The sequence below is a fragment of the Lissotriton vulgaris genome, chromosome 2_2, assembly GCF_964263255.1.
Source record: "Lissotriton vulgaris chromosome 2_2, aLisVul1.2, whole genome shotgun sequence".
NCBI classification, from domain to species: domain Eukaryota; kingdom Metazoa; phylum Chordata; class Amphibia; order Caudata; family Salamandridae; genus Lissotriton; species Lissotriton vulgaris.
In genome coordinates, this window is record NC_141688.1 from 295406416 (window position 1) to 295550594 (window position 144179).

Genomic DNA, 144179 nt, shown 5'->3' on the forward strand with positions numbered 1-144179 from the left:
TCACCCCAAAAAAAAGGTTTAATTCGAAGAGAATGAGAAAAAATTGTTAAAATCTATTGTGTATAGTAAGGGATCGTTTTACTAAATCCACTATACTGTCACTTCCGGGGGCAGAGTCAGCACAGGACAGCCACATGCGAATAGCGGCTCCGGAACAATATTCCGTCCCCCGTTGAAGCACGCAATTTGGGCTCACGAGGCACAGTATACCTCGCCCAGATCAAAAGTAGAACACAAGACCCACTGTAAGTTGCTTCACAAATAGTGTAAGTACTAAATTCTTGTCCTGATGAATGCCCCATAGACCTGGCTGGGCACAATGGGGCAGAAACATGTCGACTGATAAATCAATTGGATGTATAGTGGATTTAGTAACACGATCCCTCACTATACACTATAGATTTTAACAATTATTTCTCATTCTCTTCGAATTAAACCTTTTTTTTGGGATGAGCAAAGATTTGTAACTCACTGAGCACTGTGTAACAACTATCTCTGGACACTACTGCGTATCCAGTGGTTGCCTCAGGCTTGAGGCATGCTTACGACAAATAAAGACCCAATGATGATGCATTACCACATAATTAAAGGCGGAGAACCAACATATACCGCCATCGATTTCAATGCGTGCATGAGGGTTTTTTACTGAGAGAGATATATAACCTTGGTAACGCAGTTACAAGTTGTCCATTCCCATTTTTTATTATTGAGTATCAAACGAGGAAGCTGAATGGACAATAAGATTTCCTCCTCCCTATCTGTTGATTCTGACTACTATTTCAGGTGCGTCACATTCATGCAAGAAAGTAATGAAAACTACAGGGGGCTCAGAAGGAAGGATGCAAATGTTCATGACCTGCTGGGCAGAAACTTCCAGCATTTCATTAACATTTGTGATGTGGGTTTTGAAAATCATCCAACGAATAATCAATCAGGGTTTTTAAAGCACGGCTACTCACCCGTGAGGGTCTCAAGGCACTGTGGGGACGGGGCAAGCTGATTTGTCTGCGCTATGGTGTGCAGTCGAAGAGCCAGCTCTTGAGGTCCTTCCTGAATTGGTTCAGCGACCGGGATTGCCTGAGGTTGTCACTTTGTGTGTAGATGTCCATTGCTCAGCTTGATAGAATACTAAGTGGAATTGCCAAGACAAAGATGTTGCCTTGAGGCAGCCCTCACCATACCAGCAATGATCTTTCAACACAGTGGATTGTGAAATACCAGGTCAACACAGTCTCCTCTGCCTGCCTCCACTGGACCTTTTGCATGCTCCAAAAGATCTTTAGATGGCTCCCCATCAACAACAGGAAAACGGTCATGCAAGCCCTTATAGTGAGCTAGCTGGACTACAGAAATGCAGTCTATGCCAGTGCCACCACCCACATCTGCATTCTGTATGACTCCATGTCATACAGAATGCAGATGCTGTACTTATCCACATCCTCCCCAAATGGACTTGCTCATCCCCCACCTAAGGAACCTCAACTGACTTCTTGTCCAAAAGAGATGGCAGTTCATGATGCACCTACAAAGCTTACCACAGCCTACATAAACCATCGCCTGAACTTCCACTAGTTGCCCAGACAACTAACTGCACTTTGCCTCCCTCAACCTCGCGCACATTCCCTGCATTTGCCGAAGCCACAGCGCTTGTTGTTCCTTTTCCTACCTCGCTGCCAAGTTCTGGAACAACCTCCTCCTCCAGCTATGAACATCACCCTCACTCGCAGACTTCAGAAAGGGACTCAAGACCTGACTCTTTGACTAGAGACTGCTGAGACCTGAGTGCCTGGAGACACCCAGGGTGAAAAGCTGGGCTCTATAAGTCATATTTGATTGATTGATTGATTAATTGTGCAATGCGTGATGGATGTAAATTCTACATACAACCTGTGGATGCCAGATCTGGCACCCAAATTAAAATGGACCCAATATCCTTGAACTGCCAGGTGTTTATCATGTGTGTAAATTACAGCACAAACATAATATGACGCGAGCAGTGTGGATTTCCATTTGACCCAAGTGAGAGGGCACAGGTTTCTGTGGTCTGGGAAATAAGATATCTGAGTTGAAAGCTATCTTTGTTTACTTGTTTTTTATTGCTTAATTTATTGAATTTTGTTGCAGAAAACAAAACAAAAACAAAAGACAAGAACAGACACAGTGTACATCAAGGGTGACCTGAGCATGTTACATAATACACGTTTACAGAGTTTAAGATAACACAAATTGCACATCAGTACAAGATTCATTACTGACAATGTGTGTCCAAACAACGACCTCTATAGGAACCTAGACAACAATAGGCAAGGTCAAGCTTACATGTAGTACTAGCACATATCACAATTACCAGATGGCTTTTCCACAGGAGGGCCCAATTAAATTATTAATAACATAGTCTAGCATATCAGGCTAGTGCCCTTCACCAGGCGTATTCGACTCTCTTCCGGCTAGGTAACTTTGATGCAGACTTCAGAAGCTGTTGGGGCAATTCTGAGGAAGGAGTAGATCACTGTATAGTTCAGACTGTGTGTTGCAGTATAACGTGTCCTCGGACCACAACAGTGGGGACTGGGCCCCGGGCCCATTGCATTGCTATTTTGTGCTTCGCTATCAGTAAACCCATGTCCACTAACCGGCGTAATTCCTTTTGTAACTGTCTAGAATGTCCCAGAGGGACCAACAATGGGTCTAGAGATCGCGTCATGCCTATAATGTCACTCAGCTTTAGAAATATTAACCTTCAATAGTTAGCTATATCTAGCATTGCCCCGGCAAGGTGCATAAACCCCGCAGGCCTGCCTCTACATCCCTCACACTCAGCGGTGTCACGAAGGTGATATCTAAGTAGTCGGGCTGGAGTGTAATAGACTCTATTAAATAATTTAAATTGTATAAGTCAATGTCTTCCATTGAGAGAGATGCGTTTTGTGGACTCACAACAATAACGCCTAGTGGTGTCAACAAGGACTGTGCCATGGTCGTTTTGCCACTTCAGTCTAGTTTTAGTGTAGATGTTCTTGTGTTCATCTTGAACAAAACTATAAATGCTAGAAACTACCTTATTGGGTGAGTCAGCACGCACTATGAAAGAGAGAGGTGCAAACTCAGGTGGTTCCATAGTGTCTTCACCAAGCAGCCCATGGAGAGCATGCCTCATCCTTAAGAAAGGAAACCTCAGCAGTGGAGAAGCATTATAACCCTCTGCTTTAATTTCAGCACAGTTACGAGCTGCACCTTCCAAAAATAAGTCACCAATTTTGGTGATATTAAGTGCCTCCAATGCACTAACCACTCCCCTCTCCCTGCAGGTAGGCAACCATTGACACCACTCCAGCGGAGTCAAGGGCGAATACAAGATAGAGCATGCCTGTCTTTTTCAACAGGGTGTGCCACGCATGCACCGTAGCATTAATTGAGTCTAACATTCCAGCTCGTCTAGATAAGGTGTGAAACAATGACACCGTGAGGGGAGAATGCGCTGCTGCCACTTTTCTCGATTTGCAAGCGTGGCAGGGCTGCACTCTGGTGACCCAATAGTAAGCATGCGAGCACTGCGCCACTCTATGGTAGATCTCTAAACCTGGAGCACCTAGTCCCCCCCAAAGAGCAATGGAGAGTGAGAACATTCCACTGAGCCTGGGATTGCTTATCAGCCCAAGCCAACCTCACCAGTAACGATCTGAGTACTTTGAAAACATGCGAGGGGAGAACAATAGGCATGTTAAGGAACGAGAATAAAAATCTAGGTAAAACCACCATCTTCATCAGGGAGATACGGCCTAGTAGTGACAGTGGCAAGTGGATCCAGCGCTCTACCTCCTCCTCCAGTTTGGTGATTAGCACCCCACAATTCCCCATGTGCTTGAAATGTTATTTTCGAAGAAAGATTCTATGGCTTCCGAAATTTCAGATTTAAAAACGTTGTCTAGTAACGAATATGGTGGGAATCGCCACATGAATGGAGCTGGTCTCTTCTGCTGGCCCTCCATGTCCAGCAGTATTGGCGAGTGGTCCGAGTAGGAGCGAGGATGAATGACGCAGTCACGAATATGTGCGAGCAAGGCTCTGGAGGCGAACCAATAGTCTATTCTTGTGTGTAGGTCATAAGAAGCAGAGTGGTGGGTAAAGCCTCCCAACCCGGCGAGCGTGTGCGCCATACATCAACCATGTCTAATTGGGTAAAAGCATCAATTATAGTTTTGGCAGCAGCCGACGGGCTTTTAGACGGGCCCTCAGTGCGATCTAATCCCGGATAAAGCACATAATTGGAGTCCCCGCCCCAAAGCTGCAGCAGCGAGGTGTCCCCCCCCCCCGAAGATGTTCCAATTGATCTCAATAGAATTGTGGGCAATCAAAATTGGGCCCATAAATATTTATAACTAGAAGATTCATTCACAGTCCCTTACGCCAGGAGATGGTATACCTACTCCAGTGTCAGACTCAATACTCTCTAAAACGATCCCTGATTTTGAGTTGGCCCAGGTTAGAACCCCTTTTGCGTGTGTGGAAAAGCCGGCGGCATGGAAAGAGCCATGTAATCATCTGGGCGTAAGTAATTTGCTGTATAGGGGCAAGTGGGTCTCCTGTAAAAGAGCAACATCTATGCCATGTCTCGTGAGGTATGCTAACACTTTTCGTACCTTCCTAAAGTCATTGAGGCCCCTAACGATCCATGTTAGGAACTACACCTTGCTACCCTGGTCCTGCACTATAGCTGGTAATCATTACTGTACATACACCATCTATATCTGCCTTGCTACCCTGTATCCATAACTGCAGGCAAACACCACTAATAAGGTAAATAAATACATTGCATACACTGCGACCAGAACAACAAATCATTAAATCTCCCTCCCTCCATTCACGCCATGCGATCCCCAACTTATCATGGTCGAGGTCCCCCCCCACTCCCCTAAATCAAAAGATATCTGGCATACTTCTATATAGTGGGTAACACTATATGGAAGACACAGGGGCAGATGTTGCCTCTACGCCACCTAGTACCTCTCCATAGTAGGGATCTAGTATTACCATCTTAACAAATAATAATATACAACCAGAAAATATCGGAATGCAGTGTCTTGTAATGACTAGGACTGAGTCAATCCTCCCCCACCCATGCTCTGCCCAACAGGCTATAATATGTCAATAATGACCTTCACTTGTTCCAATGTCACAATGATTGTGTCAGTCTCAAACGGGTGCATTCATTAATATTTGATTAACTATGTCCCCTCGGTATTCCAGAGTTCAGTGCCCAGGCCCCCCCGTGGGACAAATCCGCAAGCAAACACAACTGCCACCTACCCTTCGGAGGCCTCACCTGGAATTTATCGGCCCACCATGCTAGACCTGTTCCTCCAGATGGCCACCTATAGCCTCGCCATTTTCTCTGATTCCCTGATCCCCTCATCTGGTTTAGCATATTCCTCGAGGGCTTCCTGCAAGGACTTGGGGTCTAGGAAAATCTTTGACTTGCCGTTCATGTTCACCCTCAGCCTGGTCGGGTAAAGCATTGCGTAGTCCAGGTTATAGTCTCTGAGTTTACGTTTCAAAGGGGTGAACTGCAGCCTGGCCTCCTATACCTTTATGGTGAAGTCTGGGAACAGCGATTTCATTGAGTCCTCATATTGAAGATCTCTCTTCTTTCTTGCCTGCCTCAGTGCAGCATCCCTGTCCCTATAGTTCAAGAGCTTGGCAATGGCTGGGTGAGGTGTTGCTCCCAGCGGAGGCCTAGGGCTAAGGGAGCGATGAGAGCGCGCAATAACAAACATGGGAGAAAAGAGATCACAGCCCAACAGTGTGACCAGTAGTTTCTTCACAAATAACTCCGTGCTGCCTGTGGACGGGGGACTCAGGAAGACCGATAATGCTAATGTTGCTTCTCCTTGATCTGGCATCCAAGTCTTCTGCATTGTCTTGCAATGAGTCTGTCTCCGTTTGAGACTCTTCTATTTCCATCACGCATCGCTCAGCCATGTCCAAACGTTCTGCATGCTTATCGAGACTCTCCAACATAAGATCCATACGGTAGGCTAAGGAGTGAATTTTACCGTCTATAGTGGCTAGACCTCTCTGCATAGAAGACAAAATTTGGCATATGTCATCTGTCGACTCCTAAACAGTGTTCCCTGTCCATCTGGCGAATGACGTTGCCCACCTCCTTATTCCTCGACATACGCTGCTCAAACCGCAGCTTCGGATAAAATGTATCTACCTTACCCATTCTTGTGTGGAGGGCGAGGCAGTACTGCAATAGTTCTCTATATCCGCTTTTTTCCCAAAAATCACAGCTCACCAGAGGCAAGAGACGCCGCACCATTATTGCAACCAAGATTTATAGCCAATTAGTTGTGTAGTTGGCAGACCATAAGCAGGCGATCACTGAACCGCAGAATAGAGGAATGCAGGGTGCAGGGGAAGATGGGTGACAGACATCCGGCCTCGGGCAGAAGCGGCAGCAGTGCCCCACCAGCAGGGAGATATGCACACATTTAGTGAGTGTCTCAGGTGCCTCAGGACCCTGTCAGTGAATGTTCAGGCATGGACAAAACACAGAGATTCCCCACTGTCCCTGATGCAGGCCCCAACGCCGATGCACAGCAGGCAACGATCAGCCGCAATGACTCCGCAAGTCACGGGGTCGCCCCGCGAGGCAGCGGGACATCAATAGACAGCACTTCGCCAGAGCTCCCCAGCGCGTGGTACGAGCTATAGTTGATTATGCTCTGGTGTCAGGATTCTTGTAGGATAGTTGTGATGGCTTGCAGAGCTCGATCAAGACGCGGCCATCTTCAGCTCTGGCAAGCTCCGCCCAGTGATAGCTATCCTTGTGTGTCAGGTGTTCAAGAATAGTTGTACCCAAACCACTTGTTTACAACATCTATGCATTTTCTGCTACCCTTGATTCCCTCTTGAGAGGTTGTTGCTGTGTTAGGATTGGTTTTGTGCTATCCTTGGCATTCTCTAACGTACAGCATGTCTACATCATTGCTAATGCCGGTCTTTATTGTGTTACACAGTACTAGGAATGTGTTTTTTTCTTAGGTATGGATCAGTGCTTAATTTGAGCCGGTGGTTGCCGGTTTGTGGCACCAGCACTTATTTTTGGGCATCAGTTGTTTACCGAGTGCATGAGAGGGAAAAACATACAGATTGGAAATGTCCTCACGGTCTTATTTTGGTCTAGTGTATGAATACAACATTGCTATTTTCCACCAAGGATATACTTACTGAATGAGTATGTTAGTACAAAACCGCTGTTAGCCGTGAAGTGATCGCTGTTGAAAACCAGTCTCAACTTGTTTCCATAAGAAGTGATGTTTGTACGCGATTGTTTGCAGTACACGCCCAATAGAGCGGACAATGGGGTCGAGTCATCATAGATTTTGAGAGAGTCGTACGTGCAGTTGGTTTGTGATGCAAATTTGATGGACACCAGTTTCAGTGTTATCTGTTGGCAATGGGAACAAAAGATTAGAAACATCAGTTCAGGTGGTTTTCCCAGAAGGAGAACAACAAATGCTGTTCAGGCTAAAGTACTGCAAACTCTTAGGCTATTACTCAATCTGCATATTGAACACTTACAAAAGCTTTAACTACAGAAACCAAGGTGGTTACAAGGAGCAAATGACATGTAGTGTGAGGTAAGGAACTGGAAGACAGAAAGCCTGTGCAATGTTTGTCTTGGTTTAGGTCATAACCTTCATTCCAAAATGTCAACTTGCACAAATCTCAGCACCAAAAGTATTGTTGAGTATGTCAATGTCCAAACATGTCAACATGGTTAATTTGCTGTTCCAACTCCACTCATAAAATATTTGCTGAAAGGTGTCAGGTCAACATTTTAATATGTTCATATTAGGTGTATATGTGTGTGTGTCATGATTATTTCATTCAAAATGTTGATGTTCTAGGTGTAATCACTCCTGTCTTTGGTACGGAAGAGGTGGGGGTTTAGCCTTTTTCAGCACTTTCTGAAGTTCACTCAAAGGGAGAAAGATGAACTGGAAATAAGTTAAAACAGCAGGGTTCCAGGCTTCTTTTTTGCATAATTTATGCAGCACTCTAACCGTAAAGGGGCATTGTTTAGTCTAATAATGGGCACACTTGTGTTTCTACACAAAGCTATGCTTCTTGGACAAGCTTTATTAGTAAGAGTAAAACGTGTCAGTAGCTGCATTTATTCATTCCACGATGGCTTGGATGGTACTTTAACAATCCACAACTGTGATACTGTCTCTGAATGGTAAAAGCTTTTTTTCATTTGTTGCTCACTTTGCCACTGGATTTAAGCTAGCCTGGCTGATGAGGGGTGTTACCCTGAAACCAGTCCCAGGATGCTTGTTTCAAGTCCAGGGAAGACCTGGCTTGGCAGTTCGGGCTTGACTGTTCCCATGAGGAACAGGGTCAAGACTGATTTTCATATGGCTGGGTCTGAACTGGGGTGGCAAAGTGAGCTAAAGAATGATGATGGCTTTAACCCAGATCTGTGGCTGGGTGTGAGTGTCTGAAAAGTTTCAGCAGTTTGTCCATCATCTCCTTCAATCAATCAATCAATCAATCAAGCTAGCCAGGCTCATGAGGGGTGTTACCCCAAAACCAGTCCTAGGATTCTTGTTTCTAGTCCAGGAAAGATCTGGCTTGGCAGTATGGCCTGGACTGCCCCAATGAGGAACATGGTATAGACTGATTTGTATATGGCTGGGTATGAACTGGGGTGGTGAAGTGAGCTAAAGTATGATGATATATTCAACCCAGATCTGTCACTGGGAGTGAGTGTCTGAAAAGTTTCAGCGCTCCGTCCATCATCTCCTTGTGTTTGCCTTTTTTCATTTTTTCAGCTCAATGTGGCTAACAGTAGCTCATCCTATGCTTAAAGACTTGGCTGGAAAAATGTCAAATAGCTTTGTCACTTTTTCAGCTCAGTGTGGATAGCACTTTGCCAATCCTGTCCTTAAAAACTATCCTATAAAAACAGCCATATGAAATGGACACCGCAGCCAGACTCGTCCTCAGCATACCTCGACATGAACACATCACCCAACACCTGCGGAACCTCCACTGGCTCCCCGATGTGTAGAGAAAAACCTTCAAAATACTGACTGTGGCTACAAATGCCTCCACAACACCGGACCCCAATACCTCAAAGAGAGAATCTCCTTCCACATACCCAAAAGAAAACTCTGATCCGCAGACCTCGCTTGCATTGAAGTGGATAAGAGACTACTTCACAACTATAGACATCTCTGACTGCTGTCTCATTCTTTTGTGTTCTTCCAGGCGTAATATACATGCAATTAGCGTGTCATCTAAAATATGCTCAGGTTTGCCCTCTACATCCCTATACTTTAAGCATAGAAAAGGTACATTTGCGGACCTAATACCAGTGGCGGCTCCTCCTCTAAGGTGGAGGAGCGTTGCCCCACAGCAGTGCAAAAAAGAAAAAGAAAATGATAACAGGACGTCTGAGTCAAGGCGGGGTTGGGCTCTGTGATGCCAGAGCTGGGGAAGAGTGGTTTGTACTCAACTAAGTGTGCATGACGGTTTGGCCGGCCCTCTTGGCATGCTCTTCATTGGGCTGTTCCATAGCCCCGTGGAGAACATTCCCAGGCACAGCCTGAGCATCCAAACAGGACCCTCAGACCAATCACGATGCGGCTCCTGCAGCTTCGTAATTGGCCAGGAGAGTCTTGAAGCCTGGGTGCTTCCGGTACTTCCAGTAGACCCAGGATACAGAGAAGAGGCACACGGCGGCGGGAGACCGTGCGGTGGCTCAGCGGTGAAGGTAGGTTTATTTATTTTTTAATCCATTCCTGCCCACCACCCCTGTTCCCAGGCAGCCGCCACTGCCTAATACTGCAGGGGAAAGTAGCAAACAGAGTACAGCATTAGCCCTTGTCTCAAAGAAACCATCAAGCAAACCACTGATACAGTCCAAGGAAGCACCAAGGAAATAAGTAAATGATCACCCAGGTTAGACCAGGCACAAGGGACAACGACTTTAAATGGCACCTCTCACTGTTTTTGTTCTCACCCAACCATATGTTCTAAAAAGTGAAACATCCACAAAAGAAATGGACTAGAAAAAGCTATTTGGACCCAACATTCTTAATTGAACGATCTTTTGAGTACTGGCAATGTAGATCCTGGAAATCTAGATCCATAATCGATTTTCAAGATTACTCTGTGTGTTATGAGACTCACTGCCTGTTAGTTCATCTTTCATGGATATCCTGACACCCTGGCATGGATCTGGCGTGCCTAGTCCTACACCCCTGACTTAGACATTACCCTAGATAATATTGGCAATTTCAGGAGACTATCAGAAACAATGATACACCCCAGGACATCTGCCACCATAGGAACAATTAGCCAGGAACGAGGATGTACAAAAAGGAAACCGAAAAGAAGCGGATACGTAATGAAAGAGTGTGGATACATTTGGGGTTACAACAATTCCTACAGGCCCTAGGCAGATTCTGGAGTATTTAGGGGTTGAGGAAGACTTACTGCTTCTGAACAGAAAAAGTATTCATTTTATAGACCTCAAAATGTGAAAGGTGCAGGAAACCTCTAAGCTATTTGACCACGCAGGCAGGGTAACAGCCTTATAGATCTGTTGGCTTGCTACATGCTTGGGACCAACTCGCTGGATATTTCATACTAGTGTGATGATTTGTGCATGACAGATTCAACAGATCTGTTGACTTGTTATCCTATGAGTGTTTTATGTATGTCTATGATGACAGGTCCAGGAAGGATGTAATGCAATGAGCATACAATACATCGAATTGGAACTCACTTATACAGCCTTTGGTTATGCTACATAGGTAGCACTGATCTGGCCCTCCTGGACCTACACTGGACATCCAGCCCTACATTACTTGGATGAGAGAATTGTCATATTACTACTAGCCATGTCCACAGAACTCATTTACTTGGTTTAGCAAAAGGCTGCTGAGAATACAATCTGTCTCTACAGGTTACACAAAAATCCCAGCAGTGAATGTTTTGCCCTTTGTGTTACTCTACCGGCTTGTAGTAAACATAGTATAAAAGTGTGTATGGGCCTCATTTACAACTTGGTGTACAGGTAACTCTGTCACAACGGTGATGGATATCCCATCAGCAGAGATATAACTCATATTAAGGGTTTACTATTTCGGCGGGCGGAATATCCGTCACCGTTGTAGTGGAGTAACACGTCTGCAAAGATCTAACTCAGGCCCTATGGGTTAATGCCCTCGCTGATGCTGGGCATCTTTGTAAATGTAGTAGACTCTGTGCAGCCTGATTCTCAGTACAGAACCCAGAGAGACGAATGTATTTAATGAGAACACTGGGCATCATTTCCTTGAGTCGTGCACATCACAGGTGGGTTAGCGGGTATGATTTATAGGGAAGTACCATGGCAAAGAATGTTACATGTGTGAGGGAATGTAGACTGACAGGGGTTTGAGATGTCCTGTTAGTCACCTGCACAGCCAGGCCCTGTTACTGGCACTGCTGCCATCTTCTGCAAGTCTACCTCCTTGCCTATCTCTCTTCCTTCCAAGAGTAGTGTTGACTCTCTAGTCTTCAGCAATCCAAAGCCTGTACTCCTCAAACTCCTTTGAAGAAGCTCTCAATCAATCAATCAAGGGTTTGTTAAGCACAGCTACTCATCCGGAAGGGTCTCAATGCGCGGGGGAGGGTTGCGCAGCTCCTTGGCACTCAGGGAGTATCGCCAAAGGCCAAGTGGGTCCAGAGGTCTTTCATGGCCCACCAGGGTCCGTGCAGTTGCCGGACGCTCATGGTGATTCGGCGAGGAGTCATGTCTTGAGGTCCTTTAAGAACTAGAAGGAGTAGGTGTCTGGCGGAGATGTAGAGGGAGGGTGTTCCATGCCTTGGCCGCAAGGAAGGAGAAGGAAAGGCCTCCTGTTCTGTTCTACTTGATGCGCAGCACGGTGGCGAGGGAGAGCTAGGCTGAGCGGAGGGATCTTTGGGGTACTTGGACAAGAGGCGGTGGTTCATGTAGGCGGGGCCGGTGTTATGGAGGGCTTTGTGGGCGTGGGTGAGAAGCTTGAAAGTAATTCTCTTCTCGACGGGGAGCCAGTGTAGTGCCCGCAGGTGTTGGGTGATGCAGCAGTGTCATGGTAGGTTAAGGACTAGTCTGGCGGAGGTGTTCTGGATGTTCTAGAGTTTGCGGGTGAGGTTCTTGTTGATCCCGGCGTGGAGTGCGTTGCCATAGTCCAGTCTGCTGCTATTGAGGGCATGAGTGATGGTTTTTCTTTGTTTGAGGGGGACCCAGTTGAAAGTTTTTCGTAGGAGACAGAGGGTGTGGAAACACGAAGAGAGAGCGGCATTGATCTGGCAGTCCATTTTGAGTTCGGAGTCCTGGATGATTCCGAGTTGCATGCGTGGTCCATGGGTGTTCTGCCTGTATCCTGATGTCGACCTGCTATTTTGGCATCAGACATTAGCAGGCTGACCTATGGTCAGGGTATAACAGAGCTCTCTATGTACTTCCTGTTCCGTTTTCCAGAGGTGTCCGTGGACCAGCTCCCAAATTCACCCACCACTCTGCCTGGCTGCAACCAAGTCCCTTTCATGCTAGTCCCATGGACTAAATCACACACCACTTGAACGCAGCCCAAATGGAATATGACTCAATGAAGTAAGCCCTCAGTGGAAGTGCATGTATACCCCTCCCCTATGTGACAAAAGGAGCTTCTGGCACAGTGTGAGAACCAAATATGAACAAGAACAACCCCTAACTCTACAATCAGCAATATCATTAGCCAGTAGTAGGATAAGAGTAGCAGAGCACAAAGTACGTGCTAGAATTAGTCATTCATTTTGGGGAAGCAATACAATGAGCTTAATAATGACCAGCCTCTTGTACTGTTAATACAAAAATGAGACATCCAGGGCTCTCACAATGGGCTTCTATTCTGATCTGCACCACACACTGATGTCACAGATGCAGAACCCATGATGCACATCTATTCTGATAGTTATTGCACATCTATTCTTATATTCATATTCATATTCTAATACCTTTGTCGTATTCCCTACCTTCTCTTCGCTACCTGGTCCACCGCGGGTGCTCCCGTTTGTGCGGAGGGAGACTTGGGATTAAACGCAGGATTTGGAGCAGGAGCCATCTTGGGAGGAAAAGGGTTGGCGGTCCAGTCCCTCCCTACTCCAGGGAAAAGAGGATAAAAAGCAATGATGGCCCGGACGCACAGCAGTTAATACTGAGGTGCATGCAGGGGAACACTGCTCGCCACTAAAAATTGCCAATTTGCACAGCTGCTAGTACGTATTTTGCACAAGCCGATTTTATGCATTTTTTTACATTTGCTTTATTCTTGCTGCTATAATACCTTCGTCTTATTCCCTACCTGCCCTTCGCTCCCTGGTCCGCCGGGGGATCTACCGTTTGTGCCGAGGGAGACCTTGGCTAAAACTCACAATTTGGCGCGGACGCCATCTTGGGAGGAAAGGGTTGGCGGTCCAGTCGCTCGCTACTCCAGGGAAAAGATGATAAAAAGCAATGATGGCCTACACACTCGCAGCGGGTGCGCCTAAGGCAAGCCCGTCTGGGCCCATCCGGGGCCAGGGGCCAGGTCCCTGTAAAAATTAAGAGGATTAGATATTCTTTGGAAGATCTGTACAGACACAATATATTTAAAGAAAAGATCTGTGAAACTGGATGGGACTTTTCAACAGGCATGCCCATAGCTAGAGATTGCAATTCCTGCAAACAGAAATGGATTACTCCTCACTGTACAGAAAAGACAAATAAGGCACCAAGGAGGTCAGAAATAAGGCAGAACTGGGACTGTGGATTAATCAATAGCAGATCTCTGCCTAAACACACAATTGAACTATGCATATTACTAGAAGACACAAAATTAAAAGTACTATTTGTAACGAAAAGTTGGCTCAAGGAGCATTCCTCCACTGATATAGTAATGACAGCGTCGCAACATGTAGTAGCCCCCTCACAACAGGCTATTACTAATTTCCCAAAGATGGAACAGAAGGATCTAGAAATCTTACTAGACACAGTGAAGTCTGGTTCACCTCTGGATCCAGCACCTCCACATATTCTCAAAACAGTAGCACCCATTACTGCACCCATTTTAATGAAGATCATCAATCAATCACTAGAAACAGGCACAGTCCCATCGCCCTGGAAACATGCTTTGATAAAACTGGTTTTTAAAAAAGCAAACGCAGATCAATCACAACCAGGAAACTACCGCCCTATCTCCCTTCTATCATATGTTGGCAAGCTATTGGAAAAACACGTCATTCAGATTTTGTCAGAATTCCTAGAGGCCAATCACTGCCTCCACCACACACAGATGGGCTTCAGGGCACAACACAGTACAGAAACTGCCTTGCTGGTAGTAGTGGAGGAGTTAAAACAGTCACTGGACATAGGAAAACCAGCTGCATTGCTCTTATTAGATTTGAGCACTGCCTTTGATACGATGGATCATCGTATATTGTGCAGAAGGCTCTCAGAAAATAGAATAAAGGGTTCGGCGCTCAAAAGGTTGACTTCATTCCTGAGTGATCGTTCATTTCAAGTACAGGAAAACAACATCCTATCTGAAGTATGGAGTCCCACAGGGCTCCTGACTAAGTCCAACACTTTTTAATATTTATGTGGAACCACTTGCCAAAATTGGACTGGAATTTGATATTACTATGACTACGTTTGCCAATGATACGCAGCCGATCATCTCCCTTGACCCAAAAAACTGCAGGGATGGTGAGAGATTATCCTCCTGCCTAGTCAAAGTAAAAGAATGGATGATGGCAAGCTGCCTAAAGTTAAATGAAGATAAAACTGAGCTATTGCTCATTGGAAATAAGGCAATACCGAGGCCGATAATAAACTGTCCGGCATGCTTAGGTAAACCACCTACCAGGGCAGAAATAGTAAAGAATATGGGTTTCTGGCTAGAAACAGATCTTTCTATGATCTCACAGGCCAATAAGGTCACAGCAACCTGCTTCAGACTTCTCAGAAGTCTACGAACAATTTTAGACAGAATACCCACCCAACTAAGGAAAACAGTGATCCACTCGATGGTAACCTCGCGACTGGATTATGGAAATTCACTGTTCATGGGGGCACCTAAATATGTTACCCAGAAATTGCAGATAGCCCAAAATGCTGCCGCGAGAATACTGTGTAACATCCCGGCACAAGAATCAGTAAAAAAGCACATATGAAAACTACACTGGCTCCCAGTGAAGGCCAGAATAAAATTTAAAGTATTAGTTATAACTCACAGAGCATGGCAAAATAAAGGGCCAAAAAAGTAAGAAATGTAATCTCTCCCAATATTTCAAAGAGGCAGCTGCGATCCAGCGCAGAAGAACAGCTAATACAGACTTAGGTCAGTAGGGAAAAATAGGGAGGAAGATCTTTCTCCCACTTAGGCTCCCAAATTATGGAATTCCCTACCACTGGAACTCAGGCAGATAGCGGGGGAGTTACAATTCTGCAAAAAGATCAAAACATGGCTGTTTACGCAGTATCTTTAAGATATAACCTGCCCAAACTCAGTACCTGACTGCTCAGCGCTGGGAAGCCCAAGGGTACCCATGTGCTTTATAAATTCATAATAATAATAATAATATCATACTCAGCATTTTCACTACTAAGAGTTCACATACTATGCATCTCAATTCTACAGCAATATCCTACTACTAGAATGTTGACAGAGAGTGACCCAATTTTAGCAGCTGGATTCCTCGAGTAAAAGGAACATTTACAAAGTGCCTTCATACTGTGCTGAACCATGCAATAATATCCCAGTGCTAAGACCATATGACAATATGTTAGAAAAAGCAAGCTGCAGAGATCTGTGAAATGTGCTATGTACATGCAAAATCCTGGTAAGATAGTATAGGAAGTTGAGAGTCTGCCACAGATGTCCAAGTAGTGGCTCTTATACTAAGAGGACAAATGTGAGGGTTTATAAAACTGCTGAAGAAATATGCACATTGCAGATTAATTTCTGAAATGTGCACTGACCAATAGACCACTGACTAATAGAGGGAGGACGCATATGTATGAATGTGTGTGTTTTTCTGTGTCGGCGCCCACGTGTGTTCTTAGATTTACGTGTGTCTAGCTTACTTTGTTGAGATCTCTGCAGGCTTCAAGCACTTTCAAGACTGACAAGTTGTGTAAATGCACATAATAGCTGTTTCTCAAATTAGACGTCCTTGGGCATTTAATGTATGTAGAAAGAGGATTGAATGTGGCTCGGAGCATGGGATTTACCCACACTGAAGCAGCAAAGGTGCATAGGAAGACTTTGGTAAGAGGCAGAAATCCAGGTGAAGCTGCATAATTACATTTGGGGTTAAGATGTATTTTTAGTGTGCTCCTATTCCCATGGTTGTCACTCATTGTCACCTTGTATCCTAGTGGCGCTACGATTGTCCAGTTGCAGGCTGTCGATGGAGGGTACCTGTTGGGATAGTTTGGTGATGTCACGGTCCCATTTGTGGAGGTATATTTGCCTTCGCATTTGCCTGCAAAGAAAAGAAAGTTAAACAAAGATAAAGGTGCTTCATCGCTAACACAAGCCGCATTGTATTGCTCAGCTTTCTAAACCTCAACCGACACCCTTAGCGCTTCACACTGACAATGAGCAACATTTCACCCACAGCAACCTACTCAGAAACATCTGTGCCTACCACTGGTACAATCAGCATCATATACAGTTCAATCCCCCTCTGAGTGCCGCCGTGCTAAACTAAGACCAGTGCCACCTCTGCTCCTCACATATTCAAGGAGCATCATCTCCAACACAAGACCTGTCACAGGTACAGTCAATTTACCATGCAACCAGCACCAGCTCTGCTAACGACTGACACAATAAACATAATCTACAGCACCAGCCCTGCCTCAGATGTCACTACTCTAATCTGCAATCATCACCGGCCACGCTTATCAAAGACAAGCATCATCTCCATCACAAGATCTGTCTCATCTGTCCTCAATCCACAGCCTAAGAAGGGCCATCTGAGCTCACCATTGACACAATGAGCATCATGTACAAAACAAACTTCACCCCAGGTGTCACTGTGGGAAGCTGTGAGCAGCACCGCTCATGCTTAACTGTTGAGGCTGAAGGGTCCTCTGCATGGTAAGAGACGTGTACCCCTGCCTGAGTGCCCAACTGTATTTTTGTCTGGATCCCCTAAGGATGATTTTTGTCATAGGTGAACACGGATCATGTATGTGTGCCATGACACAGGCCTATCTCATGCATTGCAGATCTTGCTTTTCTGGGAGGGGTGCCAAAATTGCTACCCTCATAGGGGTGGAATCTACCTCCTTCACCATGAGGTAAGCAGCACAAGTGCGGTGGTGGCAGCATACAGTTCGGTGATCAGTGGCAGTAAACAGGACTTCTTACCCTGTGTCACTGGAGTGATGCCTACAGGCTGGGAAACATCACTTACAACACAACTTTTACAACGACATACCATTACAACGCAACTTTTACATTGCAAAAACTTTTACAACGCATGTATTTACAACAAATGTTTTTACAACGCAGGTACCTTTACAACGCATACCATTACAACGTAAGTATTGGTAAGTATATAATTATTTTTTATATGTTATATGTTTGGGGTAAAGGGGTATTTTTAGGGTTCAGGGTCAGTTTTGGGTTTTTGGGTAAAGGGGTATTTTTGGGGTTCAGGGTCAGTTTTTAGTTTTTGGGTAAAGGGGTATTTTTGGGGTTCAGGGTCAGTTTTGGGTTTTGGGTAAAGGGGTATTTTTGGGGTTCAGGGTCAGTTTTTAGTTTTTGGGTAAAGGGGTATTTTTGGAGTTCAGGGTCAGTTTTTAGTTTTTGGGTAAAGGGGTATTTTTGGGGTTCAGGGTCAGTTTTTAGTTTTTGGGTAAAGGGGTATTTTTGGGGTTCAGGGTCAGTTTTGGGTTTTTGGGTAAAGGGGTATTTTTGGGGTTCAGGGTCAGTTTTTAGTTTTTGGGTAAAGGGGTATTTTTGGGGTTCAGGGTCAGTTTTGGGTTTTGGGTAAAGGGGTATTTTTGGGGTTCAGGGTCAGTTTTTAGTTTTTGGGTAAAGGGGTATTTTTGGAGTTCAGGGTCAGTTTTTAGTTTTTGGGTAAAGGGGTATTTTTGGGGTTCAGGGTCAGTTTTTAGTTTTTGGGTAAAGGGGTATTTTTGGGGTTCAGGGTCAGTTTTTAGTTTTTGGGTAAAGGGGTATTTTTGGGGTTCAGGGTCAGTTTTTAGTTTTTGGGTAAAGGGGTATTTTTGGGGTTCAGGGTCAGTTTTTAGTTTTTGGGTAAAGGGGTATTTTTAGAGTTCAGGGTCAGTTTTTAGTTTTTGGGTAAAGGGGTATTTTTAGGGTTCAGGGTCAGTTTTTAGTTTTTGGGTAAAGGGGTATTTTTGGGGTTCAGGGTCAGTTTTTAGTTTTTGGGTAAAGGGGTATTTTTGGGGTTCAGGGTCAGTTTTTAGTGTTTGGGTAAAGGGGTATTTTTGGGGTTCAGGGTCAGTTTTGGGTTTTGGGGGTACAGGGTAAAAATAAATTAAAATTAAATTTAAATTAAATTACATTAAATTATATTTTTTTAAATTAATTTACGATTATAAAATTAACATATACTTACCAATACTTACGTTGTAATGGTATGCGTTGTAAAGGTACCTGCGTTGTAAAAACATTCGTTGTAAATACATGCGTTGTAAAAGTTTTTGCGTTGTAAAAATTGCGTTGTAAAAGCATGCGTTGTAATAACATGCGTTGTATCAACATAGATCCCTACAGGCTTACTCACCTTTTTTAGAAGTTCTGCTGTTGTGTGCTTAACTGAACCCTGGCCTAAATCAGGTAGATGTGGAGTGCTGCACAGCGCAGGAGTAGTGACTGAGTCGGTTGTATGTGTGCCTAGGAAGGGCACAGTACAGGATGGAGCAGTTCCGTGGAGTGCATGTGTGGATAGTATATTTACTGGGGGTATGTATGCCTTAGAGTAATACATTACATGAGAGATGTTGTGCTGGCCAGGGCATGGCTGGATAAAGCATATGTGTGCTTGCGTTCTGTACCATAGATGAAGGGTGAAGTGTTGCGCAGTGCGCACATAGTGAGTGTGTGTGCTGCCAGTGTACATGTTTTGAAATAACACACCCTGGTTCAAAATTGCAAAGCTTCAGTGCTAAACCGTGCCGGCAGACTGAGTGTGTTTGCTGAATGTATATGTGCATGCAACGGCACAATGCATGGAAGAAGAGTGCTGGACGAAAAAGTGTGGAGTGAAAGTGCACTGGGTTAGTGTGTCTGCAATGGTGCATTGTATGGAGGAGCCTGGGTTCCATTTTGGGAAGCTCAAGCCTGTCTGTTAAAGACAGGAGGAGGAGAAAATCCCCCAGACAGATTTGTGAATTGCTGCATTCCTGTGAGCTTGGTGGGTCACACTGGAGGGAAAAAAAAGGAACTCATTACATTTCAAAAGACAGCTCCTTGATTCAGATCCCAAGGAAGGGGCTTGGAAACATGTCAGGAAGGGAGATGGAGCTGATATGGGAATCATAAACAGTATGGCTGTGGGTTTGGGATTAACCTTTTGATGTGCACATCAATTGTCGTCAACATCCAAGTGTGAACTCTTATCACTCCCATGAATTATGTTGTGGACAATCAGCTTTGGAGTCATGGCTGTTGTGACAGACATCTTTCATGAAATAAAATGAAAAGGAGAAGTGCCCTCATCAACAAAAGTAGAACTCCAACATAAACTTCAGTGATCTAGCCCCTAAATCACATTTAGTGTCTGAAAAAGTACTATGTGAGAAGGGAAAGCCCTGCTAGAGTTCTGCCTGTGACCAGGACCTGTAGCCCCCCAGCTCGGCAAGGGAACACCACCCAGGGAAACCAAGACCACCTTCCCAAGGCCAGTGTGCCCTGTGAGGAAGCCGAGAACATTGGAGGGAATGAGGTCAAGTGGGTAACCCTACTGTGAGAACTCCCTGTGCGAAGTGTGAGGATTTAAATGTGCACCAATCAGGCAGTAGCCCATATGATAAGACGGTGATCCCTTTATGCCAAAGGGAGGGTCACCATATAATGTGACAAGTATCAAGCGCTGTGTAGAGAGCGTTGAGCCCCACAGCCTTGTTGAACCGACCCCATATGCCTGAGGGGGCCACGGGTGAAGAAGTTGAGGGACTAGCCTGCCAGGATTCAGGAATGCCTGAGCAGTGACCCCATAAGCATTCGGAAGGTATCATAGAAATCCCATATGCTGAGGGGATGCCAGGACCAAATCAACGAAGACTACGGTCCATCGTTTGTGATAGATATGAATGCTGTGTCCAATGTTCTAGCTGCATCGAAGTGTCTGACCTGCCTGATGAATGTGGGGTAGAAGGACACCGAGGATGACGTTGCACACTCAAAAGAGATCAGTCAGGAGCTAAAGGACTGAATTCCTCCACCAGGAAGGATTTTACGTACTGCACAGAAGTGAGCTGGAAGCAGCTCCCATCACTAGGGAGAGTGGCCACGCCACTTTGGAGAGCAAGCCTGCACCTGCCTGATGCTGCCGCATGCACCGCGAGCAGCCCAACGTCTCTGCGCAGGGTCCTATCTTGCGAGTGTCAGCACTGAGGGCACCTGCAGTAGCGCCAAATGCTTCTAAGCTGCAGGAACAAGCAAGACTAGAGCTCGGGCCTTTGGGGCCTCAGAGGATTCACTGCTGAAGGTGCTGCAACACCATAGAGACTTTTGACTGAAATCTGGAAGTGTCAAACGGGAACTCTCGAGTACGGCCAAATAGTTTGTATTCCCTGACACTGCCACCAAAGAATGGGTAATAGCCCTGGACATGTTCCACAAAGAAGGGTCGGGCGGGGATTTGCTTGATAGCTACAAGAGCCACAACCTCGAGGGGATTGTGTTATTACAGAATGTCGCATCTCTTTGCATGTATACAGTTAGTTTTTAGCCTGACATTGATTTAGTTTGTACTTTCTGCACTTTGAGTTATGAGTCATGTTCACTAACCAGTATCTACAACCCCTGCTGGGAGAGCCTTGAATGCTCAACCACAGCTACCACTGAGAGTCAAGTGCAGAAGAGGTACTTCTTCGTCCAGTTGCACAGGACCGATGTTAGGCCGGGCCGTGGGATATCAGGAGTAATAGGGCACAACCACCATGGTTGTGCCCTGAAGGGGTTTCTTAATCATTGACACGACAAGCATCATCTCCACCACAAGACCTATCACAGATGTAATCAATCTACACCATAACTACCACAATCTTTGCTAACCACTGGCACAAACAGCATCATCTGCAATGCCACCCCTGTGATAGATGCCATCAATCCGGTCTGTTATCATCAACACCCATACTTATCACTGACGCAGCGAGCATCATCCGCACTGCAAGATCTGTCACAACTGTCATCAATCTACAGTGTAAGAAGGACCATCTGTGCTTATCACCGACACAATGAGCATCATTTCCTTCACAGTCCACATCAGTAGCCAGTTACACCAGTGGTAACAAATAAAACAACAGGTATCATGTTCACTACAATCCTTATCGCAGCTGACGCTAATCTACACCGTAACCACTGTAATCAATCTACACCTTAAAAAGCATCTGGGATGCTTGAGCGGACATAATGATGCCTCTCCACTTACAACAGACACAGCCAGCACCATCTAGGCCGCTATACCCATCACTGCTCTCTTCAACTTAATCTGGTTGTGTCTTCACTTTCCACAGACACAACCAGGGCCATATCCACCACAATCTTTTCACAGCAGTCACCAATTGACTCGGTAAGCTTTACCAGGTATGCTTACCAGAGACCTTGGTTGCTTTAAGAAGCTCCTTAAGACACATCTTTTTAAAATAGCCTATTAAAATTGCTTGTTCGGCTGTTCAGCTCTCGATTTCTCTGTGGTTATGTTTCGCGCCAGGATACTCTTGAGTAATTGTGCGCGCAATAAATATCCTTATAACTTACCACTAACACAATCTTAGTGATCTACAACGCAATCTCCGTCACACCATGGATCACAATACTAAACTGTGCCTGTAGTCCCATCACTTTCAGCTAACACAACCACCAGCTCCATCACAAGACCAATTACATCTTTCACCAATCTTCAATGAAGCTTTGCTTACCACTGACACAAAAAGTATCATCTCCAACACGAGACCCTTCGCAGCTGTCACTAATCTACAAAATATTCAGTACCATCTGAACTTACGAGGGACACAATCAACAGCATATTCAATACAATCCCTGCCACAAGTGTCACCTATCTAAACAATTACCAGCAGCACTTCTGCCTACCACTGACACAACCAGTGGCATGTCCACCACAGTCGCTGTCACTATAGTAACTAATCTAAACAGTAACCAGTACCTACAATATTTTCCACTGCACAACAAGCATAAAATCCACCAAAAGACAAGTCAAAGCTGTCACCAGCCTATACTGTAACAAACATCTGCTGCACTTCCAACCAATGTAACCAGTGTGACCTCCATCACAATCCTCATTGCAAAAGTTACAAACCTACACTAAAAGTAACAGGACCTCTGCTTGTCACTGATGCTACAGTCACAACTTCACCGAAATACCTCTCACCAGCAGCTACTAATCACACCTAACCCCCACGCACTGCACTGACCACCAACACGACTAGCACCATCATCACGAAAAACCCTGTGACAGCTGCTGTCATCAATGTTGGAATTAAAAAGAGGAGGATTCCTTTGCAAAATGAGTTTATACCACACTTGTGTTTGTTATTTGCTTGGGGTAGAGAAGGAAAATATTTCTTTTATCCCTTATTCGTATTCTATGGGGCAGAAATGCCTGTATCCTCCCTTACTCCATGCCTACTGAGTTATATGTAATTTTACATTGATCAGCATTTCATCATAGTCCTCCTCTTCTTCAAGGCCCTTCACTTGTTATACTTTAAACCATAGGCCTCAACCTCTTCCACTGATCATTATCAACCTCCCTCAATAGGGCTCCTCATCACCACAGGTTTCCTGCAGCACATACACTAGACAATGGGTGCCCCAGCACTCTACAAGAGATACCACAGAAGATGGACTGCCCCAACATACTAGGCCAAACTTCCTGGAGGAAGGGCAGATCAAGCATCTCAGGAAGGGCTCTCCCAGCATATTAGGGCAGATGCCCTAGGCAAAGGGCAGTTTCAGGGACTGTCCCATGAATAACTCTATCTTGGAACAGCTGTCATGGCATCTCAGGACAGACACTCCAGGAACAGTGGTTAAAGCATCTCAAGAGAGTTCACACTAGACGAAGGGCTGCTGCAGCATCTCATGACAGATATTCTATAGAAATACATCTCCACACTATGTGAGAGACACTGTATAGGGAGATTTTCCCTCACACCACAAAAGATACTGTAGAGATATGGCAGTTCAAATTCCCTAAAAGAGACAGGCAGTGCATAACAAGCATCTCAGGACTATGATACTGTAGATAAAGGGTAACCATAGTAAACCAAAATAGACACATTAGTAGACACGTGCTCCCAGTAACCTTAGAGGGGCCCCCTGATGAAGATGTTTCAGCACAAGAGGGGAGACACACTAGGGGGAGGAAGGGAAGTCACACCACCTCAAAAGACACTCAAGGGAATGGACAGTTACAGTGGGCAGTTTCCTAATTTAGGAGAGATAACCAAGAGGAAGACAACAGGTACCAGTAGAGAGACATCCTAGAGGGGGTGTTCCAGAATGGCAAAAGTGACAAGCTATAAAAGATCACCCATCATGATTGGGTGACCTATTCCCACAAAAAAGAGACCCTAGCACTATTTCTAGACGTGTGTAGATCCAATTGGATTCAGTGAGAGCCTAGCGCCACTCATGGGAATGGACAGGTCCATGCAAGAGATCTTTCAGGTTTGATGGCTACAGTTTAACATCGAGTGACTCAGGAGAGCAATATCTACCCCACCACAGAAACACTTACATTAACAAAGCAATTAACATCTCAACCACCAAATGAATATGTTCCTATGGAGGACCTGCTCCATAATGAGACAGTGCAGACTCACCTGTGCTGTAAGTGGCTTTGAAACTGTTTAATGCACTTGGACTACTGTAGACAAACTCCAACAGCATGGTGTTCCCCGAGGCCAAGAGTGAGAGCCCTTTGCCCTGCCCACAGGTGTTGTCCAGTATGACACGTGAGGTCTTGCTGTTTCCATCGTAAACCCGCAGGTAGTTGGACTTACAGCCTACAGAGGATGTGATGTTAAAGTCACTGAGCCACAGGAAAACCTAAAAGGGGAAATCATTTTTATTTATTTCATAAAGCTCATCTGGCCTCAATTTCTCTAAGTTTAAAACAAGTTCACTGAAAATGTGTAATATTCCTTCTCATCATTTTAACTTGCGGGAACTCGACCATGTAGTTGGGCAGTTCAGCAATGTTTCGCAGTGAAAGGCTGGAGACATTACAGTGTCCATGGCTCGAGACATTACAGTGTCTATATCTGATTGCAGTCTCGCTACCCACAGATTTTGCTGTCTGCAATAGACAGCATTGCATACAGACTGCGCTTTTGGTCAGCTCCTTGCCTATGTTTGGACGGCTCTGTTTTCAATCTCCGTATCCCGAATGGATGGATTCCTCCCTCTTCCTGTGCTTGTCTCGCCCATTGACCATTTCTTCGTTTGGCCCACTCTCCACTGGCCACCCATCTATGTTTTCCCACTAACCAATCATGTTGCTCTTCCGTCACCAAGAACAGTCAGGTTCACAGCCTCCCCTCCCCCCACTTCCTCTCTCCCCTCCTTTGCCTTTCCTCTTGTCTTTCTCCCCCTTCCCCTTCCTCTTTCATCGTCTGTCCCAACACTGCTGTCCACAGATCCCCATCCATCACTATTGTTTCCGCTAGGACATTTCCAAAATATAGAAAATGTTATTTTTCCATACATTCAAGATGGCCACAATAACAGTTGTTGGACAGCCCCAGTTCGGGCTGGACTGTTTCCATGAGGCACAGGGTCAAGGCTGATTTGCATATGACCATGTCTGAACTGGGGTGGTGTGGAGTGCTAAAAAACGATGGATTTAGGCCCAGATCTCTGTACTGGGGTGAATGTATGACATTGTTCTGCATTCTGTCCATCAACTGTTGTTTTTGCATTTGTCACCCCGAGTGGGATGGGTGTGCTCAGACGTGAGTCCCGTGCTCTCCACACCACTGGAGTCAAGCTATCCTGGCTGAAGACGGCTGATAGCCAGAAACCGGTCCTAGGATGCTTGATTCCGGTCCAGGAAAGACATCGCTTGGCAGTACGGGCTGGACTGTTCCCATGAGGCACAGTGTCAAGGCCGATTTGCATATGGCCATGTCTGAACTGGGGTGGTGTGGAGTGCTAAAAAACGATGGATTTAGGCCCAGATCTCTGTACTGGGATGAATGTATGACATTGATCTGCATTCTGTACATCAACTGTTGTTTTTGCAATTCATCTCCATTACCGCCACTGTTAGCCATCCTTATTTCACAATATGTGCAGTTGATTATAATGCAAATATAAATGTACTTTAGAGGTAATACGTAATGAATTAACAATTTAGCACCTCATCTTCAACTAACCTTTGCTTTCACTCCAGAAAAATATTACTATGCACTGCTGTTCTTATACATGCTGTACTAGGAGAGCTACTGATGCAACCTAAATAAAAATCGAATACTAGGAAAATATTTCTAAAAAGAAATAGCAAATGTTTCCCAAGCAAGCACAGGTGTCATAGAAGGTGAATCCGTTACCTATAACATAAAATACACCATTTGCCAGCAGCTGTGGCCTATAGTCTTCATGTGAAGATATTCTGGGAAGATGCAAATATGCTATATTGTGGGAAAGGCATAAGATTATATATGCCAGCTTGGTTGTGGGACAAGAGGTACATTCCCACTCATGTGCAGGAGCTGCCGGATCATTGAGAGGTTCTGCAAGAGGGTAATAAGGAAACTGGAGACAGTGCTGTCATTTATGGTAAAAAGTAAGCGCAAGCATCTTCAATCCCAAGTTTAGCTATTATACTTTAAAATATGGGGTGAGGGCTGTACCCACTTTAGGATGGTTGGGCATGAGGCAATAGATAGAACTACTGGATCCACAGGCCATACCTTTTCCGGTTCTAAGTTCCAAGCTCTAGCTGTCTTGGACGAGATTAGAATGTGTTGTTTTCCCTCTCCGTAGACCTAACAGTTCACGGCTAGTATTTGGTTGGTTTGGTGGCCTACAGAAGAAGGGTGGAGGGCTGAAGTACCCGGAGCTAAGTTATCAACATTTCTGCAAAGCTTAGTCTGCAACCCCCTGTTCTATGCCATCCCTAGGAGTGATTGAGTCTTGGCTTTATTCAGGCTCCTTAAGCCATTGGCTGCTATCTATTTTTGTTTCATTTCTAGACAATAAGCGCCTCCCTGGTTCATAGGCTCATTACTAAATGTCAAGAACGCTCTTTTCTGCATTAAGCATACGTTATTAGCTTGAACCGTGAATCTCACCTGATTTTTTGGAATGCGGATCAGCCATAGACAGCTGCTCACCCCCTGGGGCAGGGATGTGCTTGAGGTGAAGCTGATGGTTCCACTTGGGCTCATGAGCACTGTCCTGCAGACACCTGGAGAAAAAAGATTTACTTGGTACAGAGAAACCAACTCACACTGTCTACCTGAATTTGTGTGTGGTTGTGCAAGGCTGTCTTCCAAGTGCCCCAAATAATTTGTGCGGATGGGTGTTTTTTATTTACTTTTTATGCAAATAAGTGTTTAGATATATATAAAATAATTACAAAAAAACTTTAAAAGCAGTTATGAATTACATTTAGAGGTTCATGATACTTAATCATAGTGTCATGTCCTCAAACTCAACTTTTTAAAATGGGGATATAATACATGCAATAATTACTGCCAACCAAGATATTTTAAGTCACCAAGGACTTGAGGGGGCTACCGAGGCATTAGGGCAATGACCGAGTGTCCTTAGGATACGACAGAAATCCGAGGCGATATTCAATAAACTTTACGATATAGTTTTACTTTTGGGGTATTTTATCTCATATAATTAATGGGTCTGCATGACCTGACCTCTGAGAGATATACTATTTTTTATTTTTTTTTAAACTGTTTTTTTAAACTGAGCCCAAAGCGGTAGTGAAAGATCTAGAGTTAAATTGGATCAGGAGCTCGCCCTTAAACAACATTCCAATCAAGTGGTCAGCTCCTGTTTCCATGTCATTGGGCTTCTCCGAAAGGTATTCCCCCTGTTACCTGATACCACCAGAAAAACACTAGTACAGTCGCTCGTGCTGAGTAGGCTGGATTACTGTAATGGTTTGCTGCTAGCCGCCAATGAGCGGATTATTGCTAGATTACAAGTTGTGCAGAACACTGCTGCACGCCTTGTTCTCAATGTCCCGGCCCGTACTCCCTCAAAACCTTATTTATTTTTTTTTTTTTTGTATGTTCTTATATAGCGCTCGAATCACCCGGAGGCATCTCGGCGCTTGCCTTGGGAACCCGTCCTGGCTTTTCCCTGTGAGATAGCCCCTAACGGGCATCCCCAAGGTGAAAGCCAGGCATCCCGCCGCGGGGGGCCGTTGTGGAGATTAAGCAAGCTTAATGCCCAGAGTTGCAGAGTGTGAACCCATGATTAGGTCAGGCACCGAAGCGAGAATTATCGAGTCCGTGGACATTTGAGCTCAAGACCCTGCCGCGTCGGGAATTGAACCCTGGTCCCGGGTCTGACCTCTGCTTCAGGGTCTGCCTGCTCTAACCAGTGAGCCACACTTCTCCTAATTCTCCTCCTTTATTAACCAAACTTCACTGGCTCTCAGTGAAACAGAGGGTGATGTTCAAAACTTGCTGCATCATCCACAAGTGCCTTATTGGTAAAGGTCCTGATTACCTAACCAAAAAATTCATTCCATACGTCCCCTCTAGATCTCTGAGATCTGGTGATCGAGAACTGCTATGTGTCCCCAGGTTCTTGAAGACAAGACAAGGGGGAAGGGCTCTATCAGTAGCAGGCCCGAAACTATGGAATGAACTCCCTAATGAAATTAGACTATGTAAGGAACATTTTGCTTTTAGGAAAAAATTAAAAACTTTCCTTTTTAATTACTAGTTTCTGGTTGGGCGAATAAAATATATGACAGGGCCTTTTCTGTTCTCAGATGCTGCCAAAGGCGCGGGGATACTCCTCAGGGAGTCGATTCCCAGCGCTGTACAAGTTTGCAAATAAATAAAAAATAAATAAATAATTATTTCCATTCAAAACATCGGCACCAATCTGTCAGGAGTCGGAATCCCCTTCATGAACAATTCCTTTTATCACGAACTAAATGTCCCAGAAACCCTGTGATCAAGGGAGGAGTATATAAGGGCGGAACCTACGGAGGAAGGCGTCGGATATTTTCGTACCTGACCCGGTGTTGGAGTAGGAGGTTCGTCTTTGTGGAGTTCCTGTTCTTCGTGTTGCCTTGTTCTGGTTCTCGCTGATCCCTCCTGCCGCTTTTGTGTGATTCCCCGTTGGCTGAGCCTTATTGCACCGGCTCGTGCGGGGAACATTTCTTTCATTTCCTTCCACGCCAAACATTGGCGTGTTTCCCAGTCCTGGTGGTGTTCTCCGTTGGCTGAGCCTTCTTTCTTCGGCTCGTGCGGAGAACGCCCGGTGTTGTTGTCTGTTTGCTATTACATGTCCCCGTTGGCTGAGCCTTCTTTCTTCGGCTCGTGCGGGGGATGCGTAGAGTTTCATGTTTTCGGTGCTCTCCGTTGGCTGAGCCTTCTTTCACCGGCTCTTGCCGAGTAGCACTGTTGACGGTTCTCGCGTCTTGTGGAAACCTTCCTTCGGACCCAGACCTGTTGGCTCTTCGACCAGGTACTGTACTTATATCTTTAAGGGGTGACGTAACCCAACCTTTTATTTTGGTTTGGTTCTAATGCATAACTTGGTCCTTGCTATGATATGGTGAAACGTGATCTCGGCCATTCATCTGTACTGTCATGGTATGTACTATCGAATAGTATTTCATTGGTAAAAAGGGAAAAGGTCTACCCTCGCTAAAGTCAAGGCTGATTGTGTATTTCAGGAGGAGAACCTACACGCTTCATACATATATCCAGGACCAGTTAGTAGGGGAAGAGAATTATCTTCAGGGCCTCTCTTATTTTCGTTACAGGTATAGGGAACAGCTATATTGAGTATTTTCATGTGTCCATCCTTTACCTTAAAGAGAGGTACGATTATTATTGTTCTTTTGTCGTTTCAGATCTCCCTCCCTGCTGTCCCCTTCCTTTCCTTCCTGTTTCCTTCCCCTCTGCCCTCACTTGATCCTTCCTCGACCCAGGCTATCATAGCTTTCTGGGTCCGGTTAGATCAGGAGGTGGCTTTAATTTCATCATCCCGCTGATCCCGAGGACTTGGAGGATAACACAATCACAGTACGTTCATAAGTATACGGTACAATTAGGTTACATGACCTTTGACATTTATACAACTTCGATCCCTCATACAATAGAATATCAACAAACATAGCCCTGGGCATGCTGCTTTTAACAATCACTCTACTCCTCCCTAGGTTCATCTTCCAAACTGTCCCCATCAGAGTCCGGTATTGGATCACAGATATCCCCCCGGTATACATCCCATGCTGCCCATATTTTGGACCATTTCCGAGGGCACTTAAGATTTATGTAGACTGTCCTCTCTGTTAGCATATGAAGGTCCATATCCCTACACCAGGTCTCCAGCAAAGGTAGCTCCACCGCCCCCCATTTCTGCGCTAGCTGTGTTTGCAAGTAGCTCGGTGGCAGTGGGCTGCCTTGCGGACGCTGAGAAAGCTCTTCTGATAATTATCCTGCACTTTTGCCCCGCTGATTGCGAGCGGCGGCGCTTTTATGCTGCGCACTGTTTTTAACTGCAATATTACTGTATTTTTCATTATGCAGGTTACTAACCTGAGTCTTTAGTTTCAGAGGTGAGCTGCTGGCTGGGGGCTGATCGTGGTCGCGGGTTCCCAGCGGTAGCGGGCGCCATCTTTGCTTGGGCTGACCTCCACCATCCTCTATCCCTGACACTCCACCATCGCTCCGCCCCTATTTATTCGGGCAGTATGTGTCAGCGCAGCGGACGAGCGCAGCGGGCACGACGAAGGCGCGCCGGAGTTGCGCCTGAGTTAAGCCCGTCTGCGCCCGTCCGGGGCAAGGGGCACGCCACTCTGCCTCTTTCCTCACCTATTCCCGCTCCTCCCTTATTCTATGTCATGACCTCGCACTCCCCCCTCCTGAGTCATCCCCCAGGCTCGCTTTATTCGGCCTGCTCACGGCTAGAAATTCTTTTCCTGAGATCATTACCTCCCCGCTAACCACCAGGCTACCAGCCCTGGGTCCCAGGTCTCGTACTTCCCCATCGGTAAGAGCCTTAAAATCTTCTCTGTCAGTGATGTATCTCAACACCCGGTCCCTGGTCAGTCACCAGTTAGACATTTTTTACCTCCTGGAATTGGAACAGCCTGACGTCTTGTTCCTGACCGAGACCTGGCTCAAAGATGACTCCTCCCCTGACATCCTGGCAGCCATCCCTTCGGGATATTATATACTGCAAGTCAATCGCTCCTCTGGTAAAGCTGGTGATGGGGTTGCTGCCATTATCAGGCACCCTATTTGTTTCTCCCCAGTGCCCACCACCAGTATCCCCATGACTGATTGTCTCGTACTTAGATTGGAGCAGCCAGGGTCATCTCTCATATGCATCCTGGTTTACCGCCCCCCCCAATCCATGCCCAGCTTTTCGGTCCAGTTTGGCGATCTTATCTCCCAGCTCACCATCAATAACGCTAACGTTTTGGTACTGGGAGACTTTAATTACTGGCCGTCGGATGCTCATGAAACCCCAGGCTCACTGGCCTTCTCAGATCTCATGTTAGTCTTAAATTGCGCTCAACATATACACTCACCCACTCATGTTAAGGGCCATACTTTCGACTAGGTTTGGACCTCCTGCCTGGACATCTCTGCACCCCTTATTCTTCCCTGCCTTTGGTCAGACCATTTTTTAATTACCTTCACTTTAGCTATGCCCTCCCCTGATACCAAGGTCCGAGAAACCAACTTCCTGGCATGCAATTGGAACAGGGCTGATTTAAATAAATTCACCTCCCTCCTTAGTTCTTCTGCCCCTCCCACCACTGGACCCCCTATCTCTATCGACTCTCTTACTCACTGGCTTACCTCTGCTGCTGACTTGATGGCACCCTTAAAACTAGTCAGAGCGAGGCGCAGTCATGACTCCCAGAGGTGGTTCACCGAGGACCTCAGAGCCCAAAAACTTGGTCTTCGTCAGGCAGAACGGCGCTGGCGCCGGGGGTATTCCCCAGAGACTAAAGAGATATTCTCCTCTTTGCTTAGAGAGTATAAGTCAGCCATAACTCTGGCTAAATCTACTACTTTTCCAATAGAATTTTGGACTCCTCAAACAAGTCCAAGAATATATTCTCAATTGTTGAGGAATTGTCTAATCCGGTGAGAGTCACTATTGCGCCCCTCCCTTCCCAGTCCCTATGTGATTCCCTGAACAAATTTTTTGTGGAAAAGATTGTCAAGATTAAAACCAGTATCTCCGCCCAAGCCCCGCTAGTTCCCTTTCCGTCTAGTGCTTCCTGTCATCACCTCAACACTCACACTTTAACCCAGATTCCCCCCATCTCGAAAGTCAACTTTCTTTCACTTTTGCACAAAGTCTCTTCTGGTTCTACCGGCGAATACTGCCCCCCCTCGGCCTTCCGGGAAGCCTTTACTTCCTGCCCTGAACCCCCCCTGGCTCTTTTAAACAACTCTCTGACCACTGGGGAGGTTCCCTGTTCCTTCAAACAAGCCGAGGTGGTTGCCAACCTTCGGCAGACCCCTCCATCATGAGCAACCGTCGCCCTATATCTCTTCTCCCCTTCCTCAGTAAAGTTCTGGAGTCGCATGTAACCCAAACCCTCAGCACTTTTGTTGAGGATTCGTGCATCTTGGACCCCCAGCAGGCCGGGTTTAGACCTGCGCATTCCACAGAAGCAGTCGTCCTCTCCGTGATGGAGGTATTGCGCAGAGGGGCCGGCGCTAACATCTGTCAGGCCCTGGTCCTCTTGGATCTGTCGGCCGCCTTTGACACGGTCGACCATGATATCTTGGTCGACCGTGTCAGAGAGGCTGGCATCCAGGGCACCGCCCTGGACTGGGTTCAGTCTTTCTTGACTAAACGTCAGCAAGCCGTCAGCCTGTCCCAGTTCTCCGCTACTCAGGTCGAACTGGCCTGCGGCGTCCCGCAGGGCTCCTCTTTGTCCCCCCTCCTTTTTAATTTGTACCTGCCTCCTTTAATACGTTCCCTTCGCGGGTTGAGTGTCACTGCGTTTAATTACGCGGATGACATTCAACTGGTTTTTACCATTGATTCCTCTGACGAATCAATTACTACCTTTCAAAATACACTCTGCTTCATCAGCAATTGGATGAGCTCAAACCACCTGAAGCTCAACCACGACAAGACCGAGCTGGTTCTTGTCGGGGGATCCTCCAATCCTTGGCAACCTTCCTTCTGGCCGGCAAGTCTGAGCAGTCCTCCTTGCCCTATCAACTCAACCAAAAGCCTGGGAGTCGTCATCAGCAACGATCTTTCTATGACGCCCCAGATCAGCGCAGTAGTGTCCTCCAGCCATTTCCAACTCAGGAAAATTCGTAAAATCTCCCGCCTACTCACTACCGAGGCCCTTACTTTGGCCTTGCTTGCGTTAGTCATTTCTAGGCTTGACTACGCAAACGCATTGTATGTAGGCATTCCTGACTACCAACTTAAGAGACTTCAGTTGATCCAAAATCAGGCCCTCGCCTGATTTACCACCAACCTAGAGATCAACACGTTCGCCCCCTTTTAAAAAGTCTCCACTGGCTCCCGGTATCTGCTCGCTGTAAATTCAAGCTAGGCTGCATCATCTCTAAATCTCTTGCTGGCCACGGCCCCCTTTTTATTTCTTCCCTTCTCCATCCGTATGTTCCTCCTCGCAATCTACGGTCATCTCAGATGGCCTTGCTATCAGTTCCCAGATTTAAGAGGAAGAAACACGGTGGCCTCAGGTTTTCATTTTTAGCTCCATCTTTTTGGAATTCCCTTCCCCTTCCTCTTAGGTTGCCTTCTCCATACTCCAGGTTCAGATCCCTCCTTAAAACCTTCATCGGTCTTGGGGGTGCTCCCGGCTTGGGCCTGCCGCCTGGGGCTCAGTCCTTTGGGCTGCAGCCGAGTCTTTATCAGATCTTCCACAAAGATGTCCATAGCCTGAGCCCCCTCACTCTCCGGAATTCCAAGGATGCAAACGTTGTTCCTGCAAGAGCGTCCCTCCTGGTCGTCTAACTTCTCCACCATTAACTTATTTTCCCGCTCGAGCCGGGACATCGTTTGTTGCAGCGTGGTAGTGTCTGCCACCAAGGTTTTGGTGACCAGTTCAATGTCCGTTACCCTAGCCGACATTTTCTGGAAGGCTACCCGCAGCAGGGACACGTCCGTGGAAATGGTTCCCACTGTCGCTTGTACATTCGTGAGGGCTGCCATTATGTCGTCTAAAGATATTTTGCGGGACCCTTCGCCCTCTGGGTTTTCCCCGAGGAGTTACGTCCCTCAGGAAGCAGTGGACAGTCCTTCCCGTAGGCATATTTGTCCAGTTTGGACAGCGTGGTCTGGTTGCGTGGACACCGTCCTGTCATAGTGTCCCTGTGAGAATTCCTGGTGCTCTCCCCCCCGGTAGAATAAGGTATTGAAAGTCCCCCAGAAGCGGGTGGTTGCCGGAGGGAGGAGCCGTCAAAGGACCCCCCTTCTTCGAGGGTCGGGGCCTGCGCTAACTTCACGGATCGTGTGCTCCAATTATATAGGGGCAGGTTTTGCAATGCCTCAGGTTCTCATGTTGCGCCTGGGGACACCCGTCCAGTGGGCGGCGAGGGGGAGGAGGGGGGTCTCCCACTTGTATGTGCCTGGATGGTAGGTGACGTCTGGCAATTTGTGGGCCTTTGCTCTCCCGGGTCTGTGGATGCCTGTGTCTGCAGTCTAATTTAGTCCCCGGCTGTACTCCTGTTGATAGGCCCCACCTCGCCTCCGTACCTCTCCGCGCACAGAACACGGTGTTTGAAGTACCCCCAGGCACAGGTGTGTGCCGCTGCGGTCATATGCAGTGTGCTTGTCTCCGGCGTGAGTCGCGGTCGTCCCCGCGTTCACTCCGCTGTGTGGCACAGTTCGCCTCCACCGCCTCTCGCAACGGGAGGCTCTGCTAATCGAGGTCTCGGTCTAAACTCGGCGGAAGGCCGCGACAGTCAGCTCTCGGCCAGCAGTCGCTTCCGTCGTCGGATTTTCACCCGAGTTGTGCCGGTAGTCACCGCTTGGTCCCGGTCGTCAGCGCAGGTGTTTGGGTATATAAAAGCAGCTGATTACTATGCGGATCGGCTCAGAAGGCTACTTTAACCCCGGAGCTCCTCTAGTCAGCAGCCATCATGCCCGGCTGCTAGTCGCGCCCCTTAGAGATACACTATTTCAGCACGTAATGCAATTATACAATTATTCTTATTATCAACATCTAACTTCAGCTGCTAACTAGCTCTGCACGATGGATGCTTTTTAAAACTGTCTTCTTTGTCATAAATTCAACATACGATGAATAATCTGTAGGCTAAACTAACCATCAAAGAAGTTGTATTGCTAAATGGTGACTCTTTCAGCGGGACAACCTGATACGTGCAGTTTTGCCACCCGACATGCAACAATTTGAGATCAATCAATATTTTATGTAACTTTTTTTTTCAGATTGCTTTTCTGTGTGGAATATGTATATCGCCTGTTACAGAAGCATCATTTGGAGATAACTAAGAATGCATGGGATGTTAATAGTATGTTATGTGAAAGGAAATGTACCCAGGGCAGACTGTCAGCCATAAGCATATCCTGGTGCTATAGAGATGTCATAACATGCTTGTGGGATTACAAATAGAGTAGGGCACAGACAGTCCGACAGATGAAGGTAAATGCAAAATAATTTTTATAAAGATGACATTCAGAAAAAAGTATGACTTTAATTGGTAAGAAACAGAGCGATTTTTCAAAAATTGTGATGCAGGGGGGCCCTCCTTCACCACCCAAGTCATCCTCCCCTGTGTCTTTTGACACCGTCCTGAAGCAACGTGCCTTATAACCATGTTTAAGGGAAACAAATAGTCACATTTAAATGCTTGATGACAAGTGGTCAAATGTAGAGGCTAGAATGTCCTTGGTTGAGCAGCAGGTTAGTTACTTCACATAAAATTGCAATTCTTGAGAAAGAAGTTCTTTTGTTGAAGAATCATGCGGAAGATTTATAAAATAGAAATAGGTACAAAAATATTACGCTTATATATACTTTTAGAAGAAATTGAAGGAGATAACCCTATTTTCTACTTCACTTTGTTTCTGCCTAAATTATTAGACTTACCCCTGTCAACAAAATATAATAATCTACGTGCACATGGACTGGGTCCTCACCTGTCTTCATCTGTGGCTCCCACTAAACGACTTGGTTATAGCAGTCCCTAGTGGGTTCACCATACATAGACAGGACAGAGTAGGCCAGCGGTGAGGTGGGGTAGCAATTATTGTCAGGGACTGCCTCCCAATCAGGACCACACCGATACCATCCACATGTTGTGAAGCCCTACTATTTAGTATTAAGCTCACACCCCTCTTCAATTTTAAAGGCGTACTGGTATACCGCCCACCTGGAGCACGTGCCCCATTTTTATTCAGCCTAGGGTCTATATTGGAATCCATAGCCCTTGAAGATCACTTTGCAGTGTTAGGCGATTTTAATTTCCACCTTGAATCAAGCAGTGACACAGACACTGCATGCCTCTTAGCGGACATGGAAACGCTAGGTCTGTATCAACGTATTTCTGCCCCTACCCATGACGCTGGTCACACTCTTGACGGCATTTTTACTAATATTGAGTCGCTACATATTGCAGATGTCCTCCCCCTGACATGGACCGATCACCACGCCATTTTAAGTCATTTAGCTATCCCCGATGCCTCTAAGAGGAGGGCTGTTAACAATAGCCCCAAACAGGTGAGAGCATGGAAGGACATAAAGGCGGGGACATTGAACACATTCCTGGCTAGAACATCGCCATTGCTGTCAGATGACCCCACCGCTGCCATAAATCAGTTCAATACCTGGATCAATCAGGCCACAATTGAGCTAGCGCCCGTAAAACCTATCTCCCAGAATCGAGCCTCCCCCAGTGCTCCCTGGTTCTCGGATGAACTTAAAAAACAGAAACAATTAAATAAACAAAGAGAAAGACTTTGGCGGAAGCGCTATGACCTAGAAAGTAAATCATTATATAAAGACTCACTTGCCCGGTACAAACAGATGATCGCAGAGGCGAAAAGAGCCTATTATGCCGCACAAATTGAGACTGCCAAAAACTTGTGCAAAGAGTTATTCGACATCACTAAACGCTTGTCGGGGGGCACGCACGACCTCACACCACCTCCCTCACAACATCTTTCTGATTTTTTCTTCAAAAAAGTTAACGACATCTATCAGGCTTTTTCTCTAAACACGGACTCTACACCACTATCCTTGTCCTCCACCTCACGGGATAACACACTGACCTGCTTTGTCGAGCTCACTATGGATCAGACAAGGAGTATTATTTCAAGAATCAAATCAGGTTCTGCATTAGACCCGTGTCCGCTCAAAGTTCTTATGCCAGTTATGGACACGTTGATACCGGCTATAACTCATGTTTGCAACACTATGTTTAGCTCCGGAATTTTCCCGGCTTCTCTGAAACATACGTTGGTCAAACCCCTCTTAAAGAAAGCCAATTTGAATAAAGATGACCTGAAAAACTATCGTCCGATAGCCAGTCTTCCTTTCCTGGCTAAGGTAATAGAAAAAGCCATGAATCAGCAACTGTCGGAATTTGTGGAGCAGCACCAGTTGCTCGATAACACCCAGTTCGGAGTCCGCAAATGTCATGGCACGGAAACTGCCCTTCTAAAGGCTGCGGATGACATCAGAGCCATACGAGACCAGGGGGGGACAGCACTCCTGGTACTGCTGGATCTTTCGGCGGCCTTCGACACGATCGACCACAAGATCTTAGTCGACCGTGTCGAACGACTGGGGGTCCACAAAACTGCTCTGGACCTGCTTGTATCGTTTCTGGCCAATAGATCACAAGCAGTATCTCTAGGACCCTACCAATCATCGAAGGTGTCTCTGCCGTGTGGGGTCCCTCAAGGCTCATCCCTGAGTCCGACACTATTTAATATCTACGTGTCGGACCTTGCAAATGTCATCAAAGCATTTGGGATGAGCCTGACCTCCTACGCCGATGACACCCAATTGGTACTGGCTATCAAAGGGGACGGGGAGGAAGTGGCCAATCGATTCACGAGAGGAATGATGGCAATAGGTGACTGGATGGCCACGAATTGTCTGAAACTCAATTCAGAAAAAACTGAAGTGGTCATCTTCGGTCACCTCTCCCCGGGCTGGTCACCTGTCTGGTGGCCACCATCTTTCGGTCCCCCGCCGAGTCCAGCTAGCAAAGTGAGAAATCTAGGCGTCATCTTCGATGCTGGCCTCAATTTTATGGCACATGCGAATAAAACTGCGGCTTCAGCTCATATGAAATTGAGAATGATTAGGAAAATACTACCTTTCCTACCGAACACGGCCGGGAAAACACTGGTAAGCTCACTAGTCCTGTCCTCCTTGGACTATTGTAATGCTCTATTCTTAAATGCCCAAGTCCGAGTGACAAATAAGATGCAGTCAATCCAAAATGCAGCCGCACGAATGCTGGCTGGGATCCCCAAGTTCGCACCAGTTACAAACATCATTAGGGATCTCCATTGGCTCCCGATACGCAGCCGTATCAAATTCAAATCGCTGTGTATTGTTTACAAGTCACTCAATAATCAAGGTCCCCACTTTCTCAAACAGAATCTTCTCCATCATGTCCCAACCCGATCTCTTCGTTCCTCTATTCAGAACTTCTTGGCTGTGCCTTGCACTAGAACAGTCACCTGGGGCGACAGGCGTTTCCTGGTTGCCGCCCTTAGACTCTGGAACACCCTTCCTGCACATATCCGAGCAAGTCCCTCCCTGTTCACATTCCGCAAACAGCTAAAGACGTGGTTATTTGACCATTAGCCTTGTATGTCTTCTTTACCCCAGTTGCTGATCCATCCCTTAACTAGCGCCTTGTATATCTTCTTTACCCCAGTTGCTGATCCATCCCTTAACTAGCGCCGAGACGCCCACGGGTATTCGCCGCGCTCTACAAATGTCAATAAATAAATAAATAAACAAAGTTATGTGATTATTCTATTTTTTAAATTGACAGACCTATTAAAAGTTTTAAATGTCGCTAAATCAAAAACAACAATTTATGTAGTCTGGTGCAAAGCTTTTCCTCTTACAGGATGTCCCTCATCTATCTTCATCCTGCATTGATGAAGTCTTTTCCACACTTCGACATTTAAAGATACATTTCACAATCGTACAACTACTTTTACTGATACATTTGAGTTATAGTTTATTCATTCTCACACGATGACCTCGATGGATACTGGTGGTCCCTCTTCTTCATGTTGACAGACTGCATTGACTTTTAAACTGGCTTAGTGTATTATCAACTGTTTTTCTCTCTTTCTCATACAGTTTTTGTAATTTGATGGTATGCCATGGGTAATGATTAATACTTTTTTCCTCTCCTTTTTCTATTTATTTTACAGGATCCTGGAAATTCCTTTACATACTTGTATTTTTGTGGCCGTTCACTGTTTTTCTATGTTCTATGTTGCCCCTAGTTGGTTGTGCTGTCGAAACGTATGTGTCAACTTTCCCTTGATTTCTTTTGTTTCTTTTTAAGGTATGTATTTTTGTCATCATTCTTTTTTTTTTTACATGTACTGCCTTTCATTGTTTCACTTGCTGGTTCTCCTTTTTACTTTCATTTTCCTGTTCCTTTTCCTCTCTCCTTTTCTGGTTGTTACTTCAATATTCTTTTACTGTTTATCTTTTTACCCTTTCTCTACTTCCTATGGATGATTGCATAGTTTCATATATTTTTATTACTTGTTCCATTCATAATTTTATCCTGGAATGGGAAAGGTTTGGTTAATCCTATTAAAAGGCAAAGAGTTTTATCTCATTCAGCTTTACAATAGGTTCTTGTTCTTCTACAAGAAACTCATCTTACGGAGTTAGAAGCATTAAAACGTCAATGTAGTTGGGCGGGATTGGTTTCTGTGTCTCCCACACCTAATAGGAAGAAAAGAGTTAATATTTTGTACTATAAAAAGTTAAAGTATTCTCTTGTTACTCAAGAAACGGACTCTGAAGGTTGTTGGTTAATAGTTAAATTGTTGATTAATAATATTCAGTAAACTTTTTTTAATTTTTATGGTCCTAGCTTACTGTATGTATGTTAGCTAAAAAGTGTCTTCAATATTAATCTGATTTTTTCCTTTTAGGAGGTGATAGTAATCAAATTATAGAACCCTTCATAGATCACCAATCCCATGTTTGTTTTATTCTCCATAAAACACATAAGCAATTTCACTCTGTTATCTCTAAAACTCATTTATTATATGCCTGGAGGTTGTATAACTCCACTGCAAGAGGGTTTTGTCTTCATTCTCTACCATACAGCTCCCTTACTTGCTTAAATCATATTTTTCATAGTCAATCTCTAGCACAAAATTGTATTGCTTCCACAATTGAACCAATTGTTATCTCCAATCACGCCCCAGTTGTTGTAGATTTGAATTAACTCCCTGCACATCCCAACTCTAATACATTGCGGTTTAATTACTCTCTTTTATTGGATCCTATTTTCTCTACCTCAATTATTAATTTCGCTAATGTTTTTTTCACCTTTAATATCGACCCTGATACATCTCCCCAATTATTGTGAGATACTTTAAAAGCAGCCGCCAATGGATTTGTAACTGACTTTCTTGCCCAAAAAATAAATCCTTTGCTTCTCAACATAAATACTCATTACCTACTATTAAACATTTAGAACATCAGTTTTAAGCTTCAGCCTCTGACTCTAAATTACAGGAACTAGTTTGCATCAAATTACTTTGTAATAGGCTAACTACAGATAATGTTGCCTCCATTTTACTCCGTAGCAGCGCATGTTATTATGGGGTATGCAATTAAGAAGGAAAACGTCTTGCAAATTATTAAAAAAATTACGAAGCAATATTTTTCCATTTAATCTATCCAATCCTCGAATGAGACTCATTTGTTTAAAGATCGTAATATTCTGGAGGACTTTTTAGATTTTTATGAAACTCTATATACTCCTGAATCTTCTCATGATTCTGCTTTGATTGATGTTTATCTTAATGTCATTCCACCCCCTTCTCATGAGAATCTTAATTTTACTTCTCTAGAAATGTAACTCTCGATTTCAGAGATACTTAAGGCTCTTCACTCCCTAATGAAGGGTAAAACCTGTGAACTTGATTGATTTACAGTCGTCTTTTATTTACACTTTTGCAATTTGTTACTTTTTAGGCTTTTTAATCTTTTTCAGTTTTTTCATCATACCAGTACAGCTGGAGGTTGTCTTACCCATAAAGATGGGCGTTGTCCCTCTCATTGTAAAAATGAACATCAGATATCTCTTTTTAACATAGATTACAAGATTTTTGCTGAATTACTTGCTTTTTGTCTTCAGCCATTCCTCCCTACACTAATTGTTAAAGTGCAATCCGGTTTTGTTAAGGGACGAATTACCTCTGATGATTCTAGATTATTTTGTAATGTCCTACACAAGGCCTCTTCTCTCTCGTCTTCACTAGCTGCTGTTGCTATTGCTGCTGAAAAAACATTTGATAGGGCTCACTCGCATTTCTTATTTAAATATCTTACCTGTTACTGCTTTGGTCCAAAAATTAAATCAATGATCTCTTTACATTATACAACACCAATGGCTTCTCTGCTGGTCAATGAACAATTGTCCTCTGTCTCCCCTTTTATTTGTACTAACCCTTGATCACTTTTTATCTTGCATTCGCTGAAACAGTCTTTCAATACGGTGCCCACCATTTGAGAATGTCTGCTTATACTGATGTCATTCTCTTTTTCCTTTCTAATCCAGATGTTACAATTTCAGCTTTGTATCAGGGTGAGTGACCAATAGATCTCTTCCACGAACTTGCACAGGAACAGAGACGCTGATTCCCTACTCCCACTCCAGAGTACTCCAGAGATCCAGACAATAACTTGGACTCCAAAATACCCCGAAGGGGGAAGTGGATAAAATAACAAATTAAGAAGAGAATGGTCCTGGAAATGTTCTCCTGCGCGCACTAGCCTGACCAGCGGACTGCCTTTTCTGTGAGAACCTGAAATTATAGCACAAAATTACTTCTAACTTCCTAATACTATTCTACTGAGTATTTTCTTACTACTTTTCTTAATCCTTTACCTACCCTTCTGTCCCAAGAACTTGCTCCTCTCCTTATATTTGAATAATGTATTCTTTCCTGCTTAACAGTTTTTCTTTTCTGCCACTGATGACTTTCCTATTTTAAAATGACAGGAATATATTCTTTTATTACCTTAACCTAATGTATGTTACAATTACTAAACTCAAATATTTTCTTCCTTGCTCCTAACGTCTCTGTCTTTCAGTGTTTCCCTTTTTTCAGTAACCTTTCCTATGCGGTATTTAGTTGAAGTCTTATTTCTACAAATTCAACTTTTAAACAGAATTTTATGTTTACATATTATTCTCTTGCAGCTTCTTTGGTTATCAGTCTACCCTAGAAGGTAAGTATATTCTATGACTTATTTAACACTATGTTTCTTTTATAAACTTGCTTTAAACAACTTGTCTTTTTTCAGTTTCTACTTAGCTTGCTTCTTCTCTTCCTTCTTGCTTCTCAGACGGTGAGTTCTCTTCAGAAGAACGCTGGGATATCCGCCAAGTTGACTTCGATTTTCTGGCCAAGTAGTTCTGAGGTACCGTTTAGCTCCAGAAACTCCGAGAAAATATTCAAAGGTCACAGAGACTTACTAGCTATTTCCGACGGGAACAACGGAACATGGGGAACCGGCCAAAACCCGACGAACTTCTCTAATTTTCCCTTAAGGACAGAGACACTCTCAGAAGGTACACTCGCTGTGGAAATCTCAGTGAAGTGCGCACTTGTTGCCACGCGCGTGTCTCTTCAGCCTTCAAACACCTGTAAATAAATAGACTAGACCGCGATTACGTATTCAGGATCGGCGGCCATCTTGAAATTCTGGTAGCGATTTAATGCTGCCCAATGACTGAATTTTGGCCATTTTCTTCATGTAAGGTAATGACGACCACTTAGTATTGTACCCAGAACTAGTAACGTTTGACCCAGGGTTCTGACACTTTGGATGACAAACTTTCGGCATCCTCTTCTGTCTCTTATCATAAAATTTACTTTGATAAAACAGAGGTATTACCAATTATAAAATGTTGTCATAACCACTTAAGTGCTAAGGACAAGATGGTCTCATCGTCAACACAGAAAGCCTCAAGGGTGCAGAATAGGAGACCATCTTGTCCTTAGCACACAAGGAATTAAACATTGGTATGACTCCACTCGCTTCAATTGGAGCAGTTCTAATATTAAATATTAGGGCATTTGGTTTACAAACCCCATTAAGTTCTCAGTTACTATTAATATGAAAGAATGTTTAGCTAGAATTGATAAACCCCTGACTTATTGGAAACCGCTGTTCTTATCTTGATGGGGACGTCTTGACTCTATCAAAATGATGGGTACTCCCAATTTGTTATATAGCCTCTCTATGACCTCTGTTCATATACCACTTACTTACTTTAAACAAATCTATTCTCTTTTTTCTAAATTTCTTGGGAATAAGAAAAAACCTAGATTAGCCCTCTGTCGTCTCAAGAAACCCAACCTGATGGAGGGGTTAATTATGCTGACTTTTGTATATATCATAAGGCTTTCTGTTTGTGTCAGTCTTCAAAATGGCTTCTTCCAGACTCTTTCACGCCTCTCTGGGTGGATCTTGAACGGTCTTTAATTGACTCTTTTTCTATTCAAGAAGTACTTCTTTTCTCTTTCAAGAAACTTTCACATCTTCTCCTTTACTTAAACATACTTAGCTTCTTCTGCATTCGTGATGCTCCTCTGTGGTATAATCATCATTTTACTTTCAATTCTAGACCTTTATATTGGAAATCTTGGCAACAGAGGGGTATAGTGCGGGTCAGAATTTTTTTTGAGGGTATCGATCATGGTACTTTTCCTCAATTCAAACAGATTATCAACTGCCCTCGCTCCTTTTTGTATACATTTTCTCTTCTTTTAGATCTTGTATTAGATATGTATTATTCTTTTCCATCTCATTCTAATGCTCCCTCCCCTGATTCCGCTCTTTTGCATTTGCTTAAACTTTCTCCTTAAGCTTCCTATATTTATAAATATATTTTGGCTCCAAACTTTTCTCGTGCTAAAACCAAGAAAGAACTTACTTGGGTGCCGATTTGGGTTGTGCTTGGTCTGTCCTAATCTGGAATAAAATTTGGTCCAGATCATTACAAATTTCCAGAACAGCTTCCACTACTCAGTCTATGATTTTTCTATATCATAGACTATATTATATTCTGGTGTCTATAGTCTTTTTTTTACATAAGCAAAGTCAGGCTTGTTGGTCTTGTACACTCTCTAGAGCTGATCTACAACAAATTCTTTTTTTAACTCCTACGGTTGTTTTTGGGAGGAAAGTTTAGTCACAACTCACACTAAGCTTTAATTTGATTTTCTTCTCTATACTCCTTTGCTTTTTTCATGAGCTTGTCTAATGGTCCTTTGCTAAGTTCACAAAAAAAGGCTTATTTGACCTTATGTTGGCCCTAGTTTTTCAAGAAATTACACTATATTGGAAATGTGCTACTATTCTTTCATTCAGAGCTTGGTGCTATAATGTTTGTCATTAACATCGTTTGAATGTCGCTTACGCTTTATCCTGTAGGCTGCATGTTAATAGAAACTTTATGGGTGTCCATTAACAGATTTTGTAGATCTTCATGCTAAGCAACTTTTAGTTTTAAATCTTCAGAAAATTTTACACTAAACTGCATTTTTTCTCTGCTTTGTTTTGCTTATTCTGCTCAATTATCTGTTATTGCACTTGTATTTTGTTTTTTTTGTTTTCCTATTTTGTTTTATTTTCCAATTTTAATAACTGATATGTCTTACTATGCGTCCTTCAATTGCTATATTATCTTTTTCCTGTTCATCCTCTTCCCTTCCCTCCCTTTTTCCCTCCTCCCTCCCTTTTAAACTATTCAAAACTGCAAACAACTGTATTTCCTTTTTCGACTAGTATTTATGATGCCAGGGTTTAATATGTAATGTTGTTATTCATGCATATGTATTTTTATTCTTAACACAGCTGATTAAACTTAAAAAGAATATGATAAAAAAAATGTGATGCACATCAAACCTATTGAAGCTGATGCTAAAAACCATTGGATTCTCAACAAAGTGTAGGCATAAATGTGTATTTAGTCAGAGAGGGCTCCTGTTAGGAGCCCATAGACATATGACAGAGAGTATGCTAAAATGTTTGCACCACCGCAGCATCAGCTACCAGTCATGGTGGCACCATGAACCAGGAGCACAAAGCCACCCATCTCTTCTCTGTCATCTAATCTTCTGTTGGTTCCCACCCTCTCCTCAGGTACTGGTTAGGTCAGCGCCGGGACGCTCCGTTGCTGGGGCAGCTGTTGCGCTTTAACAAATAAATAACATAACATAACTCACCACAGTTGTAGAGCGTGTTGATCTTTGCCACATCCAGGTTGCTTAGTCCAGCCCTCTGTCCAATGATTACAGTGGGGTCGGGCTTGGGGACCAGGGTGCTCTTGCCAGGTCTGTTAGAATAGGCTGTTCTGTTGGGGAAGTAAGAATATTCATGTGATGGCACAACATACTTGATAGCACAGTGTCCTCCGTAGTATAGTGCAGCAGCGGCTCGGCAACATTGCCAGAGGAGCGTCGCCACCCCCTGCTAGCACCTTCAAAAACATGACAAATAAAACAGGTGTAAATCCTGTTTTATTGTCCTTTTTTTCTGTGTGCCGAGTCTTGGGGCAGGGCTAAGGGGATAACAGTACAGACGAGGGTGTTGTGGGCACTGCCTTCAGTGTGCATGACGGTTTGGCCGGCTATCTCAGGCCGGCCAAACAATCATGCGCACTAGAGCTTTCTCCAATCTGAGCTGTGTTGGCAGGTTGGAGAGTGCAGGCACAGGCTCCCAGTCTGTCAAGTAGTGCAAATGCACTATGCTCACTCCAATCTTGAATCTGCTTACGTGCATCAGAGCAGCTGAAGAGTTGGCAGCAGGGCAGTCGGGGAGCCTGTGCCTGACTGCAGTGGAGCACGACGCTGCAGGGTGGCAGGTAAGCTCCTTTTTCTTTATTTTTATCTGTTGCCCCCATCCACCCCTGACACCCCCCACCGCCCGCCACTTTTGCCTGACACAAGCCGCATCTGGTAAAGCATCCTCACATAGCATAAATTAGTACTGCATAAAACCCAACGTTTTCCTTTTTGTGACATTCCGGTGGCGCATGGGGCTTAGCCATATCTACAAGGCTGCGTAAAGCCATATTGTTTGCCATTTCTTTTCTTTGCAGATATGGAGCGAGGCAACGCAGCTCACGTCACTGTGTTGCTTCTCAGTGCTAGCATGGGCATTGCAGTGAGTGTTCCCATGCAACACCCATAGGTTTTGACACATCCCCACATTTACATGGCCTAAATCTGGGAATGCATTAAAACTGTGCGCCAGGGTTGGTGTAATGAGGAGCAATAACAATCTTTCTCCTCGCTTTTTTCCTGTGTCCATGTGTACTGCATTCCGCCGCAGAAATAGGAAGAGGAAAACACCTCCAATTATTGTTTTTGTGCAGGAAGGTGTCCCTTACTGCACAAAAACAAGTACGCCAACAACACAGACACATTGGCACATGCCTGCTAATTGTGCACCGGCTCAAAAGACAGGAATGCACCATATTTTGTCAAAATTGTTCAATCCTGGCCTTTCCATTTGGTGTAGGACAGTGCCGCAAAAAGACTTGCAGTGCTGCCTAATGCCAATTCTTTGTAAATATTTATAAGTCCCTAAGTACTAAACAAGCGATTAATTGCACTGCTCTTCGGAACTCCACTAAACCTGATCCTCCTATGCGATGCAAATGAGCGATTTGGCGAAGGCTCCCAAACCCCAGTGCTTTCTCCTCTCTTCTTCAAAGCAGACAATCCTGTCCAGGTGCCCCAGGTGAGATGTCTCAGCATCTCTACCTTGCCTCCTGCATCCCATCACAAGCAGCCTGAGACATGCTCTTGGAGCCAATCCTGGTTACTGGTCTCAGATCATCACCCAGATCTACATCAAGGCATGCAAAGCCTCACGGTGCAATGCTACCACCGACATTCCCAGTTTCACCAGGCCAGAGCGTCTTCCTACCTGGAGTAGTGCATCACCGAGCTGTAGTCGTACGGCAAGCCGAGGGTGTTTGCTTTTTCCTGTTTGTCAAGGTTGGGCCATTGATCTGCAAAGGACAGAAGCAATATCTGTTTTTCATACTGTATAGCTGTTCTGAATATATTATTGGGTGACACAGAGGTGGGTACAGGGTTACCATTGGTTGTTTTTTTAATTATTAGCATGACCAAAAAGTCCTAATTCTCACTCTTCTTCATTTTGGCTTCTTTAATATCTTTGTTTTGGTTGTGTTCATGTTCACATTATACCTTGTGAAGCTGGAGTGCCTCACAAGGGGTTAATGAGTTTGAGTGCTCCTTACAGTGTGATACCTGCTCAGTGCAGGAGGATGGTCTGGGCTGAAGATAAAGTCACAAACAGGGGTCAGGGGCAATGATGGCCAAGATGATGCTCACAACCTTAGCTTGTTCTTTGGCCTCTGGGGAAGAATCTTCTAAATTAAACTCCTTCAGGTGAGTATGAACATCCAGGCTTGCCCCATGGTAAGCCTGGCATAGCATGTCATGCCCCAGAGCTTCAGGATCAAGGCAGCCAGGTCATGCATTGAATGTGAACAGGGCACCAACATGGTCTGTAGCTGACACACATTGCCCTTCCCGCGCCCCTTCACCTGAAAACTTGAGACTGTTAATTTGGTAAGATTGTGACAAGGGGGTCAAGACCTTTGTTGTGTGTGTGTGTGCGTGGGTCTTGCAAATGTTCACTCTGTCAACAGGAGAGAGTTGTCACTTCACATGCAACCAATATAAAAGTGCTATGAAAAGTGTAGGTCTATTAAAATGCAGCAGAAATTCTAGTATGCCATGACACCGTTATCTTACACTTTCATTTCTAGCCATAAATACATTAAAACTAACATAAAGGCTTAGATTTTTTCAGCATCTACTGCCTGATCTATCTTCATCTGCTCAATTTCCTAAACTGAGGAAAATGACGATTTCTAATAAATATCAATGTCCTATCATTTCTTACTACCTCCCAAACAGGCATCGACCCACTGTTCTAAGGTGATGCTCCAATGGAATTCGCAAGACCTGAACCCTCTTCGTTGACTGCCAATCGCAGCGCTGGGGGTTTACCTGGGTCAATGTACTGCCACATGACGCTGATGTAGGAGTCTCGGTCCTTCCGGGTGTGCTCGTGGTAGAAGCCCAGGGTGTGCATCAGCTCATGCTGTATGGTCCCCTGTATCAAGCAGCTCTCAGCAGCTAGCGATATGGTTTGCTGTCCCCCCCGCCTTCCATAGTAAGACCAGCACCTGGGGATGGGCGAAGAATACCAAAAAAATAGAGTAACCTACAAAGATGATTGGTGCAGAAATCTTCGAAGAAACTCTAATATCTGATGGATGTAAGTGGTTCACTTAAATGGTGAGTTTAAAGAAATTTATTTAATTGGATTAGCATAAAATAAGACAACGGTTACAGAACAAACATCAAAAACTAAAACTTTTCTTCTGAAAGATAAGCTCCCTGTACTATTCTGTACTATTGTAAATCTATTGTTCTGAGAGGTTTTACAGCATCCTTGGAACCCAATTATTTCTGCAAGAAATCAGCACTATATCAAATGCTTCAAGGACCTCAGACAAGAAATGACACTTTCAAAATACAGACAAAAACAGGTTGACACACTCTGGGGTGTACTTGTGGGGCTGGAGGTAATGCTCTCTTTCTTTCAGTTTCCAGAGCAGGGGCTCCTGTTTGGAGAGTGTGCTGTGGTGACAAATGTTTGAGTTCCAAAGATGGAAATTTACGATTCTTCTCCTAAAAGAATGCCCAGAATGAAAGCCTTGGAGGGATGCCTTTTCAAGTATTTATATTTATGTGGTTAAGAAAAGGCTCTAAAAGAATTATGTACCGCATTCGTCCTCTCTGACTGATGGCAGACATCTTTGAAGCCCATCATTTAGTCCTTTGTTTATTTCTGTGGCTGTGGGTCTGGATATAGCCCTCTTTGAACTCTTTGTGAAGGGGGTCATTTGTACATGCCTTTTAGTCAGTCGCTGAGGGTAGACAAAAAGAGAGCTGGGTTCTTCTGATCCTTCTGTCCGCTGTCCTTCAATGTGCCTCCTCACTGTTGCTTGCCTTGGTCGCCAATCGTTACTTCCAAAGGATCCTGGCAAACTGTAGGGAACTGAGCTTTTGTTGCAGTTAAGTCCCCCACACGCACTGATGGCTAATGGGCCTTCCTGAGCTAGAGTGGTGGGATGAGTTGACACTGACACCTTAATAAGGCTCTGCTTGTCCACTCACAAAGCTGTCTCCTCCTCCCCTGTAGTCTGTCTGAAGCCAGGTCAGGGAAAGACAGGGTGCTGTGCACAACTGAGACTTTCCTTTGCAGTTTGCCTACTTCAAAGACAGAAAGGGGAATAAGTATTTGAGCTCTGAAGCTTCAAATTCGGAACACTACTGGACTGAGGACATTCTGCCAGGAATAAGAGCAGGATGCTACAGGAGAAACACACAATCTGCGTATTGCTGTACTGGCCTGCTGCTTGCTGCTTCTATGCTGGGAGTGAAAGGGATGGACTTTGCTTTCAGAATCCTGCTTCCCAGGTTCTCCAAGGGATTGAATGGCGCTTGCCTCCTGTTAAGAAGTCTTACGGCCACATGCATCATTGTTCCGTTTGCAATTTCTTAATTGCGAAAATTAAGGAATCGCAATTAAGAAATCGCAAAAGGCTATGCATCAAGAAATCGCAATTTTTTTGCGATTTCTAAAAATTCCTTAATTGCGATTCACAATTTGCGAATCGCAATTAAGGAATCCCTTCCCATTGATTCCTATGGGCCTAGAGGACCATAGGAATCAATGGGAAGTCATTCTCAATTTGCGATTAGCAATTTGCGAATCGCAAATTGAGAATGCAATTTCAAGGGTGCAGGGGGGGTCCAGAGGGCCCCCCCCCCTGCACCCCTGAAATAAAATTTTAAGTGCATTTTTCACACAAACATGCCCCAAGGGCATGTGTGTGTGTAAAATGAAACTTTAAAAAATGCACTTTTGTGCATTTTTGAAAGTTTTCGCAAATTACCATGAAGGTCAACTTCATGGTAATTTACCTCTCCCTATTTGCGAATTTGCAAATTTAAAATGTTCATGCATTGCATTTAAGAAATCTCAAATTGCGATTTCTTAAATGCAATCTCAATTTTAGAAATCGCAACATGATTGCGATTTCTAAAATAGCGAAAAACATGATGCATCCCAATTTTGTCAATTGCATTCGCAAATGGCCGAAAATTGGGATTCGCACCGTTTGCGAATGCAATTGACAATGATGCATGTGCCCGTTAGCTCCATCAGAGACTTTACCTACCAGTGCTAGGGCTCTTCTGCTGAGAGTCCTGACTTGCCAAGGGGTCCCACATCACGGTTCTGAGACCTTGGAAGTGTAACCTGGTGATCTGAAGGGGAAAATCCATGCATTGACTTCCAACGCCTGTTTTATTGACGCATTGCTGAAGAAGCTCGACTTATAGCTGCTGCCTGCCCCGGAGCGTGGTTTCACATCAGGGCATCAACCACAGCTTTCACCCCAGGCCCCAGCTCATCATCACAGTGCATTAGAAAAATCACCACAGCATGAGTTTGGAGCACTGAGCCACTGAAGTCTGTGGCACCCACTCCGACTTTGACGCATACCTGCTAGTGGCTGGCAAATTGACGCAGCGCCTGCATCGTCACTGTTGCCTCAATACAGCGTGTCTGGGTTTTCGACACTGTCTCTTCATCAACATTTCTCAACAGTAAGGAACCTAGGCTGCAAGGCTGGAGATCAATGCATAACCTCCCCTTCCAGTAGGCAACCAACGCATTACCTCCCCTGACAGGAAGGAACAACAAATCACTTCCCCTGCTCCGCAGTAAGAAACCATCTCAACTACCCTGACAGTAAGGAACCGATTCATCACCCTCCCTGTGAGTAAGGAACTGACGTGACGCTTTGCCTTTATGAGCACCTCACCTCCCCTGCACATGTTTCGTCTTAGGGATTTTGACGCATCCAAGGTACTTTGTGCAAAAAATAACACACCTGTATATTTCTATAGCCTGAACTTATTTAACCTTTGAAAAGTGATGTCTTTGTTTGTGCATGTTGGATTTTTGTTCTTTTGGTCTTGTTTAATTCAGATAAATATTGCCTATTTTTATAAACTTGTGTAGTGTACTTTGGTACTGTTTTCACTGTGTTACTGTGCTTGTGCGTATAAATGCTTTACACATTGCTTCTGAGATAAGACTGACTGCTCGTACCGAGCTCCCAAAGGGGTGAGCAAGAGTTATCTGCAAGGACAGACTGGGAACTGAAGCCAGCCCTTGCAATCAACTCGACCCCCACCTTCCGGCCTACCGGGGAAACGCCCTGTGCCTGCTACGGCCAGTCCGTCCCTGGTTACCTTAGCTGTGTAATTCCCTTACCCCGACTAGAGTGAGCGTCCCTACTTAGACAGGGTGCTGACCTTTGTCAACTGGAGACCACATATATAACAAGGATTTATTGACTAATTTGAAAAGGAGTATATCAGTCCCTACCTCTTTCTTATCTGTTTTTTATAGAGAGTTCACAGCACAGGTTTATCTTGTCAAGGTTTCGGTTAAACTAGGTAGGCGGTAGGAGGGTAATGTGAAACTATTTATAGATTTGCATCAAAGATGAGATAAATGATTGCTTTTTATTGAAGATCATGTATTTTATTAGTTTTAGTGAATAGGTTATTGATTTTATGAACTTTTATGCATTTTAACTAATGCAACATAAAGTGTGACTTGAGACTAATTTGAATAAAAAGAACAAAAATACACTTGCTAATCTCTTAATGAGACTAAAGCTTTTAAAATCTTTTCAAACTCTCGTCATTGATTGAACTTGGAATTGTATTTCAAAATTCGGTGGCAAAGATCCGTCACCTGAGGCGAAAAGAAATCAGTGCGGGAATCGGGGCTTGACCCTTTAAGTAATGGTAATTGAAAGCTTGTACCATATTAATTAATTTTGCCCCCAATCTGCGCTATCAAGGCGTAATAATCTTACAAAGCAGCTCTATAACACTAACATAAGGTGGCTAAAACAGTGCAGCGCACATTCTTTGCGGAACAAATTGAGTGACCTAACAACTTTTTCAGAGACATTCTCTACATTCTTTATTGAACCCTATAGTCTACAACCCTAACGTTTCTTACTCCACTGATTTAAGTGAAAAGCTTGCAGTTTTCTTTGAGGAAAAATGAAAAAATTCATGAGGCTCTTTCTTTGCCCCTAGAAGACATATCCACTGTCCCCAGCGGCAGAATGACTCGCCATCCAATGCTATTGTTTGCACGCTGAATAAAGTAGGTCTTTTCCCTCTAAACAAATATATAATTTGTCGCATTGTAATTCAAGGCCACCTGGAGATCTTTGTCCACCATCAATTCATAGAATGGCCAGTGAGGTCATTACTCTGGTGTTCCAGCAACATTTTAACTGCTCCCTTGACTCAGCAATAGTTCCTTACTGCTGGAAGTAGCCCCTCTTTTAAAAAAGCTAACCACCAAACCGGAGGTCCTCTCCAGCTTTCGTCCCATATCTCTTTTCCCTGCAGCATCTCAAATTTAGCAATGATTTGTTATTGGTCAGATGACTTCTAATCTGGAAGATAATTCCCTTTTGCCTCACACTTAGTTAGAATTCCATCAACGTCATAATCAGGAAACAGCTCTTTCGGGGATCACGTTGGACAAAGGGGCAAGCGCCGCCCTGATTTTACCTGTTTATCAGCAGCATTTGATATGGTTTCTCATCCCATTCTACCACATTGCCTTTCGGAAGTTGGCTTAGACCAGACTACTTGGGATGGTTACAATATTACAGGGAGAGAACAAAACGTGTTGCTTGCTCCCTGTCCATCATCATCAAGGAAGCTTGTCTGTGTGGTGCCTCAGGGCGCTTTTTTGAGCCCAATGATATTCAACATATTTCTAGCGCGCCTGGTCAAATCAATAGAATCATATGGCCTTGAGACGGTCTTATGCTGACAGCACTCAGGTGCTCCTAGAAATCCATCCCTCTTCTTCCATCACAGTGTAGCTTCATAGAGACTGCCTCTCTGCTACTCTGCATTGGTTAAGAGAGAGCCACCTGTTATGTAATGTGGATAAAACTAAGATCACCTTGTTTGGCCATAGGAAAGAGGAATGGCTGCTTAGTTGCTGGCCTAGGAACTTACCTCTCCCCGGGCCCTTAGTCACTAGCCAGCATTCTGGGTGTAAAAAGAGATGACAAGCTGTCTTTTTCACCCAAAATCACCTCTGTTATTGCCACTTGTTTGTCTTTACTCAGGAGGTTCCTGGATTTCCTGTCCTTGATGACATGTAGGGCAAAGGTTTACGCCCTTATAGCCTTGAGATTGGACTATGCTAATAGCCTGTATCTCGGTCTTCCTCAAGGTGAACCAAAGCTTCAATTGATTCAAAATGATGCTGCTTGTTTGATCTTCCTCCCTCAGAGGATGCATGTTACTCAACATCTTCGAGAGCTACACTGGTTACCAGTTGAACAGAGGATTCTCTTCAAAGCTCTCACTCATTTACACTGGCAGTATGCAGTACCAGATTAGAAGGTCGGGCACTATCCGTCCCCCCAATGCGTGTGCTCAGCCTCAGCTTTGCTAGTCACAACCCAGAGGCTCCGCCAGGTAAATCTTGGCGGATGGTCTTTATAGTTTTGGCTAGTGGTGAAAGGAACTGGCTTCCCCTTTCTCTCCAGTCTATTTCTCATGAACTGCCTTCTCGGAAAGCTCTAAAGACGTACTTTCTTTAAGAATATTAGCATGACTTTTCGCTATGCTTATTATGGGCTTGATATAGATGTTGGGAGATGGGATACCCGTCCGCAGAAATATAAACCCCAGAGGATATAATAGGATTTATATTTCAGTTGAGATATAAATTAAGCCCTATAAAACCAAATCACTAGGACAAGCTTTGGAGTAGTCAGGCACTTTACAAATCCATTTCATTCATTCATCTGAGGCCCAAAGTGTACCCCCCTACATTTCTCTTCCAAAGACGCCCTTGTACTACTTCCATGAACAAATGACTTTGTTTGACTGTACAACAAATCATATGTCACACCACCATGCAACACCACCATGCAACAACACCCTCACCAGACACCAACCCTTTTTCAGATAATATGTGAACGTAGTCTCTTTCCACGAGGCGGGGGACAAATGTCACACAGGTCATTGTTGCAATCTCCTGCATGGCGGCGGAAACCTTGGCCGCCTGAGCTGCATCTGTGTGGGGGAAGAATGAAAAGTTAAAAAAAGAATTTTTTGCCATGAGGAAAATTTATATAGGACACAGACCTTCACCATGAAACTTTGTGAAAGAACATGTACCATAAACATCATCGAGGACGTAGGGAACCCTGACAAGTCTGTCGCTGGAGCGGGGCCAGAGGCATCGGCTGTTGGGGCAGGTGATGGCATTACGGTCTACTATTGCAAGAATATCACCTTCCAGCAGGAGGACGTCGGCATCTGAAGGTATCAAAAACAGGTATTCCATTAGCATCTGACACAGACATTTCTTGAGAGGCATCCAGTAGACGCGTAAGGAGAGGGGAGGAGAGTGAGAGGTAATGAGGCTGATAGATAAAAAAGGGAGGGAATAAGAGAAGAAGAGAAATTAAGAGGCTCATGAAAGAGAGATAAAGGGCATGGAAGACATTCTAAAATGAAGGATTAAAAAAGAGCAAATGATAATAGTCGAGAAAGGGGAGGAGAGAGGCACTGTGGAGAAAGGGGAATACACAATGGTGCAGAAGGGTACAAGAGAGACAATATGATGAAGGGGTAGTAAGAGAAAATCGAAGACATAGATTTGAGGAAGAGTGGAGGGGAAGGAAAGTGAGCGACCATGGGGAAGAGGCAAGGGAGACACAAGGAGCTTAATACAACTGAGAGAGAGGAAATGGGAGAAAGGCCAGGACAGTGTGAAAAAAGGGAGCCAGGGGAAAATATAGAGAAAGGGAAGTGAGAGACAAGGGGGAGGATAGAAGATGGGAAAAATTGATGAAAGACTACGGGAAATTAAGCATTAAGAGAGACTATGAAGGAAGAAGAATTGAAAAACGATGTGAAGACATCCTGGAAACTTGAGAGATTGTGAGAAGTTACAGCGGAGGTCTTTTGAGGGGTGTGGATTTAAACTCTGGGGGTGGGTGGTCATGCTCTGACCAAGAAGACCAAGAAGATCATTTTGTATACCCCTATGGAACATAGACGACAGCAACAGTGGAGTGTTTTAGTGAGAGAAACCTTGAGATGGCTGTTTACACTCATGTCATGGCTAAAAGTGGGTGTGAAAGGAGGAGACAGTTGAGTGACTTAATACCTCCTGTATTGACTGCAACAATGCCGAAACAGTGAACTGAAATACAGCCAGCACAGTACCCTCGTTGATCACAATCAGACCCATGCCTAGAAGGCTCTTCCTGGCAATCCTCTTCCATAGAGGTGTCAGGGGCGTTAGGCTCTGAATTTCTTGAAGCCTTTGTAACAGCTAGCCTTTTAAGACCATTCATATCTGTACCTTCCATTTTACTTGAGTAGAAAACGGGGGAAAATAAAACTGATAATTATTAAATACTAGCTTGCCCGTCGAGCGTTGCTGCGATTTAAAAACAAAAGAAATTCAAGGAAACTCATTATGATAACATTCAATTTACATTGTGTTATTGTTATTGAAACTTATTCATTTTATTTTTTAAAACATTTCTAAGTGTGGCTTGAGCAGTGCGTCCCGATTGGCTTCCAATCTTGATTCTGGTCGCTTGTTCGTTTGAGAAGAACAGGCTTGAGCAGTGCGTACTCGATTGTCTTCCAATCTTGATTCTCCTTGCTCATTCGTTTGAGAATTACAGGCTTGAGCAGTTTGTATTCGAACAGCTTCTAATCTTGCTTCCCGTTGCTTGTCTGTTTCTGAAGCTCGTAATGCCTTTTTCTTTTGTGCTTCTGATGTAGATTGACCAATCGATTTCCGTTTGGGGCTCATAACTGTCGACGGTGCTAGCAAATTCGCTGTCTATTTCAGTATTCGAAAGATTATGAGGGCCCCGGGGGGCCGATTAAAAATCATTTTTGGGACAGAAACCTTCCCGGAAGTGTGCTCAACAACTTCCCAAAGTTTCATGGCGATCGGATGAATGGTGTAGTAATGTATAAAGAACAAATAGACAGACAGACATACTTTCGTTTTTATATATATAGATGAACAATATTTAAAATTATTGGTGTAGAAAGGATTAAATATATAGAGAAGAAATCATCAATTCCTTGTGTCCTAAGGTGAAGGAACAAGAAGAGAAAAAGTGCTCTGAGGCAGACTCACTTACACTTGTAACCTCCTGATGGCACCAGGCTTGGGGTCTCTACCCTCAGAATACAAGAGCCCATCTTCACAATAATTCCTATGAGACCAACTGATATTTCCTGCTTCCTCAGCAGCAGCCTGCGGTCTGAGTTGTTCAAGAGTGAGGCAGGGGTTCTGCTCCAGACTCAAGTCTTCCCTGAAAGATCCCCCTGTCCCTGGTAGCTCTGCTCCTCGGGGGCAGTTCCTTCCTAGGTACTGAGATCATTTGTCTCAAAAGACTGATTCTCATTGAGAGTATGGGAGGAGGATACATCTTTATTCTTCCTGCTCCTTCTCTTGGGGGATGGTTGATCCATTCTTTAAGGATCCAGGGCTCCCTTGGTACCTAACTCATTGACCTGAGCCCTAGTGACAAAAAAGACACTGGATAAAATTCCCATCATTTTTTCATGGGCCCTAAACTCCACCTCAGACCAGGCTTAAGTTTCTAAATCATTGCCCAGTAGACCTATCACAGGTAGGTCTGGTGATACCACAACTCTCTTTGGGACAGTTACCCCTCCCCAGCTGAGATTGACAACTGCCATGGGATGGTCTGTCCCGACATTGTTAGCGCTGGTCACTTGGTAAATCTGACCATGTCAAATCTTCTCAGTGGACACAACTTCATCTTTCACCATAGTGACACTAACCCCTGTGTCCATGAAGGCTAAAGTTTCCTAACCATTGACTAGAGCAGAGCTTTCCAAACTTTTAGACATGCATCATTTTGTGACACATTAATTGCATTTTTACTAGCAAACCGGAGGTTTAACAAACCGCATATAAGAGATACTGACAAATACATATATGTCATATATATTGTGTTACCGAAATGTATGGTATATCTCCCGAAAACCTTTCATTGATATTTTTTTAAATATATGATTTGTAAGATAATAACACACATACATTACCAAAACTGTTGTCATTTATGAGTAACAATATGTAAATATGTGCAAGAGTGAAAAAATTTAATAAAACTGGCAACACTTACTATTTTGATGTGATGTATGAGGTTGATAGGATAAGTAAAGCTGCTCAATATTTGGTGGAATAGTTGATAAAGGCACTCGCATTTAGTCAACAAGCATTTTCAAATTTGCACCTGTCTTTAAGTTTGTCATTGTTGTAAAGGATACTCCACAAGTGTATGTAGTAGAAAACTGTAGGAGAGTTGTTTACCCTTTTTTACCTATGTTTGATGCATTTTTTAAGAGAAACTGCATTTAGATCGAAAGCAATACATTGCATGCTATTACAACAACGTTGTTACATCGACCTTGTTGTTGCATCGCAAACCATTACCTTACAAGTAGTTACTACGACTTGCTGGAGGGGGCAGACGATGTTGGATGTACAATCCAACACCTACCCTGCTGCTGCACAAACTGGAGTAGGAATAGTAAATTATACTATTGTTAAGCCCAGCGCGCCCCCTAAAGCAAGTCGTTGTAACGACTTGCAATGTAATTGTTTGCGTTGTAACAAAGCGGTTGTTGTAACGACCGCATTGTAATGGCATGCGATATATCGCATGCGTAGTAAAGCGATATATTCATTTTTGAAACACAAACCCAAAAGACGTCTAAGTCACCCTCTTCCTGCATCATCAAGAGACTTCGATCTTTTCTTATTTCAGCTCATTTTTCTTCTTCAATAAGTAATAGTAATAGTACTCAGTTGCAGTTGAAAGAAATGGATTTCTGATCCAATCATAGTCTTGGATTCCAACATTTGAGAAGTAACAATGAATTTTCCCTCTGAGCAATCCTAAATAGTCAACAATCAGTGGGCTGATATCACATTTCAGCTCACAGTCAGCAGTTTTGGAAAATATTTCCAAATTGCCTTCTTTCACTTTCCTTTTCCAAATTGCTATTTTGTTTCTCATAGCACACATTTTATCTATGGCTGTTTCAGCCTTTTCCTTGCATACTGGTGTTAATTTTATTCAAATGTTCACATATGTCAGCAGGAAATGACAATTTATTGCTCCAAAGTTTGTTTTGTATTAGATCGTAAAATCCATGATGCTGATTTTCCTCAAAAAGTTTAAGCAACATTTCCGGCAATTCGCATACACGACAAAGCACACTACCTCTTGAGACCCAACGTACGTCTGTGCTCAGGAAAAGCTTTTTAAACCTAGCCCGCATTTTTTTACAAATATAAACAAATAATCTTGGTTTAAGAGGTCTGCTTTTAAAGTAATTTACCATTTGAACCACTTTGTCCATAACTTTTCTTAATTAATTTCCAGTGGTTTGAGTGACTAGTGTTTCACAATGTAAAAAGCAATGAGTAATTTTGTTATGTTATGTGTTATGTTATTACTTTTTGTACAGCGCACAGCTGCCCCAGCGAAGGGGCATCCTGGCGCTCTGAGAAGGTAAACAGAACACAACATCAAATGACAGCAAAGAAACAATCGGGTATTAAACAAACCGAAAAGTTTTAATGGCCGCCTAAACTGAAATAGATCATCTATTGCCTGGATCTCAGCAGGAAGGGAGTTCCACCACTTTGCGGCCAACACTCGAAAGGAGCGGCCGCCAGTTCTACTCAGCCCGAAGCGTGGAACCACCGTCAGGTTCTGACCCATGGATCTAAAGGATCGCGAAGGGACATAAGGAGTTAAAAGGTTTGCCAAAATTTGAGGAGATTATAATATTTGTATTCTCTTTCTTGGCTACAGCTATAAAACCTTTTATTGAGTCAACCATTGAGGGTGTGCCATCCATGCATATTCTAACACAATTTAATCATTGCAAATTCTTTTCCTTCATAAAGCAATCTAAAGTTTTAAATATATCCTCACCTCTAGTTCTCATTGAAAGTTCTAGGCAACACAAGAATTGGTCAATAATTCTGTCAGTATGAATGAAACGTATAAAAACCAGTAGTTGAGCTAACCCACTGTCATCTGTTGATTTGTCCAATTGCAATGTAAAGATCATATTATCGTTGTGAAAAATATCCTTCATGTGCAGTTCAATGTTATCAGACATGTCTTGAATACGTCTTCCAATTATGTTATCTGCTAAAGCGATTTTTTAACTTCTATCTCAAATTGTGGCCCAAACATTGTTCGACCAATAGCACAGCAAGATTCCTTTATGGTGGTTTCGGCAATAGTATGTGGTTCCTTGTTTTTGGCAATTATTTGAGCAACCAAGTAACTTGCCTTTTCAGCTTTCTCTGATATCTTCATACTCTTTGTGAATGATGCAGACTGTTTCTTTATCGATTTTGAAAGCTCAATAAAGTATTCTACCGATTTTTATGACAAATGGCTGTGGTTTGAGGTAAAATTTTGTTTTAATTTAGTTTGTACCGTACATTCATTTTTAAGTATATACCCACAAAGATTGTTTTCATTACCTGAAAACGTGAACCCCAGTTTCATATAAGCTCTATTGTATGAACAAGGATTGGGGATTTTTTCTTTACACTTCTTACGTACTTAAACAGACCGTTCAGTTGATTCTTGCGTACTTTCCTCAATAGAGGCTACATTTTGTTCATCACAAATGTTATCTTCATCAGCTTTTCGCTTCTTAATTATAAATTTATCCATGTTGTGTTTTTGTTTGGCTTATCTTGCCCTTTGGACTGGATTCTCACATGGGCCTCCATAAGTGTCAAGGCTTGGACCAGTTAAAAAATGGCAACTTAGAACAACTCTGTCTTGTGGTGTAAACGTTGGACCATTCAGGGACTTAATTTTTGAAACGCTAGGATTAATGCCAAATTAGTAGCGGCCCTATACAAAGGTTTCCCCACCTCTACTACACATATACCTTTCATTTTTTATGCGTTCCTTTGGGTCTCTTACTAGTTCACTAACTCATTTTATTCATGCTGAGCTTTCTACAGTCATGTTGTTCTGTATATTTTGTTTCTACCATTCTTCTTTTTCTGCCGCTCTTCTGTTTCTCTCTACTCTCAGTTGTTCTTTTCTGTCTCTTTTTTTTCTCCCTCTTCTGTTTAGTTCACTCCTTTAAATCTACTCTTCCAGCTTATGTTACTGTTCTCTTCTTTCTACCAATCATAGGCGATACCTCCATCAAGCTTCTTTGTTTATCACGCTCTTCTTCTTGTCTGACTTCACTCCCCAAGCACTTGTTTTGATATTTTTATATCCTGTCAGCTCCCCCCCCCTTGCCGGAAGCTTGAACCGGTCTGCCGTGGATGGCAGCATTGAGCGTTGCAGTAACCACCATACACAAGATATCCTGCCCATCTGACCTATCAGGAATTTGAAGGTCATCCTATTGGAGAATCTCTAAGAGCTGCTCTGTAGTAGAGCTGCTACCAGACTAACATGTTCTAGCTGCAGCCAGGGTCCTACGTTCTTGGAACTTAAGACCACTGTATCTAGAGGTTTGAGTCGCACTGGACTCATCAACCTTAGATATGGTACTAGGTGTAGTATGGTGTAGTGCACCTACCTACTGACTGATACTAAACTTCCAAAGATTGGAGACAATGTTGAGCTAAGACCCCTGACAACCAATCCAAAAGGTTCTGCATAACTTAGTCGATAAGTATAGCTACTGGTGGTTTTCCATGTAACCTTCACTTGATTAAGTGGTAAAACAGTGCAGGCTTTAATCCCAAATGTTGCACATCAATGTAGGAAGCTGGCTTAGTATATGGTGCACACTTAAAAGAATGATGCACCTTGCACTGCTCCAGGCAATCCTTATGGTGATTTTAGTGACCTTTGATAACCATAGTAAGCTCTCAAAGTGGTAGCTGTGGAGAGCAGCCTTCAGGCTTATCTTGAAGGAGGGTAAAGTGGCTTTTTATACCACAGTTAATTGACAATGTAGATTAGATGACACAGTGTTTATAAAAATAAGTCTATTTATTACTCAACCCAATCACTAACACTTGGTCTCCTAGCCAGAGATAGCAATAGTACACAGGAAAATACTTCAAAGAAATCAGGTAAGTAGCACAAATATATGCTGGCCTCCTGGGGGAGACCAATCCATATGCTAAGGAAGTAGAATGCGAACTGCAAGGAAAACTGGACCTGGACCAGAAGACTCACCGGAGTAGAGAGAACAAGGAACCACCCAATGTAAGTACCCCACGGAGGCTGTGTGCAGCGTGGAAACACAGTTGCGTTCCAATGTAAGTCTAAGGAGAAGTTGCAGTTGCGGTTTTAAAGAAGAAGGACCCATCCCAAAGGTCACCAAAGAAACCCTTTGGATGTCGGAAGGTTGGAGAACCATCCTACCCATAGATGTCCGAGGAACCAGGATACTTGTACCAGAGAAGCTGGATGCATCGGGCGAAGTGAAGTCGGAACCCTCTGTAGACAATAATGGAAGAAGGTGGAGAAAAGGCTCTGGAGAAATTCAAGAAGATGTCCAGTGGAATCCAAGGGTTGATTCGATAAAAGGAGAACCTGCAAGTAGAGGGGACAGAGTCTTTGGCACTCGAGGTGACCAAAAGCTATGGAAGCACAATGCCCACCCTTGGCAGGGAGCTCAGGAGAGTTGATGATGACCTTGTCACTGCAGCTGTGTGGACCAGGCAATGCTGAAGAAGACCCGTAGCTGTTCATAAGCTGTTCAGTGTCTAAGTGGTTGGTGTCCGGTGGGAACATCAGCAAGCCTTGGTAGCTGCAACTGATGTGGAAGATGGCAAGATGCAATCATTGGGAGTGGCAAGGTTCAAGGGACTCACCAAGTGCAGGAAAGTCAGGGCAGGCCCCCGAGCACGTGGAGGAGCCCATTAAAGCAGAAGAAGACCCTCAAGAGGACCCACAGGCTGAAGGCACAGGAGACACAAGAGGACCTCAGGCAGCTCACCAAAAATGGAGGCTGACGGTGCAAGTGATGCTGTGAGGAGGCTGATCTTCTGGGGATGAGGTGCTTTAGGCTAGAACTTCTTGTAGCCTGAAGAGAGTACAGAGCCAACAATCCTTGGCAACATCAAGTGGATGGCTTGCACAGGGGTTTGGTCCCAGTGGGTCCGACGAGGGATACTGTCCTTCAAATTACAGGGAAGACAGGTCAGGCTTCTGGAGAGGTGCAGAACCACCACCTGTATTTCTGAGCCTCAGGAAGTCCGTAGGATTACAGGAGCAGCAGACTGCCGTCCTGCTCATGCAGGGGCACCCTCACACCCTGCACCTGAAGGGTCTCCCTTAATGGTGACATAGGTTTTAAGTGTAGTGATCTCAGATGTAAGAATGCTTATATCTGGTGAGAGGTGCAAGCACCAACTCACCCAGGCTGCAATGGCAGGCCTGTAGTCAGAGTAGAAGTGGGCTCCCATGGGTGGCACAATACATGCTGCAGCCCATGGGAGACCACTGGTATGCCTATGCCCTGGGTACATTACTACCTTATACTACGACTTATAAGCGTACTCCAGTAGCTAATTGTGGAGGTACAAAAGTGCTGTTGTGTAGTTCCTATAAACCTATATAGGATCTGCGTGTTTAGACTATATAGACTGTGGGATTGGTGTCCAGACTAGTTCTAGACACCCCCACCGGGTATGTTTGCCTGTATATCAGCTAGCTCACAGTGACACTGTAAACTCCTCTTACCAAGGAGAGAATAGATCTTGGCAACTATTGAATATTACAATTCTGTCCCATCAGGAATCGTGAAAACAGTACAGTACTTTTCGCTCAGTCACTTGTGCTCACTTTGTCTTGGAGAGAAACAAAGAATAAACGGTGGGGAAGTTTTCAATAAGCGTTTATTCAACCAGCAGCATTCTTTTGTAAAATAGGTAAGCTGAAACAACCATAAGACAGAAACAGATATAGATGATTATAAGGACCAATAGGGTAAATGGATGGTAGATTCCTACCATAGTGCTAAAACAATTAATATAGACAGGTATAAAAATAGAGGACAATAATAATGCATACTCCTATGATGCATACCCAACTAGATGTACCTGAATATACCTAGCATGTATGTAGGTGTAGAGCCAAGAATCCTACTAGCCTGAAGCCAATACCACTAACTGAAGTAGGAGACTATAGGGCCCGTCTTGGTCTCGAGATGGACACCCTGCGAGGGATCTCACCACTGCGGGCTGTAGTGTCTGCATGCTGGAACCTCAGCTTATCGCATCAGTGTGTAAGCAGGGAAGTCGTTCCTCCTCTGCCTAACACGGCAAACATGTGGTGTATCGATACCCAAAAGGCTCCCTAAGGGAATTCTACCTTGCTGTGTCATGTCGGCCGAGGATGACAGAAGGGATGACCATTATATATAGTTATTATACAGAAGATGGTAATCCGGCTGTGATTCTGAGAATCCTCATGCATAATTAACTGGGATAGTTTTCGGGGAAAACCACATGACTTTTATGAAGTGCTTAACTTGGTAAGAGGTCAATACCAAAAACCGGTATATAGTACAACGGTTCGGTAAATGTAGGTGAAGGGTCAGGTGACTGCTCAAGCCTATATTGGGGTACCCTACGAAACATAACACCTACTCCTCATCCAACCGGGTGACATACTAAAGAGGAAATTGTATTCCTCATTGCCTTGTTGTATTGGTAATCGCAGCTGTGCCCTGCACTGGCACAGCTGTGAGTGTCACTATGAGGTCATTTACTGTGGGTCTCCATGGTGACAGAATGTGTTCACTTCTAATGTACCTGTCAGTTGGAAGAGCTCCTGCTTATGGATGGCTGGTATCTCCTGTGTATAAAGTACCTGAACCTTTAACTGCCTTCCTTTCTCTTTGTGCCTCTAAACTCAAATTGATGCACTCGCATTTAATTAATTTTCCCAGCATTCATTGTGTTTTCAAGTGTGTTGTCAACATTTTCTCCTTGTGGGTGGCTTTTCTATGTGTTTTTGTTTTGTTTACATTAGTATATTTTGTTATTTGTTGCTATGCAAAATATTACGTTACCTCCATTCTTTCTTTCTACCCCTGGTACACCTCCCATTAAATAGCAGAAATGGAGAACCGTTGTTCAAAGGTACGCAAAGATCTGTTGCGCTATAAAAAGTGCTGAACGCAAAACTGCACTGTTGATGCACTGTTTGGGTTCGGAGGGGCGAAAGTCTTTGATCACCTACTGATGCCATCTCAAGCAGTCATTGAAGGTTTGTATGATTATTAGGTGTGTGTTCTAAAGCTTGACAAGCATTATCTTCCAAAAGGAAGCACAATATTGGAGTGTTACCATTTTGCTAGAAGACACCAGAGTGAAGGGGAGTCCATTGAAAATTATGTTACTGATCTTCATAGGCTTGCATCATCTTGTAATTTTAATGGCTTGGTGGATGAGCGCATACGTCTCCAATTCATAGTGGGTTGTGTCATTGAAAAGGTACCTGATGAGCTGTGGTTGAAGGATGACTCTTCTTTAGACAACGTTTTGGCCATCGCAAAAAATGTTGAGCACTCTATTGAGTGTGTTGGGGGTCATAAAGAAAGTTAATGAGAAAGATGGTTCTAATGTTCATGTTATCAAAGAAAAAAATAAAGAGGGAGCAAGAAAGAAGGAAGAAGAGAAGACCAAAGTAAATGTGAGGAGATGTTGTAGATGTGACAAAGTTGGGCAGTGTCCAGCCCTTAAAGCGGTCTGTACCAAGTGTAAAACAAGCATTGGCATAGCCAATACGTCTCGCCTTTGGGACCTTGTAAGTGCTTAGCCTTGCAGCATGAAATCCTGGGTGGTGTGCCGCCAGGGATTGAATAGCTATACAATTACTATTTTTTCATTCACAAAGTGCATGAGAAGCAGCTCGCTCCCAAGGACATATACTTACTGGTACAACAGGGTGCGAGGGCTTGCAACAGCCAGATTGGTGTGCAGAAATAATGAAAGGGTCACAGCCTTTTGAAGTGGCCATCATGGCATGCCCAGAAGGCATCAGCATTGTCCCAATGGTCTTCAAGTTGAAGTCTGGGAAGGGGTCTCTTTTGAGGAAGTGGGAAGGAAAGAAATCAGAAGCACAAAAATTGCACACACATTTTTTCACAAAATACTGAGAACAAAATAAACAACGGCTGCATATTTAAGTTGGAAACACATCTTTTAATGTATGTCCACAAACACATCAAGTGTTACATGAGGTTGTTCAAGAGGCGAGATGGGTTGTTGGGGGGGTTGTAGTTTGCTCTACACAGGACTGTTCAGCTGTGGCTTCTCATGTCGCTCATTTTCTGGGTGACTTATAATGGGCATGCCCAAGTCCGAAGTTGGTACTCTTGGATCCAGCTGTGAGGCTCTGCCACATCCGATACAAGCCGCTTCAGAGAAGTCCGCGGATCCTCGCAGAGTACATCAGGGATCATAGCGAGTTACCTGGCACAAACCACAGGTGAAGAACTGAGAAACAGTCCTTGAGCAGGGGAGCGGCTTCCCTCAGCATGATGGAAAAATAACTGATGGAAAGGGAACAAGACCAGGGGATGCAGCGGAGAGATTTGATACAACTGGCTCAAGTGTCGAGAAAAAGAAATGGGGCTGTTGTTAGACTAGTGAATTGAACGAAAAGAAATCGGGAGAGGGGGGAAGGAAATCCATAATTGTAGAGATAACCCGAACGCAGGAGGGGTGCTATAAAGCAGAATGTGGGAATACATGGGAGGGATGGAATAGAGACTGCAGGATGAACGAGGTGTGGAAAAGAAAAAAAAGTGGAGCGAGGGATAATAAAACAAAAGTAGAACAAGACAATGACATATCGGGAAGAAGTAGATTCAACATGTAAAGAAAGGGATATATGAGTTAAAGACTAAAAGAAACAGCAAGAGGAAATAACGAAAAAAAGCAGAATATAGCGGAAAAAAAGCGTGTGAGTAGTGAAACCAGGAGAGACTGTAACTAAGGAGAGAAGGCATTATTTGTGAAAAAGAAGACAGAGTAGAGAAAAGGGGCTCTCAAAAAAAGGGAGGGCCGAATAAAAAAGGGGCAAAGAGGAGACATAATTAAAAATGGAGGAGGGAGTGCAAAGAAAGGAAGAGGAGAGGAGGCGCAAAGAAGAGAGGGAGGGAGAAATAAAGGAGTGAGCAAAAGTCAGAAAGGGGACACATAAAAGAGGGAAGGGAAATGAAAACAGGAGGAGTGGAAACAAAAAGAAAAGAGGAGTAGAAACAGAAATCAAAATGAAGTAAAAAGGGCAAGGAGAGATGACTCAGAGATGGCAAACTAAAGGCGAGAGTGCAGTTACACACGAAAACGCTTTCACCTCTGTTTAGAGAGCAGAGAGAAAACAGAATGTGAACCAGAACAGAGGAAGCCGGGGGGGTCTCCGCCCGGGAGGACAATGTCAGAGAGACTAGAAACATATACAATGGAGAAGGCAGAGGGAGGGATGAAGAGAGAGCCTCCACCCCGCCAGCCATACACGCGTGCGAGCACTAAGCAGTAGCTGTTTGCTCTTTTTCAAAGCACATACTTGGGCTTGTGGCGTGCCGCTACACACTCCCGCAAGCTGTATGCCTCCACAAACACGAGTATGCCCATGGAAAAAGAGCTGTAGGACGCCTAAAGGTCTCCTAAGCAGCGCATGCGTGATGCGTAGGCGAGACCTAAAAAAGGAGTTATTTCGCTGTTGATGCAAAGCTAAAATCATAAAATCTAAAGTGAGTGAAGTGTCTGTTGAGGCTCGTAGTATACCGGATACTTAAACGATCGCTTTGTTTCTCTGTAGACTGAACTCATAAAGGCAATATTGAAGGTGTTTGGATAAGACATACTGATCGTACAGCACGGAGTTACCCATTTTATTGAATAAGTGCTCAGAAGGCCATAATATTTTTTAAGGTAACTTAAAACCATTAGATAGATCATAAGTGGTTATTAATAATTGTGGTTAGCTGGAAGTAAAACATAGTTCTTTCCGTATCGACCTGATAGGCTCAATTCTCCACTCATCCCGTCCCGTTCTTGAAAACAACTTTAAATCAATCCTACAAGAATTGACAACTTCAACAGGACACATAAGTCGAAAAAGGTAAAATAGGAAAGTTAGTGTATTTATGCATAAAAAGGGCGTTATTGACACCAATTGTGTTATTATCTATAAGTTGCATGTAGAAAAACTATAAATGCTTAAGGAAGCTACTAATTTAGGGTCGAATCTCCTTTTATCGTAGCTTCCAAATAAAAACGGATATGATAAATGTTGTGAATAAAGGATGGATAGTCCAGTAGTTTCTTGAAGCTCCTTTATTCAAGTAAGATGGTAATAGGATATACAGGAGAAAACCCCACCAGGAGCAGGATGGTTACTGCTCAGCCCACTCTCTTCAACTGTCATTCCCCACACACACCAGGCACACTAACATTCTACTCACTCTGTCATCCAGCATTTAACATTCCACGCAGACATCACATTCATACTGGCTGAGCAGCTAACAAGGAGATGACCCAAGGTACAACATATCCCCTTTCCTTCAATAGCAATAAAACACAATAATATAGTACATAGCAATTTAAAAATAGCAAAAGATAAAACTTGCAGAATATTTTGAAAATAAGACCAGAATACCAAAGATAAAAGAAAGGAAGACTGAGTAAAAGATAAGCAGCAAGGAAAGAGTGCAAAAGAGAAAATGAGAAAATATAGCAAGACATATCCCCTTCCCTTTGGAAATACAGAGATGGTCATTCCTACTCTAGGGAGTCATATTAGATCAATATCAATGAAAGTTTGATGACAAACAATCCCTTAGCTCTTACTGTATATACCTTATATCTATATGTGAAAGTATATCAAAGATACATAATAGATATAAACTCATTTTTCAACTATGAGGGTCAGACGTATGTTCTCCAGCAGACCAAAGTAATAATATTGAATGTACAGTAATAGTTTTCCTATTCCTTATACAACTTCTCTCCAGACTACATACTACAAAGTAAAAGTCGAGTGCCCTTATTGGGAGTTATTTAAGTTGATGAAGGGATGAAAAAACCAGAAGTTATAAAAACGAAACATCAACTACTATATCTTGAAAGTAAGTATCAGCGAGATTTTATTATCTTTAAAATCTAGGTGTCCACGTTGGAAACCACCAAATTGAATAGAATAAACCAATTTAGCTAGACCAAATAAATCTCAATGTGCTCCATTGTCCTTCTCTGTCCTTTTCCTTCACCCTATACCTCTTTCATAAGGAAAGGATATAGATCGTTGTTTATAGTAATCCAATAAAGAGACTTACCAATATGGGTTGTTATAGGATATATATACAGCACCCAATATGGGTGAGTAACTCTTGCCAAAATAGAGAAAGACACATCTCTTAGAAGAGACATGCACAATGTAAAACTGACAATATATATAATAAAATGAATTGAAAATATCTAGTCATGTGATAGAGTAAAAGTGGAATGTAAGAATGGATAAACTGCATGCGACAAAATGTAATAGCCAATGGATTCATCAAAATATGAACTATGGTGCTGCGTGATGTTATGAAATTAGGATGTACTATATTATTAACATAAATGTAAATACTGACCCAATGATTTTTTAAATTTAAAGTGCAATATATTACATCAAGCTCAAAAGCGACTGATATATATATTTCTGTGTTTTTCCTTTGTAGATTTATGTTGCACAATGTTATGTCTTGTTATTTGCGAATGATGGGCACCTGACGAAGGCTACTGGCCGAAACGCACGTAGTTCTATTCCAGCGCTTTGCCTACCTCATTATTACATCGACCGAAAATTTCCCCTTTGTTTCACAGTTTAATTTTTATTTATCTGTTATGTATTTGTTATTATGTATGTAATATGTCAATGTTTGTATAGAGTATATTAAATGGAATGAAAAATCAACTAAAATATTTGTATAAAAAAGAATATATAAAATAAAAACAAAAACAAAGTTTTTTTGAATTTTAATACATGGTTTTGAATGGTCTATTAATTACAGAAAGTCGCTTTGACACTTAATAACTAAATGGGCAGTTGTTAACTATTTGTTTTCTAGAGAGAGTGTTCTCTCTTTTTCCCTATTAGAGGCTGATTAAGGGCAAGAAGAGGCTGAGGCTGATTTTGACTGTGGTCGAATTGTGTTGCAAGTTCAAAGGGACACTTTAATTAAAAGTTCTCCAGCGGACACCATTAGTGTTCATGGGGAGGCAACCAATGTTCTTTTCGATTCTGGGGCAAAGATAACCATTGTTTTCAACAAATTTTTATCAAAATGCTCTCTTGGGTAAGGTAAAATTGAGCCAACCTGATATCAAGCTGTGTGCCTATGGTGGTGAGCCCATCAAATTGCAAGGCTTATTTGAGGGTGTTATTGAGTATAAACAGAGATTAACTTCTGGGAAGATTTATGTGTCTCACAAGGGTGACAGTGTCATATGTTGGTCACATCAAGGTGATTTGGGGGTCATGTTGGATCCTAGTGGTCCAGTTCCCATCCTTCTGAAGGACAGAGACAGAGTGTGTCCCATTGGTGTTTCGGTTGATTCAGACTTGGTTGTGCAGATGAGAAAGGAGTTCCAACAAGTTTTTAAGGAAGAATTGGGATATCTAGTAGATTACAAACATGAAATTTGGTTGGTAGCGAATGCACAACCCATATACTGCAAAGTCAGATACTTATCCATCGACGTTCGTGACGAGATGGTGGTATCATAGAGGAGGTTGAGGGCATAGAGTGGTATGCGGCTGTTGTAGCTGCTAGGAAGGCGAATGGTAGTCTACGCATCTGTGTGGGTTTGAGATATCTCAACAAGTGTGTGATTGTTGATAGATATCCTCTGCCGACATAACTGAACTGGTTTTCTTGCAGGCTGGTGCTACTGTTTTTAGTTCCATTGATCTCACCTCGGTGTACCACCAGGTCAAATTTAAAGAGTTTTCCAGGGATTTGACGGCGTATGTGACTCCCCTTGGCACCTTCAGATTTATCAGACTCCTCTTTGGTCTTGTGTCGGCTGCTTCCATTTTTCAAAGAGTAATGGAAAGGGTTCTCAAAGGCATTCATGGGGTCTATACCAGGATGACATCTTGGTCTTTGGTAAAGGGGTGGATGATCATGAAAAATGTTTATGAGGGGTGTTGGCTAGACTTTCCAGGGCAAATCTCACAATAAAAGCAGAGAAATGTAACTTTGGCGCAACGATTGTGGATTACTTAGGCCACCCTATTTTTGGTGATGGTATTTTTCCTAAGGCAGAGTTGGTTGATACTATTTCTAGAATGGTTTTCCCTGCTTCACATAAGGAGTTAATGACATTTCTAGGTATGGTAGAGTTTTATGGGAAGTTTCTCAAAAACGTTGCTGACATGAGCGTGAACATGAGGTGCCGTTTGAGGAAAGGTGTCACTTTTACCTGGAGTTTATCAACCTTAAAAAGTTTCTGAGTTCAGGCCCTAAACTTAAAAGTTTTGATCCTAAGAAGCAATCTGTTGTCACCACCGATGTAAGTCTCAAAGTGCTTTGTGTTGTTTTGCAACAGAAAGGGGATAACGGCATTAACACCATCATGTTTATCTCCTGTGGTTTGAAAGATGCAGAATCACGCTACTCAGTGATTGAGAGAGAGGCTTTATCTGTACATTGGATTGTCAAGAAACTAAAGAAGTTCTGGTGGGGTTCAAGATGTGTTGTACAAACTGACCATAAACCTCTCATCAAGGTATTTGCAAAGAAGGGTCTGGATCTTGTTTCCAGTAGAATTACCAAGTGGGTAACTGCACTACAAGAGTATGATTTTCATGTGGAATACTCACCAGGTGCGAGGAACACAGTTGTAGATGCCCTTTCTAGGGTAATCTCTGTGTAGAATGAGTGTTTGATGAGCTTGACTCTTCTGATGATGAAACAAGTTTTGTGTGCTTGGTTGATTGCAAAACTATTTCGGAAGATATGTGGCGTAATGCACTTTCTTTAGACTGTGTTCTTATGAAGTTATGCGTTTGCCTGGGTGTGTTTGGAACTCCAAGAAAACGAGTACAGCTGGATGTGAAACCTTTTGGAAAGTTAAGGATGAGTTGAGCATCAGTAAGGGTTTGCTTTTTAGAGGAGCTAAATTAGTCCCTCCGGAGAAGCTGAGGGAAGAGCTGATTGAACTTGCTCATAATTCTTACATGGGAGTGTCTAAATGTAAGAAAAGGCTATGTTGTTCCTACTGGTGGCCTGGAATCGATAAAAAGATTAAGAGGCTTGTTAGAGAATGTTCGTAGTGCGCACTTAGTGATAAGACAAAACAACCAGGTTTCAACCCCATTACTACAGGGACCCTGGTGCGAGTTAGCCTTAGATTGGGACCAATCCATGGAAAGCTTGCAAAGATCTGTTATTGCTGTAATTGACATGTTCTCCAGGTGGCCTAAAGTTTGCATTTCTAGCTCCAATGAATGCAAAGATGTAATTATATTCTTGAATGTTCTTTTTGGTCGTGGGGGATTCCAACGGACCATTCTCACCAACAATGGAGTGCAATTAATCTCTAAAGAGATGAATACGTTTCTGTCTGATTGTTCATATCATATGTCCCCACTCGGGCCATCAGATCGACCAGTCAAGGTCTTATAGAGGCCGTGAAGTATAAACGAGCCAGATGGGGTGGCCGAGCAATTACACACTGTGCGGCCAAGCTCTGGAATAAATTACCTCTGTCCCTGAGACATCTACCGAATTTTCAATGTTTCAGAAAGAACTTAAAAACCTTGCTCTTTACAACCACATAGGCTATGCTCTCACGATCGTCCCAGCCTCTTCTCCTTCTACCCCTTCATCCTAGCGCCAAGACGATTCGGCATTTGAGCGCTTTACAAGCATCCAACCATAAACATAAACATCTATTGCCCACAAGAAGTGTTCGCTGTACCATCCAGAGACCAATGGGATGGTGGAGAGGCTAAACCGAGTTCTTATGGAAACTATTGCTTTGGCCACATCTAATTCTCTTAACTGGAAAGAAGAGTTATTGAAGCAGGTCGAAATGTATAGGTTAACTCCTCATTGCGTCTCAGGGAATACGGCTTTTCAGCTCTTTAGGGGCAGGTTACCAAACACTTTGTGGAACCTCCCTGGGTCAATGAATTTGAATGTGAAATCAGTAAAAAATGTGATGATGACAATTGATGCTTGAGAGAGGAGAAGAAACTTGTTCAACGGAAGAGTTATTTTGATATAAACATGCTGTAAAAAAACTCAATGTACAGGTTGGGGATTTAGTCTCCGTCAAGCGCCCAAGTTTGGATGGGGTCATGAAATTCTCTAAACCCATTCTTGTGGTCAAGACCTTTAACAATGCTGTTCGCACGCAGATCACCGTGTTTGGAACTTGAACAGAGTTGTGCACAAAAGTGCTTGTGTTAACACAGAGAATACTTTTGAGTCTGACAATAATGTTGCCACAAGAAAGTCCTGCAGGGTTATGAAAAACCCTGAACGTTTCAATGATTTTGTTTAATCTTCTTGTGGGGGTCTCTGTGAATCCTTATTTTTCAAGATTTGAGTTCACTTCAAGGAGATCTTGCAGATTTATGAGTACTCTAAACTCTCTGTAGTTTTTTGTGGTTGTTTTTGTTAACTTGTTTTCATGTTTTGTTCTCTTTTTGTTATCAGAGGAGGGAGGTGTGTGGTATTACTCATTGCCTTGTTGTATTGGTAAGCACAGCTGTGCCCTGCACAGGCACAACTGTGAGTGTCACTATGAGGTCATTTGCTGTGGGTCTCCATGGACCGGAATGTGTTTACTTGAAATGTACTTGGCAGTTGGAAGAGCTCCTGCTTATGGATGGCTGGGATCTTCTGTGAATAATACCTGAACCTTCAACTGTCTTCCTGGCTCTTTGTGCCACGACACTTAAATTGCTACAGAAATGTCTTTCTAATCAAGCATCAAACATTGTTAAAAAGACATTTAAAAAAGAAAAATTATAAAAGGTTGGTAAAATAAAAAAAAAAATAACTTTAAAAGTCCCTTAAAATATGTTCATATATGGTCTGATTAAATGAGCCATGGTGCTCAATAATACCATAGAATGAAAAAGGTTTTGAAACATCCGAAGCCTGTGTGCCTGTAGTGGAGCCTGTATCCAATTCAACAAGAGCTGAAGCATCCCCTGGTGGCTCTAAGAATGCCGACATCAACTTTGGAATATGCTAGGGATGCTGCAGTACATGGGCCATTAACGGGTCCAGCAATTCCTCCACGTCCGGTGGCGCAACCAATGGAAGTGCTAGACAGAGTTCCGACATGCATTCTTGTCCGCAGAACAAGCAGCGGAGAACAGGCAAAACACAGTCAATCCAGACTGGTCGAAATGATAAGAACCAAGACTTACTTAGCTCCCGAAGTTGAGGTGTGCCAAGTTGGAGTACCATGCGATCACGGTAACGTTGCGCCAAGAGCGCCTTTTCCATTTGCTTGGTGACTGGGACCTCCATTGTGTAGCAGAAAAATCAAAATCAGGATTCCCACTACCAGTAACAGAATTAGCGGATGCTCTGAATACGGAGTGTATGAGTGCTGGAATCACTTCGAAGACTGTCTGAAAGGTGCTTAACAGTCCAGATCCTATGGCCTTAAATAGGTGTACTATACCCTTCGTATTAGACATGTAAAAGATATGCAGTACCATTTCTCTGAAATGGAAAGGGCAATTAGTTCGTACCAGAGGCTGTATCTCAGTAGAGGACCTTGCAAACTGGAGATCAAAAGTTTATGGGGCTGAGGTTAAGGGCACATCTTTCTGTAAAGGTATGACTTTTATTCGGCTAAGAGTATCACACTGAATAAAGGAAACATTCAACGAAGGCCATAACAGCGCCTCCCTGACTGTGTGTGTCAGTGGAAACAATACTTGCATACAAGAAGTAACCATGGAACTTACAGCGCCAAGATACACGATGCCTGAAAGAATCCCACAACAACCTTGATCATTCAGCATTAAGTATATATCACAAGCCTGTGCACACACTAGAGTTACAGTGCTTATTGCAACATGGTTTGTAACTTTCAACCAATCGAGGGTACAACAAATTATGCAAAAAACTTAAAACAGTGCAATCGTAAATGTATTGTTCTTCCCAGCTAACACTTGTTTCGTCAGGGGAAATACCCCACGACTTCTTCAGGGCTGAAAAGATGTACAATGAGACATAATATATCAGGGAGTTGTGACATGGTACTGCATAAAATGATATGTTAGCCAGCATATCGTCCACCACAACGCATGGAAACCATGAGTTCTAAAGGTGCATGCATATTCACTGTGCACCCGAAATTCTGTGTATTTAAGATAACATTCCCTTGTTCAGTACAACGCCATGCATCTAGTGGCATCACAGGAAGGTCCTACAAAATTTTTATACTATGGACCTGATAGGGTGACTATGGTTACAATACTTTAACCATGACAATTGTGCGTAGTACAGAGCTACAAGAAATGACTGAATCGGTAAAGAGAAAAAAGAGAGAACAGCAATAGAGACCTGAAAAGAAAAGAGGGAAAGACACTTGACAACAAATTCACAAACACAAAAGAGAGGCACTGTGGGGTGAAATGGGGTCTGGTAAATGCCCCAAAAGTCAAGGTAATGAGCATGAGGGATATAGACCTCACTGTATGGAACCTCATGCATGTGGTCCAGTATTCATGCAGCGGTGTAGTGGGGGAAAAAGCTCCGGTGATGATATTCAGTGTCGACCTGGAAGAGGTCTGAACTTGTGCAAATAATTTCTGTGATTATGCGAAATTGCGGCACAGAGAAACCTCCCTATCATAACCTTAGGTGTCAATCCAGATGAGGTTTGGTGATAGTACCCGAATGGTGTGATCCTAATTGAGGGGTATTAGCCCTCCTCCTCTGTGATTCATGCTTTGGGGTTAGTGATTGAACCTGTATTGAATGGGGGGGCATCCTACCTTCTGGCAACGAAAAAATATAATGCGCTTCTAGGGTGACAAGAAAAGGGTATCAGTGTGGGACCAGCATGTATGATGGTCACATTAACAAGTAAGAGAGTCAGAAAAACATCTCTCCTCCCTGCTGTTATAATTCCATCCTGGCTGGTGGATGGATAGTGAAGAAATAAAGCACTACTAGTGTAACAAGCAAAACCGGTAGACCAAGGTGTGGGGTGGTCAAACTATGAAATGAGAGGGTGAGAAAAAATTATCTCACCTCTCTGCTGGTTATAATTCCGTCCCGGCTGGTAAATAGATAACAAAAATCATCTATTGACGATATAATGGAGGTGGACCCACTTCCTTCTTTGAGTGAATTAGAAGACTGATAAGAAAAGGTAGATTGGTTCCCTTCTCACTATATCCATGGCCCAAAAGGTCAATTCCTGATTCTCACCTTACTAAATACAATCATCAGTGTTGTGTTCAGAATAGATTTGTAATGATCTCATCTGTACTGCGAGTACGAGTACCTGAAAAGCGGATTCCTTTATTTATATCAGTAAATAACAAGAGAATTTTGATAAACGTGCCCTCATTATATTAACCCATTACAAATAACTTACTTGGAGGTGAGTGTGTCAGCCGTGGTCCTGCTAACCCCTAGGTTCCAATTCGACCCGGAAGTGGCAGACTGGCTGTGATACGACTTCTTTTAAACTGCAGTGAGTCAAGAGCAGGACCACTAATTTTATTTTATTTTATTTTATCAATTTATAGGGCGCAACAGCTACCCAAAAAGGGTTTCCCGGCGCCTAGACACAGCTAGAATGAGGACAGAAAAGAGGAGGTGACTGTTAAGTGGTTATTGTTCATACAGCCAGGTCTTTACAAGCTTTCTGAACCTACAATAGTTTTCTTCCTTCCGGATACCGGGGGGAAGCGTGTTCCACAGGGAGGGTCCAAGATAGGCAAAAGATCTGCCACCTGATCTTGCACGTTTAAACCTTGGTATACAGAAGCAAGCTGCTGTCTGAGACCGGAGGTTTCTCTTGGGTGTATAGAGGCAGGCAAGGGATTGGAGGTATTTAGGTGCTACTCCTGTTTTTATTCTGAACATGTAGTTCAGGGCCTTGAAACAGATTCTGCTTTCTATCCTGAGCCAATGAAGATCCCGACGATGATTCGAGACTCCAGAGTTCTTCGGAATATTACAAAGGAGTCTGACCGCAGCGTTTTGCGCTACCTGTAGTCGTCCGATGACAGATTTGTTTGCGCCCAGATAGAGGATGTTGCCGTAGTCAAGCCTTGATGTGATAAGGGCATTGACTACGGTCTTTTGTGTTGACATTGGCAGCATCCACAGGATCTTCCTCAACCATTTAGCTATGGTGAGACACAGGCCGGTTACTTTACTGGCCTATTTGTCCATGGATAAGGCATTGTCCAATATAAAGCCCAGATTTCGAGCATGGGACACCGGGGTAGGAAAAGAACCCATCTGGTCCGGCCAATGCGCAGGGTTCCAGAGAACTTGATCCTTTCCCAAAATCAGTATTTCCGTCTTGTCGCCGTTCAGTTTTAACTGGTTTGTTGTCATCCAGTTCAGTATTTTTAATAGTCCTTCCTTGAGTAACGACGGGGAGTGGGGACAAGATTCAGATAGGGAAAAAATGATTTGGGTGTCGTCGGCATAATTCATAAGCGTTAGACCTAGCTTTTCAACAAGTTCTGCCAGAGGTTTGAGGTAGATATTAAAAAACAGAGGGCTCAGGATGGACCCCTGAGGCACTCCATGAGATGCAGGTAGGGTGTCTGACACGGCTTGTGCAGATGCGATCTGGAAGGTTCTGTTTGCCAGGAAGGATTTGATCCAATCCAGAGCCTTTCCTCTTACACCATTTGTATATAGCCCTTTAATAAGCGTTTCGTGAGAGATGGTGTCGAACGCCGCACTTAGGTCCAATAACACAAGTGCGACCGTCTGGCCTTGGTCAAGAAGTTTTCTGATGTGTTCAGTGACACCTAATAGGGCGGTTTCAGTCGAGAAACCAGCCCTAAAGCCAGATTGCGAAGGATGGAGTAAGGAGTTTTCTTCTGCAAAAGTGGCTAAAGTAGAGTGTACGTGTCTCTCAAGACACTTAGAAAAAGCAGGAAGCAGAGATATAGGTCTATAATTGGCCAATATTTCTGGGTTTGCAGTTGGCTTTTTCAAAAGGGGTGTCACCATGGCATGCTTCCATAAGGCTGGGACAGTGGCGAGATCGAGGGACGTGTTTAAGAGATTGGCAATGATTTCCAAAGACTGGTCATCCAATTTTTTAATAATTTTAATAGGGATGGGTTCCCTAGGGGAACCAGATTTAACAGTTTTTAGGATTCCTTTCAAATTCTCTAATGAAAGAGTCGGCCAGGATTCCAGTAAATTTTCATCCAAAGCAGTGGGTTGAAGCAGAATTGGGTCAGAAGGAGGGGGTGGGTTGGAAACAGAAATTTTAGTCTTGATGTCTGAGATAATTTTATCGATTTTCTCAGTAAAGAAACAAGCTAACGCCTGACATTGTTGAGTGCTTAGGGGGGGTGCAACAGCTGTGGTATGTGCGCCCGCCAATTCCTTAACTTTGGAAAAAAGGGTTTTAGGCATGTTAGTTGCTTCGATAATTGTTTTTGAGACAAAAGCAGCTCTCGCTTTTGTACAAGCAGCATGATAATGATTTCTAGCTTCATGATAGCTTCTTTTGGCATTGGGGTCGTACTTTTTACGCCATTTGCGTTCTAATGCTTTACATATTGATTTTTCAATTTTAAGGCTGTCGTTAAACCATGGGGCCGGAGGACGATGCCTACTCCCTTTGGTGCGAGTAGAGGGCAGACAGTTATTTGCTGCATTTGTTAGCCAGTTTTGTGTTTCAATTGCTACGTGGTCCATGTTTGAGTTTAGGCTTGGAGGGTTATGTTTTAATGCCGCATTTAAGGCATCGATGTCAACTGACTTCCAATTTTTCCTATAAGTGGCATCAGTGTTTTGTTCCACACTGGGGGAGGGTGGGAAGGTAATGCTAAAATTAATAAGATGATGATCGGACCAGCCAGAAGGTACGGTGGAGATGTACGTGAGTTCCCTGATGTTAGATATTATGGGGTCCAACAAATGGCCCGCTATGTGAGTAGGGCTGGAGTTTATTATGGACAAGTTTAGTGCAGCCAGGTCTTCCAACAGATTATAACATGAGGGGATGGTGGGATCTTCAAGGTGTAGATTTAGATCACCCAACAGGGAGAAATTGCTTGATGACATATAGTAGGGAGTGATAAGATTTGCAAAGTTTGATACCCATTGAGAAGGGTTACCTGGAGGTCGATAAATCAGAAGGCCTGACATTGTAAAGTTGGGGTTCAAAGAGATTTTGAAAAGACCCGCTTCACAGTCTGGAATTGGTACGGATTCCAAAGTACATTTGAATTCTCTGTTAAAAATGATAGCTATCCCGCCCCCTACCTGTTTTTCCCTGTCTATTCTGACAATGGCGTAGTTATCGGGGAGGGCAATAGCAACATCTGGGCCTGCGCTGTCATGCAGCCATGTCTCGGTTAAGAAGACAGCGCTAGGACTTTCTTCGGTAAGGAGATTAAAAATATCATGCTTATGCTTAGGCAATGATCGACAGTTTGTACTGTAAAATACGTATGTTGGCGGCACGTTTTTACGTAATAGTTTGCATTTCCTGTGTCTCCTAGATGGGTCGGGGTAGGGTTGATATATGGAGGTAGATAGTTTACATTCAGAGCAAACATGAGTCCCGACTTTGTGAAGGTTGGACAGAGAGCAATTCGGATTGGGGGTAGGGCGCAACGCTTTCAGAGCGGATGATGTTCTTACCAGCCTAGGAGGAGCAGTGTGAGTGGGAGCCTCGGCCTCGTGCCCCGTCCTGCCACGGACGGGCACAGACGGGCTAGTCTTTGGCGTGTCTTCGGCGTGCTGAAGGTGTGCCCGCTGCGCTCGACCGCTGCGCTGTCGAGTAGTGAGCATGGTAAAAAGGGGATAGAGGAGTGGGCGTGGCTACGTGGGTGGGCGTGGCCCCGAGTCACGTGGTGCAGCGACGCTGAGGAGGGATTGAGGTCTTCCCCTTCAGGCGCTGTTTAGTGCAAAGAGAAAAGGTAACTGACTCAGTGCGTTTTAAGTTGCTTTAAAATTCGAACATGAAAACATGGAACAAAGTGCAATTCACAAAGTTAAAAATAAACGCTAATTTAGTAGCAGCACAGACACCCCGGCTTCCGCCTCAGGGTGCTTAGCTGGTCAACACCGGCTTAGAGCGAGCACGGCGCTTTTCAACTTCCTGGAGTGGGCGTGGCTACGTGGGTGGGCGTGGCCCCGAGTCACGTGGTGCAGCGACGCTGAGGAGGGATTGAGGTCTTCCCCTTCAGGCGCTGTTTAGTGCAAAGAGAAAAGGTAACTGACTCAGTGCGTTTTAAGTTGCTTTAAAATTCGAACATGAAAACATGGAACAAAGTGCAATTCACAAAGTTAAAAATAAACGCTAATTTAGTAGCAGCACAGACACCCCGGCTTCCGCCTCAGGGTGCTTAGCTGGTCAACCTGGTCAACCTGTGAAACATAACGTTGCAATGTCCTAAGTGAAAGGAATATACATGTGTATCAGAGGGGGGTCCGAGGGCCATCTGTCGGAATAGCTGTGTCCAAATGTTATTCAGGAAGGGGGCTCCGATATAGTATAGTCCCACATGAAGCTAATATGGAAAGACGAGTACGCCTAATCCCAAGAGTAATGAGTACATGTGAGGATAGCTCCTTCGCGATGTGAAACGGTTTGAAATCACGACATACGTAGTGCAGGGGGGCTGGTCAAAATGTGGGGTCATCCTTAAGACCTCATTTTACAATATGGTTCATACTGAAAATAAAACAGAATGATCCACAGGTCATAACATAAAAACCCTGTGCTGATAAGATCAATAAGAATACAAAACTTCCTCCACCCATTCAGAAATATTGTGTCAAGAGTGCAAGGAGTACGCGTGTGCATTAGACTGCAGTCAGAAGTCTGTGTGCCAGATGACCCTGTGTGATAGGTTGCAAGAGGAGGGAGCTCCGCTATGTTGATGACCACACACGAAAATTGCTGTATGAAGCAAGTATGCCCAGTCCCTAATGTTGTGAGTACGATTAAAGCAATGGCTTAGCCACTGTGTAAAGCAGCACAAAAACACCTAGTATATGTAATGCAGGGGGTGTGGTACTGAAATTCTAGACCTATGTCATAAACATCGTCGTACCATGACGATTTTGATGTCAGCGAACCGGTAATGATTTAAGCATCATACATAAGCATTTCCGTCACTATCGAGTGACGAAATCACCCTGAAAACAGTATTTCCGTTCCGAACCCTTGGGTTCCATTTTGTGAACGGCATCCATTTTGTGATTGCCCTCACATAGCCAAATGACCAAAAGCCAAAACCTGGTCCGAAGGACACGTACACCTTAGCTGACTCCTCTGTCACCTGGGCAAGCTGACTCCACTGCCCGAAGCCAAACCTGTTCAGCCAGGTCCTTCCCAGTGGCCGAGCTAGATTAGTATCAAGGCACAACATATCATAAACATTTCATCGTACACAAACCATGCCTAATCTTACACACACCTGTCCCTGGTTTTTGCTTTATGACTCGTTTTACGAGGAGGAGGTGCCCGATTTTATTGGGGGTCCGTCGATATCTGATGAAAATACTGGGACTTGCCGGGTAATCAATTACGGGCTGGTCGAACTGAAATATGTGCTTGTCACCATGACTCTGCTTTTCCTTTGTAGTGAAAATATTTGTATGGTCATACTGTAAAATACGGAATTTGTGCCCGAAGCTTATTATTTTGTATAAAAGACGAAGGCTGGCTTTGTAAATTGAGCAGTCTCCTGAGAACATACACGCCGTTGTACTTCTAGGATACCTGTTACTGGTTGCAGCCAATAAATACGGTCTTTGACTACACCTAGAAGACTCAGTGTTTCTGTGGTTCGAAACAGGAAGGACTCAGTGTTTTCATGTGTTCCCCCTGGCACCGCAGAGTCCATAAAAACCCGGTACTCCAGGGGTGAGTCCTTCTAAGAGACGTGCAGGATCCGGGAGGTGAGTGAAGAGAATATGGCTGGTGGATGAGTTAACACATGGTAGTGGACGAACTGTCGGTGCCAGAAAATGTATCATTCAGCATTAAGTACCTCCCATTCGAGAGCAGCCTGAACACTGGATTAATCAGGGCAGCTGGGGAACCTTTCAAATGGTTCGATAAGTTAGCAACTGAACCATTAATTTGAATTTGAATTTAAAAAAACTTGTAGAGCGCACGTACACTGAGTCAGTTTCATGGCGCTGGTGAGGTCCCTGGGTGAGGATAAATAGGAGAGCTAGGTGCCAAAGGCCTGCTGGAATAATAACGTTTTTAGTGACCTCCGAAACTCCATGTAGGAGGAAGAGAGTCTTAAAGGCAGGGGGAGGTCATTCCAAAAGGTGGGTGCAAGTACGGCAAACTTCTGCCCCCCTGCCCGCTTCTTTTTGAACCAGGGCGTAGTTAGTAAGGCTAGGCTAGAGGAGCGGAGGTCCCTAGAAGGAACATAGGGAGAAATTGCCGAATTGTAAAGGCAGGGGCAGTGCCCGCTCTTGCTTGAAAAGTCAAGCACCCTAGCTTGAACCTGGCTCGTTGTTTTATGAGGAGCCAATGTAAGCTCCTGAGCAAAGGGGTCGAATGATGGGACCTAGACAGGCCAAAGACCAGGCGGGCAGCCTGGTTTTGTACTAACTGTAGGCGCTGCAAAGCATAAGCAGGAGCTCCATTATAAATGATGTTACCATAGTCAATCTTTGACAGGACCATGGCCATCAGGATTAGCTTTAGTGCAGAGGTGGAAAAGAATCTGGCAACTTCCCGAATAACTCGTAGTGTAAAGAAACAAGAAGAGATCACCGAATTGATGTGTGAGTGGAGAGTTAATTGGTTGTTAAGCATAATCCCGAGGGTTTTAACTGAACAAGAAGGGAGAGGAGGGGGTCCAAGTGAAGAGGGCCAGAAAGAAGAGGACCAGGGATTGGCAGCACCGCCCGTCGCCACAAGTTCTGTTTTATCCGGATTGAGTTTTAACTGGTTGGTGTTCATCCAGTCTCGGATAAATAGCATGACGGACTGGAAACTGCCAACCCCTGAAGGGGAAGAAAGATCAAAAATGAGTTGAAGATCATCTGCATAGTTATATACAGTGACCTCCATATTCTGTAAAGCAGATACCAGTGGGAAAATATAAAGGTTAAAAAGTAAAGGGGAAAGAGCAGAACCCTGAGGGACACCACAGTTGACAGTACGTGGAGAGGCCGAGAAGGTGCCTAGATGGACTGTCTGATTACGGTCCTTCAGGAAAGACTCGACCCAAGCAAATGCAAGCCCCCCTATCCCCGCCGCCCTGACCAGTGATAGCAGGATGTTATGGTCCACGGTGTCAAAGGCGGCGGATAAGTCCAATAGGACCAGGATCTTGGGGGTGTTGGCGTCGAGTCCTTCCCTAAGTTGGTCCATGACCGAAATCACCACCTTCTCGGTAGAATGTCGAGGTCGGAAACCAGCTTGACATGGGGCCAGATAATTGCTGTCCTCAATAAAGGTGCTCAGGATTTGGTACACATGCGTCTCCGCCACTTTACCCAAGTAGGGAAGCAGGGATATGGGGCGGTAGTTGGCTAGGGAGGAAGGGTCAGCCCCCGGCTTCTTTAAAATGGGGATGATGGTGGCCGATTTAAATGCAGTGGGAACTAGACCTTTAGTGAAAGTATTGTTTAGGACGGTGAGAGCAGGGGCAGGACAGGCCAAGAACACCTGGGCCAGAATACGGGCCGGACACGTGTCAGAGGGAGACCCAGATTTTACACGCTTAAGGAGCGGAGGGAGGGACTCACTGGTTAGCACCGGAATAGAAGTAAGACACTGGGTGTTCTGTGGCGGGGGCAATCTGATGAAGAGTTTGATGGAGGAGGAATGCGAGCTTTTATTTGCGCAACTTTCTCAATGAAAAACTCGTTCAGTGAGTTGCACAATGACTGGGAGGGTATAATCGTAGGTGAAGGCCTGTCTGATAGGGCTAACTCATGGATTGTAGCAAAAATTTCACGTGGCTGGCATTCTGCTGCCAGAATGCGTCGAGAAAAGTAATCTTTCTTGGCCGCTTGGATGCCTTTTTTATATTCTGCTAGCAGGGTGGTATAGTGAATTTTGCTAGTAGAGCAGTATTTCAACCTCCAAGCCCGTTCAGCTTGACGGACAGTTAACTTAAGTGCTTTCAGGGCAGGAGTGAACCACTTGTTAGCATGATGGTGGTGATTTATAGTAACCTTCTTTAAAGGGGCATTTTCATCCCGAAGGTGGATTATCCAGCTGTCCAAAGTGGCCAGCTGTTGTTGAGGAGGTGTGTCAGTAAGATCTGGGCAGGTGGCAGTTAAGGACTCACAGAAGGCAGAGATATCCACACGATTCCAACTTCTAACCCAAAGGGTTTTAGAGCCACGGGGGACATTTTGCGCGCGTAGGTCCAGGGAAAAAGACAATAGATGATGATCGGACCACACGCAGGGAGCGACGGACAAGTTGGTAGTAGGTAGATTAAGAGTCCATATTTGGTCTAAAGTATGGCCCCGAACATGTGTTGGGGCGCGGACGTGCTGAACAAAATTTAAGCATAATAGTAGAGAAGTAAAGTCCTTAGATGTGGGGTCTTCTGAGGGATCAATGGGCCAAAAATTAAAATCTCCGAGCACAAGAACAGAAGCATTATTGATCACAAGAGGGGCTAGTAACTCTTGAAAAGCAGGAATGAACTGGGAAGGGGTATGAGGAGGACGGTATACCAGCACGCAGGTCACAGGGGACTTAGGTACAGTAGAGCATGCGACCAGGCAGTCCGCTGTAGGTAAAGAGGGGGATGCTAGTGTTTGAAACCGGAGGTTGTCACGGAAAATTAAGCAACCCCACCACCGGTTTTGCCATCCGGTCGGTCAGCTCGTAAGATGGAATAAGAGGGAGGAAGGGCCGCCAGGACACTAGGTTGGGAATCAGGACGATACCATGTCTCAGTTAAACATAGTATGTCGGGGCTGTCGCTATCGAGGAGGTTGAAAATCTCCTGCTGGTGCGCAACTGCCGATCTAGTATTTAGTAGGGTGATGGAGGTGCCCGGGTGCGGGGAACTGCTAGGGAGTGGGGGTAGGGGGTTGGTTGTCTCTAGTGTGGAAGGGAGCGAGCAATACCTAGGGCCAGGATGTGAGAGGCGGTAGTTGGGTCTATGGGGTAGGTTTTACACAGGGATAACAGGTACCTGGATGAGTATCCAGTGGAGGATCGGGCATGGTGGCAGGCCCCGGGCCCCGTGCGGTCACGGACGGGCACAGACGGGCTTTCCTTTGGCGCGCCTTTGGCGCGCCTTTGGCGCGCCCGCTGCGCCCGTCCGCTGCACTCCCGGAAGCACATTGCCTTATGTACCCTGTCCCACCCGAGCACTGGACCGCTAACTCCGGCCAGGCTCGTGGAACTCCCCCTCCCAAGATGGCGGCCGCCCTCTACTCTCTCGGCACCGAGGCCGGTGAGTATCTGCAAGGGGAAGACCGTGAGGAGTGTGGAAGCGCCGGGGTCCTGGACAACAAAAAGGGGTTAGTGCATCAGGCAATAAGAAATGCAATTTAAAAGGTATAAAAATGTTTGTTTAAAATTATCGCCGAGCGGCGCAATTTGCATCAATTACTCAGCACAGCTCTCAGGGAAGTATCTCTCCCTGCAGGAGACCTCAAGCGTGCCCCAGGCTCTGCCACCGACTGAGGATCGCAGCGACCCCCTGTCTGGCTGGCCCTTATGTGCCCTGTCCCACCCGAGCCCTGGACCGCTAACTCCGGCCAGGCTCGTGGAACTCCCCCTCCCAAGATGGCGGCCGCCCTCTACTCTCTCGGCACCGAGGCCGGTGAGTATCTGCAAGGGGAAGACCGTGAGGAGTGTGGAAGCGCTGGGGTCCTGGACAACAAAAAGGGGTTAGTGCATCAGGCAAGCAGAAATGCAATTTAAAGGCACCGTGAAGCCTAATGTCCTGGAAAATGAGAGATCCACTCAAGGAATTCTCACAATCTGTACCGCTGAGAAATACTTCAGTGTCCCCGTTCCTGCATCTAAATCTATATGGCAATTCCCAAGATTCATGGTTGAATTCCATACCCATTGCTTTATACCGTCCTACCTGGTAGTATTCTATGCAATAGTTAAACTGGGAGTTGTTACTGCCAATGTTATGTGGCCAGGAATTAACAATTCTGTGGACGGTGACTGCTACGGTGGAAGGTAATTTGTCTAGTTTTTCAATGCGCAGCATTGTATATTTCGCATTCCTTTGTGCCATTGTTATCTGCTTTGCAGTCAAATTATATGCAGAGAACAGAGACGTCCTGTTGATATATCACCATGACACATTACCAGAGTGCAATGATTGTAGAGTCAAGCTCAATGACAAAATAGAATGTAACTGTGATTGTACGTGTTGTAAGACAGATACATCCTGTTGCATGATATCTATTGCAGAAGATACAATGTTGCCCAGTGAATAAACCCTCGATGTTAATGTGGTCATGCCATTGTCAAGGATGTATGACGTTACAACGCATATTTTTACCACGCATACCTTTACAACGTGGTTTTTACCACGCATACCATTACAACGCATAGCGCTTTGGGGTGCTGGATAGTGAATAGTTTAATTTACTATTCCAACTCCAGTCCCCGTGGACACTAGGGAAGGTGTTGGATAGTAAATTAAACTTATTCCCTATCCTTGAGCGCCCCCCAGCGCAATGCGTTGTAATGGTTTGCGTGGTAATGGTCGCGTTGTAATGGTAGTGCGTTGTAAAAGTTTCGTTGTAACGGTTGTATAACCATTGTCAACCATAGCCAAAGCCTTTTCTAGGTTAATTCTGTCAATTTCATGCAATATCTCCACAGGTTCCTGTCCAAATTGTATTATAAACAGCATATTTGAAGCATTTCTGACGTGGCTTTCGGGGATCTAGTAAATAAATCCCTATGATCCATGTCTTCTGAGAGTAGGGACAAGTGTTGTTTCACCTGAGACAGTGTTGAGTTTCTTAGCCAATCTAGACATAACTTCCCCACACTGTATGATGTCACCACTGACACCTATTTGTGTTTATAGGCCAAACTAACCATCCCTTCCAGTTGGGGTCTGTTGAATTGCATGAAACGTCTTGCATGATGTCATATAATGTACTGTCACCAATTTCTGTATAGTTTTGCCATCCCTCCAAATGTGAAAGTGAGGGTAGACGAGGTGTGTTCAAGTCCTCAATCTTGGCTAACACAAGACAGGAAGTATGTTGCACCATGTCGTTCAGGAAAATCAATTGTTGTGTTATGAGGCATGCTACACATAGTGCCTCAGTTCCCTGAACCTGCCATTCTTTAGTCCCCCAGATCGATTTAATGTCTTTAGTGTCTTTCCATAAGCCGAAACCCTGTTCAGACAGTTGGGCAAGAAAGAATGCAGAGTATATCTGTTTGTGTTACTGAGCATAGTTTTCATCGCAGATATAGATGCAAGCTTATAATAATATGAGCACAGCTCTGATGTATTGAACCCAGAAAAATAAGAAATCTTTTGTGCAAATGTGTTTGAACGACCTTTCAATGGTGTTGGGCAATGCTCCCATTGGTGGTATGCGAAAACATTACGTGGTGAACTCGTTTTATGCAAAAAATGATGACCATAGTGTTAATAAGAGAACATTGTGTTAAATTCATCGAACATTTCATTTTTGTAAATGCTGCAGACAATTTTAAATCAGACAACATATTATTAGCAGTTTCAAAATCCCAAAAGTCAGAGTTTGTAGTGGAGGTAATGATATCATTTAAAGAAATTCTGAATGCATGTAGTATTTTCAAAAGTTCAGTAGGACCAAATACATTTTATGAAACTCTATCCCAGACTATTCCGTCAGGAACTGGAACTACTGTATTGTTCACATAGGACAGGTCTCTCTGTTCACGATGAGATAAAGTATAAGGTTTCAGCACCAAGTTCACTTTTGATACTGCAGAGCGTTCTGGGAGATAGTATCCATTCACGATCGAGGGAAAAAGAGCCACTAAACCTATCCAGAAAAGTATGACTAGTATTCCAGTTATTATACTGAGTTGTAGCCATGGGGAGACTAGGTATGTCTTTTTCAAAAAAATATAAGAATCAAGAAGTTGTTTTTTGTGGAGAACTGAAGCTGGCGGTGACACAGGTTCGCTGGGATCCAGAGAAATGGTAGCTCAGCAGGTTTTGTTGAACTTGCATTTGCCTCTTGTAGAGGCATATTGATATAGATATTAGTGTTAGGCTGAATTGATATCTGTGTTTCATTTGTGTTTTGTTTTTCAATTGCAATTGGAACAAGTTCCATTTCATTGTTGGAAATGTCATTGCTTCAAAATATAGATTCTTCGATTGTTATCAGTCTCTCTGTCTGAACTTCCTGTATGATAGGAAGAGGAGAGAAGTGACTACCCAGCGGCCCACATGGCCTGCTATTCAGGATCTGCCACATAGTGTGGTTTGATCGGATCAACTGAGACTAATCTCTTTTCTTTCTTGCCGGCAAGGGGCGGAAGCAGAACTGTTCTTGTTCGTTCGACAGCCAGGACGAGTACAGGTTTTCTGTATGATGGCCCAAATTCTTTCTTGTTCACAATCTTTTCTCTGACCAGATGCCCGACTTTTGGGATCCAGGCAGTTCTTGATGTGACTGATTTTGCTTACCCAGTGCGTTTTACTTGCACATTGCTTTGTAGTGCCAGAATTCATTAAGATTCTGTAAAACAGCCAAACGTTTATTGATTTTAAAAGGCTTTTCATCCGCCATTGTGCTTTCATAATCGAGATCAGATACTCACATTCTCAGCTCAAATAGGACTTCGTAAGGGGTGACACCTCCTAGGGAACTTATTGGCATAGTATTTAGTGCCCTCTGGACCCCATATAGGTGATTGACCCAACTACCACCCGAACCTAATACCCTTGCTGTTAAAGATTGCTTTAAGTCCTGATTTTTCCTCTCCACAACCTAATATACCTAGGGATGGTATGGAGAGGACTACCGCAATGCAACACCCAAACGTCCCATGGCTTCCCTGAAAGCCCTAGAGCTAAACGAGGGGACACGGTCAGAATGTAATGTGCCAACTGCGTACATTCCTATGAAGACTCGCACATCTTTTATAACAGTTCGAGCATCAGCTGAGCGCTGAGGCCAAACCACATGAATCTAGAACATGCATCTACTGCCACCAAGATGTACTTGAATGCCCCATCAGATTGTAAGGGGCCGCTGAGGTCCAAATAGATACAGGCGAGAGGTCTGTCTGATATTTGTAATGGTGTTTGTGCCGGGCATGTTACGGCGGAACCCTTCATCTGCTTGATAGATGTCGCACTTTAGAACAAATGGTTTTGTTTGTTTTGTTAAACGTGACCACCAATAGCATTGTTTCAGTAGAGAAATTGTCATGGTAAACCCTGCATGTGCAAAACCTAGACTCTTTTGTACCGCTAGAATTAAACCTAATCTGTGATCCATGTTTGGTATTACTTTATCCCCTACTCCTGGAATTTGAGCATAGGGAATATTTTTGGAATCTAACTTGTTGGAGTACTAAAGTGGAAAAGGATTTGGTAGAGCTGTGCTGTTTTTGTGTGACACAATGACAGCCACCATTGTGCTTCCGTCTATTCTCGTGCTAGAACAAGTGATTGTAGCTATGGCAGCAGCTTGTACTGCCCCCTTTGCAGCTCCTTTAGCCAATGAATCCCTTTAACGTGAATGCCATCACGTTGATGACCCAGTGTGTGTATCACGTGAGCTCTCAGCAAGTCTTTTTTAACTCGGTCACTTTTTCCCAAAGCATTTTGTGCTTTATTGTGCAATCTTTTGTAACTTTAAACACATTCTCTGAACCCAACATTGAAGATATTCATTGTAATGCTGGACACAGTAAAACGAATGGCACACTATAAGTGTGGGGAATTTCTGATCCGTCTGTATTAGTGCCAGTAATAGGGGATTTCATTTTGCCAGCTGTGCCATGCAATCTCCTACAGACTGCATTTTCATACTGCTAGGATGGAACTTGCTGTCCAGCATACGTCCTTTCACAATCGCACAAGCTACACTGTATTGTTTTTTAGTTCCTATGGAAGGCTGAGAAGAACTGTCAGTGTAAGTAATATTTTCATACTGATCTAGAGGCATTATTTCATTTGGGAGATGATATTCTTGTTCCTATTGCAGAAATGCAAGTGTTTTAATATAGAATCAAATGTGTAGTCTACATCTGTTGCAGTGAGAGAATTAGCCCATTGTATCCCTTTTGGATGTAAAGCTTTAGCATTTGGAACGCTTTCCTTTGTAACTGCCTCCAAGGCCGGTACTGGACTTACGACAAATATATTAGTTTCCCCTGAGCCAGTGCTTTTTCTCTCACTACAGCAGTCTGTACTGCTGTCAGAAATTTATCTGTTGAAGCAAAACGCATTTCAGGCTTTGTGTACAAGTGTGATTTGTATGCTTTGGGCACTCTTTCGCCTTCATTGAAGTTTAGGTAAGTGTACCCTATTGACCCCCTATTACACGGATAACTACATTTGTGGTATTTACACATGTGTGTAGCTGTTTAGAAACTATCATGTCAGCTTGTTAGCAACAAAGTATATCTGTATGTTCCTGTGTCCTATGTCTAATTGAAAAATCAGGTTTGATTAAATCATAGAAAGGTTTTACTTATTCAGCATAATCCAAAATGTATGTTCTGCAAAAATTTAGGAATCCCAATATGGATTGTATGTTTTTTAGGGATTTTCGAGGTTGAAGCAGTGGGCATTTTTCTTAAAAGTTAGCTGCTAGGCTTTTTCCTTGACTTCATATCTCGTATCCCAAAAATAGGACACTGAGGTGGGCTATTTTTGATTTTTTAAGTTGGATTAGTAGCCCTCAGAGACTAACTCGATCATTATGTTGCTCATCCTAGTGAGTTGATACATTAAATCATCAATCGTCAGATAAATATCATCTACATTGGACAATGCCTCCTCATCCAAATATTTGAAGTTACCCTAACTGAGAACAACCCAGGGCTATTCTTATACCCTTGAGGGAGTAGACAGAATTGACGCTGAGAGCCAAGGGCTGAGAATGCTGTCAAATATCTGTTTTCAGGCACTATATTTTGGGAGAAAAATCCATTTGAGTTATCTAGTGTTGTTTTGTATTTTTTCTGCACAATTTTATTCATTAATGCGGCATGGTATGTATTCTGTACTGAAAATCTCTATGTGCATGTCTTCAGATGTCTGCAGTATAAAATTAGACGATATGAATTATCAGGATTCATTACAGGAAAGAAAGGATTATTAATTAAACACCTTGGTATTCAAGTTGATCTAGGTTCTCCCTAACTTGTTTCTACACTTCTTGTTTCATAGGTTACTGTCTCTGTGGTGTTGGAGTAGTTTTTACTGGGATTACATGGTGAGGTTACTCAGCATCCCACACTACATGGTTGCGATATAATCATGGAGCAAGTACTACTCCCCACTCCTGTGTGTATGATTGTTTCAAGTATGCTGCAAAAAGGTCAGAAAAAGATGATACAATTACCAATTCTCCCTTTGGGCACTACATAACAACCTCAGACGGACAAACTTTTTCAGCCAAAAGGATGTCAAAGCTAAAAGTCATGTTCTCCCAAAAGAGACCTTTAATTTTTCTGGGTTTGTCCCCCTCCATTTGGAGTGTTATTTCATTTAACGGGTGTGGGACACCTAACCTAGTATCAGGTGTCTCCACCCCGATATGTTCGTTCAATGCATCTGTCACCAGAAATGTCATCAGGTTCTGGTGAGCTATTGTTACTTCTGTGTGCTGTCTAGCATTGTCAGAACTGATTCCCATTCAGAAGTTGAGTCCTCAGAATTCTGGGCATTCTATGTTATGTTAACTCATATTATTTAAAATGCACAGCTACTCCCTGTAGTATCCCGGCTCTAGAACCAAACATAAGCCACGTAACATATAGCAAAGCAAACCACTGCTAAAGGGCTCATAATAACTGGAAGATCCACGTTTTAAGACTTTTCCTAAAAGTAAGGAGATCAGGACTCTGTCTGATGGAAAAAGGAAGGCTGTTCCACAGCCGTGAAGCAACTGCATGAAAAGATCTACCCCATCCCGGAACGTAGCACCTTGGGAGTAATAATCAGAAGTTGGGATGAAGATCTCAAGGTGAGCTGAGGAAGATTAGGCTGTAATCTATCCCTAAGATCGGGGGCTCCAATCTTGTGGAAGTTTTAAAAACCAGAACCAGGGCTTTAAACTGAATTCTTTTCTGTACCGGAAGCCAATGACGTGAAGAGAGGAGCTGGGTGGTATGGGTTCTAGGTCCTGTCAGAAAATTGGCTCTTCCCGCTGCGTTCTGGATCACTTGTAGTCGGGCCAAAAGATATTCAGGAAGGCTGAGGTACAAGGAATTAACATATTCCAATCTAGACATTATCAAAGCATGAACCACTGTCTTCATGTAGGGGATAGAGAGCAAGGGGATAAAATTTCGTAACATTCTCAACAGCCCGAAGCAAACCCCAGCTACTGAATGCACTTGGGCCTTTATAGAGAGAGTTGAATCCAACTTAATTTCCAGATTTTTCACAGTAGAAACAGCAGACACAGGGAGGGACATGTCCTGGGGCCACCATGCATGCCAATTATCGGGTGGCCGAGGGCCAAAGAAGATAATCTCGGACTTTTTGGATCTACATTTTAGATGGTTACTGCTTAACCAGGAGAAGACTTTAGAGAGACAGGCATTAATTAAGTTACCATTGAACTCAGCTCCCTTCTCGCAGGTGAACAACAGCTGAGTGTCATCAGCGTATGACACTATTTTGGCACCAAATTTCTCGGCGCAAGGGGGTATGTACAAATTAAATAATGTAGGACTTAAAATTGAGCCCTGGGGCACCCCAACATTCATAAGAGGAATCGCCGCAGAGAAAGGAGGAGACCCGATGGTTTTGGAGCGGTCGGCGAGAAAGGACGTAAACCAACTCAACACTGAACCTCCAATACCGCTGTTGCTGAGTCTTTGCAGTAATCTAGGATGGGGCACGGTATTGAAGGCTGCAGAGAGGTCCAGTAAAACCAAGACGGAATTACCTCTATCCAATACTGCCATAATAGTTTCCGCAACTTCTAGCAGAGCCGTTTCGGTGCTGAAATTGGCTCTAAAGCCTGACTGGCTAGAATGCATCAAATCGTTGGTCTCCACATAATTCGTTAAGACTCCGTTTACTAATTTTTCCATGACCTTCGAAAAAAAAGGCGGGAGAGAAATGGGTCTATAATTAGTCTAACTCTAAGACCTGCTACCTTCTTACTTTTAAATTGAGGTTTTGATTTTAGTTTATCTTCTTTTCTAATATTATAGTACAAAGTATGCTGTGTGTCTCTGGACTTTGTCCGCTCTACTTGTCTGTGTTCTGACCATCTTTCCCTCTCATTTTTTTTGATGAACCCTGAAGGTAAAGAGATGTACGTGTCTCGGTATCCTGATACCTGCCAGGTTTTTTTTATATTATCACAATTCCAAAGGTTGTATCTCCTTTCGGAGAGCTCCTGTTGAGGAGACTCACCCCTTGATAGTGATCTATTCTCTCTATTTTTTTGTTTTTTATTATCCCATTCCTTCTTGGAAGAATCAGGTGCTTGCTGCGTGTGACCCTTTTCAGGACCACCCATGGGTGGAGGTTTTGTTCCTCTAGCTCCCAAACTACCTCTACCTAATTCGGTATATGTATCTTCGATAATGTTAGGTAATTCAGGCTCCTGTTTTAAAGGAGTGAAATCCCTCAGGCGTTGGCGCACTGCCACTACTACTGCCTCCCTTTTATGTTTACTGATTTAATAGTCGATATCTGAGCAAATTTTCCTAACAATTTCATCCATAAGTTCATAGCAGGTTCTGCTCCATACTCATTATGTATTTGTCTTAATACATCCGGTATTACTGTTTTTGAAGGAATGCTGTGTGTTCTGGTATATATGGCAGCGCAAACTGTACCCCAAGAGGTAAAATCCACTATCTGGGGAGCTATCCCCATTGGCAAGCAGATTGTTAGCATTATCCATTTTTCTTGAGGTCTTGTATGCGGAAACACTGCCTCTAACTGTGTTATTTTCTGAGTTATCCTTAATGGCATTTGGTCACATTTGGTGGGCATTTTACCCATACCTGCATGTAGCGTTTGTGGAGTTATTTTAGTTGCAGACCCCTGAATATGTCCTGCTTGTGTAGCCCTTGTTGGCTGAAGTGTAAGTATTATCATAAACTCTGTCAGGTTTTAAAAAAATATTTTTATGGATATCCATATATTACAAAAATTAGCATCTTAATATTCATTCAGAAAAATTCAGCAATAACAACAGATTAGCAGGACATATAATTTAACATAGAATACCTAATCAGGAATTCAAAAAGCTGACAAATCAAAAACTGTGTTTTAGATCCAACAAGATCAGACACGTGTTGTCTTAAAACAAAGTCTATTGCCACATATTACTAACAATTTAAACAGATCCTTAGTTCTTACATTCCTAACATATGAACCAAGTTAAAACATATTTAAAAAATGTAGCTTGATCCTATATAGTTTACTAAGATCACAAAAGCTATTCTAAACAAAATATAGTGCAACTGCTTTTCCCCCCCCTACAGATCATAAAAGTCGGGATACCACCAATGAAAGCTCAAATACCAATTCTGCAGATTAAGCATCATCATTAAAAAACTCAGCCCAAATCTTCTCAAACTTTTTTATCCTGCCCGTTTGTAGCACATATGCTCGTTCACTTCTTTTAACATGTACCATTTTTCAGACCCATTCATCTTTTGATGGTATTAAATCCGATCGCCATCTTTGAAGTGATCTGGCAACAGCCATTCCGATATATAAAACTTTAGTTGTTTTGTCTGGTAGGCTGAGGTCTGGATCATAACAAAGCACTAGCAACAGAGCATTGAGGCCACTTGATAATATGCATTCTGTTACTAAATAATCAAATATGTCCATCCAGAATTTCTGGATCAGAGGGCACAGTAATATTATATGCGTCTAATTGGCTGAAGGGCAAGTGTGGCACTGAAAACACTGCCCCGATTGGTTTGGATAAGCCTTAGCTATAAAGCTAAGAGTTCCATACAGAAGCCACTAGCTGACGAATAACATCCTCTGCCAATTAGCCCCTCTCACCATGCTGAAATGTAATTTATTGATTGTAGACCAAACATTTGCATTAATTTCCAACTCCTCATATTTTCCCCATTTAATTTTAGCCTTGGCTTCTAGATCTTTCCCGTTGATTGAGGCTAAACGTTTTTTCCATTCCCCAGGTTTCTTTAAAACCGTATCTTCTAATAAGTCATGAACTAAAATTTTCTGGTTGATAATCTGGGCCACGTCCAGAGTACTGAAAAACTTCCTAAGAGCATTATATGACCCCAGTAGATGAAAATCACGGGGAATTAATCAAGACATTTCGCTTATATTTAACCATCTATCGTTCTGCAGGAATTCCGAAAGTTTCCGGACCCTGCCTTAGGCCAATTTGAATGATTGTAGACAAATCTTTAATTCCTGCAGCGGCAAAAAAAACGCTATTAGAGTTGAACTATTAATTGCTGAAATAGAGTATCTTCTATAGAAAGCCTGATGTTTATGATAAAACCAATGTAAACATTTACAACATACTAATTTAGGAGATCTAAGAATTGATAGTGGGCAGTGGATCTGATTTTCTTTACAGATTAAATTGATTAAAAAATTTACCAAAAAACCTGAATGTACTTCCTGTTTAAAACTAGACATATATTGTGTAAAGTATGCATAGTAATATTTCTTCAAATTAGGGAGAGCTAACCCGCCCTCTGCCTGCTCCTCATATAAAGTGCTCAGTGAAATTTGGGGGACCTTCTTGCCCCAAAGAAATGATGTAAACATAGACTCTAATTTCCTAAAAAAGGAATTAACTAAAACAAATAAAATTGCTGAAAAGAGAAAGTTAAAAAGTGGAAGCACTGACATTTTAATCAAAGCCACCCCGCCTATATTAGATAATGGGAGAGAATGCCATTGGGTAAACAAATCTTGAACTTTTCTTAATAATGGAACAAAAATTAAATCATATAATTCAGAGATCAGTGGTGAGAAGTAAACCCCTAGATACCTCTTCGGATTTGTGTTTAAACATGAGATGATATCGGGGTGCAGATCCCTACATGCCCCGCCACCACAAAGTACTATTTCTGTTTTTTTAAAATTAATTTTATACCCTCCAAATGCCTTGTAACGTTAAAAAATCTGAAAGGCCTTTACCTGCACTTCTTTCTCTGGCTTTATAATAAGTATGATGTCATCCGCATATAATTTTATTTTGTCCAAATTTGGCAGCGGAGGACAGATATCCCTCTTACTCTTAATAGCTATTGCGAGGGGCTCAATAAAAAAGGCAAATAGCACTGGGGATAACGGACATCCCTGTCTGGTTCCCCTTTTAACTTTTACTTGCCCAGCCTTAGCAGCATTAATAATAATGTTGGCCTTGGCATTCAAGTATAACTTCTCAACCAGCCCCGTAATTTTAGAGGAGATACCAAACCTGCCCAGGATACAAAATAGAGATTCCCAGATCACCAAATCAAATGCCTTTTCGGAAAATCTTCCAATGACGATATATCAATTGCTAACTGTTGGCCATTAATATTCCTATAATGTTGAACCATTATATCTCCTATTTCTCCCGGATCCTCAGTACGAGAACCGGAGATGGGGCATCTCAGTACTAATATTTGGTTCTTTGTGGCTCGTTCCCTAGTCTGCCATGCCAATCTCCCTGTGTAATTGCTTTCTACATAAATTGTTTGCCTTTCCTGCTGGAAAAGGGTATCACTTTTAGCATAGTATAATTCAGACAAGTTGCGCTTAGCCTGCTCCCACTGACGTTTATTTAAGGCTGAGGATTCGAAAAATATATATCCAGAGAACCTTGCACTTTTTGCTCTAGTACCCGCTTTTCTTCCTTCCTTTTCATTGAATTCTCTGCATCTTTACCTATTACTAGGCCTCAAAAGAAAGCTTTGTACGAATCCCATACCACGTGTAATGGTGCGGAGCCATGGTTTTGCTCAAAGGACTCTGGGGCACTACAGCAACAACCGGCGATAATTATCACTAAGCGCACCTAGCGCTAGGATAATTATCGCCGGCTATCGCTGATCTCCAAAGCGATAAAAACAACCGAGTTAGCTGCCAAATGTGCAATTATCGCTGGGATTCCAGCGATAATCGCACATTGTTTGGCGCTACCTTGCTGATAGGGAAGGGAATACTTAACCATGATATCCACCCTCCATTGGATATCATGGCTAAGTCAAGCTAAAAGCAGGCGTAAGGAAAGTAGCGATAACGGCGGTTAGCACTACTTTTCTTATCGCTATGCTTGTTAGCTTGCCCATTGGTAATTGGAGAAATGTCGCTTGGAGACATTACTCCAGTTATTTGGGAAAGGAACGCCTACTTTGCATCTCATTAAAGATGCAAAGGGAGGCGTAGTGAAGAAGGGTCCTAACATGGGATTATGCATGTTAGCACCCTCTTGGTGATAGGGCAACAACATTATCTCTGCTTTTCTGGCTTTTATTGTCAATTTAACTACCACCTTCTAAAAACTGTACTGCCTTTACCCAATGCCAACTCTAAAATCACCAGTGCATGGTCTGAAAACCTATTTTGGAGAATTTTCCAGTGCAGAAAGACCAAGGGGCATATTATCAAGGGGGTTTATCTCCGCTTTTTTGGCTTTAAAAGCCAAGAAAGCGAAGATAAAACTATCTTCCTATTACCTAGCTGTCGCTAACAGCAGTTAGCAACAACTAGTAGGAGATAGCGACCATCTTGGGCCCCGCTTTGCATGTCAGTGAAATTTATCACTAATGACATGCAAAGTGGGCGTGCCAAGATGTTAGCGACTGGAAACAGTCGCTAACATCGCTATCTCCTATTACTAACTTTTGGAGATATTCGCGCTAAGCGCGAATATCTCCAAAAGCTAACACATACCCCTGAAAGTTCTTAGCTATGTTATCCAATGGTAGGTGGATAACATGGCTAAGAGAATTAGCTCGGTAATGCATGAATATCGCTGACTTTTCAGCGATATTCATGCATTGCGGCCGATTTTTATCGCTTAGGAGATAAACCTTGATAATAGCAAGGTTCCTAAGTGATAAAAATCACCGCAGCTCGGCAATAAAAATATTGCCGCTAAGCCAACATAGCGATAATTATCGCTAGTTGTTGGTAATATGCCCCCAAATTCCTGGAAATAAGAAAAAAATCAATACGTGAAACAGTGTGAAATATCCCTGAGAAGCAGGTGTAAGCAGTTTCCATAGGAAATGCACTTATTTATTTATTTTATTTATTTTTTGCTATTTTTAAAGCGCGCAAATACCCATACGGGTGTCTCGGCGCTAGTGATCAGAGAACTCCTTACTCTTTGAGGGTAGTTAGACAGAGGAGAAAAGCCATGTCTTGAGGCTCTTTCGGAATTTGATGAGGGTGGGGGTAGTTTTGATATGCAGTGGGAGGGTATTCCATAATTTAGCAGTAGCTGTAGTAAAGCACCTGTCTCCCCAAGTGGCTTTTTTTGTCCGAGGGACAGACAGCATGCAAGTAGTAGAGGATCGAAGTGTTCTGCGATGCTCCAGAGGATGAAGAGCTATTTTTAGGAACTTAGGCCCTGGATAATTAAGGGTCTTGTAAGCTATACAAAGAGCCTTGAATTTTATTCGATTCCTGATTGGGAGCCAGTGGAGCTCTTTGATGCGGTGGGATACTGATGTGAATTTGGGGATTGAAAGTAGAATTCTTGCAGCCGCGTTTTGGACGGTCTGGAATTTGTTAAGGACTCCTTCCTGCGCATTAAGAAGCAGAGAGTTGCAGTAGTCCGTTTTTGAGAACACAAGAGTACTAATGAGAGTTTTGCCCGCTGACTGAGGTAGATATGGAAGAAGTTTCTTGATTTTTTTGAGTATAAAGAATGCAGATGATGTCACGGCATTGGCGTGGTGGTGGAAGGTCAGTTTGTTATCGAAGATAACTCCCAAGTTGCGAACCTTAGTCACCGGTTCGGGGGGGGATCCCAGCTCCGGTGGCCACCATTGTGGGGACCATGCTGGTTTCAAGCTCCCGAATGTCATCACCTCAGTTTTATCAGAGTTAAGCTTGAGGCAGTTTGATGACATCCAGGAGCTTATTGCCTTCATACCCTCCTGGAAGTTGGCTGCTACGCTAGCTCCGTTATCATGCACCGATAGCACTAATTGCGTGTCATCGGCGTATGTGGTCAGTGCAATGCCATAGGATTTTATCACCCTCGCCAAGTCCGATACATAGATATTAAAAAGCGTCGGACTTAGTGAGGAGCCTTGTGGGACTCCACAGGGGAGAGAGAAGGTCTGGGAGGTGTAGTTACCCATTTTGACAATCTGTGGCCGGTTGGCGAGAAATGAAGCAATCAGGTCTTTGGCTGTTCCTCCTATTCCCAGGGCTGCGACACGGTCGATCAAAGTGATATGATCGACCGTGTCAAATGCAGCGGAGAGATCTAGGAGTATCAGGACAGCTGATCCTCCCCTGTCCATAGTTGTTCTAATTTCGTCCGCGGCTTTCAGTAGTGCCGTCTCAGTCCCGTGTCCCTGCCTGAAACCGAACTGAGTGTCGTCTAATAGGTTGTTGTCATTTATGTATTTTGACAGCTGCAGGTTCATGGATTTTTCAAAAATCTTTGCTGGAAATGGGAGACAAGCGATAGGTCTATAGCTTGCTGGAAGAAGAGGGTCTAGCGTGGGTTTTTTCAGCAATGGTTTTATGATCGCTTCTTTCCAGACTGAAGGATATGTTCCCGTAGTGAACATGGCATTACATATTGTGGATAGTGAAGGGGAAATTGCTTCCGGTATGCGGTTGAGAATGGAAGGGGGACAAGGGTCCAGGGGGGAGCCGGATTTGGTGCTGGCTACTAGACGTTGAATGTGATCTTTATCTACAGGGTTAAAAGATAAAAAAGTTGGTGAATTGCTAGTAGAGGGAGAAGTCACAGATTGTAGAGGGGTAGATCCCGAAAAAGTCTGGAAGATGGAGCTGACTTTTTCCTCGAAGAAACTGGCCAAGGCATCGGTCAGTGATTGAGAAGTCTCTAAGGGCGGCGTCGGGGGGTTGGATAAGGTGGTGACTACCCTGAATAATTCTCCTGATGAATTTTTTGCCTGATTGATCTGAGTGATAAAGTAGTGACTTTTCTCGGTAGTTATCGCTCTTTTGTAGATAGCGAGGGCATTTTTGTAGTTGGATTTGTCTGCCGGGCTGTAGTTGCGACGCCATTGTCTTTCCAGGTTCCTGCAATGTTGTTTCTGCATGCGTAGGGCCTCCGTGAACCATGGGGCTGAAGGTGTTGTTCTATTTCGGTGTGTTGATTTGGGAGGGGCTAGTTTGTTACAGGCCAAGTCCAGGTTGGTCAGGTAGTTTAGAGATGCTTTGGTAGGGTCTTGCTCAGTAGGGATATAAGTATCCTGTATCATCTCTGCTAATTGAGATATATCAATATTTTTCCAGTCTCTGTATGTTGATCGAGCTGGTACGTCAGTGTTCGATTTAGTGGCAGTTGTTTGTATTGTGAAGCAAATAGCTGAATGGTCTGACCAGATCAAAGGGATTATCTGGGTAATATTTACAAGAGGACTGTTTGTAAATATGCCGTCTAATGTGTGACCGGCCTGGTGAGTCGGAGAGTTAATGAGCTGTATTAGTCCCACAGCTTCAAGATCTGAGATAAGTTGCATGGTATCTTGGTTATTTGAAATCTCAAGGTGAAAATTAAAGTCGCCTAGTAGCGTAAACTGGGGGGTGCCAGCGACTGCTTCCAGTAAATTACCTATGTTAGATAAAAACTTCGCTCTTGAGCCAGGAGGGCGGTAAATCAGCATTCCCTTAAAGGATGTTTTTGCTGATAAGCCTAAAGTGAATGTAAGTGACTCGTATTCTGAACATATATGTGGTTTGATCGCGAGTTTGAAGTGGCTTTTATAAATGATGGCAATGCCGCCACCTCTTTTTATTGGTCTATCGAGTCTACAAACATTGAAATTGTTGGGAGTGGCTTCAGCAAAGTCGGGTCCTGAGGCCTCGTCGCCCCAAGTTTCGGTAATAAACAATAGGTCAAGTTTATACGCATGGATCAAGTCGGCTATTTCCGTTTTGTGTTTAGGGAGGGATCTGGCGTTTATTAATGCCGCTTGTATGGAAGGTATGTTATTTATTGGGGATTTACTGGAACGTTTGATGCAAGATGGACATGACACTGGGCCTAAAATATGGTTGGAGTGTCTTAAAATAGGGAGTGAGTGCGGTTGATCCGCTAGATGTCTTAGTTGTCGTAATTCGCCGGCGGAATAGGTTAATCTCACCGTATGTGAATGATGCCGTGGGTCTGGAGTTGCAGGGGGGGTGGCCGCTGGCCCGTCCTCGGCGCGGACGAGCGCAGACGAGCTTGCCTTATGCGCGCCTTCGGCGCGCATTCGTCGCGCCCGCTGCGCTCGTCCGCTGCGCTTCCTGTTACAGCACATTTTTATGTCTATGGGCTGGCATAGGAAGTGGGCGTGGTCACGTGATAGGTCACGTGGTTGGGCGTGTCCGCTGCTGTGACGCGGCGTTGCCCTAGCAACAGGATGCCGTGTCAGCCCTGGATCGGCTGGCCGGTTCTGTCACGAGTGCGCGAGAGATTGGGTGAAAGTTAGCAGTTCTTTTAAAATCAGTAGAGCAACAACACAAATGCAGATAAAAATATGAGCGTGCTAACTCCCGGCTTCCGCCAAGGGTCACCAATATCAAGCATTGAACTATAGCTATGTACAGTTTCAAGAGTTTTTTGTTTTAACTGTTTTTTTAATAAGATGAGGAATCGATCTTGAGGCTCATTAACAAATTAAAATCCCCCCAACAATCAAATCTCCCGGGACTTGGATTAATGTTAAAAAAAGTTCCTCATATGGGAAGGGAATCTACTCTACTGGGGCATATAAACTAGCAAGTGTCAAAGGCCGAAGATCAACATTACAGGTGACCCAGCACCATCTACCACTTTGATCGCTCACAAAATCAGCCACTTCAGCCTGAAATTGTTTACTCAGAAAGATCGCCGTCCCCCTATGTGCTGCTGAGGCTGAGGAAAAAATGCTGCACAGGGTCTAAACATTGCAAAATCTGAGATTTTCCCTGCTGGGATATGGGTCTCTTGTAATAAAATGGCTGAGGGATTGTCTGTTTTAATCCAAGCCTCAATGGTCCGCATTTTCATCTTGTTATTAAGACCATTCACTTTAAACGAAACCACTTTAAGTATTTCCTTATTTCCCATTACGGGGACAGAACAATTTCTGAATGTCCGCATTCTCAAAAGGTATACCTTTTATAAATTCAGAAAAAAGCTCCCAACCCAAAGCTAGCGGAGAGGCCAGGCCCCCCTTTTTTGCTTTCACATAACAATGAGCAGATGAATGTGAACTTAAAATATAGGTTTCATTTTTTCCCCCATGCTCCCTTTTCACCCCTGTGACCCATTGTCGCCCGAGCAGATGACCGCCCCTGCTTGGAGCCAGACAACCTATCCCACCCACCCTACTACTGGCACAATGACTTGGTGCCTAGTGCAGCTGAACAGCCCTCCCCCACCCTCCCCTACCCTTCCCTTCCTGAACGAAATAGCAATCTTTTAACAGCATGAACAAATCTTGAAAAAGAGGAACAAGAATAAAAAAACAATGGATTTAGGCCCAGATCCTTGTACTGGGTTGAATGTATGACATTGTTCTACATTCTGTCCATCAACTGTGTTTTTTGCAATTTTAACAGCATGAAAAAATCTTGAAAAAGAGGAACAAGAATAAAGAAGACTACCTAGAATACACAATAGTACTCCTCTGTGGACAAGTGACTCTTTTGCCCCCCCCCCAAAAAAAAAGGGTTCCCCAAACCGCCTAACTGACATCTACTTTAAAGCCATTAGGGTTTCTCCATAGAGATCTGTTGCAATAACTCCTGTGCATCTGGCACACTGCAGAAGATGTGGAATTTACCCTTAACTTACACCTTCAGCTTACTCTGCCTTACACAAATGCAACATTTTTACAAATTCTTTCTGCCTCTTTGCTGCGGAGGCTGACATGTCTGAAAAGATACAACATAAAGGCACTTCTGCAGAGGAAAATTGTCTTTGTTTAATGGCTCTATCTAAGATCTGTTCCTTGACCCTAAAGTCCCCAAAGTTGACCAGGATAGTCCGTGGGAATTTAACATTAGGTGGGAGGTGTGTTGGAACACGATGGGCTCTCATTATAGTCAGATCCCCATCAAATTTCGGGATAACATTTTTCTTTATAAATGAGTCAATCCATTGCAGCATCTGCTGACCTTCAATGCCCACCGGGATGCCCAGGATTCAAAGATTTGAGCACCTGGAGTGGTTCTATAACTCCTTCAATTTAAATTCCAGCGTAGTTCTCTGGGACTGAAAGGTGGCAACTTTGAGGTTCATAGATGCCACTTGTTCCTACAATTGGGAAAACCTGGTCTCGGCCTCTGAGAGTCATACCGGGATCTGAGCCATGGTTTCCTCAATCTTTGTCAATCGGGCATGGATTGCTGCGATCTCAGCAGATTGGGTTGGGAGGTTTTTAACTCATAAATGTATTCAAGATTTAAATAAAAAAGACTCTTTGTGTCCCATTGCATAGAAAAAGAGCTACTGCATAGAGAAGGATTTATCTGATTTACGTTAGGCCTGTCTTCTACCTGGTAGCCCCCTGGGTCAACCCGCACAGGATCCTCTGATAAAGTCCAAATGGACACTTCAGGGGCCGCCAGCGTAGAGTGATCCATGGGCCCTCCTCCAACTGATGAATTTAACATGCCTGGGGGACCTTCAAATGCAGAACTGACCGTAGCTGGGACGCTGCGTTCTTCTGAGCGATTTTGGATTCTGCTGATGCACCTTACCGCACCCGCTTTGCGGGTGCCGCTTCGCGGTGTGGTGGTCTGGGAGCCATCCTCTAAGGACTTTGTATGCTTTGTGTGCCCTGGGAGAAAGGTTTGACAGCTTCAGGGGTGAAGCGCTGCAGGGACTCGCCTTCCCAGGAGTCCCTGCGTGACCCTTGTCACCTGGTCTGCACCCCCTGATAGCCCCGCCCTCAGGACGGCAACAACTTAAAAATCTATACCTTCCCTGGCTACAGCGGGACCTTCAAACGCTGTACTGACCGTAGCTGGGACGCTGTCTTCTTCTGAGCGATTTTGGATTCTGCAGCTGCACCTTGCCGCACCCTCTTCGCGGGTGCCACTTCCCGGGTGCCACTTTGGGGTGTGGTGGTCTGGGAGCCATCCTACTAGGACTTTGTGTGCTTTGTGTGCCCTAGGAGAAAGGCTTGACAGCTTCAGGGGTGAAGTGCTGCAGGGACTCGCCTTCCCAGGAGTCCCTGCGTGACCCTTGTCACCTGGTCTGCGCCCCCTGATAGCCCCGCACTCGGGACGGCAACAACTTAAAAACCTCTACCTTCCCTGGCTACAGCAAGACCTTCAAACGCAGAACTGACCGTTGCTGGACCGCTGTCTTCTTCTGAGCGATTTTAGATTCTGCCGTTGCACCTTGCCGCACCCCCTTTGCGGGTGCCACTTCGCGGGTGCCGCTTTGCGGTGTGGTGGTCTGGGAGCCATCCTCCTAGGACTTTGTGTGCTTTGTGTGCCCTGGGAGAAAGGTTTGACAGCTTCAGGGGTGAAGCGCTGCAGGGACTCGCCTTCCCAGGAGTCCCTGCGTAACCCTTGTCACCTGGTTTGCGCCCCCTGATAGCCCCGCACTCGGGACGGCAACAACTTAAAAACCTCTACCTTCCCTGGCTACAGCGGGACCTTCAAACGCAGAACTGACCGTAGCTGGGACGCTGTCTTCTTCTGAGCGATTTTGGATTCTGCCGCTGCACCTTGCCGCACCCGCTTCGCGGGTGCCACTTCGCGGGTGCCGCTTCGCGTTGTGGTGGTCTGGGAGCCATCCTCATAGGACTTCGTGACTTCGTGTGCTTTGTATGCCCTGGGAGAAAGGTTTGACAGCTTCAGGGGTGAAGTGCTGCAGGGACTCGCCTTCCCAGGAGTCCCTGCGTGACCCTTGTCACCTGGTCTGCGCCCTCTGATAGCCTCGCACTCGGGACGGCAACAACTTAAAAACCTCTACCTTCCCTGGCTACAGCAGGACCTTCAAACGCAGAACTGACCGTTGCTGGGATGCTGTCTTCTTCTGAGCGATTTTGGATTCTGCCGCTGCACCTTGCCGCACCCGCTTTGCGGGTGCCACTTCGCGGGTGCCGCTTTGCGGTGTGGTGGTCTGGGAGCCATCCTCCTAGGACTTCGTGTGCTTTGTGTGCCCTGGGAGAAAGGTTTGACAGCTTCAGGGGTGAAACGCTGCAGGGACTCGCCTTCCCAGGAGTCCCTGCGTGACCCTTTTCACCTGGTCTGCGCCCCATGATAGCCCCGCCCTCAGGACGGCAACAACATAAAAACCTCTACCTTCCCTGGCTACAGCGGGACCTTCAAACGCAGAACTGACCGTTGCTGGGACACTGTCTTCTTCTGAGCGATTTTGGAGTCTGCCGCTGCACCTTGCCGCACCCGCTTCACGGGTGTCACTTCGCGGGTGCCGCTTCGCGGTGTGGTGGTCTGGGAGCCATCCTCCTAGGACTTTGTGTGCTTTGTGTGCCCTGGGAGAAAGGTTTGACAGCTTCAGGGGTGAAGCGCTGCAGGGACTCGCCTTCCCAGGAGTCCCTGCGTGACCCTTGTCACTTGGTCTGCGCCCCCTGATAGCCCCGCACTCGGGACGGCAACAACTTAAAAACCTCTACCTTCCCTGGCTACAGCGGGACCTTCAAACGCAGAACTGACCGTAGCTGGGACGCTGTCTTCTTCTGAGCGATTTTGGATTCTGCTGTTGCACCTTGCCGCACCCGCTTCGCGAGTGCAACTTCGCGGGTGCCGCTTCGCGGTGTGGTGGTCTGGGAGCCATCCTCCTAGGACTACGTGTGCTTTGTGTGCCCTGGGAGAAAGGTTTGACAGCTTCAGGGGTGAAGTGCTGCAGGGACTCGCCTTCCCAGGAGTCCCTGCGTGACACTTGTCACCTGGTCTGCGCCCCCTGATAGCCCCGCCCTCAGGACGGCAACAACTTAAAAACCTCTACCTTCCCTGGCTAAAACGGGACCTTCAAAGGCGGAACTGACCGTAGCTGGGACGCTGCCTTCTTTTGAGCGATTTTGGATTCTGCCGCTGCGCGGTGAGGTGGTCTGGGAGTCATCATCCAAGGACTTTGTGTGCTTTGTGTGCCCTGGGAAAAAGGTTTGACAGCTTCAGGGGTGAAGTGCTGCAGGGACTCGCCTTCCCAGGAGTCCCTGCGTGACACTTGTCACCTGGTCTGCGCCCCCTGATAGCCCCGCCCTCAGGACGGCAACAACTTAAAAACCTCTACCTTCCCTGGCTAAAACGGGACCTTCAAAGGCGGAACTGACCGTAGCTGGGACGCTGCCTTCTTTTGAGCGATTTTGGATTCTGCCGCTGCGCGGTGTGGTGGTCTGGGAGTCATCATCCAAGGACTTTGTGTGCTTTGTGTGCCCTGGGAAAAAGGTTTGACAGCTTCAGGGGTGAAGCGATGCAGGGACTCACCTTCCCAGGAGTCCCTGCGTGGCCCTTGTCACCTGGTCTGCGCCCCCTGATAGCCCCACCCTCGGGACGCCATACTTTCTATTTAACAGGTCCACTCCCACGCTGCGCGGGAGCGTCGGGAGAAGCCCGGGCCAAGGCGGGCCCGTTGTAGCCCGTTAGAGACCGGCTGAGGTCGGGCTGGGCCAGCCCTCTAACTCCTAACTTCAAACCCCAACCTGGCTGGCTGTGTGGCAGTATGTACATATTGTAATTATTTCATACATTCTACACAGTCACTCATTGCATAGACTGGTGATTTGTTCCGGGCAATAATGTCCACCTGAGGAACCAGAAGTAAAACTGCTGCAGGAGGGACCCTATCAACGGGCACCTTGGATAACTTCATCATAAGGGCTAATACACTTTTAGACCAAGGGATTACAATAATGGAGCGTAGGGTGTCACAAAACCTCGCCTTGGCAAAGAAAAGATCATCTATGGGACAAATTGCAACGTATTGTATTGTATTATATATTGGATTTATATAGCGCTTATCACCCAGGGTTCTCTAAGCGCTTCCCTTGGGAACCCGTCCTGGCTTTTTCCCTGTGAGATAGCCCCTACAGGGCATCCCCAAGGTGAAAGCCAGGCATCCCGCCGCGGGGGGCCGTTGTGAGATTAAGCAAGCCTAATGCCCAGAGTTGCATAGTGTGAACTCATGATTAGGTCAGGCACCGAAGCGAGAATTATCGAGTCCGTGGACATTTGAGCTCAAGACCCTGCCGCGTCGGGAATTGAACCCTGGTCCCGGGTCTTACCTCTGCTTCAGGGTCCGCCTGCTCTAACCAGTGAGCCACACTTCTCCGCAACAGCCAAATCCCCGTCACAACCCAAGGCTGTGGGTCTTATAGATATCCAGGCAGATGAACATGTTGATGCTGATAGATGTAGCCTGCCCAATATGGTAGACCTTTCAGTATCCCATCTATCATGCTCCTCTCAACTAAGGACAGACTTGGAAAAAACTCCGGAAATAGCCACTAGTATTACCCAGGAAGTCACAAGTGTCACCACATTGAGGGGCAGGAGGGAGGGCGCCATCCCTAAAGTACGGAAGATAAAAAAAGGGAGGGGAAGGGGTCGACATCAGAAAAAGATTAATGGGGTCGCTGCTCAAAAATCACATATAAATCACGACCTTCAGGGTGGTGATGTTACAATAGACAATTCAACATGAGGTCTCTGTTACCAGATACCTGAGAGGCTAGCCGGTCACTATAATTCCATTCGCAACGCTCAATGGGGTTGGTCTGGAAGGTATAGTAGATAGAAAAAGAGAAAATTGCTCTTTTTCTTGGTGTCCCCTCACTCACCAGGGTTGCCCCATGGTGACATGCTTCATCATTGGGGCCATCCCAGTCCTCTATGGGCTGGGGCGTGCTGCGACTTGCGAATTACGTAGGAGCACTTATAATTGACTATGTATGGTGCTGGTGTGATAGTGGAGTGGACTAAGTGATATGTTTAAAAATACCTGCCCAGTAATCTTTCAATAAACTTTATTCCTGCTTCTAGGTGGTAATATTAAAAATGGGGTGGAAAAATAGGGTCCCTAAACGTAATGTGTTAAGGTGTACCTATCAACTCCTGTCAACATGTTTCGTGCATACCCCAAGCACTTCTTCGGGACTACACAGGGACCAGCCCTGTGTTCGCCACTCCTTAGCTCTGTTGTGAGATATTTTAAGTAAATAATGCTGCAATCGATAATTAGTGCATGCAATGCGGAAGCAACCGGACGAGCACAGATCTTTAAAACAAACTCGGCGCCCCCGGTCAAACAACATTCGGACCGGAGGGATGCTAGTAGGTGTTTACGTGAGGGAGGTATCCTGTGAGCAAGTAAGTGTGTGCTAACGAAGTCTGGCATATGAAGAGCCTTTAGTTACCGCTGTACGGGTTGATTAACCATTGCACAGCCCTGCAGGTCGGAAGAAAGAAGATCAGTAGATGTAATTTACGTTTTGCCTTCCTCTCTTAGATTGCTGGGATACTGAACCCCTCTGAGTCCATGGGGCACAGTTAGGTCCCACTACATGTATGTAAATATGTATGAGTGTGTGAGTAAGATGAATGCTTGGTTTTGTCACAGTAAGGTGTCCATCACGTTTTTTATGCATGAGAACTACCACTTTTTGTGCATGAAAAGAATCACGTTTTTGCATATAAAAACGCCCTGTTGAGGACCACGGGAAATGTAATCACGTTTTCCACGTGCAATCCGAATTATGTGTTATGTGTGTTTATGTTGGGGGTAACACCCCTTGACTTTTCAAGTTGTCTTTTGTTTTATAGGAACCTCGTGATTCAAATGAATACGTAGGTACTTATGCATGCACTAATTATCGATTGCAGCATTATTTATTTAAAATGTCTCACAACAGAGCTAAGGAGTGGCGAACACAGGGCTGGTCCCTGTGTAGTCCCGAAGAAGTGCTTGGGGTATGCACGAAACATGTTGACAGGAGTTGATAGGTACGCCTTAACACATTAGTCCAGGGATGGCGAAGAAGGATACATCGCGGAATACTAAACTACACTGACCATAGTCCTTAGGGGCGATCCCGCTGGTGAGTGAGTGGTGTGCGACCCCACCCCCTTTTGAAATGTTTAAAGCTCCCTCGAGCTGTCGGGCTGACGAGCCTGGGACCCCGCACCCGCGCGCCTGTGTGGTACTAGACCTGGCAATATTTGGCAGCCACCGGCAACCCCAGAAGATAAGAAGATGGCCTATTCCCTGCTGATGAGGGGTAAATACCCCGAAACACGTGTCCAGGGATGGCGAAGAAAGATACATCGCGGAATACAAAACTACACTGACCATAGTCCCTAGGGGCGATCCCGCTGGTGAGTGAGTGGTGTGCGACCCCACCCCCTTTTTGAAATATTTAAGCATGGATGGATGATTGGCAGAATGAATGGGCGAATTTGGATGAGTGAAAGAATGCATACATGAGTGAAAGGGAGGGTGGAGAGCTGGAAGAAAGGATGGATAAGTCAAAAGTTGAATGGGTGTACAGATGAGTGACTGGGTGGATGGATAAGTAAGTGAAAAGATGGCCGGATTGGTGGAAGGGTAAATGGTTGGATGGATAAGTGAATTGATGAAGAGTGGATGGATGAGTGAAAAGATGGCTTAGTCAGAAGGGTAAATGGTTGAATGAGTGAATGGATGGATGGATGAAAGAGTGGATGAGTGATTGAAAGGATGGATTGGGTAAAAGGGTGGAAGGATGATGGTTGGATGAGTGAAAGGGTGGATGGAGCGATGGATACGTGAAATGATGGGTGGAAGGATAAATTATGCATATGTTTGCAAATGGTTGAAATGGTTTGGGTATTGATTGGCACACAGATGGAAGGACAGAATGAATAGTGAAAGACTGAATGATGGATGAAAGAATTAATAGATGATAGAATGTACATTTGAAATGGTGGTTATCAGGGGCTTGACGGAAGGATGAATGGCTGTATTCTTGGACAAGAGTGTGCTTCAAGGGAGGGTTGTGATGGCTTACTTTGCTTTATCGGTGCCATGAGAGCTTTAGTTCAAAGAGGGAGGTATTTACATTTTCTGGCTACTCCCTTTCCCATGTGTTCCTATTCTGTATTTGCTGTGTGCTTATGTGTGGGATCCATACATCATGCATGTGACATTTTAAGTCACACCCAACTGCTACTCGAATATTACACCAGTAATTGTTTGCATGTTTTGTTTTAGGTGTAAGGTCTTAGAGGGAGCCTCATAGTGCCATGAGCTGTGCTTGAGATACATATAGTGTTTGTAGCAATAGGCAAGGCGTCAAAAATAAACTATGTAATAGTGTATAAAAGCTGCAGGAAAAGCACTTTTGTGACTTCCCTAGTGAAACTCTCTGCGAAGCCCCCATAAGCAAAGTCAGATTCCATCTTTTAAGTTCCATAATGTGTTCCCTTTAGTGGGTTCATCACCGCAGTCCTCCCTTTAGTTCACCTATGCGTGCCGCTTTACATCTCACAATGGCCCTCAGATATGAGATGCTAGTAACAAGGTCTATCTGAGCAGATCTTCCTGACCACTTCTCTCATCAAACATGCCTGCTCAGGACCATGAGTTGTAAACAACATATAAGACTGGACAACGCAGTACAGTATCCAAATAAATAGATTATTATCAACGGAAATGCCACGAAAATACCTGCACAGTTGCTCAAACCTGCGCGAATACCGAAACACTATCAAGTGCATAATTGTCTCAACCTAACAAAAACTTTGTTCGACTTGTACTTCAGTGGTTGTCTATTTGCTTACTTTTACACTATCGCGCATCTTTCTCTGATGTGTCTGTAAATCTAACCTTTTGTCCTGAATTTTGACCTTCAGTCCTGAAATGTTGTCCTGAATTTTGACCCTTTGTACTGAAGGTTTACACTCACCATCCTGAATTTGCAACCTATGCCAGTTGGTCACCCTAAGTGCCTGCTGTCAGAGTATTTGGATCAAAATTAGGCTAAAATCCGACAATTCCAGACCCTTTCTAGACACGGACGCCTGGAGATCCCCCACCCGCCCCGCCCCGCCCCATGCCCTTACCTTTATTGGCCTCTAGGATGTCATCGTTTGGCTCCAGTTCACTGCTGACTCCTGAAAGGGAGAGGAACACCTCGTGACGCCCACGCCTAAGTCTGCACATCTCTGGCACTCGCCACCGCCCCCCTCCCGGAGCGCTGAACCCCGCCTGTAGCACTGAGCCGGGCTTCGGTGGTGCCTGGGCAGTGGCCTTTCTAGGGCACCCTGGGTCCAGAGGCTAACCGGGCCCCCACTCCCTGGTTTAGTAGAAGGAAAAACAGACTTTAACTGGGGTCAAGTGGGCCCCACGCAGCCTTGGGGGCCAAAGCCATGGCACCACTGGCTGCTGGTGGCTCCGTCCCTGTGTGAGGGTAAGCCGCAGTGTGCCAGAGGGTGAGTGTATACTATGAACGTCAAGAACGCCCTCTCCCTTCCTCCCCGCCCCCAACCCCCCTCCCCCCCTCCACCTCCCGCCCCCGTCTCCGTTCACGCGCACCCCTCCACAGCGCCTCTTAATGAGTGAATAAATGAATGACCAGAATTTGCGCGCAGCTGCCCCAACAGGCGCGTCTCGGCGCTGCAGGTTGCACAGTCTCAGAAGGTGCACAGTCTAGCCCCATCACTGCAGGGCGGTCCGGGCCACAACCTGCTGGAAGGCGCCCTGCCCCCCGGGAGCACCGGGAGAGGTCCCCTCACTTCGAGCAGGGGCTGAGTGAGGGCAGGAGGCCCCCTCACTTCGAGCAGAGGCTGAGTGAGGGCAGGAGGCCCCCTCACTTCGAGCAGGGGGTGGGTGAGGGCAGAAGGCCCCCTCACTTCGAGCAGAGGCTGAGTGAGGGCAGGAGGCCCCCTCACTTCGAGCAGAGGCTGAGTGAGGGCAGAAGGCCCCCTCACTTCGAGCAGAGGCTGAGTGAGGGCAGGAGGCCCCCTCACTTCGAGCAGAGGCTGAGTGAGGGCAGAAGGCCCCCTCACTTCGAGCAGAGGCTGAGTGAGGGCAGGAGGCCCCCTCACTTCGAGCAGGGGGTGGGTGAGGGCAGGAGGCCCCTCACTTCGAGCAGAGGATGAGTGAGGGCAGGAGGCCCCCTCACTTCGAGCAGAGGCTGAGTGAGGGCAGAAGGCCCCCTCACTTCGAGCAGAGGGTGAGTGAGGGTAAGAGGTCCCCTCAGTTCGAGCAGGGGGTGAGTGAGGACAGGAGGTCTCCCTGCAGCTCCCTCCCAGCAGCACTGCTCATCCGAGAACACACTCACTCACTGAGCTACCTTTGCAGTGGAGCACTCGAACCTCCAACCTCGCCTTCACCCTCCGTCTCTCCCCCTCTCTGTCCCTCCCCTCTCTCTTTCACCTCTGTCACTCGCTTGCTCTGTTTCTCTCTCTTTCACTCCTGCCACTCTCACATACACACCCGAGTCCGAGATGAGGCACTTACCGGCGGGGCTGACAGCCTCTGCGGTGTATGAGGGACCCCCGGCAGGGATCTGCAAAGGAACCGCAGGAGTGAGTGTTAGACTAGCAGGGGTGGAGGGATCCCCGGGGAAAGAAAGGAGTGACGGGCAGTGCCAGGGGCGGGAGTGACGTCGAGGGGACAAAAGAAGTGATGGACAGTGCCAGGGACAGACAGTGCCAGGAACCGGGTGTCCTAGAAGAGGAAGAAAGGAGTGACAGACAGTGCCAGGGATGGGAGTGGACAGCGAGGGGAAGAAAGGAGTGAGGGACAGTGCCAGAGACGGGAGTGGCATCGAGGGTACGAAAGTTGTGACGGACAGTGCCCGGGGCGGGAGTGACATCGAGGGGACGAAAGGAGTGACAGGCAGTGCCAGGGACGGGGTGTCCTCGAGGGGACGAAAGGAGTGACGGACAGTGCCCGGGGCGGGAGTGACATCGAGGGGACGAAAGGAGTGACGCACAGTGCCAGGGACGGGGTGTCCTAGAGGAGGAAGAAATGAGTGACGGACAGTGGCAGGGACAGGGTGTCCTAGAGGCGGAAGAAAGGAGTGACGGACAGTGCCTGGGGCGGGAGTGACATCAAGGGAACGAAAGGAGTGACGCACAGTGCCAGGGACGGGTTGTTATAGAGGAGGAAAAAAGGAGTGACGGACAGTGGCAGGGACAGGGTGTCGTCGAGGGGTCCAAAAGGAGTGACATGCAGTGCCAGGGACGAACAGTGCCAGGACGGAGGCTTGTCCTCGAGGGGAAGAAAGTAGTGACGGACAGTCCAGGGCAGGAGGGGTCTTAGAGGGGAAGAAAGGATCGACGGACAGTGGCAGGGAGAGGGTGTCGTCGAAGGGCCCGAAAGGAGTGACAGCCAGGCAGTGCCAGGAACGGAGGTGTCCTCGAGGGGAAGAAAGGAGTGAGGGACAGTGCCAGGGATGGAGAAGTCCCCCGGTGAAAGAAAGAAGTGACAGGTAATGCTTAGAACAGCCGGGGAGAAAGAGGGGGGTCGCATGAGCAGTGTCGAGGGAAGTGACCCCAAAACTCACTGGAAGCGCCAGGGAATAGCCCAGCAGGAAGGCGGAGGAGAGGAGAGCGCCTGTGAGCAGCATGTTGTGAGGTGGAGGTGAGTTGTCTGGGGGGTCGGTTTACAGCTCATTTATGTACACATGGAAGGGGGGGGGGCTGTCAGTGCGTCTATTGGGATGACAGACGTCGGGTCAGGTCGCCCGGCTGGCCTCTGCAGAGGTCAGGCTCGTCTCCGGCTTCCTTCATTCTAGGGTGAAACCCCCCCAGGGGCACACACCGGACACTCCAGCGCTTTGTGTGGTGTTGTTAGGTGGGGAGGGGGTGGAGAGTGCCCGGATGGCGCTCGGCACGCACACAGTCCCACCCACATGGTGAAAAAGTTGACAGAAGTTGACAACTTTGCAAAATACAAACTGCCCAGAGCCAGAAAGAAGTACAATGGAGTCAGACAATCTTTCAACCTGCATAGTAGTTGCATCGGTACACCTCGTCCCACAACCTCCCTCACCCAAATGATACACAGACGAGCAGGTTGGGATGAAGAAGTTGCAGGTTTATTTGTGGTACAAATAACAGAATGGGTTAACTGACAGGCGACCCCCTATACCCTGCAACCCCTTATTGCAGGGCGCCTGAAGTTGAGCCAAAGAAGCAGACACCAGCGGCCATAACCAGGTGTGGAACTTGGGAGGAAATCCTCCCCCCGGCGGACCTATCGTCCACCTGCCCCACCCTCCGGACAAGGGAGAGTCAACTCACACCTTGCCCAGTCAGGCGGGGCGTTATCGGCAAGCCCCGGTTGCTCAGGCTTACAACCGCCCTAAGGACTAACGGGGCGCCTTCGAAACCAAGTCCCCAAGAAGGGCCCCTTGGATTATGTATGACTCAGCACGGTGCGTTTCGCACTGGGGCTTCAGGTCCTGATCCTGCGCCTGTCCTGTATGGGGATCGCCTTGTACCTTTTCCACAGCCCTGGGCGTGGCACCCGCTGCGCCCAGAGCCCCCACTACCTAGCCCTTAGTTCTCTTCTATCTGCATCCGGCTGTTTCTAGCGCCTCCCCTAGATCTAATAGGAAAATCGCCATGCCTACTTTGGACAAGTGTACCCCGTCAGATTCCCAGCAGCCAATGGATTTGGCGTGCAGCAAGCCGTGCCTGATGAAACCTACCTCTCTCTGTTCGCTGAATTTGCGCATTGCTGCGTTTACGCGCCTACGAGTGCCTTCTAGTGCCTCCTGCGATGTTGCCCCATGCCAAATCGGTCTAGGGGATATTTCTGACCAATATATGTTGCATTGTCCCAATTCGCCGCTCATGATGCTCAAGTCTTTCCTCATTGCGTCTAACAGTCGCCTTTTGCCTAATGTTACCAGGTCGTTCCCCTCTAGGTGCACCACCAGGATGTTTGGCGTTCGCCTGTTTTCCCTCAATAATCTACGCAGCGTCGGTTGGGGCGCTAGGGGGCGCACGGCGACATGGCTGCCTGAGAAGCAGCTCCGCCGGGCGATCGTTCAACGAGGTGGTTATCGCCGCCCCCGCCCGAGCAATCGGCCCCTCGACGGCCCGACATGATGGCAGTAGGGTTGTAGCACATGTTGGGATAAGCACCGGCAGCCGGCGGACAAGAACTACCCGGTAATTTGTGATTAGGAGTTGCGAGGAACCGAGGCGCCTGACAAAATGGCCGCCGTGTTGGGACGTCCAGGCACCGGGCGAACAGGGGACAAGCGCCCCACTGCTGTCCAGGACCAGGGAGACATGGAGGAGGTAGGAATCTGAGGGATATCCCCCCCGCTACCCCTACATGGGACATTGTGGCGAAGCAAAGCCCCGGATTGCCATATTCCAGCGCTGAAGACTTTGCCTGACAAGATGGCGGCGGCGAACCGAAAAACGCGGGCTTACTCGAATTTTCCCTGACTCCTGGGGTAGTGAAGTATCACTGGTGGAGGCCTGTTACAGCGGAGTGGTGATCAGATACAAAAGTAAACCACAGCATTGGGCACAGTGTGGAGCGCTGGCGTGGAGGCAGTTGTGCCCACACTCCTGCAGGGTGATTGGTACCGGCTGTTGGAAGTGAGAGCGGTAAGGAACGAGTGGGCTGCGGTGAACAACGCTGCTACATCAACAGCGGAGGATCACACACTGCCAGGAGCCCTGTGGCCGCCAATACCGAGCCTCGCCCGCCCCGGTGGAAAGATCGCTGCATGTTCCCGAACTGAGGTTGGTGCCTGCCTTCGTTAGCGTATCCTCCCAGACGGCAACGTGTGAAACGGTCCCTCTTGTTGGGGGGATTACAGACCCCAAACTCGGAGAGACGACGTCTGGCATAAATTGGCCCTACAGAAGCGTTGGACTAGGGTGGTGGGCTGCCTACTCCAATACTGAGTGTGGGGGAGGGTGCCGACCACAATACAGCGCCATACCAACTATAAACGTCGGAAGGCTTGTGATATTCACTGCGAGGTTGGGAAGCCTAAGGTTTCATAAAGCGGAGGAGGTCTACTAGGCAGCGGTCGCCCCAAGGGTGGGGTTCAACACGGCGTCCACGACCAGACAGACGAGGGCTTCGAGGTTAACGTACAGTAACACAACCTCCCCAACTGCAAAAATGGGCAAGCCGGAAAAACACCAACAGAAGCTGCCGTTTGAGACAAAGAAAACGCAGAAATCCACTGACGTGGTACCGGAGGAAGAAGCAGGTCAGGCACCCAATAACAACATCGAAAAGATCCTGCTAGCTATACAGTCCAATCTACAGGACATTAACGGCAAACTGGATAATTTAACTTGCAGAATGGACACCATGGCGGCGCGACAGGAGAAACATGGGGAAAGGCTAGATGAGGCCGAAACTCGGATATCTGCGGTCGAAGATGAGGCGCGAGCCTCCACCTCAAAATGCACTGATATGGAAAGACTTCTGGAGGTTATAAAGGCGAAGGAGGAGGATTTAGAAGCACGCTCAAGACGCAACAACGTACGGATCACGGGCCTGCCGGAGTCCACAAACACAGGCCGCATGGAAACCTACGTGGAAACCTTGTGCAGGGATCTGTTCGGAGCTGAGGCCCTGTCACCCCTATTTATTGTGGAACGTGCTCATAGGTCGCTAGCCCCGAAACCACCACCTGGGGCCGCGCCGAGACCGATTGTTGCGCGTATCCTCAATTATCGTGACAGGGACACGATCCTTCGGCTAGCAAGAGAGAAAGGGAAGATCCAACATCAAGGGAATTCTCTGGAATTCTATCCGGACCACACAGTTGCGGTCCAACAGGCCCGGAAAGAATATACTACGGTGAAATCTAAACTGCGTGAGCTGAACATTGTCTACTCCATGATGTATCCGGCTCGCCTCAGAGTGATGTGGAAGGAGAAAGCGACGATACTACCTACCCCAAAAGCGGCACAAGAATTTGTCAAAAGGGTTCAACGGGAGATCAGAGAAAATTCACAACGTGAACAACGACAAGACTCGGACTAATAATGAAGGGTTCTTTCATGATATACCACTGGTGAGTGTGCACTTCAGTTACTAAATCATGCGTTTTAGCATGACCTCTCATTTTCGCACTTGCTAGCCTGCTAAGAACTGGTTTCCCAGATTGCCTGGTGGTGGGATTGACTCAAGATACACGTAATGCCTGTGGGAAGAGGCCGAGTTGGGGCTAAAAAGACCTTGCTCAGAGATGAGATTTACTACTGACTCTGCACTGGGATTACATTATGCCTCAGGTGCATCCCATGGGGCGGTGTTGGCTTACACCATGGAGGGCCGCCATCACCAGGTAGAGATTTCTTAATACAGACAATTACACGGCTGGCGAGAAATTGCCCATTAGTCTGATGTACTATGCTCGAAATAGCTGTATAAGGGATGACATGCATCGCTGATTATGGGAGAGGCTCAATGCACTTTGTACGTTATTCAACAACGCTATGAAGGGAGGAATGATGTACTTTGCTGTCGTACTGTTTGAATTGCAATAGAGACACACTATGCCAGACAAGTTGCTTGACCGGTGGATTGTCTGTTGGCTGTTCGGGGAGTGAGGGGGGGAAGGGGGCGGCGGGTATGCACCAAAACTGCGATTCATAAAACAGCTTTAGCATCGCCCACACCTGTACACCGGGTGGAAGAGTTGTGCCCCTGGCGGACCTCTACGTGGGTATTACCCGTTAAGACTTTGGTTCTGGCACTATGTTATTGTTGGTGGGAGTTCTGAATTGGTGCACTGGACGGGTAAGGCTTCGGCAGGTTGGGGTTGCTGGAGTGGGTGGGTTCTGGAGGGGTGGGGTATGTGTTTGTATGGTTAGGCCGATTGAATGTGTAATGTTTTTTTGTACTGGTTTAGAGTGGATCTATGCTATCACTGGAACGATTGAAGCACCTATTGAGGAGATGCCCATAGGCATTCTGCAAGTGTTTTATATTATGCACCCAGGCATTATGTCATTAGGAACTGATGGGGACTAGGGAGATGGGTAGAAGCAGCTTAAACATCCTGACCTGGAACATTAGAGGGTTCTCAAAGCCGCGTAAAATTCGGCAAATTTTTACGAGTCTGACGAGGTGGAATGTGGATATAGCCTTCCTACAGGAATCTCACCTGGCCCCACACTCACAAGCGCAACTGGGGACAAAGTGGGCGGAGGAGGTTTTTAGGGCCTCGTACTCCTCTTACTCCAGGGGGGTGGTCATCTTGGTGAAACGAGGGATAGGCTTTGTGAGTCACACAGTCAAACAAGACCCTGAAGGGAGGTACTTACTGGTTTCAGGGACATTGAGGGGGCAGAAAATTACATTGCTGAATGTGTACGGTCCCAACACTGATGCCCCGGAATTCTTCAGGGGGATATGGGGACACCTGCAGGACCACAGTAGTACACATATATTGTGTGGTGGGGATTGGAACGTTACACTCCGGGACGGGTTGGACCGGTCAGCCAATTCAGTGGAACAGCACAAACAATCTCGCACGATGGTGGGGCACATGATGGAAGATCTAGGTATGGAAGATATTTGGAGACTGAGACACAATGATGCTCCTGGGGCCACGCACGTAAATACTTCCCACAATAGCTGGTCCAGGTTGGATTACTGGCTAGGCTCCTCTGATCTGGCATTATGGGTGAGCCACCTACAGGTGCTCCCTCGCACGCTGTCCGATCATAATCCTGTCCTACTACAATTGAACATTCCACTATACACACCCCCCCCCTTTCAATGGCGCTTTAACGCGCGTGCCCTTACTGATGCAGTCTATGCTGACACGATTCAAAAGGCGATTAAAGATTATTTTGACCTTAATGCCCCAACGACTGAAGATCCTGGCATCCTCTGGGAAGCCTTCAAAGCCACGATAAGAGGGGTCTGTATAGGCACCACAGTAGGGGTGCTGAAGGATATTAGAACTCAGATACGCAGATGCGAACAGCAAATGAGAGACCTGGAATCCCTATATGAAACCACTCAGGACACCTCGCACTTGGCCACGCTTCGCGAAATACACACGGAACACGAGGCCTTTCTAGAATCTGAAATGAAATATCTAAACCGCACACATGTGGCTAGAGCATTTGGAGAAGGAGGGCGGCCGGGGGCGGTATTGGCTAGGAAAATCTGCACAGGTAGAGGCAAGGCTACGATACTTAGGGTTAAGAATGGAGAGGGCGACACGCACACCCAGGCTGATGACATACTGAAATGCTTTGTTACATCATTTGGTTCCCTATATAAATCACAACCCACAGCTCCGGCGGAGGACACTTACACTTACCTGCAAGATGTAGCAATAGGGTGGCTATCAGATGCACACAGGGAGTACTTAGCGAGGCCCATCACAGCAGATGTGGTTAAAGAGATAATAGGCTCACTACCGAATGGCAAGGCACCTGGCCCGGATGGGTTCACCCCGGAATTTTATAAGCAATATGCGGACATACTAGCGCCGCATTTAGTGGATATGTATGGCACCGCCTTTGAGAAAGGCATACTTCCCCCAACGCTGCGCGAGGCCATGATTATCGCCCTCCTGAAACCATCTAAAGATCCGGAGGAATGTGACTCGTACCGGCCGTTATCTTTAATCAACGTAGACTCGAAAATCCTTGCTAAGCTAATAGCCAAGCGGCTATCACCATTGATGACTAGTCTGGTTCTACCGGATCAGTCCGGCTTTGTACCCACCAGATCAACGGCACATAACACCCGTACTCTATTTGCGCTATCGCACTTTCTACAACCTTCAGTCAAAGCTGTGGCGGTCATGCTAGACGCAGCTAAGGCGTTTGACTCTATAGAATGGAGATATATGATCACAGTCCTCAACAGAATGGGGTTCCCAAAACGCTTTGTACAATGGGTCACTCTGCTTTACACGAAGCCAAATGCTAGGGTCAGGATTAATGGGTATATCTCGGACCAATTCACGATTGAGCGTGGGACGCGGCAAGGCTGCCCACTCTCGCCGTTATTATTTGCATTAGCACTAGAACCTTTAGCATGTCTGATACGGCAGAACTATAGAGAGTCGGCACTGAACTTCATAGCCAGACCGTTACACATCTCCTTATATGCAGATGACATGCTGCTATATGTCCGGGACCCGGAGACGCATTTGAACGCCATACTCAGGGAATACATAAGGTTCGGAGGGCATTCGGGCCTAGCCATAAATTGGTCCAAGTCATCTATAATACCCCTCACGGACACCACTTCGGCGTTTGATGTGGACTTTCCACTGAGTTGGCAACAAGATCCTATACGATACCTAGGGGTCATGTATCACAGGGATCCGGATGAGGTGCTCAGGGCAAACTATGGAGTGGTGCTGTCGAAACTGGAGGAAAGTATACAACGTTGGATACATCTACCCCTTTCATTGGCGGACAGGATAGCGATTGTCAAGATGAACATACTACCCAAGCTGTTATACCTGTTTAATAACATACCAATCACTCCACCGCACACTATCTTTCGACACATTAACTCTCTGGTGCGAACCTTGATTTGGGCGGGTAAACAGGCACGGGTAGATCTACGAACTCTACAACTTCCACCTACAAGAGGTGGCTTCGGGGTACCTGACTTTCTCCTGTATTATTTATGCGCGCAAGCACAATACGCGGCATATTGGTATCACGCAGTCCCTTACCTCTCCCACACCGCCATAGAAGAGAGCGACGCACACCCTATTCCACTCACGGCAATCATTTCACACATCCGCCCCCCGCTACACGCTAGAGATATCAACACGGTAGATGCCACGATCAAAGCCTGGCATAAATTAGGGCAACTAGCTCACAAGACCCCACTATATGCACCAGCCATGTTGTTACACCACCATCAGGAGCTATCGGTGACTGGGGAGAGCGTGGGAATGTCTCTACTAGCTAAAGCCGGTATCGATAGGATGGGGGACGTGTTCCGAGATGGGGAGTTTGTATGCCTAGACAACTTAGGTTATGTTAATAACCAGACAACAATGTTTCGCTTCACATATTATAGGCTCCATAGGGCACTGAGGGAGCATTACCCCACGTTCCCCTCGGAACCGCAATGCCTTGCACCACTGCAGCTGTTGATCACAACTAATGATTTATCACACCTGGTGTCCAGGCTGTACTCGGCCGCACAATCAGACTTAGACGGACACGCATCGAAAGCGAGACAGCGGTGGGATGCCTTATTGGAGGAGCCATTATCTGATGAAGAGTGGGCTAACACATGCGCTTTGACACAAATACTCACACCGAATGGCAATCTGAGGCTGATCCACTTTAAATTCATCCATCAAGTATATTACACACCGGAGAAATTGTTTAAATTTGGGCTCCAAGAGGAGGACAGATGTAAAAGGTGCAACATGGAGGGTGCGGGCTTTGCACATTTAGCGTGGGACTGTACACAGGTGGCGGGATACTGGGGGCAGGTGACTGCTACGTTATCTATCATGCTGGAGGAGGAGGTACACTGCACACCCAAACTTTGCTTACTGGGGATAGCACCGCAGTTACGAGCCTTGAAGAAGAAGTTCTGTGCGATAGCGCTCTTATTGGCTAAAAGACAAGTGGCACAATGCTGGCACAGTCGTAAAGTGCCGAAGTTAAAAACATGGTTGCATGACATGTCTACATGTCGTGACAAGTTGCAAACTTTCGAGGAACTGCTGCCGGCTAAGTCCCGTCCCAAAAACATGTGGGTCTATCTAGAGGATTATTTGAACTCATTGCAGGAGGATGAGGAACCTCCACACATAGACTGACTGGGATGCATGTATGCATGGGTGCTGATGGGACGGGTATGAGATGATGGCGGAGGTAGAGGGACTCTGGGTGCATTGACACGACTGCTGTAGAGTACATTAGGATTACACAATAAGGCCACATTGGGGAATGTTGTTTTAATGTTCTTGTTATAAAAATGACAAAAAGTGAGACTCAGTTCGAATGCCAGCTATTAACCATACGTGCAGCATTCAGCAATATCCTGAAACATGTGTAACATTGGGTCACAATAATGGTTAATGTGATTAACGTAGCGGGCCGGCCTCCGGGTTGTAGGCTCATGCTGTGTCAAATGCTTGTTTTTTAATAAAGGTCTTGCGAAAAAAAAAAAAAAAAAAAAAAAAATAATCTACGCAGCGTCCCTATCAGTGCCGCCCAATGCATCCCGGGGAAGCCAAACCAAGATATATTAGTGTTGCTAAAGCCGTGCTTCCAGGTGTTGGCATTTACCCATCTCGCCAGTCTCGTGACATAAGAGTGCCCCATCACCCATACCTCTGTCCCTGCAATGAAACACAATATGTTGTGAGATTATAGTTTATTGATACACTTAAAAGCACTGCAAAGTCAAACAACCACCAAGTGGCAACTGAAATTTTAACACACATCGTATTATTCCTGTCATGGCTTACGCAATTATTATTCTTTATTTACACGCCGTCAACCATGCGCCTGCTAACAGGGCGTATTATACTCATTGGTCTCACATATCTTTTGTAGCAGTTAGATTCCCACCGACCTACTCTTTTAATTGCTTCGGCTGGGAGACCTACCCTGTAGGCAGTGGTAGCCGCACCTATCCTAAAAGAATGGGAGCTGAACTTGGCCCCTTTTGTTGTGTATCCTGCCAAGAATAGGCACCCCTGCATCACATGATCCACCTGATACTTCGTGACCGGGGACCCATCTGAATGTATAAGTAGCAACCCTTCTGTATGTGGACGGCAGGACAGGAAAGCGGCCAGCAGAGCCACCGGACAGTAACTGTCGTTGCCCAGACGCTTGTGAAAGTTGAAGAAATTGATGTACATAGACAGCATTCATTCCCCTTCTTCTCCCACTCCTCTCCCTGTGAGCACCATGAATACTGTAAATTATTGACCGTATCACCCTGCCAGTAAGAGCCCATACCCCTATGCATATGTACAGCCATTCTAGGCACCATGGCCTTTTACCCATTGGAATCCCCGGCTTCCCTCCTGCGCGTATCTTAAACCCCCTCTCTCATGCATAGACCATGAAACCCTCTCCCTCTGCGCGACCCTGCTGTGAAAGGCAACTCTCCTGCTTGACCCACACAAAACCCCCCATTCCCTCTTGAAGAGGCATCCTTCGCCTCGGCTGACGTAGCCCTCCCCAGCTGCACCTGACTGCCCCCGCTCTCTCATGTACGGGTCATCAGATCTCTCTCTCTCTCTGTGTGACTCTGTCCCTGTGTCCACCCTGGCTACCCCTCCCTTCTCCTCACATGGGCAAGTCATAAACCTTCTTCTTCTGCAAGGCCCTGTCCTTGAGAGTCACGGCCGCGCCTGACCAACACCTCCTTTCCTTCCATGAATACCCCTCTGTTGACGAGCCTTCCCTCCGCGCTCGATTGTCCACGCGGCATGAATACCACTCCTTTGATGACCCCTTCCCCCGAGTCCGGCTGACCACACATGTCCGAGGCCATCGCCTGAGCCAGGAGATACCATTTACTGCCCTTATTGTATGAAGTCACTCCTCTTCAAAGGATCCACTATTGATCCTAGCCACCCCACCCCCGGGGCTATGATCAGGCGTACACATCCTACGGAACACTCAGCTGCGTGATTGCCCTCCCCTCTTATCAGCAGGTCAAGGGTCCCCATTGTGAACGTATGTGGGGTAGGATTGACACGAGGATTATAGGGATGTCTTTCTTTTGCGTCATACTGTCCTGATTGTACTATCAAGTGTTTTGTGAGGTATAAAAGCAAGAGTCTCAGCTCACTTGTTAGAGCACCTCCCGAAAGACACTGTGTTTCGTGTCCGAAATGACTGGCTCTCCTCATGAGAATTAAACTCTGTTCTTGATTCCTGCTTCCAGCGCCCGTCTCTTTATTTGGTAATTATTTAACATGGGAACTAAGAAGCGGTTTGCGCCAGCGGCCTGGGCATCGATAGAATTATGGGTTCATTTTCCACAATTGGCGTCCCAACGCGGGGTCCATCAGTGACATAGGGTCCGGTAAGAGAGATCCAGACGAAGAAGTGAACATCTAAATGATCGGGGTATGCCTGCCTTGAGAGGGCCCTCGCCCGGCTGCCGATCGAAAGAACTTCACCAATTCTGAACGGACCTCTCTTGAGTGACCTATTGTCCTGACTGGAATCCCATAGGAATGCTACATGGAGTAAGAGAACGATCGGGCGCTGGAGGAGGGAGTCGAAGAACTGTCCGTATGGTCCGGTCCGGGTAAGATTAAGTAGGGTGTTTTTACGCCTGATTGGTAGGGTGGCTCTATCCACCTGATTGATTGATTGTTTGTATTGGAATCGGTATTTGTATACTGATATTGTTGGTATTGGTTCATTTAGCTTCGAAGGCTACTTGACATATTGGTTCTCTTTTGAGAACGAGACATTCTCTGTTTGCAAACAGCGGCGAATAGGAACGGCGTCCCTCTTTGCAGATAGAGAAGGGTAGGTAATGCAGACTTTTGTCCCCGTTGTAATCCGTCATGCCTACTTTTCTCCCCACTGAATTGTTTGAAATCGATTAATAATCGATTGTTGCTCTTTGAGATCTTCCCTGTCTACAAACTGAGACGAGTAGAAATATTCTGTCTTCCTTTCTGGATAGCGAAGGGCAGGTAATGCAGACATTTGTCCCCGTTGTAATCCGTCATGCCTGTTTTTCTCCCCACTGATTGGTTGGTTGCCTGGACATTGTTGTTCCAGGAATTGTTTCGTTTGAGGTATTTTCTGCCTGCAAACAACGTGGAATAGAAATATTCTATCTAGTCTTTGCAAGTAGTAAAGGGTAGGTTATGCCCCTTTGTGAATTCGTCAGTCCTACCCACTCCCCACTGTTTGGTTATTTGGGGGGTAGCTCGCATGGTCCGCCCAGGAGACTACCCTTATGGAGGACATATGCTCCCCGCTCATGGGCCATTTAGTGGAAGTAGACCATCTGGTCCGTCCAGGAGGCTACCCTAGTAAGTGGAAGTACATCGCTCGGTCTGTCCAGGATGATACCCTAATGAAGGAATATATGTTCCCCTTTTTGATCGATAATCTCGTTCCACCCCGGACCATTTATTGGAGGGAACTCGTCTGGTCCGTCCAGAAGTACCCCCTAGTGAAAAGGACACATAAAAATATGAAGTGATCACCGTTCCCTACTAACAGAAAGCTTTAGCTCGAAACACGCTAAGGAAAAGAAAGAAAAATAAAAAAAAGAAATCAGGCTAAGTCAGTAACCCCCTGATGAGCTTTTGACTTCACTAAAAATAAGAAACATTAGAAATAGTTCGTAATAAGAAATATAAAATGGCGAAAAGTTTGGCAGCAAAAATAGCCACGAGGTAGCTAGGTTCTACTGCCTATTCCTGCTCCCAACATGTCTGCCTCATTGCCCGCCACGCCCAAAATAACGGTCACATGAAATAGAAACAATTCAATAGGTACCTACCCCCATTCCGGAAGCTCCCAAAGTGCAACAGGTCCGCGGTTACGCCCATCCGGAAGGCGAGGCCTCGAGGCACGAGGGGCCCGCCTGGCCACGGTCAGTAGGAGATGATGTTGGGCAGGCGGTCCAAAGAATGACAAGGACCTCTCCATCTCTTCTCTTCTGCCGCCCTGCAGGCCGCGGGGAGAGAGGGGGCTGTCTTGCCTCGGCCACCGACCACCCCTCTCTCTCACCCGATCCGGCTTTCGTCGAAGGCCGAAGCCAAGGCGAGGATGACGGCATTTCTTTTAGCTATAATGGCTGCAGCTACACCCAACGCCTGACAGTTGCAAATAGTCCCGCCACATGCCATCGCCTGCATAGTGACAAATAGTCCCGCCACATGTCGACGCCTGGACAGTTCCAGGTAGTCCCGCCACATGTCGACGCCTGGACAGTTCCAGGTAGTCCCGCCACATGTCAAGAGAAAAGGGGGGGCTGTCTTGCCTCAGCCGCCGACCACCCCCCCCCCCATCTTCAATGGCTGGCACGGCCAATATCGAAGCGACGGAGCCGAGGAACGGCGCGGGGTCGCTGGAAGGGGGAGGCGGCGAGAACGAGCCTCCCCCACCTCCCTCCAGGTGGAGGCTTCCAGCGACACCCCAATGCTCTTACTTAAAGAGGGTCAACATCAAAAAGCGGTCTTTTGCCCAGGACGGGCACGCACCCCATGCCTTCTCTCCTCAACCTTGAAGATTCTATAAGAGCCGGGGGGCACCCCGATCCCTCCGCATGGGCGCCCCCGCCCCCTCACTGGGAACCACGACATCGGTACAACTCCTGCCGGCGCCAGCCTCGGATTGGAAATGGCTAAAATACCGCCACGGCACAGACTTGTTCAGTTCCGGAGGAACACCAGAATGACCCGGTAGGAAAATTGTTGCCGCCCTCCCCACTCTTTGACTCATGGTCCATATTTGTTAGACTGTTAACCACATAGCACAAAACTTTTCGAAACTGCCAACGGAAAGTTCTGGGCCAACCATGCGAGACTAGAGAGATTCTGACTGTGCTGGAACTCGCCTGACCCCACCCAAAATGGCGCCGACACAAAATAAGACGTTTTGAATAAACTTTGTTGCACCCTGATTGCGCAGCTTTTTGTCCCGAGATATATATACAGTTTTTGGATAATGAAAGTAGATATGAAGGATGTTGAGTATGTGCTTGGATAATGAACTGACTTAGGGTGGGTACTGATTATGATTTGGAAAATGAATTGGTGTAATTTAGGTAATGAATGAACATTGGATAATGAATTTATTAAAGATGAATTACTGACATGCATCATGCTTGCTCTGTAGGGAGGTTTTAATACGATTTTATTGCACTGCTGCACTTTATGCAATGAACTACCACCAATTTCGTTTATTAAAAGCATTTTTGAAAAAGAAAGCATGGTTGTAGCAGTTGCATTAATGAGTTTTTGGATGTCTTACTACTGTGAGCGAAGAATAAGTATGATGAAAGAAGTAGATCAAAAGGGATCAGATATTTAGCAGCTCCATTATGTGTCACAAACAGCCGGAAAAGTGTTTTAGTCGCCCTTAAATCGAGACCACAGAAATGCCACCTGACCGCTACCCTTGCACCCAACCAGAGGGGTTGTGACCAAGTAACTCATGTAGATACGCAGATCGCTGATGATTATCTATCTGACCACTGGTCCCTCTGGGCTTAAACGCCGAGATGGTAAAGAAATGCAGTACGTGGAGATAGGTCGAGTATGTGGTAGGTAAAAACATTTTCGAACTGCTGCATGCTGATGTACTTTGAACGCTGCCCCCCACCCCCTCTTTTTCCTCCCTTCTGCAGGTCCCGTCAGAACGACGGCTGAAGTGTGGAAGAGCGATGGTCGGACCACCGACGAAAAGGGAAAGAGGGAATAAGTGTGTAGTACTCTTAACGATAAGTTTTAAAAAGACGTGGACTTAAACATGACTGTTCCTCCTTAGGACATAGCGACTGAGAGGATGGACTGACATAGAAACTGGACAGGTACTGAATGACGAAAAATTGATTAGAAATGACGCGTTAAATAATGTAACTGGACGTTTGACTAGGTAGGGAAAGGACAAAGAAAATTATACGGGTAAGGGTTGCCACGGCACCACCCGTCTAGGAAGTTAGAAATGTTGCTGATGTTCAAAATGCACTGCCCCCTTTTCTCACACTCTTATAGATATAGCCAAGCTGTCGGACTGTTCTCCCGATCAATACTTGCCGTCGCCTCAGCCTGGAGAACTTCCCACCAAAGGAGGGAACTGAAAAATGGTTTAAGATCCAACCATGGGTAACTAGCACGACCAGGTTAATTTCTGATCGACCAACCGAGGTGTGAGTATTGGTAATTGGGAACGCTCGCAGACGTGACAAGCGAGAAGAAAAAGGAGGGAAGGGTAGAAAGAGCTAAGCACGTAGATAAATAGGATAGTAAAGATACGTAGGATATATAAAACAGATCTTGTAGGCTAACAATTGTTTCCTGTCTTGTCGTGAATGTCTTATATATGTGTAATACATGTGCCGTCTTCCCTGTCTGAGTTTGTGTATGTGTAATGTACGGATTTATGTCTTCCCTCTGTCTGTATCTGCGTGTTACCTGACCTTTGCTGTTCTGTGTTGTGAGCGCACTAAATGACCTATTTTCGTACACGTCTCTCCCTCTCTCTCCCTCTCTCTCTCTCTCTCTCTCTCTCTCTCTCTCTCTCTCTCTCCATGTCATACGTGTACCGAATGGCTCGTTTAGATTGCGGACGACTCTCACTCTCTATGAGAGTCTCCCTATTTTCTCTCCCTCTTTTTGGTAAAAATTGTGCCCCACCGGCACCAGTCTGATTTGATACATATCGAACGCGAAGGTGTTCAGTGAAATTGACCGAAACTAAAATGATTGTATCTCGCCATATTACTGCCTCTCCTTTCTGCAAAAATGAATGAACTTGAATTGGCTTTCCACACGCTGTAATGAAATGCTCCTACCCCTGCCTGTCTGGTCTGTCTTGGAGGTTTGTAAGAGGATCTCTACTGAATCCGCTGTCAAACGAACGTCCTTCATCAAAAGGGCCCTTGAGTTCACCTCTTTTTTGGAGCGAGCTACCAATTCGCCTATCCTAAAGGCTCCGAAAAATGCTAAGCTGAAAGTCACTGCAAAGACGGCTGCCTCATAGGCGGAATGTGTGACCGCAGGCAGGGCGTCTAGCATGTTTTTTAAAGTCTCGTAATCTATGGGAGCCCTTTGATCTGCTAATTTGGGCATCACTCTTGCCTAGCCTTTGAGCGCCGCCCTTGTTGGGAATAACGTTGTTGGGTCCTTCTGACCTAAAATGCAGACAAGTGCCCGTCCATCCATGAGTGGCTCTTCCCCTCATCTTTCGCCCAGACCATGAATGCCTGTACTTTTTCAACCTGTCTCGAAGCCTCCCGCTCCCATGATTTCGCAAAATGTTTTCACGCAAGTCTGGTATCTCCTCATAGTCCGAGGTGCCAAGGACATCTCGCCTAGTTCTCTGATACGCTGCGCCACTGCAACAGGTGCCAAAGCCGAGTCGGGAAAGGCGTCATCTCTTCCCTCGCTCTCGGCCAAGCCTCTCAAAACCACTGCCAATGGAAACGTGAAAGTGCGTCAGAAGCCGTGTTTTGTACCCCAGGGATGTGCCTAGCCTTACATTCCACGTTATTGTATAAACATACTTTGACAAGTTCTCTAAGTAAGCATAACACAAGTGCACAAGAGGCCGACTGGGTGTTGATGGCATGGACTACCGCCATGTTGTCGGACCATAGAACCACTCTTTTTGCAGTTAGCAAGGCAGGCCAAAGGTGGAAAGCCAACTCGATTGGGAACAATTCCAAAACCGTTATGTTGGCAGTTATCTTTTTCTTCCTCCGTGCATTGGGCCACTCAGCCGCGCACCACTCCCTGTCGAGGATTGCACCAAAACACTCCCTGCCCGACACATCTGTAAACAACGTCAGCTCCTGGCTGCTGGTCCAGGGTTCCCTCCATATCATGGAGCCATTAAACTGTTCAAGGAAGTCCCCCCACAACTTAAGGTCCTCTTTGACCCCAAAACTCAGCCTCACTTGATGATGTCTGCGCTTTATTTTTGCTGCTGTCCTGGCCAACCTGCGTGCATAAGCCCTACCAGCTGGAATCACTTTTGTGGCGAAGCTTAGTCTCCCATGGAGGCTCTGTATGTCGTCCAATGACACCTTATCCTGCCCCAGCACCAGTTTGATCTGGGCTGCTAGCTCAGCGACCTTGTCCGCTGGGAGCCTGGCCTCACCTGCTACCGTGTCTATTTCTATGCCTAAGAAAACTGAAGCCTGCGCTGGACCCACAGTCTTCCCTGGAGCCAGTGGCACTCCCAGATACTTTGTCATTCTTCGAAATTTTGCCAGCGCCTCTGCACAATCTACTTTTTTTTGGCTCTGCCTACAAAAAGGAAGTCAGCCAGATAATGGGTCACGTTCTCAACCCCTTCCATCTCTTGAAGTACCCATTGCAAGAAGGTGCTAAAGGCTTCGAAGAATGCGCAGGAGATGGAGCAACCCATGGGCATGCATCTGTCATAGTAATATTCATTGCCCAGCCTGAAACCCAGTAAGTTTTGGCTGCTAGGATGCACTGGCAGGAGGTGAAAAGCAGACGCAATGTCAGCTTTTGCCAGCCAGGCCCCTTTGCCCGCTCGGCGTACGAGGTCCATGGCCACATCGAATGAGCAATACGAGACAGAGCACACCCCTTCCTCTAGGTTGTGATTGACTGACTCTCCTTCGGGGTAGGACAGGTGGTGTATCAGCCTGAACGCCCCGGTCTCTTTTTTGGGTACTATCCGCAGGGGGGAAACCACAAAGTTGTCTAGTGGTGGTCGTGAAAATGGGCCAGCAACCCTCCCCAGCTCAAGTTCCTTAAAAACTTTCGCTCTCACCACCTCAGGATTGTCCCTTGCTGATTTCAGATTGTCTGCATCTCTTGCGACAGGAACCCCTATGTATGGTATAACAAAACCTTCGGCAAACCCTCCCAGGAGCAGTCACCCATCCAATCTGTTGGGATATTTATTCAGCAGGACAACCAGTCGTTCCAATTTTATCGGTGAGGGCCCTTTCACTGCGCCTAACTCTAGAAGATTTTGTGACAACGCTTGAGCAGTACAGGCTGGGGGTGGCTGGGTATGCAGCGGGGTGAAGAGGAGGGGTAGCGGGAAGGGGCCTGGGAGTGTGTTGGAATTTGACGGGTTAATTATTCTGCCAAGACCCGCCCCTCCCCCGTGATAACTACCTTGCTTTTGTCCTTTGTTCGCCCTACACGTTCCTGTCTGGTGCTGCCCTCCACAGTTGCTGCATGTATGTGTAAATTTGCAGGATCTCCCCCAATGGCAGTGCCCGCTGTTAAATAATCTGCAAGACCCTGGAGATGACCTCCCGCCTCCCCTCTTTTGGCCTCTCCCCCTCTGGCCCCCTCGAAAGGGCGGCATCCTTTGATCTTCCTGGGCCGTTGTACTGCTTTTATCATTTGACACCACCTGCGTTTCTTGCACTTTACTTACTGTTTGTAGCTAATCCTTGGAGCGCCCTGGACCCCATATGGTCCATCCACAGCTGTACTTTTTCGTGATCCCAACGCATCTTGGGAGATCTTGACATTTTCTTCCTAAATTCCCTATCATACTCTAACCAACCTACGCCTCCCCACTTCTTTGCTTCTTTATGAATGAGTCTCCCGTACTGAACTAAAGCTGGTCCCTGATCGGCAAACTTCTCCATGATGACAGAGGACAGTATAGCAAAGGCTTCCAACCATGTGTCAATGTTCTTTTCTGGCCAGGGCTGAAATTTAACCTTCTTTTCGTCTTCTTTTAGCCCTGCCTTGCGTGCATCCGCACCTTGCTGTCCTAACATGAGTAATGAGAAAATATCTATAAACTCTCGTTTCCATATTAATTCCTTAGCTGCCAGCGGGACCTCCCAGGACAAGGAGGAGCGTCAAGCACCACTTCTTCCTCATCGCTTGGCAGCGCTGGAGAAGAAGCTGGTAACGTGGGAGCAGGAAGCGCTGTATTCGAAGGGGGCGTTGGCACCGCCAAGGGCGGGGGCGCCGAGTTCGGTGTCTGTGGTGCCGGAGGGGCTGGAAAGGCTGGAATAACAGGCGCCATGTGCGGTATGGTAGGTAATGTAGGTAGTGCTGGCATGGGTGCCGGTGGGGAGAGGGGCAGGTTGGACAGGTCAGTACCCTCCGGCCCCGCACCGGCTGCTCCAGATGGGCCAGAAATAGCAGCACCGTTTCCCCACACATTGGACGGTACTACCCCACCACTAGCGCCAGGCGTCACACTTTCCCTCATCTCCTTCATAAACACTTCGAATGTGGACATGATTTTCCCCAGTGCGCTTCTAGTGGCGTATTCCACGGATGGTTGCCTGCTAGCAGGCAGATTTGATGGGCCAGGCACCTCCTGAACCACTGCCGACAAGTTTGAAGTGCCAGGTGCGTTGTGCACTACTGCGACCATCGTTTTAGCACTGCCTTTCTTTTTCGACGGCGGCAGGAAGTCTTTGTTCGTAGGCACCCTTACTCTTTTAGACGATCTAGCGTGTCCCATACTACTTGTGTCCTCATCATCCAATGTAATGTTGTCATTGTTCAAACAGGGGTTCGCCGTGGTGCCCTTAAGCAAATTGGTTGCCCATGCCACACCGTTCGTTTCCACTAGTTGTAGGAAAATTACCGCATGTGCTGCTTATGCAGCTGAAACCGCCCCTGATCCTGCGCCAGCTGGTCTTCTTTCCGACATCTTGTGTGGTCACACTCCCTGCAAGAAAAAATTGTGGTGACCAACCGGGCGATTTCCCCCATGGATCCTTAGCCTTATTCTAACTATTAGCATTCTCTTTGATCTTTCTCATACTTACTTTGAAACACGCAGACTCGTTAAAAGGTAGGCCTCGTTATTCCACGAATACGGTGCGGCGACGTCGGTTGTGTGCCACGCTCCTGTATTGGTTGATATAAACATCATTTAGCTCAGCCCTACCTACTGACCCTGCTACACCGGAGACCCAGGGAGGCCAGACCATAAACACCGGTCCCTCGGTCACCTGGCCCTACCCTCTGTCCCTACCAGACCGTAGACTCAGGGGGACCAGACCATGAACACCGGTCACCCGGTTGCAGTCAAGGAAACCTCTCTTCCAGCAAACCCCCCACCTTCTTGGTTCTTACCTTCCGAATGAGGGGGTGGCACCGTGCTCTCGCTGCTTTATGTCGCAATCCTTATTTGCCTAAAATTGGGGAACACGCATGGGGAACACGCATTACAACATGCCGGAAGATGACGCAACTATGCAGTCAGATTATATCTCAGTTCTATGTAACTATTCCAACTGGAATCATTCGCATTACAATATTTCCAATACTGTACTGAAACATTTCACTGTTGACCTATGAAGGTGCAAAACATGGCTTGTTCTGTTGCGAAATAATTACGTCACTATTTTAGCCAAATGTACAAAATTGCAGTTGTAATTCAGGGCCTGTTCGGTTGTGGATTAGTCACAATACTATTTAGCTAAATGTGGTCAAATCACCTAATCTCCCCATGCCTAGGAAAATGAATGTGACCCTAGGAACCATACAGAGGTTATGCCTGGTAAACGGTGTGTGCTTCATTCATGTGATCGCAATCTGCCCATTTACCATCATGAGACAGCAGCTTGATAAAACAATGCGGAAGCGATCTTCTGAAAACGTGAGCATAGTTTAAAAATAGAGCACATGAAAACGTGAGCATAGTTTAACCTTAGAGACACATCATGTGCACAAACTGCACTTTTGCTCCATAGAATTGGTTGTCCCTTAAACTGGACGGGTGCATGTGGACTCCAACAAGTAGGCGGCGCCCGCGCCTTCCTGCTCTTTTGTATAACTGCTTAAACTGTGCTAAATTGGCTCCTGGTGCGGTCTTTCATAAACACACGTAATGAGAACTCTGCCCTGGCGCCAACGCATTCCTGCCCTACATGCCGGGAGTTAGGCGAGGCTTGTGGTCAGGACCCGGTTTTTGTCGGAAACGCTTGCCGCCCAGACCGGAAGCGACGTTTAAACCTTCCCCCGGAAATGCTTTCCCACCGGGCTTCCGGAAAGGCTTGCAGCCTCGACCGGAAGCTGCCTTTCGCCTTTCGATCTTTCTCATACTTACTATGAAACACGCGGACTCGTTAAAAGGTAGGCCTCGTTATTCCACGAATACCGTGCGGCGACATCGGTTGTGTGCCACGCTCCTGTATTGGTTGATATAAACATCATTTAGCTCAGCCCTACCTACTGACCCTGCTACACCGGAGACCCAGGGAGGCCAGACCACAAAAACCGGTCCCTCGGTCACCTGGCCCTACCCTCTGCCCCTACCAGACCGTAGACTCAGGGGGACCAGACCATGAACACCGGTCCCCCGGTTGCAGTCAAGGAAACCTCTCTTCCAGCAAACCCCCCACCTTCTTGGTTCTTACCTTCCGAATGAGGGGGTGGCACCGTGCTCTCGCTGATTTATGTCGCAATCCTTATTTGCCTAAAATTGGGGAACACGCATGGGGAACACGCATTACAACATGCCGCAAGATGACGCAACTATGCAGTCTGATTATATCTCAGTTCTATGTAACTATTCCAATTGGAATCACTCGCATTACAATATTTCCAATACTGTACTGAAACATTTCACTGTTGACCTATGAAGGTGCAAAACATCGCTTGTTCTGTTGCGAAATAATCACGTCACTATTTTAGCCAAATGTACAAAATTGCAGTTGTAATTCAGGGCCTGTTCTGTTGTGGATTAGTCACAATACTATTTAGCTAAATGTGGTCAAATCACCTAATCTCCCCATGCCTAGGAAAATGAATGTGACCCTAGGAACCATACAGAGGTTATGCCTGGTAAACGGTGTGCGCTTCATTCATGTGATCGCAATCTGCCCGATTACCATCATGAGACAGCAGCTTGATAAAACAATGCGGAAGCGATCTTCTGAAAACGTGAGCATAGTTTAAAAATAGAGCACATGAAAACATGAGCATAGTTTAACCTTAGAGACACAACATGTGCACAAACTGCACTTTTGCTCCATAGAATTGGTTGTCCCTTAAACTGGACGGGTGCATGTGGACTCCAACAAGTAGGCGGCGCCCGCGCCTTCCTGCTCTTTTGTATAACTGCTTAAACTGTGCTAAATTGGCGCCTGGTGGGGTCTTTCATAAACACACGTAATGAGAACTCTGCCCTGGCGCCAGCGCATTCCTGCCCTACACGCCGGGTGTTAGGCGAGGCTTGTGGTCAGGACCCGGTTTTTGTCGGAAACGCTTGCCGCCCAGACCGGAAGCGACGTTTAAACCTTCCCCCGGAAATGCTTTCCCACCGGGCTTCCGGAAAGGCTTGCAGCCTCGACCGGAAGCTGCCTTTCGCCTTGCCCCGGAAATGCGGAAACGCTTGCCGCCTCATCCGGAAGCTCCCTTGCCGGAAGCACTTACAGCCTAGACTGTAAGCTACCTTTCTGACCCTGTGTAATCACTCGTACGGATGGAATTTGCGCCTATGAGACACGCGCATTACCCGTGCCACCATGCTCTCATGCCCTTCGAGGTGCCGGCGGAGCCACATGCCGCTCCCCCCCACCCCAACCTCGCTGCCCATTAACCCTTACATCTCTGCTGACAATCTCCGATAAAACGGAGTGTCTCTCCGCTAAAACTGCGTGTCCCGGCGGGGCCGCCTAAGGCAACCCGCCCCTATGCCTCGCTATCGCTCGCGGTGCCGGCGGAGCCACATGCCGCTCCCCGCCACCCCGACCTCGTTGCTCAGAGTAACCATACAATCTCCGCAAAAAAAAAGGGTGCCGGCGGAGCCGCCTAAGGCAACCCGCCCCTTTGCCTCGCTGTCGCTCGTGGTGCCGGCGGAGCCACATGCTGCTCCCCGCCACCCCGACTCGCTGCACAGTAATGTTGACTCTCCGCTAAAACTGCGGGTGCCGGCGGAGCCGCCTAAGGCAACCCCCCCCATTGCCTCGCTTTCGCTCGTGGTGCCGGCGGAGCCAAATGCAGCTCCCCGCCACCCCGACCTCACTAAAAATTAATTATCCGCACTTCGGGCGATGCTGATCCAGCTCCCCACCCCCTCGCCCCATGGACCCATGTGACCTCCTCTGTCCCCCAGCCCGCACAACACACCCCGCACGCCTAAAAACAACGGATCTCTGGGCTCCCCCGTGGCAGAGCCACGGAGCCCTATTGACTCAGATTTTCCCGAGGACGGGGCTCGGGAGGAGGCCTAATGATCCGCTTACCTCAGAGTGAGCTGAATGCGCGGGCCTCGCGTCCGACGGGGGGGGGGAATGAGAGGGGGGAGCTGGGAGGCCTAATGGACCTAAGGCTTGCGAGGAGCAGCCTGCACGACCGACTAGTGAGGGTGGGCAGCAGCAAAGAGGGCGCCAGGAGGGAGGGGCTCCCCTATATCTTGTCCCAAAAGGGGGGACGGCCTTCCCTTGGTCGACCCCGCCCCCGCCCCACCTCCCTCCACTAGACTGGCCGAACGGTTCCCAACGCCCTACTACGGGGTTTGCCCTCCTATGGGGTCCCCTGCAGGGACCGCGGGCATCCCGCATGTGCAATGCAACAGGTCTCGCATTTGCGAGGGTTAAGCTATTGGCCTTGTAAATGACAATGCATTTTATTTATGTGTTTTAAAAACCAACACATGAATAAAAGGCATTGCCATTTACAATGGCAATAGTTCAGACTTTGGAAACACGAGACCTATTTCATTGCAAACACTTGATGGATATCCTGTCCAGCAGTCACCTGAAAGTTGCCTGCCCATGTTTATAACTAAGGAGCAACCCATTCATTTAAAAAGAAAAACAAAATGCTGTGTGGGAACTGTAGCACGGCGAGGCCTGGGGTAACTAGGCCGCAGCAGCACAGGTTCTTTCACTATCGTGGCCTCGTGGGCGTAAGACCCCGAGCGGTCTCCGGCCGTTCATTTATCCCCTGGGGCGAGCCCGCCCCAAAGGGTGTGGGGATGCATGAAGGCTGCAACAATTTAGGAGAGGATCCTGGTGGCTCTCTACATTCCTCCTTTCTTTCAGTTCTGGACATCAAGTCATCCCTGTTCATGGGGCAGTATATACAAAGTCTGTCAGCTGCTGACTTGGCGACAGATTCGGCCGGAGGCCATACTTCTGGCTCCGGACCCTGTAACCAGCCGACTCACTGGACAGGACACTCCCAGATGAAGCAGCAGCAGTGTCTTGACCCGACGACCGTGTAGGATCAGCACAGCCCTGGGTGACTTGCCGGGGTACCTCTGATGGTGTACTCCCCATGCTGGGTGAGGAAGGAGGAGAGAAACTTGGGAAAGAGTCTTGATCGTTAGACACTTCTTGATCCAGCGACCTCTCAGCGGTCTTCTTGAAACTGGACACATTCTTTGTTACGGATTGCTGTCACTTTTGAGCAGTGATCATGGTCCCTTGAACACCTACAACGATCCATACTTTTGGCTTGTAGGGCATTCGGTACTTCCAACCGGGGTGTCGGTCTTTGATCACCACGCAGCCTCCCACTCTTTGCTGAGGTTCTTGCGCTTTCCGGGCTTCGCTGGCCTTCCAATTCGTTGTCTCCCTCCTTGCTTGGATGGCTGCATCCTCCCGCTCCACGGGCACCCACGTCAGCTCTGATGGGATACTGTCTCGTGGGGCCTGCTTGAACTATAGATGAGCCGGAGCACAATTGGTGGTGCTATGAGGGGTTTGTCGGTACGCACCCAGGAATTGATCAAGAGCTGTTTCAGCATCTTCTCCACTCTCCACTGCGATGTGCAACGCACAGTTAAGTGTCCTCATTAGACATTCTACTTCACCGTTTGCTTTTGGTCATTGCGGGGTGATCTTCCAATAGCGAATTGCTTGACTTTCAAGATACTCCTGATACTCTCGCCCTTGGAAAGGGTGTCCGTTGTCGGACTTAACCTCTTCTGGTTGTCCCATCATTGCGAAGGTTCTGTCCAGGACCCTTTTCACATGGGGAAAAGCTGTCGATGACACCACTTCGACAATGGGGATCTTCGAGAATGAGTCAACCATGACCAGCATGTGACGTCCATCTGGGAAGCTCCCAAAGTCCAGGCTGAGGTGTGTCCAGGGGGCTTGCTTGGCTCTTCCGTGATCACGGGTGCTGGTGCGCCGTCTTCTCTGGTGATCGTGCAGGTGTGGCACTGTCTTACCATCTCCTCCACCATGGAGTCCTACTCTGGGAACCAGACCTTGTCCCGCAACCTGGCCTTGGTCTTCGCCATTCTTTGATGGCCGACGTGTGCCAGCGTGAGGATCCGTCTCTGCAAACTCTCCGGGACCACTATCAGGTATCCTCTCAAGACAACTCCCTTGACCCCCACACTGAGCTCGTTACGGACCTGCCAGAGTTGTTGACGGGTATGGCTGACCTGCGGCCGGAGGACGCGGGCTCCGCCCATTATATGGGCCCATCCATTGTTCTCCAGCGCTTCTCTCACTTGGGAGAGAGTGGGATCTTCCTGAGTGGCCCAACCAATCTCTTCAAGTGTCATTGCCGTGGGACACGCCCCTTGCGACACCATGTTGACAAAAGCTTCGGTGCAGCAGGTGTCCGTCGACGGGTGCGACGAGACAGATAGTCGGCAGGGTTTTGGACCCCTGGGCGATAGATCACTTTGTAGTTGTATGCTTACAACTGAACTGCCCACCTTTCAATTCTCAGGGTTGCTAGCCGGGATGAGCCCGCAAACAGTGGGAGTAGCGGTTTATGGTCAGTCACGACTTGGAACTCCTGGCCGCACAGATACAGGTGGAAGGGTTGGCACGCCCATTTGATGGCCAACGCCTCCCTCTCTATTTGGGCGTATCTAGTCTCAGTGTCAGTGATTGCTTTGCTGGCCTAGCCTCCTGGCTTCCACACTTCCAGGCCGTGCTCTTGAAGGAGGACCGCTCCTAGGCCCACAGGGCTGGCGTTGACGACCAGTTCCATTCGTCGTCTTGGGTGGAAGTAGGCCATTACTGTCTTGTCCAGCAACCCCGCTTTGATGTCTTGGAACGCTTTGTTGGCCGCAGGCGTCCACTTGTGATCATGGCGTGCAAGGACCCGTAGTGGCTCTGACATGGCTGCGAGATTGGAGATGAAGCGCCCACAGTAGGTGGCCATGCCGAGAAAACTCCTCACTTCACTGGGGTTTTGTGGTGTGCTGGCCGCTCGATTGGCTTCGGCTTTCTTCGGGTCCACCAGGAGCCCTTCTCGGGTGAACGTGTATCCTAAGAAGTCGACGCTCTCCTGAAAAACGAACACTTGGTTTTGTGCAGTCAGCCCACAGTCTGCCAACCTCTTCAGAGTGGCTCGGAGGTGAGATTGGGGTTCCTCAAGCATGTTTGAGAACACATGTATATCATCACTGAAGTTGATCATCCCTTGCAGCCCCGACAGTGCTTCGTGGATGGCATTTTGGAAGACCTCGGCGGCTGGCAATACTCCAAAGCTGAGCCTCTTGTATCTGCGGAGGCCAACGTGCGTCGAGAAGGTGTAGATATACCTGCTCTGAGGGCTCCAAGTTCCAGCTGATGGTAGTCGGCGTTCAAGTCTAGCTTGGAGAATAACTTGGCTCCATTTAGGTCTGCCACAATGTTGTCCATTGTGGGGGTGATGTGACGTTCTCTCTTCACATCGGTATTTGGCAGACTCATGTCGACACAGAGCCGAATGGCTCCTGGTTGTTTGGGTTTGGGCCCCACGACCAGCGGGGACACCCACGTAGTGGGGCCAGAGACCTTCTCGATCACATCTAGCTCTTCAAGCTTTTTCAGCTCTTCCTCAACTTGCGGGCATAGGTTGAAGGGCACCCGCCAGTGCCTGAGGGCCACAGGTCGTCCGAAGGGTCAATGTGGAGCTTGAACCTCTTGCCCTTCAGCTTCCCCGGTCCTTTGAAGAGAGACGGAAACTCCTTCAGCATCGCTTCCGCGTGGGAGTCATGGATCTGATTGGCAAAGAAGACAAGTCCTAGGTCTTCGGCCGTGTGGCAGCTGAGTAAAGTTCCCTTTTTACCCTCGGTGATGTGGAACCTCGCCTCAGTGGTGTAGCTTCCGCTGGCGACGGTGATCTGGATGACGCCATGGAGAGAAAGCGGGTCAGTCCCTCCGTACGTGTAGATTCGGGCTGTGGACGGTGTAAGTGGGGGTCGCTGTGACAGACGGTCATACTGTTCTGAGTCCATCCCATTGACAGATGCACCAGTGTCAATGAGGGCTTGTACATCAGTGCCTTCGATGGAGACTGAGCACATGGGAGGTCGCCTTCGACGAGTACCTGTTATGCTGACGTACGACACCACAAATACTACCTCGTCCTCGTCCTCATACGTTGGGCGTTGTTCCTGTGGCTGGTCTTCTGATACTGGTGGTGGGTCCTCGAGGGAGATTTAGCTAATAGGTTGGGGCATGCTTCTGGGCATTGACGACGTTTGTCTGAATTGTCCTCCTTGGCACACTTTGGCATAGTGGTTTAGCCTTCCGCAGCAGGAGCACGTTTTCCCTTTCGCACCGCAGACGGCCGTCGTAGGGTGATTCTCACCACAGTATCCACACGGTCCACTTAGTGGCGGTCTGGGCGCCTGGCGAGTCGTGGTGGGGCGTCTCTGTATTGCTTTCACCCTTTCCTTTTTGATTTGCGGGTGTCTGGGCTCATGTGAGGCGGCAACTGGTGTGTGGAGGGTGGCTACCATCTCCTCTGCTCTGACGTTCGACAGCTCATGGGAGCGGGCTAGGACTAGGATCTCGTCCAGCGAGATTCCTGGTTGCCGGAGGATCAGTTTCCGCAGGAGTTTGAGTGGCATCCTAGGATAATCTGGTCTCAGATCTCCTCCCTTTGGTCGGTGAAGGGGCACGTGCTAGCCAGCCGGAGTGGCCGTGCGTAGACCATATCGACAGATTCTGAGTCGGTCTGCCACACCCTCTTGAACTTGAATTTCTCACAATCATGGTTGAGCTGTGGGTCAAAGTGTCTATTAAGCGCGGTGACCGTCGCTACGTAGTCATCGCCATTTTCCGTGTTGGGGGGCGTCTCGAACAGGTCATAGATCTCCGCACCCCCATAGTAGATGAGGACACAACAGCTTCACCACGCAGGCAATGCACCCCACGACCGCACCTACATCCCCCACCACCACCCTCTGTGCCTGGACCCCGATCAATACAGAAGAAACCCGACGCACGATGAACTCCATCCACTCCGGATCTCCAACCGACCCATGCCCGCACCACGTCTTCAACAAGGCCAACGCTGTCATTGCACCCCACCTGCGGGACATCATCAACACCTCCTTCGACACCGCTACCTTCCCGGAGAGCTGGAAGCAAGCCGAACTCAGCTCTCTACTGAAGAAACCATCAGCGGACCCCGCCGAACTCAAAAACTACTGCCCCATCTCGCTCCTCCCGTTTCCAGCCAAAGTCATCGAGAAGACCGTCAACAAGCAGCTGGCCGCCTTCCTCGAGATGAATGGATCCCTCGACCACTCGCAGTCTGGCTTCCGGGCCAACCACAGCACCGAGACCGCCCTCATCGCAGCCACTGATGACATCCGAGCCCTGCTCGACAATGGGGAAACAGCGGCCCTCATCCTCTTGGACCTCTCCGCGGCATTCAACACTGTCTGCCACCGCACCCTAGTGCAGCGCCTCAGCAACGCCGGAATCCAAGAGAAGGCTCTAGAATAGATCATCTCCTTTATCGCCGGAAGGACACAGAGAGTCCGCCTCCCCCCGTTCAGATCAGAAGCCACCGGAGTCATCTGCGGCGTCCCTCAAGGCTCCTCGCTCAGCCCCACCCTCTTCAATGTCTACATGAGCCCCCTTGCGGCTATCGCACGCCAACACACCCTCAACATCATCTCTTACGCCGACGACACCCAGCTGATCCTCTCCCTCACCAACGACCCCGCCACCGCCAGAGCCAACCTACACGAAGGGATGACAGACGTAGCCGAGTGGATGATGAACAGCCGCCTGAAGCTGAACTCGGACAAGACGGAGGTCCTCATCCTGGGCTCCTCACCCTCCACCTGGGACAACTCCTGGTGGCCCCCTGCCCTGGGCAGTGCACCCAAACCAACAGACCACGCACGCAACCTGGGCTTCATCCTGGACTCCTCCCTCTCCATGACCAGACAAGTCAACGCCGTCTCCTCGTCGTGCTTCAACATCCTACGCATGCTACGTAAGATCTTCCGGTGGATCCCCACCGAGACCAGGAAGACGGTCACCCAGGCCCTCGTCACCAGCCGACTGGACTACGGCAACTCCCTCTACGCCGGAACCACTGCCAAACTCCAGAAGAGACTCCAGCGGATCCAGAACTCCTCAGCAAGACTCATCCTCAACATCCCCCGACACAGCCACATCTCCGGACACCTGAGAGACCTGCACTGGCTCCCGGTCAACAAGAGAATCACCTTCCGTCTCCTCACCCATGCACACAAAGACCTACACAATCAATGCCCAGGATACCTCAACAGGCGCCTCAACTTCTACACTCCCACACGCCAGCTTCGATCGACCAGCCACGCCCTCGCCGCCGTCCCCCGCATCCGAAGAGCCACAACGGGAGGAAGATCCTTCTCCTACCTGGCCGCCAAGACTTGAAACTCCCTCCCGACCCACCTCCGCCTGACCCAAGACCACCTCGCCTTCAGGAAGCAGCTCAAGACCTGGCTGTTCGAGCAGTAGCGGACCCTTCTCCCCAAGCGCCTTGAGACCCTCTGGGTGAGTAGTGCGCTATATAAATGCTTGATTGATTGATTGATTGATTGAGGAGTGACAGTTTCACGGTGCCATTGGTTTCCCTTGTCCCCTTAAAGTAGTGGTTGAGTCACCTGACCCAGGCCTTCCATATTGGCACGGCCGTGGCAGGGTCCGAGGCTTCACTGAAGGGGGGTGGCGGTGCAACTGCAGTGTGACTATGCACTGGCGGTGGCGGATTGGCACCTCCGTCTGACTGGGCGGCCGCAGCAGCCACTGGTGGGTTGCTCATTGTGGCCGTGTGACGGTACGTATGAGCAGAGGCGTGGCCTATTCGCTGATGGTTTGCGCTTGGGCGTGTGTCGTATCACGTAGTCTCGTGCCACGCACGTGGTCTTGCGTCACGGGTCGTCTGTCGGCTCCACGTGTGCTCAGGGGGAAGGGCGGTTTGCCATCTGGCGCAGCTTTGTGGTGGAGATAGCGAGGTATTGAGGCAGGCCTCTGCGTCACTTTGCCTTGACGCGGTTCTCCTTTCCCTAGTGCCTTCTGCCATCTCTCCCTTTTCTTTTCCTCCCAGTAGCAGTGGCGCAGTCCTGTCACTGGTGCTTGCTTCGTGTGCCCCAGAATAGCCAGCTCTTTCCACTTTTCACTTTGAGGAGAATCATCCCCACACGCTGAAGTACACAAGGCGCACCTCAGTAGAATCAGGGCGTGCAGACTGTGGTCCCTCGTGACCCTGTAGGGGCGCGCAGTGTCTGGCACAGGCAGCAGAGGGGGCAGCCTACTCCTGGGGCCTTGCAGCACAGATGCAGGCCGGTGGGCCCAGATGCGGTAGAAGGTTCCAGGGGGGTGCGGGGGAAGACATGACCCTCGGATCAGCCCTGTGCAGGAGGGGCAGTCTGGACACAGCGAGGCGCTCAGAGCACTCGAGCACTTACCCGCGAGACGCATGCCACCTGAGAGGTGCCGCCAGCTGAACGTGGTCCTGGAGGGCAGGGAGATGCGTGGGCGGGCACCGGCCAGATCTTCGCTGAGGCGGGCAGGCGCTGAGGCGGGTAGAGGTCGCAGACGATGAGGACCACCAGGAGCAGCAGGTGACAGGTGAACTGGAGCAGCACGGATGGGCACTGCACGCTCTTTGAAGGGCACCACACAGCAGAGGAGGGAGCAGGGCAGTGTGGATGGGCTCTACACACTCCCAGCAGGGCTCCGGAAGGTAGGCCAAAACACGTGAGGGGTGCTACAGGCCTCGTTGCCAATGTAGCACGGCGGGGCCTGGGGTAACTAGGCCACAGTAGCGCAGTGAAATAAGGCACAACACAGGTACTTTTACTATTGTGGCCAGAAGAACCCGAGCGGTCTCAGACCATTTATTTATCCCCTCGTGCGAGCCCGCCCCAAGAGGGGTGGAGATGCATGAAGGTTGCAACAATTTAGGAGAGGGCCCAAGTGGCTCTCTACAGGAACCACTGCTGTAGTTACACAGTAGAGTTAATGATGTCCTGCCCCCTTGACACGCAGCAAAAAATTAATTGGAATCTTCGAAGTTTATAGGATCTGTACAATAAGGCGCTGTGCTCAGGGCCTGTTCTAGGATTTGCGAGACCCTCGGACAAAAGGGAATGTGCGAAGCCCCTCTAATTTACATAAGTGGCCCCTTGCAAGGAGACAATTCAGAGATACTGCATGAGGCCCATTGTCCAGCATTTTAGCGTCCCCGCAGTTTTAACTTTCAGGCCACAAGCAATTCTCACACCATAAACCTGATAGGTGTGAGAATTGCTTGTGGGCTAAAAGTTAAAACTGTGGGGGGCGTCAGAATGCTGGACAATGGGCCTCCCGCAGTGTCTTTGAATGGGTCTCCTTGCAATTGGGACAAGAGAAAGCGTTTCCCTCTCCTAGGCCTCCAGACACCATCCCTGAGAGGCCCAGGGAGGGGGGCCCTCCCCTGGACCCTAATTGCAAGGAAACATGTTTCTTTTAGTGTTTCGACTGAGAAACAACAGGACGTGCATCAGTGCGGGCCCCATGCTGGTGGGCTGAGTGTGAGGCCCTGGGCAACTGCCCCACATTGCCCATGCCTAGCACTGGCCCTGGCTGTTCTTGTGTTTACTGAGTTACGTGGGGTGCATGAGGAGCACTCACTTTTAGAAACGCTATGCCTACTTATGGGTTGGTGCTATGATTGTGAGGGTTGTCACTCCTGGATTAAACTCTGGTTAAGACTAGTCAAAAGGTTAGTCCAATCATGCACTGTTCACTCGGTGTATTCCCACACCTATTCTGTTTCAAAATTCTAATTAATTCTTAATACCATCAATATTCATACTTTTTTAATTTTCAGTTTTCACCCACAATTCATTTTTTATGATTTGAATCATAAATTCTTCATGATCATCTCAAAACTGTAAATTGCATATACATTTACATTTATACATATGTAAT

The 144179-nt window shown here is 46.2% G+C and overlaps 1 protein-coding gene across 1 annotated transcript; it reads right to left on the minus strand.

Moving 5' to 3' along the window:
• Positions 1-7207: 7207 nt before the first annotated feature.
• LOC147729329 (astacin-like metalloendopeptidase) lies at positions 7208-70058 on the minus strand. Its single transcript, XM_086959824.1, has 10 exons — positions 69899-70058; positions 54081-54221; positions 53858-53975; positions 47772-47950; positions 46654-46738; positions 44946-45073; positions 26588-26703; positions 24116-24341; positions 16433-16551; positions 7208-7453 (listed from the first exon to the last, which is right to left on the minus strand). Exons 1-10 carry the CDS (start codon positions 70056-70058, stop codon positions 7208-7210), a joined length of 1518 nt encoding a protein of 505 aa, XP_086815950.1.
• Positions 70059-144179: the final 74121 nt, after the last annotated feature.

Coding starts and splice junctions, on each gene's coding strand:
- LOC147729329 (XM_086959824.1), bottom strand. CDS start 70,058: ATGAATGCCTTTGAGAACCCTTTCCATTACTCTTTGAAAAATGGAAGC. Junction 53,976..54,080: donor CGTCCTCGATGATGTTTATG/GTACATGTTCTT, acceptor TCCCCCACACAG/ATGCAGCTCAGGCGGCCAAG. Junction 26,704..44,945: donor CAACACGCTCTACAACTGTG/GTGAGTTATGTT, acceptor TTTTTTCTCCAG/GTGTCTGCAGGACAGTGCTC.